The sequence below is a fragment of the Acipenser ruthenus genome, chromosome 17 (assembly GCF_902713425.1).
Source record: "Acipenser ruthenus chromosome 17, fAciRut3.2 maternal haplotype, whole genome shotgun sequence".
NCBI classification, from domain to species: domain Eukaryota; kingdom Metazoa; phylum Chordata; class Actinopteri; order Acipenseriformes; family Acipenseridae; genus Acipenser; species Acipenser ruthenus.
This window is the reverse complement of record NC_081205.1, coordinates 29753678-29872763: the sequence shown is the minus strand read 5'-3', so window position 1 is coordinate 29872763 and position 119086 is coordinate 29753678. Positions and strand designations below refer to the sequence as shown.

Here is a 119086-nt window from a genome sequence, read left to right as displayed (position 1 = left end):
TTTATTACCTGATCTCAACAGTCAGCTGATCAATTCAGTCATTCAAAGCCCATTTGAATGGAAATGCACCACTGCTCAAAGATCTGCTAGCTCATACCCAAACAATAAATGTCAAACACAAGCAGACTGCTAAATTACCATGGTACTTTAATAAGGGATATTAGGCTTCTGTGACTTGACTTTCAGACACTTTTGGACACTTTTGGAAGCTGTTTAAACAGGTGTACTGTGGGTAGAACAGACTTCAATTCATAATGTGTTTCCATTCTACTGTAAAATCCATACCCCCACCACCATAGAGTATATTGGCCAATACAAAATGCCTACCCTAGGCACCAGGGGTCTCACGAGAGTAGAATGGATGTGAGCAAAGTACTGCTGATAGTTCAGAAATGTTCCCCCCACCTATCTTGGCAAGAGTTTTGTTAAGACGCATTAAAACAGCAGAAAGCTTATCAGGCACAGTGAATAAAATAAAATAAATCAATAACACATGGTTGAGGCACCTGCTTGAGTCGAGCACCGGCTTTTTAATAAAATAAATAAAATTTAAAAAAACGTGTCAAAGGAGAGTACCGATCGGTTCCGTTTCACCAGTCAATGCACAGCAGGGACTTTTAACTCTCTCATGAGTCCCACTCTGCAGTATTTAGGTGTAACCTTGAACTGACAACACAATTTTGACTTCTAGACATGCAGGCTGTGACTTCTGTCCCTGGCAGCCTGCTGGAAAAGATGGGCACTTATGTCTGAGTATACACTACCACCTTGGCAAGTATGCATTAGGACACAGTGTAAATGACTACGTACTGTAGTGGTGTAGTAAATAGGGTGCACATATTTACACCACGAGGTAGGCTGAGACCCCCATACTTCATCTTGTCCCAATGGTTCCTGAGGTCAGCAGTGAATATAATGATGATTGAAAATGCTTGACACTGCTTAAAGATGCAGGTCAGAGGTAGAACTGAGCACTGCATGGGGTCACAGAACACTCCCCTGGGTCACGTGTGTTCACTGCTTGTTTTATAATAAACATGCTGGTGTTTCTTTGAATGCACCTCAATGCATTCACTTTAATTAACGGTTCTTGAAATCAAAATGCCCAAACAAGACTCTCAAGCATTCATCAGATACCTGTAAGATCAGAACACATACACAGAGAATTGTTAGAATTGTTGGCACAGCGGTTACAATTTGTTTTAATGACATGGTATCAACTGCCTACTTCTGGGTGTCTTTATGTTTTATTATTGTTCTAACCAATTTTATTTAAAAAATAAATAAGGATTGAAGTTCAATCAACTCTCCACTTGACAAGAAATTAAGTTAACACCCACTGGGCATTTGAGCAAATATTACACCAAATTAAACTTTGATTTATGCAAGACTACTGTTTTTTTTTCTATTGTTGTGTATATAGTATCTGGTGTTGCACTTAGATGCAACATTAACACACACACACAATAAAAATCAATGTTACCACCAATAAGAAACACATGCCAATTGTATATGAAATTACATTTACGCTATTAAGATCTATCTGGGACATGATACCTACACAAATACCATTTGGTTATTTTCATATCACACATATAGAGAAAAACTAAAAATATGTTAATCACATGTCTCCCGTATTATATTAGTAGGCGTACATTACTGTAACATTCAAATGCTTTTGTGTAAGAATACCTTTCCTACATTCAACTAATCTGACTGTATTTTCTGGAAAATGACACGTAGTGATTTAAATAAAAAATGTAATTAAAAAAAGAGTAAATGTGCAGCATATTTCCATCCTTTGAAAGGCTAAGCCCAAAGGGAATTTTTCCACTCAGTTGAAAGTGGCCAGCCAACCGCAGTGAACAATGACTGTGGTGGGTGGCAGCACACAGACACTGCATCAGGTCTGGCTGGGAGACCCTCTCCTCCCTCTGGTCTGTGATTCATCGCCTCTCTGTGGGTGGATACAAAAATATTTCTGAGAAATTCAGTGGGAAAGCAGAGCTGTTTCTAAATTTAACTAGTAGGTAACCAGAAAGGTCAGAGTTTGGGGTTGGCTGTAAATCCTAAAGAGTTAAATCATCTTTTCAAGTCTGATGGTTATTTCAAAACAATTACTGCCTGATGAGAAAGTTCACAGTCCAATGGCATTGTGTTTTGGAGCGTTTTCGCTATCTAAAACACCAGCTTATTTGTCAATTATCACAGGACTACTTGTTTAAATCAATCATCAATCACATTTTTATTTATTTTTATTCTTACATCAAATTGGAATTAAGACACCTCATCACCATTATGTTTCAAATAATTATTCCCTACATCTGTCTTTCATATGTTACATTCCTTCAGTGTACAGTAAATAATTGTGATACATATTTGCCTTAGATTTTATCTACTGGTAACTGAAAAAATGAAGAAATATTTCTGGTGAAGGAAGTCTCCCCAGTGCTCACTTAATTTGCCTTAATAGTTTTCCTTGTTAAATTACCTTAAAGATTTCAACATGTTTTTTTGTATTAGTTTCTTCTCAAGTAAAAACATCTATGAGAAAATACTTAAACCGTTAACACTCATTTGTAATGAGCTGTTTATCCCAGAACAATCTCACATGAACTGTACTGCACAGCTGTGCATGAAGCAGTAAAGAAGGATGCGGATTTACGCTGTGTGGATCTAGATAGAAACAGGTACATACAGTAAGAAATGGTGATCGACTAATGTGAAGTCTTTTTTCATAAGAAGACAAGCTGACTCACTTTGGTCCTAAGGTGTCAGTCTTACTCAAGGAAAAGGTCAAAGGTGGATTGATATGATTCCGAGTACTGTGTCTTATACCCCTTTTCCACTAGCACACCCGACCCGTGATGGCTCGGTACGGTACGGGTACAGGTGCTTCTCCACTGGCTATTTGTCGAGTCGAGCAAGAAACAAACCATGAAACTTTGGCCTCACAACACATCTGAATCTGTCTCAGAGCCGAGCCGAGCCAGTGGCAGGGTTAATGATTTTCTTCATTACTAGTCAGTAATACAAAGTGAATCTAAATGACAAGAAGGTCGTATTAGTTTAGACAGCTCCAGTATTTCACGCCCATACCAAGTAGTGTTCCTCAGGGTTAAAAACTTGGTGTATATAAGAAAGCTGTATTCCCATCTGCACACTCCTGGTTTCTCACTTGATTCCAGAGTGTTTTCCAACTGTCTACACACTTGCATAGTGCATGTAAACCACACATTCCTTTTGGCATCCTTTTAAAAGCAGGTCACGTAATTTCAGTGTGATTGGATGCTGGGGTCAGATGCATTGCAGGTTGCTTAATTGGTGATATTCTTGTGGGAGCACATTGCAAAATGCTGTGCAGGAAAGCGCATAAAGACTAAAGCAGAAACTAGTTACATATACACTTCAATTCGATCAATCAAAAATTCAACAAGCACAGCCATTCTGGTGAAGGTTTGCTGGGTATGACTCATTTAAACAGTTACAAACTGATAAGAAGCTGGTGGAAACTTTTAAGTAGAAGCACTCAACACATCTGTCACCAGCGACTGCACTCAGCAGGAAAGTAAAGAGCAAGTCTTCAGATAAGAGGAATGAATGCAAGTGGGTGTAAAATACTAGTGGTCTGGGAGTTTTCCATTCACAGAATTTACTTTTTTGTAGTTCATCATCTTTTTTTTCCTAACAGAAATGTTCTTTTCATGTGGTTTTACCCCACAAGAGAAGTTACATCATTTAATATTTAGCATACCATATTACTCATTATTTTAATATGCTTCTCATAATCTCTATGGCTCTTGGGATTAAAAGCAAAGGTATTTTTTTTAAATGTTGGTAGAGTTTGTTCAATTAAATTAAATTAAATTAAGAGCTTATCACATGTCAAGTATCGTGCATGTTTTCCTGTGTTTTTGTGTTTTGATTAAATAGCCCCGATGAATAACAGGCCCACTATGTGTTTCCCCCATATCAATGAAATCGGATTAGTTCTGCCAGCCTGCCATTGACAAGGCCTACAGATACATTTAACTTGGTATAAACGATGGTGTCAACAACCAGTTAAAAACCTTTCCCCCCGCAACACTCTTTATTTATTTAGCAGATGCCTTTATCCAAGGCGACTTACAGAGACTAGGGTGTGTGAACTATGCATCAGCTGCAGAGTCACTTACAATTACGTCTCACCCAAAAGACGGAGCACAAGGAGGTTAAGTGACTTGCTCAGGGTCACACAATGAGTCAGTGGCTGAGGTGGTATTTGAACTGGGGACCTCCTGGTTACAAGCCCTTTTCTTTAACCACTGGACCACACAGCCTCATAATAAAATGCCTATTTATGACATCCACTTTCCATAGTGGATGTAATAAATACTACAATAAGATACCAAATAACACAGAGCAAATGTGATATCTATTACTGGGGGCAGAGTGTTGCAGGGGGTCAGGTTAATGGTTACACTCATGGGTGCCAGCTGTATTTCCACAGAAGACGGGTTTCAGGTGCTTTACACTGCTGAGTTGTATTACCATATAACACATTGTTTATGAAAGATGCATTATCTACAGAAATAAGAATATGAAGCATTTATTTAGTTTCTCAGCATGGTGAAATTGATTGAGTCACTCACGTTAGCAAACCAGTAAAAGGTTCTTGCTTAGCTTTAGTTCTGCTTTTGACCACCTCAAGTACTTTAAACCCTTAAAGGACATTACCAATCCAGGAAGGTGGTTCCCTATACCACTGTTTCTCCACAGCAGGCTTTATATGATGTGCTTAATACACACTATTTCATTTGTTTTGTCTTTTTTTTATCACAAAGATAGATAGAGCTGCTTTTTCCAGGAAGCTTATACTTTTCAGTTCCTGCATCACAAACCATCTGGAATAAACAACTCTTTAGTCATTTATCAGTCTCTGCCAGCTTTGTGGTGGATTTAGAAAAAAGAAAAAACATGTCTAACAATCCCAGGAGGCGTAATGTGTCTCTGGGATCATCTCTTATGATAAGCCCTTTAAAAAAAAAAAATGCATATCTGTAAGAAAAGAGCCCTCAGCCTTGGATGGAAACACTGCAAACGGTTTGTTCACATAATGAACAGTGAGTCTACTCCTAACAGTACTAACTAGACATTTGGGTTTGACATACAGCAAACGTTTTATTGATGGTGCAGTGGATTAATGCAGTGTTCACAAATTTACGTTGCATGCATGGCTTCAGAGCATATGTGCCCGATTATTCAAACTAGCTATGCACAAGCAGATAAAAGACCTCATTCAGCTGTGAAAAGGCCATTTCTCCAGATGTGTTCCCCTTTATTGCTCCCCAACCTAATAATAATGCAATCATAATTTGATTGGGGATAGTTTAAACATATGTAATGCTTTTAGAAATGGATATGCATCAGTTCCTCACAGTTATATAATTCATAACCTTATATTTTTTATTTTGGATCGGTTCGGGGAAATACAATCTAACCAGCTGTGGGACTTAATACCAGCTTCATTCAGTCATTGGACTAGGGTTCTATTTTACACACAGGACTACCCTAAAGAGGCTCACATGCACTTTGGGATTTTTGATTTTCGTAACCTTGGTAATCCAAGGGCCCTACTTGAGTTATGTAAACAGTGGTGGCCTAGCCCCATTGCCTGCTTGTGCCTTGGTATGATGTCACTACAATTTCAATTTCCAAAACTACAATTTCACGAACCTGTCACAATAATACTATACACAATTCATATGTTGTTTTCTTTTGGAAACTAATTGTTTCATGTTCATGTTTCTCAAAGCCAGTAAATACTAAGAGGCATTAACACCGTTTTTATGGCCCATTACACTTAAATAGTGTTAATGGTATTGTGGTTTGTAAATATTGTAAAATGCCATTAGCCTTATGATGTCTGGACACATTGCAATGAAAACTGATTGCTAGGGCAGCAGTGTGGAGTAGTGGATAGGGCTCTGGACTGACCAGAGGGTTGTGGGTTCAATCCCAGCTGGGGGACACTGCTGCTGTATCCTTGAGCAAGGTACTTTACCTAGATTGCTCCAGTAAAAACCCAACTGTATAAATGGGTAATTGTATGTAAAAAATAATCTGATATCTTGTAACAAATGTAAGTCGCCCTGGATAAGGGCGTCTGCTAAGAAATAATAATAATAAGCAGAAATGCTTAAAATTATAATTGATGGGTAAAGTTATTTAATAATGCTATTATCTGTTTTACTGCATTTGTCACAAAATGAATAAACAAGTCCAAGATACAGCTACAAAACCCTGATTCTGGGAACCTAAAAAAACAGGAAGAATATGTATTTTTTGCAAATGGGTGGATAATGTGTAATAATGTGTTCTCCAAAATATTAACCATTGTGAGAATTTGATTGGATCAAATAGTTATATTTAAAAGCCATTCTATAAATCACTTTCAGTAAATAAGAATGGTTCTGTATAACTCAAACAAAACAAGAGATAGCTGGGGAAAAAAGGTTCAATATACATTAGCAGCCCCAAGCACGTTCTTTTAGTGTATGGACTGGACTGAACTCAAAAGAGGTGTTGTTTATATATGGTATCAGGGATGTGTTTTATTTTATGTGCATCTGCGTATTCATTTTTTTTTTTTTTTCATTTCGGATCAGATAAACGTGATGTCTTAGTGGTGCCTTAAAAAAGGCATCAACAACACCAAAACGAACCCACTTGGTTGAGTTTCAACTAGAAAGCACTGTAGTTTGTCCGATACTAAAAATTCACACTACTTTGGTCTCGTAAATGATTTTGGCTATTATAATTGCCAGTGGGTGGAGTTTGTAGGGGTGTTTGGGGGAAACGGGTTATTATTAAAATCAAATAAAAAAAATAAGTGAAGCAGATCAGACCTTATCAGTCTTACAAGCTCACAGAAAAAAAAAGTTAACGTAGAAGAGCAATTAAATACGCACCGTAGGCCTACTGAGAAGAGGGCTAAAGAGAAGTCTGCAAGATATATAGTACCAATTGAAATGAAGCATAGTTCCCAGAGAGGGCGCTGGCAGGTGGGTAGTACGGTACAATAGAGCTGAAGATCACCCGTAGTTAATGCTACAAGATGTTTCTCGAATGGACAATATCAGTCACAGCAGTTGTTATAAAGGCAGTGGCTAGCATTGTTTAGTGATGCTAGTGCGGTTGGGCGTGCGCAGTACATTTCAGCACCAAGGAGAGTAGCTTTAATTTAACATCCATAAACTGCTTTCGAAAACAGCCTCGATAGCCTTTATAGTTTCCTAGTTGATTTTCAGTGCTCAGGGTTAACCAGTACAGAAATCAGTAGATGCAGTTCTTTCTTTTAAAAGTATTAAAGTGTATTTTGCTTTAAATACCATATGAGTCCAAAGCCGTTAGGTCTCAATGTCATGTGTAAATACAGTGACCGAGAATATAGATTTGAAATTTAGGATGCTTGTTACTGCTCTCCATAAAACAGCACTGCACTGGCTGAAAAAAACACAACGGTGCAGCTTTTATGGAATAAATCGTTGAGGCATTCCCACATTAACTGATGGCAGGGAAACAATATCAATATGGCATAAAGGGGCAAAGAGGTTAGAACCGTATAAGCAGATATCTGACATGGAAATTGATTTAACTAAAATGACCTTCAACATAAATGGAATACTAAAGGTTACTATTATTAATTCATGAATTACTGTTTGTGTGCCCTTTATCTAACACAATAGCTATAAATGCAGTATATCACATGTGGTATAGCAGCCCTACTGCATGTTCTTTAAACACCGTTGCTTATTATCATCAACAAGAAGACGATAATAATAACAATAATAATAATAATAAGTTTCTTTAACCGTGCTGTTGTAGACATGCTGGAACTGAGAAATTTTGCAGGATTCTTTCACACGTTTGAGTCTGGAGCCCTAATGGACAAAGCGACGTATTAGAAAATTAATTAAAAACCACCAAGCAGACACTGTACATTTTTAATTAGAAAAATGAACTATTGTCGTTTGCATTCTGTTCCGCTATAGCGTTCATTTAGGATCAGCTACAACAGATAACCAAGGCTATAACTTCAACTAAATCGGTAGTTTAACTGGGAATTTTAAATTGGATAGTAACTAAATCTTAGTTTAAAGTGTTGGGATTCAAGAAAAAGGACATATTGGCTGCATTAGAGGGTTTATTATTGTTATATCGTTCACGCTTTACAACCTAGATTCAAAGCAGCAGCGTAACCCGCCAAAGGGGTTATTTTAGAGAACGCTTGCATCATCGTGATGTAAGAATCCAGATAACAGAGCGAGCTCGTTTCCACGCTGCAATCAAACGAGGAAAACAGCTTCTACCCGGTGCTACTTCTTTCAGCGCATTACCAAATACGGTAGTCTGATGTAAACGATCTGCCTGTGTGTTTGATTGCTACTGTACTACTCAGGAGCACCGAGAAAACAATTACAAAAAAACTAAAACTAGAGAATGGTTCATTTCTCAACCCATGTATCACTGCATTGTACTTTTCTAATTCTGTACTATCAGACTTGCCAAGCATTGAGGACCTGCGGGGATATAACATGTGAAGAAAACCAGGGATGCTGTGTGTTTGGGAATACCACCAGCCCACAGATCAGATGCTGCAAACAGCCTTTACACACTTTCATTGACAGCGTTGCCTGGATAACGAGGAAATTATCCGGGATTTTAATCCTCTTGCTTTTATTTGCTATGGGTTATTTCGTGCAGAGGATAATTTGCCCAAGACCCCGAAGACACCAGGACAGACCAGATGACCCATCTTTATTAAACGGTCACACCACTGCTTCTCAGGATTTTCTGATCGACCGATTCCCAGAGCTCCATGCTGGATACTTCATTTCCCCTGTCCTGCAACTACCGGCGTATGATGAAGTGAAATATCTTCCTACATATGAGGAAACAATGCAGGTGGACAGAGACCGCTCGGATGATGATTTGCTAGTTTCTGCAGAGCTTAATGTGCCGGTACCGGCAGAGCAAAGGGAAGAAAGCTTGTACACTTCCAGTGCCATCAGAACTTCCTGGAGCTCGGTTTAAGTGCATTTTTTTTTTTAAAACATAATTTAAAACACATATAAAAAAAAAATTGAAATTACGCAATATGTAATGGACATTTGTTTAAGGGATGCTGTGGCACGCCTGTTTAAAGCTGATGTTTATAAAGACTTTGATCGGTTCTGTATCATTTATTTCAGTGCATAACAGGCATCTTATGCGCAGATAAACTATCAAATAAATTATTGGATGACAATTTGCATTGCTGCACAAAATCATTTATTCTCTTACTCTGATTGCTATTTTAATGATTTGTCATGGGTGTAAAACACACTACAACATGCATCTATATAGGAACTATTTGCCGTTTTCTGTGTGTCCAGTAAAGGTCTCTAAAGGTTATCTGCTGTAGCCACGTGTGCGGGACAGCTTTTGCTATAAACATTGTATAATCTGCATGCTATCCTCACAATTCGTATTTGCCAGTGCTGTCTGACATTGTTAAACGCCCCATCAATGATTTTAAAAAAGGATTAATATATAGAAAAGGTGTAATTCAAGAATAGATCTGGAGTACTGCACGCTGCACTGACATTTCTGGTAGAGTACTGGTATAGATTATTGGTTTCCATATTGTGGGACAGCTCTGCTTATCAGCTGCAGTTATTCAGGCAGAGCCTGGCAACTCAGCAAATCGATCGACACCGCAGTAGTAACGTAACCCGTTCTGTTAACTCAGCAAATTATGAGCTTGTTGGGAGCATTGCTCTGAGAAAACATCCGATTATTATACAGACTTCTTAAGATAGATAAAATGAGAAAGAATGCATACATATAACCTTTATATTTCATACACCGGTATCGGTAACAAAGTAATCAAACATAGTAATGCAGCCTACGGTGTAATCAAACATATTACATAGTAATGCAGACTACGGTGTACAGATCTTAAGTTAACCAGGTGCAATAACCTTATCTTATTTGAGCACTTTTATTTTTTCTTAGCAGATGCCCTTATCCAGGGCGACTTACAATTGTTACAAGATTCCACATTATTTTTACCCATTTATACAGTTGGGTTTTTACTGGAGCAATCTAGGTAAAGTACCTTGCTCAAGGGTACAGCAGCAGTGTCCTCACCGGGGATTGAACCCACAACCCTCTGGTCAAGGGTCCAAAGCCCTAACCACTACTCCACACTGATGAACTACAGTGACATCCATAGATTTATGCTATTATTTATTAGAATTTTTAGGTAACAATTGCATATGAACATATTTAAAAACAAAACAAACACATAATTTAAGATCTGCTAAAGCCTGACTTACTGTAGCTTTCTATCCACTGAATAAGAAAAATAAATCTTATCAAAACTTAAATGCATAGCCTATAGTATTGGTATAGCCTAAAAATAAACTATTGTACAGCAATGTGACATAAGCCTGCAAATATATATTAGTCACACTACTAGGAGTATTCCTGCAAGTCCTCTCACAATAAGCTGGAAACCTGTTTCACTTGTACTCATCCTTTAAGTGGTACAGCTTACTCTAATAATATTAGTCCATTTAGATTTAGAATTTTTTTACACATTTTTTAAAACAAACATTTTCCTAGCAAAGGCTAAATGCTCATGAAGAACCATTGCCTTGGAATGAGCAGAGTTAAGAAGGCTATCAAAATCAATTACTGGCTTCAAAACAAATTGCCTTCTGCAGTGCTTGACATTTGTTAAACTTCTTTAACTTGTTTGTGTAAGAATATATACCTGTAACTGAACATTTTGCTTTTCAGGTTATTTAAGCTTGTTAGAAAGGTGCTTATAGTTATAATAGGTTTTAAAACTAAAAATTAATTGATAATCATGTTTTACACAAGTGCTGATTCTTGACTTAACTGCATACCAAGCTAGTGTCCTACCCCCAGAAATGCAATGTGATAAATACTATTCTGGGCATTTTTCAACAGTTGAAACTATATACAGCCACCATTTAAATAATTCAAATACGACCATCTATTTAATTCAACCATATTTTCCAGTCAAAAATACCAGTCAGTAAATCACATAGCACTGTCGTAGAAGCTGTTTTTATAACCTTGGTTATTTTAAACCATCAGACCAATTGAAAAGGGCCTTGAATTTGCATTATTACCTTCGGCCGCTGAATGGAAAAGATGTAGTGAAAACACCAGTGCCAATATCCTGTATTTTCTTTAATAAAGCATTTTGCCAAGCAGGCTACTTAATGTCAGTCTTCCAGAAGTTAAATATCCTAATAAAGAAGTTTCTGCTTCAGAAGTTTTTGTTGTTACTATCAAAGTGTAAATAATGTTTTAAAAGGAGGTTGTTTATTTGATTTATTTATTTATAAAAAGGTGGAAAAAAAATGAATTACCTCTGAATATTCTGGAGGTAATAACTGTCTTGAGCCACCAAAATAAACAACCTAATTTTAGCCATTTTTGAACATCTGTGGTCCAACAGGTAGAAAATGAAAAGGGAGAAGGTGACTTTTCATCTATAACTCTTGCATAAGCAGACAGAAATGGGCATGTCGTAATGATTCTGACCTTGAAATATTCAAGATTACATCACCCCCCCCCCCCCATTAAATTCTAGAGCAAATAAAAACGGATTATTGTAGAAGCTTGCATTAAATTTGTATTAAGATATTTCATGTATTGTAACACAGCAAAATGGGGTTTTATACAACCATAAAAATACACAGTATATAAAATGATACACAGTAAAATCCTACATAACTACAATTTAAATAATTTACATCTTGATAATATAAATATATTTTCAGCATTGCAGCATTTTAACATAGTGTTCTCAACCTCAATTAGTTCTAATCTGAAATACACACACATGTATATATAGGCTTGTTTTCCACTGTGGGCAAATTGCAAATGGTCTGTGATTTGCCAACAGGGGAAATAGACCATATTGCTATTAAGATTGTTACACTGACATTTTAGATTGAATCTAAGTGTAATTCCAAGTAGCCTGTGAAATTAAGACAGGCACTATATCATGAAACGAGGAGTAATTCCACCACAGGTTAACGTCTTGTGGATATGCTGCTTCTCACTGTTGAAGCTGCTGGAGTGGTTGCTGCCTTTTCTCGCTCTTTAGCTATTTCCATTTCAATTTTGGCTTGAATTTTTTCCCAATCTACTTCCACCTAAAGGAACAAGACAAAGCATGAATAATCTGTAATACAGTAAAAACATTAACAAATAATAATAATAAAAATAATAATAAAAAACAGAGAATCCTGATATACTTTAATACATACAGAATATAAATTAATTAAGAATTACTATGGTAATTCAATGAAGTTAATTATTGCATTGCATTGGATGTTAATACATAATACAAAAAATGAAATATTTTTGCTACTAATTAATGGATTTCAAATCAAGACAAGATTTCTAAAAACAAGATTTGTGTTATGAATCGGATTCCAAATGGCTAAAACAAACCATTCACTTCTATAACTCACGTGATGTCAGATAATTATATTATGATGTTCCTGTCAGACAAAATCTAAATAAAATAAATAAACGAATGAATGAATGAATGAATGAATGAATGAATGAATGAATGAAAAAAAAGATTATCATAATTCCGAAACAATAACATATTATGAGTTTGTATTTGACCAGTTTAAAAAGCAGGATATTCATTGCAGCTGGATATGTATTTATGGATTAAACCTGTTTTTAAATGAAGCTACTTACTCCCTCCAAGTACTGTAAGAATCTTTTGTTGGTTTCTTTTTTGCTGAAATCCTCCAAGTATTTCTGCCTGTGAGCTAGAACAGTGTCAACATGTGTCTTGTGTTTTACTGCCAGTTCCAGCGCCCTAGGAGAGGAAAAGAAGCAAGCTATAACTAGGCCTGCAAATAGTTTCAATCAAACACACCACTTCCTTGCCACAGAAATATTTACTTTCCCCAATTAAAAAATGTACAAGACCAAAAAATAAACAAACAAAAAAAACGTTATTACTGAATTCAAAATGAGTAAAAAAGCTGCTGTGTGATTTATTAATAACATAGAGTACTAATAAATGTGTGCATTGCACAATTCCTTAATTCTTAGCCTTTTAAATGTATTAAACATTTTGAAGTAGCTCATTCAGTATTGAACAAATAGAACTGTATAAATGTAAAAGAAAAAAGAAAGACTTCTGTTTTATTACCTGTTTGATATCTGGCCATCCCTCTGCACAGTACAACATTGCATGTGGACACATAACATAAATAAAACAAATGTTATTACCTGTCCCAGTTGTAAAGGTTTATATGAACCTGGATTGCTTGGTATATAAGACCTGCTTGAAGAAGAACCCCTTCTGCGTCTTGTACATTTCCACTAAACAGCATCATATGAGCCACTGATGATTCTTTGGATGGGAGATCCTTTATAGAATTGATGTACTGAACTTTGTCAATCTGAGGAAGAAAATTACATTTCCACAATTAGTAAAGTTCTGATCATTACTCATTTACACAATTTTGTTGCCCATTTCTATTCTCAAAGCTAAAGGACACTGTTCCCATTATAGTGCTGCATTTATAAAAGTACAGGGCTTGTGTGATATATACAAAACGATTCTAAACATACTGGAATCTAAAAAATAATACAGACTGTGCGATTGGCTACAGAATATCTTGAAAAAATGACTTCAGTGTAACCTTTACTCACAAAGAATGTGGAAACACATGCTAAAGAATACCATATTTGCATTTAGGCCCGTTTGTAAAGGGTACATTGAATTCTGATGTCATGAATCTTACCTGTTAGAGAAACAACATTATCAATCTGTGACACAAACAACTGCACTACAATATTAACAGTAGGGGCAGCAAAGAACACAAATCAGAAAATCAATAATTAAAAGTGTTTTATTACCTCTCCGATTGCTGCATAAGCAACCTCTGCAGTTGTCAGTTCTTTATTGGCTATTGCCATTGCAGCAAGGCAGGCCCACAATGTTTGTTCCTGCAAAGAAACAAACAGAATAAAATAAATAAACCTATTACCAGTTACAAAAAACAAACTAATCCATATTGACTGAATAGCTTTACTGTATAAGAAGCTCCTGTTTGTTACTAGGAAGCATGCCCAACAATTCAAATAACCCACAAAAACATATCGTATTTCAAAAACAAATCTAAGGGAGTTGTTTTATTAAGCGGGAGATCAAATAAAATATAATAAAACGGCATGAGTGTTGTCATTAGGTGTTTCATTTGATGGTTTGTTTTATCAATATTAAATTCATATGACTTGTTTGTAACTCAGTGGAAAATTAGACAAATGCCACTGTTTTGTTTACATTCTACCTCTATATATTCCAACAGGAAACTTCACTGCAGAATCATATACTCTTGATTACATAAACAAACCATCATGTTCTTATATTCTCAACAGCTGAGGAGGAGAAGAGTTATAACGCACTGTCTCTCACACAAACTTCTTTACTAACTACTCATCTTACTGTTACATAAGATCCACTTACATTGCACATCCAGCCCAGCAGCTATGCCCAAGTAATATAGATACAATTGACATTTTGGTCAAATATACACTCATAAAAACATTAAAAGGGACAAGGCCATCATTACGCTGGCGTCTGTCAGATGGGGGTCTATTATTCCGTCTGCATGTTGTAGTTTGGAATTATTAGTGTCTCACTTAAGGGCAGACAGTGCTTCAAATGATGCTCTAACATGCACACAACAGCTGGAGCATCTTGGATTCCTTATTACCAATCCACAAAACAAAAGTGTGATTGAAGGAGACAGGAACTTGTATTAAACAGTACATTAATTAAGAACAGACTTTGACCCTTGGCATAAATAAATAAATAAATAAATAAATAGATAAATAAATAAATATGCCTGCTCAAGGTTTCATCATTTAACATAAACAGTGATTTTTTTAACACCAAATGACATATAAAACCAAAATATTGATGTAATCAGTAAATACAATGCAAGTCACCACCTCTGGCACACTGTAAAAGGTAACATGCTTCAACATTTACTCACATGACTCTTGTGTACGTTACAGTAATTACTGACAGATTTTTGCAATAAAAAATGTGGCTCCAACAGGTTTGTCAGAATTCACTCAAGACACACACTTAAAACTGGCCTAGTCACTACATCATATTCATGTTCCTGTATGTTTGGACATGGGCAGGTCAATTACCAGAAATAGAGGGGTCACTTACGGAAAATGGTGACTGATACAGATTTCTCGTTAATGATTTATTTAATTTAAGTTAAAATACGTTTCAGCACAGCATATTTAAGTTAAAATACGTTTCAGCACAGCATATAAAATGACTTTGCCTTTTTCTTGCAGAATCTTTATATAAAGTGTTGGGTGAACAGTTCTTCTATTGAAACATTGCCAGTATTTGTGTGGTCTTATATACATATTAAATGCCGATTTACCCATTTTTGAGATTTTAGATATTTAGTTTTGGTATTTTGTGAGCATGTTCTGAATAGAAGAAAATATATAGATCGTTTTCTTAACAGAGATGATGGCCATGTTGGTGGGCTCACGTGTGAATTTTACCGATACACAATGATACACATCATTGAACAATGTCAGAAACGGCAGCATTTTCTCACTATTTAAGGAAATTTGATGGATCATCTAAGAAAAGATACAGTGAAGAGATACATATAATTGGTAATCAAGATCTGTATGCTATTTCTGAGCAAAGATGGAGCCAGGACGTTCAATTCGCATTTGTTTTCCGGACATAATAAATTATATGATTAGTACACCTTGCCCACACACCCTCGTAGATTTGAGATGCTACAAAGGACTGGAATTATACAACCAGTTTATCTGTGGATGGGTTAGAGAGGTGACAAAATGCATCAAAACAACCTTTGTATCAATAAAACTCGGGTGAGTAACTTTTATCTTTTTTTTTGTTTTGTTTTGTTTTTGATTATCTTATTTGTAATACCATGTTACATTTACACAAAAATTAAAAAGACCCAAACACTATAATAAAACAAATAGCAAGTTTACAAATGTTTCTTTTCCCTTTTGACTTTTTGCTAAGGCATGTAACCAATTATATATATAAATACCGGAATTATCTCTTTTCTAATCCTCTTTGTGATAACACTGCATTATGCGTGTTACAAAATTAAACAATTATTAATATATTGAGGTATTTATATAAAAATACTATATTGAGGTATTTAAATCATTAAAAAATATATGTTGCTCAATTTATATTCTTATATTACTGTAAATTATTTAGATTATATTTCTGGAACAGGACATTTCAAATAACTACTACTAACTACTATTCAGTAATGCGGTCTAAGTAACATACCTAAATGAAATGTCGTGAACATACTGCCCTTGCCCTTGAAATATTAGCTAGACACTTGCCTAATCATTATTTATTTTATTTTTTCTCACTGCAATTGTATAACCCTCGGCAACCTATAAAATGAAACGCTGTCTCATCTGTGCCTACTGCAACAGCCAATAACTACACAAGTGTTCACCATTTTTTCATAAAAGCAAACTAAACTTTATTTACGGATTTACGGTCTGAAACCACTTTAAGTGAATCAGAGATACGGCTTGCCTGCCCACCAGCTTGAGACACGCGATAAACATCATTCGAAAACGCGATAAACATCATTAGACATCTCATTAGAGATGTCTAATCTCTAAATACATCTGAAAACGACAGTGTGTAACCATTAATCTGCCCCCCTGCAACACTCTGTTCCTAGAGGATGTAAGAAACCACATGCATTGAATTTGGTATTTACTACATCCACCAGGGGCATACAGTTTTTTGTTTTCTTTTTTTTTTAAATGAAGGGTAAAAATAATGCAAAGTGTAAATCAAACCTGTAGGAAAATGTGTTTAATGTAGAAAGCCAACAGAGTGAAGGAAGGTTTAGTAGAAAGAACCACAGAAAACAATCAACTCACCTGATCAGAAGTAGTAGTCTACGACACAAAGTAAAGTGAGAAAGAAAGGAGACTTAGTGATAGAGAAGGGTTTTAACAGAACAATGGTACCATGATCGTGTGTGACAGAATGATGTGTAAACTTTTAAAACTGGTTAAATGGTATTGTTTCTAATATTCTACAAGTCTGGCGTTGATATATTACATTAAAATAACTTGAAAAGTTTTCCCGTAAGTACCGTAATACAATTCCATAAGTTAATTGATTATAGAGAATATTACATACTGTATTTACTGCAGTTTGAAGTTTCTTGTTTTAACATCATTCATTCTGAATACATAAATAATAAATGTAATAATTAAAACATGGTCATCCAAAATAGAAGATTTAATAATGCAGTGAGATACAATACACAAGCAAATATAGTATGATCAAGTAATTTATTTGCTAATTACAAATTTGTTTTGGAATAATTTAATAAAAGATAAAACGCTGTATGATACAGAAAACATTTTCCCTTTGTATTAATATGTAGCTTTAACCCTGTTTCTACAAAACATTAAGATTAAACAAGTGTTAATTAATACCATAACTATGTGGCCTTGTTAAAATATGTTAAGGTAGACATAAAATATAAAAAGGATGGAACTTTAATAGCTTGACTGTACAAATGATTTACCTTCACAAAGCGGCAGAGTCTGAGTGCATCATCCCAACGGGAAGCAGTGGCATACTCATGAAGGATGGCTGGGTATGGAGATATGCTGGTGTACACTAAGGAGCCATCAGCTCTTCTGACAGTAACCTGATTTCCCACATAATTAAAAATCTGAGGAGTTTGGCTGAATTCACTGTTGAATCAAAGTAGAAAAAAAGAAATAAAATGATAAAAGGTATGCAATGTATGTGATCTACTAGACCTACATCAGTTATGTGAGTGTACAACTAACCAGAAACAATCATTTAAAAAAAAAACAAAAAAAAAAAACAGAAGGGTCTCAGCGACTTCACAAGAACATGATGGCGGAAGCCCATGAAACTGATTCATCCCTCAATCCAGCAGCTGCACTGACCAACATGTCCATCAAGACAGTTTCCCGGGTGTTGCTGGAGTTGCAATGCAGTGCTCCTGTCACAAGTGGGTCATGCTGGTTCCAGCTCATGCACTGCACCAAGCAACGGAGGGGCTTCCGTGACCCAAATCACAGAAACCTTCAACACTGGACATGACCTACCTGTTTCAACTGAAAGAATACATGTCCCAATGGCCTCACTCATCTAAAACAAAGGACTACAGTTCGCTACAGTCAGTAAACATATTTGAATGCTGAAACCAGGGTAATAAATAGGAGTGCTTCCTGTGTGTTTTATTAATGGATCTCTTGAGAAAGTGATACAAAAAACAACAACATTTCTATAAAAATGACAGCCGTTTGGTATACAATGGATGTACGGTACCTTGCATCTTTCGTATATATCGTTTTTGGTAGAAGGTCTTTGTCCACATATACAGTGTTTGGGTAATACCAAACAGTAAAAAAGGAATTTTGAATTCCACAGAGTATATTTGCAGAGTCATTCCAAGCCACGGTGTAAACCATGGTACCTAGTGTAAAAGGAAACATACAATTGTGCTTAATATTATAACAATGTAAACTCCAGAAGCCATCTGCAGCCGGTGATGATATGAAAGATGATTAATGTAACAGATATGCATAAATACAAATCTTGTTTCATTAATGGGGATTTAAGTAGCTGTTCTGAATTCCATGCATTCCAGTAGTGTCTGTCATAACCTTGCATGCTGCAGGACTTTCACATTTCCCAATTGAGAGGCTTTAAAGAGTTCTTAAATAGTTTACTGCAGTTTTATAATTGTAGATGCAAATTATTCAATGCATGTTAACAATCTGTTTTGGCCCATGTTTTTTTTGTTTTTTGCCTACTGTGTTCTGAAAACTGTTAAAAACTCTTCATTTGTTTGAGAATGTTGTATGTCCTAAAAGCATTTTTAAATAACCCCACACATTTTGGTGTGAAGACCTAGATAAAACTGGCTTGTGGGTTGCCCCTTTTAGGTTCTAAAAGGTGATGTACTTTTTACCTGTTTTCCAAAATGAAACTAATTATAAAAAAAGAAAGAAAAAATAAATCAATGCTTTAATAAGCATTGGATAAAAAGTGAATACTTTCCCAACACAAGGGAAAACCAGCAGCAATACTTTTATCATACAATTAAAGCCTGATTTTATTGCCCCATGAGATTCAAGGTAATTTAGGAAAAACAATATTCTTGGAAAGAAAAGCTGGCATCTCCCACATACTAAAGCACTTTGGAAATAAACCCCATGCAGTTTATAAAGGCTGATTGTTCTTCCCAACAAACAGAGACCCCCCCCCCCCCCCCCCGCCTTTTCTTAATGCTTAACTGACAAAGTACATACAATAATATTTCAGAAATTAAAATAAATTAGTTAAATAATCTTACCAATTTTGATAATCTTTTGCTCCTTTCCAAATCGTCTTACTGAGGTGATGTACAAGTCTCGATTCTTATCAATGATAGCAATTTTTCTTTCATTAGCGGATCCAGATTGGTCCAAAGCAACTTCCATTATCTCCATCTACAATGATACAATACAAGTACTTAGTGAAGACATTCATAGGACTTATCCTATTACAGCAATGGATACATGTGAATGCTCATAGAATGTTTTAAGAGGAGTCCTGGGTTTCAGAGTTCAGAACTCTCCTTGTTTATGTATATAATTTAAATAACCAGGTGCTATGAATTTGACTATCTTGACTATATGCCTTTTATGGGGATCATATATCCCCAGTGTGTACAAAAAACAGATTTGAATATAGGCGTTAAAACCGACCTTAAAAGGGGTCTTCAGTTGAATCAGACTACCATCCAAAGAGTAAAGGGACAGAGTGTGTTGTACAGGATGAAAGTACAAGTCATAGTTATTTTATTTTATTTTTAAATTGTGTATTAGGAGAAGGATGGATGAGTAATACACAAGAATGCCATGTACATTAAAAAAATGATGCTTTCTTAGCATATGTTTACGCTATTGCACAGAATGTTAATCATGGGAAAAACAGACAAAGCAAAATTTACCACTGCAGTAGAAATATACTTAATCAATATAACACGCATATCTATTACAGCAATTGCCTTTGGTATCAGAAAACTATACATTACACATCGACTACACACATTTTTTTTTTTTTCCCCAAATAACCTTCATTAAACATGCAGAATAACACAAAAAGCTTTTATTAAATTTAGTCTCTGTTAAAAACAGTTAATGATGCTTCAAACAGTGATTTGACGACCATATTGTTTATTTAGTGTGAATGAACATTTTTAAAAGTTAAGTCAATGAGCACTTGGATTACCAAACAGCTATGGCCTGCTTCTCTTGGCATTTCAAACTGACAGAGCTAAAGAAGTGTGTGTACAGCAGCTAGTCGAGTTACTCAATATTCTTCTTTGTCTGGTTTACCAGATTAAGAGGCTGTTATTGTCAGAGCTTCATTCTTTACCTACACGAGGAGCAGAGACAGCAGGCAGGCTGCAAAAAAAGTTTGGGGTCAAATTACAGAAAAGGCAGAAGCTTAAGTGCAGCTGAACAGTTTAGGATTTGTTTACACTAAATCTGTAGAAAAAAAAAAGTATTTACTGGTTTAGTTTTAGATAAACAACATGTTGATGCTAAACCTTAGGGGCTTTTACTGATGATGGCATGTGGTTTGGATTTATTTTTTGTCAACACCTAAGTCAGCTTCTAGTTTTCAGATCGGCTTGAAACTAAATAATTTCACAGATTTCACTGTCTGAATCTTTTTGTTTCCTAAAGTGGCAAGATAAGAACATTATTACTTGTATGATAATGTGCATATAAAGCGAAACATTCATATTTTTATTGGATTAATTAACAAGCAATTTGAAATTGATGACGACTCAACTCCTCAACCTTGTTCCCTTATCGCTGACAAAAATATTAGAAACTGATTTTTGATCATATTGTCATTTGTCTGAAGTTGCGCGATTTCACACACAGTAGAAACCAGTTAAGAACTTAAATTGTTTATGCAAGTTTTTTTTTTTTTTCTAAACCTTCTCTAATTTTTAATTCCTGGTAAAAAAAAAAAATGAATTCCTGGTATATATATATATATATATATATATATATATATATATATATATATATATATATATATATATAATATAAAGTTGATTAAATAAATCCTTTACGGGTATAGTAATCATCTTTTGAAATTACACACTGAATAAATGTAGTTCAAAATTAAATGTGTCATTGCCTGAAAAATAAATAAAATTAAGTTGGGAGACAAGAATATGACAACTGCATGCCCATTTGTGAGCTTGAAGTACAAACTTGTTAAATTATTTTAAATAAATAAATTAAAACAGAATAACAAAACAAGAAACACTGATACTATACAGATGCAGCACTAGTTACGATATTGCTTTGGGGACATAACAGGCAAAATACATTAATGGTGTAAGTCATTTAGTAAGTTAATTAATAGTCAAGTACAGAGCAGTTTTTTAAACTCACACTTTCAAGGATTAAAGATTAAGGGTGTGTTTAATCTTTAGTTTTAGTTCATGTGGAAAAAAAAAAACCTTACATAAAATAGAACAGAAAGCAAAAATCTGGCAAAATACCACAGCCACATACTTCAATGAAGAAAAATATGCAACCCACAGAAGCAGTACACATTTGTATTTCCAATGTGCAGGTGTTTGTGGTTTTTTTTTTTTCTTTAGTAGAATTCTCAAATTAAAAAAAACAACAATTTCAGAGACTACCTAAACCAAGAGCTGTGGATGTTTCATAGACAAGGGTTTCTGCTAAACGCTTTGGGTTTGAAGTAGAAATGTAGCCTAGAAACAAAATCTGAGCCTTGTTTTACAAGAATGTTAACTCATCACCTTACCTTGTGTGTAAGAGGTTTGCCGTCACCAAGTGGTTTTCCAGATAGGGCATCAATAAGAAAGATAACTAATCAAATTAAGAGAAGAAAAAATATACATTTGGAAAGAAGCTTTTGGTTGTCGTAAAATTTTAAAGGAAAAAGTCTTTGTCTTTGCTATTTTCTTATAATACTGTCTGTTTATAAACAGCATTGGTACAAAGCCCCCCCCCCCCCATTTTAGCTTCCTGTTGAAAAATACAGATTCCAAATGAGTCTGTCTACCTTATAAAATGATGTGTAAACTGACACTGGCACTGAATTGTATTAGTATAAACCAAAAACAGACAAAGAAATGCCAGATTATGATTTTCACATTACCTTTCTCATCAGCTTTATCTCGAATTGCAACAGTATCATTGCTAAGAGAGACAGTCTGGGCATTCAGAATATCGGTTCTCATTCCTGGAAACTTGGGCGTGGAAATGAGGCGTCCTTCATATGAAAACAAATAGATGCCTGCTCCATCTACTAGCAGAAAGTGTCTGGGGAAATTAGAAATGACATATGAAATGTTTCAATGCAATTTGGACTTTCATACTTTCAGAGAACAACATTACTGAGTAAAGTATTATGGATATATTATATGATAAATTTGTATATGCACACACAGATAAACATTGGACACAGTGAACACAACCCATGAAGACCCACAAGGACTAGGGATTAATCTGAGGTTTACCACTTCATTTACAATCAAAACAGTCAATTCTGTTAAATTGATTTCCTAATATATAGCATGCAATGTGCTCTATGTGAAGTGTTTATAGTCCAAAAAGGTGTACAGAATTGTAAAGGTGTAAATTACACATCTGAATCAAGGAGTTACTTTCCTTATGCAAAGTACTGCATTTGCTCAGCAACAAAGCACAATTTGAAAAAGTATAATCCGTCCAGTCATTATGCCATTGGATTTGCAAATGAGATCCAGTTAAAAAAAAGAAGAAAAAAAAAGGAAAAAGGGTATTCACACTAGCTTTGCATAAGAAAAAGATATCCAACTCTAGATCTTTCAACACTATAAACTTATGATATTTGCTGAATAGGAAAAAAACCCCAGATATGATCACTTTTCCATATGTTAATCAGGCATCCAAAGATTTTGCTGCTTATTACAGGATGTGTTACAAAACGTTGGCCATGTAGGAGAAAAAAAGTCACTCTAGACAGCCAAGGCTACATACAGTATATGGAAATTGGCACAATGAGTTTATTTTACCTTTCTGCTTGCAGGATCAAGCTAACAGTTCCCTCTTTCAGATCAAAAATCAGTGGAGTATTCCAGTTCTTAGCACTGCAATAAACAAAAGTATTAAAGTACAAAATACTGTAGTGTTTCTGAAAAAGTAAAGATGTATACCAATATTTAAAACCAAGATTTAGTCATGGTAATAAGAAGTAAGAATACAAAGCCCATATGTACATTTAACATGGTTAAGTGTTTGAGGCCTCAGATCATTCACTCAAGATGTCAATAAATCACAGTTTATTAACCATGTGGTATAGGCAATTTTATTTTATTGGATCATTGTGTTACCCATAACCTGTGCCACTAGTAAAATTCAGCACTGTATGTAGACTAGATAAGCCACAGAATGTGTGGATAGACATTAAAAACGCTTCATTCTGTAATAACTAAAGTCAAACATAAATAAAAACATAAAAAAGTATGGTATAATACATTTCTTGTATTAGCTGTGTAATGTATAAATTACCTGTATACATAGCACTGCAGTGAGGTTGTAACTACCAGATGGCCGTGGGACAACGAAGCCTTAATCACCCTATCACGAAACTCCAAAACATCCACTGCATCATTCAGCACATTCCGCACCTGAAGGGGCCAAATAAAAAATAAAAACTATTATATAAACACTACCCTCCAACAACATACAGTGAAAACACATACTGTTAATTAAATTTAATTAATTAAAAAAAAAAAACTTGTATTTTTATCATCATCCTAGGACTTATACTGAAACAACATGATCACACATTGATGTTTCACAACATTTCCTTCCATTCATGCCCATCTTGGATTACGTGTGTGTTCCCAGATTATATATTACAACTATGAATATTGTACATCTTAAATGGACAACACACATACTGCAAATAATACACTACATATATGTGAAGAAAAATGCAATTAAAGATTAAGGGGTATTTTAGGACACAAAGCTTTTCAACAAAATATTGTTAGAAATGAAAAAAATCAACATTTAACCACAAAGCAATAAATTTAGCTGCCTAAATCACAAACCATTGGCAGATGTGCACACAAAAAATATAACTCAGCTAAAAATAAATAGGTTAAGACATTGGCATGTTTAGTTTGTGCAAACAGTATTCTGTAAAATGTCTCAGTTGACCTTGTACGCCAGCTTACACCATGTAAACTGTACCTTGTGGTTTTACTAATTTAAACATGTAGTGCTGCTGAGGTTTGAGGACAAGAAGGCTATTGTCATGTAGGTACAGTAGAAGTAGTATAATATAATGTATAGTTAGAAGTGCGGATGTCTTGGGAATTTTCTACCTGTAAATAGTTTATCACTTAGCTACTACATTCACTTTTTTCTGTTTTGTTTGTTTACAATGGATTTTAATTGAGCATCAAAAGAAATTGGTTTAAAGTACATATTTTATTATCGGTAATTACTAAATCTGCAAAGAATTTTTTTTTTTGTTAACATTCTGTGAAGAAAGAACGAACAGATTAAAATTGCTTTGTATGTTTATGTTTATGACTACGAATTTTAATGAAAGATTAGGCATTTGTTTGACAAATTCTGTTTGAAAAAATGAACTAAATATATTTTTCACAGGACTAAACCTTGAATGTGGACAAATAGTTTTGCTGATAAATGTTAATAATGATTTCCTGGCAAATGTGCAGACTGTGTAACTTATTTTAATGTACTGTCTCTGGCTGGGTCCCACACTGCACTTGCTTGCTACGAAAGCTATGGAAACAGAGGAAGTCATGTTAATGCGCTGGATCTGATGCAGCCCAGACATCTTGCGTGCGAAACTAATCAGTGGTAAAACAGCTAGTCAAAGCACAGCAGAGAATAGAAGCCTGGAATAGAAAGGGGGCTAAAGGGAGATGAAAATGTACAGTAGAAAGGTTGGTCTTTAAACAGACCTCACTTTATCAAAAACGGAACGCGGTTAAAATAATTTTGATCAAACATGTGTTTGTTTAAAAATGCTGGTCAAAAGCACTTGTTACCCATTCTACCCAGCCAAGAAGAATTCTGTGCACTCTGCTCGACACAGTGCAAATGTGTCATTAATATGCAAGATATAAAATGGCTAGGAAGGAACATTTTCATATTTTTATCAAACACAAAAATAAGAAGTCAGATAATTTGGTGTAACTTGCAGATTGATAATCAAATGACACAAATGATGGGAAAACAACTTGGATGAAGTTAAGAGAATATAAATTAACTCAATCTAGTTTCATAACATTAACAAAATAAAGCTGTTTGCAGTTTTTACATATACAGTGGTGCACAAAAATACTGATACCCTCTATTTGTTTGAAGGGTAGCATGCAATAAATGTTTATTTTGAATACATGTTTTAACAGTGGATGGACACATCAAGATTCTGAATCCAGTCTAGCACTGCAAGTGCAAAACAGACACATATTTAAAATATTGGTACCTTCACTATATCCATGTCACTATGGACATGCATCGCATGCAAGGGGTTACTAAGCATTTAAAAGCTTTTAATAATCAATTTCAAATTTGGACCACTTTAATTAAATGTCTATTTATACTGGTCACAATGCAGGTTTTATTTGGCATCCCTGCAAAAACAGTGAGACAGACAAAAATGCATCCTTATATCCCCAGTAATTAATAATTAGTATCAGAACATTTAGACAGCTAAATGATTGATTATCTTAACCCCCAGGGCATAAATACCTATGGGCACAACTGTGTAACTTGAAATTGATACAAAAACAAATATTACGTTTCCAACTAATCTTAATAAAACTATACCAGCATGGTCCTTCTTTTGGTCAGTGTTATCTCTAAGTTTTTCCACTCCCATCTCTGTTCAACAACGTGGGCAAAAATCACTTGTCCATTTCCACAGGCACCGGCTACTTGAGTTCCATCCACAGACCAGGTGATGTTGAAAATACTTCCAGTGTTTGGCTTCTCCAATGCATATGACCACTGAATAAACACAAGGTAAAAAACATGTTTAGTTTAACTTATAGTTGCAAATGTTTTAATGTTTCTTTTAAATATGTGATATTTCATGCAACCAGACCTGTGCTAACTCGAATTTGATCAGTTTGGTTTGCCAGAATGTTATCATGAAGGATAGCCAAGGCTGAATTAAGAAGTCTAATATTTGGTCTGATTCAGAGCTGTATTCCAGTTTTAGGGAAATAAATTGAGATCTTTAGTAGAATACAAAGCCAGATGTTTATTACCACGGTTTTGGAAATTTGGGACTCTTGCAAGCAGCAATAATGGCCACAAATCCGTAAAATACAGTATCTCGCCAAACTACTGAATTTTTTAATGACTCAATTTCACAATTAAATTTGTTAATTTATTTTTTATTGTATTACAACCAACAATAAACAATCATTACCAAAACATTTTACATTTTCTGTGTAAAATATACAGAGAATGAGGCAGTAAGAATTTCTTTTAACCTTAATAAATAAATTAAATTAAAGGATCTTCAGACACTGTTTTTATGTTGTTTAAGAGTAGTATTAGTGGGCATCATTACACTGGAAGTCGATATATATATATATATATATATATATATATATATATATATATATATATATATATATATATATATATATATATATATATATAAAATAAATCATTCCAGTTTTTAAAATTCACTCTCTTTAATCAATCTTCAATCTTGTAGGACAAACAGAAAGAAAAGGGATTAGCCACACAAATAAGTCAAAAGTGCCCTACCCCCTGCTGTAAAATCTCCTCAGCAGACTCCTCAGTCCGTAACTAACTAGAAAAATTACCTAATTCACTGTCTGTAGCATTGCCTTGCACCCTTTAACAAAGGACCATTGTATTTGTACAGCTTGTCGTAGCAATCAATAGTCATCTTTGACCCCTATAAATGGGCAAACTCAATGTTTCCAAACTGAGAGGCGGGATAACTGGTGAACAAATGGAGCTCCTTAAGGCTGATTTGCAATACGCTCCGAGGGAATGAAACAATCACTTTCTGTTGTCTGCATTACAGCACTCCCCCACGTGCTCCCTCGCCACAAATACAGCTGACATCTATCTGATGACCTCTGACACATGGAATCAGCGCTTTTATAAGTGCAGGTGGCTGGCAGTTACTAAGCTGTCTAAAAGATTGCCAATTTAACTGTATTGTTGCCACAAAGCTTGTTCTGTAATTTGTAAGAAAACCTGAGTTGTCCTGCCCTTCCACAGTTAACTTTTTTGTTGCTTTGTATAGTATATACATAACATTTATGGCATAAATGGAACCAATCATGTTCAGGGAAAAGAACAAAAACAAACTGTATACTACTATTTTTAAAACTAAAGTTGTCAGCACCATTTATTTCTGTGATGCATACCAACTGATAAAGTTGTCCTTTTTATATATTATGTTAAATCTAAAAACTTAAAACAGTGCACCCCTAACTTTCTTTAAAACCTTATTTAACTTTACTTATTGATGTGTAACTTAGAGAGACAGGTGTTGCACTATTTAAGTCCTTGTTTGACTGAGGCTACATTCCATACCACATGGCAGTAAGAAAATAATCAGTATATAACCCTGACCTTTATTTCTGAAGTGTACTTTTATATACCCTTTTCAAAACATTACATATCTATACTTGGATGGGTTCCACTGTTTTGAAACATATGCATTTAAAATAAGAATACTTAAGTCTATTCTTCTGAAAAAATGTAAACCAAAGTCTTTTTTCAAACTCTAAGGAGAACTGAATGAGTCAGAAAAAGCTATCTGCCTAAAGTTAAATGTATACTATGCACCAGATTCAAATGACCCTAGATACATGATCCTGTGCTGAGAAATACTGTTGCAATAATGCAGGGGTGGCCAAAGTTCCTGACCCTAAGAGCTGCATACTAATATTTTCACATGGCCAAGAGCCACAAGACAAAGACACAAACAATGCTAGTATTTTAAATACTAGCATTGTTTTAAACATTTTTTTTTTTTTTAATTCTCTCCAACATTATAAAGGAATCTTGCACTTACTCTGTGCAGTAGTTGTTATCTCTTGATGGCATCAAAATGCACAAGAACAAGGGACAGAACATTGCAGAGCCTTACCGTTTCTGTGTAATTTTTTAATGTACTGTAGGTCTACAGTGTATTAAACTTTAAACGTAACACTGTTATTTTCCCATTATTTCTGTTTATACTGTATGTATTACGTACTTTAAATAAAATATATTCAGTTATATTGAAGCAAAACATGACAACCACCCTGATTTCACCAAAAACACCACATAAAAAAATGACACATCTTTGCAATGTTTTTTTTTTTGTATGACTGCTCCGTGTATTAAATACTTTGAGAACTTTGTGGATGACAAATGCGCTGTATTTATTTTGAATGGGATTACAGTACCTTCTCATGATGAGACGTACGATATGTAAATATAATATTAATTTTAGACTTGAAATATAACATTTAAACATGCATTCTCTGGTCTAGCGCCAACACTCCAATTTTATAAAAAGATGAATTCATCTGAATAATGATGTTTGCCACGAGCAATATTCGTTGCCATACAAAGCTCGCTTGCGTCGTTACATCAGCTCGCCTTGTAGTGTGTAAGCGATTTGTTGCAGATGAGACACAGAGGCTTACCACTGTTTTCAGTGAAAGTAAACTCTTCCTCCCATTCTGACTAAAGCCTCAGTTTTCATCCTCATACTTGAGTTTTGAAAAGTGTTTTTCATGGTGGGATTATAATAAGCCAACCAGTCCTCCATAAATTATTTTTACATAAATAAAAATGTAAGTAACTATATAAAATGTTAATATATGATGACAGATTTTGCAAGATTTTCTGTAATTCTTAGCGACAGAGATGAAAAAGTTTCAGTTATTATGTTGACATTTCTACCTACAGAAACTGTTTAGATAGCGATTTATGCCAGCTCTTAGACCCAAAAAACTTGAGATGCTGGGTTCCTTCAGCGTTTCTAACTGTTGCATAAAATTGCCTTAGGATGTTGTTCAATTGAACACTTGACATAGTTTTACAGTCCAAGCTGATGTTTTTTTTGTTTCAACCAGTCATTTCAGTTTTGCTCTCCTCAATTTCATCTAGTTGTCTGTTAGAAATATTAAGGTGTCTACTTACAGACTTACTGGGAGACATTCTGTTCTGCTTCACTCTCATTAAGAAATTGTTCAAATGACAAGCCTCCTAAAAGGTCAAAATTAACTTGTGGAAAGTCACTCATTTTTAATTATTATTATTATTATTATTATTTATTAAGGCATAGTAATATTAATAGATCAGTTAAGTGAGTTGGTCTATGATGTCATAGTTGTGCAGCAAGATAATTATTACTGCACAGTCATGTGATCTTGTTCAGCCAATCACAGAACTTAATTTATTCAAGCCATTTTATAATATCCAAATATTGAGTATTTTCATTTTAATTAGCTAGGGAATATTTAAATCAAACTGGAGAAACCCATTTTATCTGCCATGTTATGTTAAAGCTTGTTAATTTCAGCACTCTGTGACAACAGCCTGAAGAAAGAAAATGTTAACATGAATTTATGTTCTTAGTTTATGGACTACTAAAAACATTTCACTCCATCTGCATATTCCAAGGTGACAGAGAGGGACATAAGATGACCAGTGAACTGCACCAAACAGACTGTCATAATAAGACTTGAATTGTACTATTTAGGGTACCACTACTAGAAAGAGCTGGTCATTAATGCCATTAAGCTCTTCTTTTTTCAATGGTAAAGGTAGCTTAGTACAAACTAAAAACTAAGATGTATAGTACTGTGTATCCTGTATGACTGTATTTACATTATACTTTATTTAAAAACCTGAGTGTTGTCGCAATGCACCCTTTGTGGTCCTTGTTTATCCAAGCTGCACCATGCTGTTTCTATTTGCAGGTTGAAAGGATTTAGAATATTAATGAAAGTGAATGACTAAAAGCTTCATAATACTAGATACATGTGATGGTCCTGATAATCAAAAATTTCTGCACACCAGTTCGCTATTAAGATAGTCTTAAAAGTCTGCCAATATTCTAACATTATTACAAAAACTGATAACCTCCAGGCGGCACAACGGCTGACTGAGACCTCCTACCTCCAATGCCACCATTTCTGAGTTTAAAAATAACATGTAAAAATACAGCACATGGTCTTTCTATAAATAAAGAAATAAAATAAATGGATTACGGTCAAACAAAACAATAACCACAACCTTAATGTGAATAAAAACAAATGCCCAATATGTGTAATCTTATCTCAAGTAACTCGAGTTTGTTTGTATTTAAAAATAAATAAATAAATAAATAAATAATAAAAAGACCCAGAGTCCCTTAACAAGATGCATGTGGTGGGGAAGGGTTAATGATACGTGTATCAGCTAATTGTTCCACTGGGAGCCATCTGCTGATTCAGCCCTATTACATCAGACACATTAAAAATGTCTGTGCTGACCGTTAAGCCAGATCTGGTTCTCTTCAAACACTAATCACTCTGGTGGCATGTGACTCACTTTTGCTCACTCAGATCCTCCTCCCTTCAAGTCCTAGTGTGCCTATTCCTTCAGTCACTGTTTACACACAGTGTCAGGAAAGAAGGCTCGAGGAATAAAGTGAGGCTTGTGCAGGCTAACTTTATAAATCAGAGCTGCTGGCTGCTGCTCAGAGGACACCAGCTGGCTCCAGTTAGCTTCTTTATTCCTTAGACTGAACTGCCTCGCAAACCAGGTACAGTGTAAAACCTCAGCATCACAAGACTAAAATGTGTTACCCTGTTGACACAGAATTGAGGTCAGAAAATGCAGACAAAGAACTCAACTTTCAAATATTAATTTTTAATAATGACAATTATCGCAGACTACTTCCAGTGCAACTTGAGAAGTGTAATGCTCTTTGTTTCTCACTTCCTATTCGATTCATTTTATTGTGTCTTGAATAAAACCCAAATTCAATACACTGAAGTGTAAAAAAAAAAAAAAAAAAAAAAAACACACAACCACACACATATTAACTCCTTATTTCTTATGGCAGCAATAGTTTAGCAGCATACATTTATATTGGTTTAAATATTGTACACTTTAATACTGGAAAGGGAATTGAATGAAAACAAACTAATGTCAGGCTCGACCATATGTTAATTAGTGGAGTTTAAACTACACTACCTCAGCACTTTTTTATTTTAACTACAGTAGTCTGTCATCATGAGAGTGTCTTGAGGCACACTGATTGGTTTATTCAATCTTTCCAGAACCGCCGTCATTTATCATTGCCTCATTCTGTATTGATTTCACGAGTGCACTTCATCACTACACAATAGCATGCAAACAAATGGCGAAACGCACCGCTGTTTCTCTTGCTACAAAGTTTGAAATTGTTTGAGCTCTTGTAAAAAACCTGAATCAGACACAAGTCACCGAGCAATTTGATGTGTCTCGTTCTGGCTTCACCATTCTATTAAATAATTTTGTACGTCTTGAATATTGCTCCTGTACATGTATTCATAATTTATCTAGAGCTGCATTGATGTGTGTAAGAGTGTTGTGTTAATTTAGTTTGACAGTTAGTTTATTAAAGTTAGTTTGTCTGTTACTTTATTATTATAGTTTATTAAATGTACACTTGCCTATTGCTTTTCTCTTATTTTGTTAATTTCACATGTTGATGAATGTGCATCATGACAAGTAATACATATTTATTTATTTATTGATTGACTGATATTGTGTCTGGTGGTCAACTCCGTCTTAGAGAACACTTCGGCTAAGAGAACATCTTCGCATGCTTCCCGAGGGGTGTTCTCTTAGCCAGAGACTACCGTACTACAATTTAGTTTTTAAAATATATAGGCAACACATAGATTTTTTTAAAACAGATAGCAGTTCCAAGTCATTCATAACAATATACAAACTGCACAGAACTATTAAAAATGCCATTGTCCACTGGCTGCATCAGAAAAACAAAGCTAGAATCCTCTTGTTGCAGTAAAAAAGGGTAATAAAAAGTACTGATGTCTCCACACACACTATTGCTGAACTTTTCAAAGCCATAAACACACAGTGAGAACTTGGCACTAAATATGAGAGATGTATCACTGGCAAGGGAACTGTGATGAATGATTTTGAAAAGATTTGTTTTCCCCTGTGAGAACATCAACCTGTTTAATACTGGGTTTTCTTGGCACTTTCCTGGGTCGTCTTCATCTTCCAGTTTTTAGAGCAAAACTTAACAAACATGCAAGATTTACTACTTAAAGATGATTAGGGGACATTTCTTCATGCAAGCAGCAAGGCCGGCCAACAGAGTATTATTTTTAAAGCATCCATTTTATTTTTTTCATTCAATTAATCTTATTAAGTTTATTAAGCAGACATAATGGAAATTCTTATGCTCTAGAAGCCATAATGTACATTTATTTACTTTGTTTTAGCAATAAAAGAAAATATATTATCAAATACTTTTATTCCAGTGCTCCTACCTGGCATCAAAGATGATTATTTATTTATTTAGTAGTAGTTTTAAGTAAATGTTAAATATCAGTCAAATACGGTTTAGGCCATTAAAAAAAAACAAAAAAAAAACAAAAAAAAAAACAGGTAATGGATGTCCTCTCCTTGACTGTATAAATACAAAACTAAGATATACAGATATAGATCTATCTAGCTATCTATCTAGAGAGAGAGAGAGAGAGAGAGAGAGAGAGAGAGAGAGAGAGAGAGACTCATATAACAAAATAATAATGTAACACCCTCATTTATTAACCATTTTTGCCACCTTGAAATTTTTCCAGATAATTTTAAATGATGCAAAAGGTTAACTGTACTTGTTGTCACTTCATTGAAATTTTGTGTAGAAACTGAAATGCACCCAAGAAAGGAATATGAGCAAAAACAAGCAGCTTGTTCTCAAAGGCTATTAATCTAACCAGTAAATTAAGACTTGTTGTAAAAGGCACTTTGCAGTGACCCCAGTTAAGGCTGGGATCGGATGAGTGGAGTAAGGATTTCCATCCATTGAATAACAGCACTACTTTAATTGCTGCAGGCACATTTGGCAGGTTAGGCAAAGTTAAGAGTACACATCTGCACATCTCAGACTGGTTTGGAGCTAAGCTAAAATCAACAACAACTGAACTGTTCAGGGACAATACTCAGCCCTTTATTATAAATTTAGGGCAAAAAGGTTGATCCAACCTCCAGAGACAGTTTTGTTCTCAAGTTTTTCTTTGACATCTTGTCTTGAACTAATGTTATCAAGTTTCATTCTTATGAAAATATCACCTAGGTTAAAAAATAATGGATTGCGATTTAATGTCACCAAAGTTCAATAACTGCAATGTTTAAAGAAGGTTGGATAATTTAGTTTGCATTTTATGGTGTTCCACTTTAAAAGTAAAAGAACATGGTCTTTATGTCAATCCCTTTAACCAAATGGCATTAAAAACTGCTAATGGAGTTTGCAGGAGTTGTTTAATTATGACGCATGATACCCTGAAATTTTCAAAACTCTGAATAAATATGCTGCCTTAAAAATAACCACATTGCTTTATCTCAGATGGCACAGGCAGAATTTTGGCACAAAGGAATGGGCTAATAATATGCACCTTTCTCCCATTAGTGAGCCATCTAATTTACACGTTCACGTGTTGTATTATGGCCTTCGAAAACTTGAGTCACAACAGTTCAGCAGAATAACCAGACACACGTTTGGCCTTTTCTGGACTCAACAGCTGATGCAGCTGTGATCTGATCTGTGGAATTGGAACAGTGAACACTTTTGGTAAAAAAAGGAAGAATAAAATGAGCAGTGTAAATCTTTGTTATTTATTGAGTGGTGTGAAAGGAAAATACATTAATGTTGTCTGCAAGGTAATTCATTTGCCATTATTTTATTTAGTAAGAAATTAATATCTAAAAATTAACTTGCATTAGTTGATTTCATTTTTGTCACTACTATTACAAAAACTCTTTAAGAGTGTAGAGGGGTCGAGTGTTAAATTCTTTACTTGTATGAGCATAAAATAACAGGGTACAGAAGGACTTACTCTCAGGCCTGCTGGAATAACACACACAAAACACCCTGGTGGTGCAGCTGGCCTTCTGGGTTTTGAAATAAGATCCACAATGTGCAACAGAAACCTCACACCAGACCACTAAGGCTGCATAAGTTTGATTAAAACAAATAGTCTTAACGGCTTAAAACGGAGTACAGTAGAACCCCACAGGTACGAACACCAAACTAAGAATTGACCGGTCAAGCGAACACCTCACTTTCAACCGGAAGTATGCAAATCACTCAACCATGCATGCAATGCAAACAGATAGGCACCCCTTTAAGCAGCATGCTGATCATGGAGAAGGCAAAATTACTATACCAACAAGTATGGACAATTTTAATAGGATGAGTTGATGAGTCTTCTAGATTTCTACACCAACCTTGTGATGTGCATGTTGACATCACATCACAATGAACAGTTCAGAAGTAAATATAAACACCAAATGAGCCTTTTTTTTTTAAATGCTTATGGCTCACCAATTTTTCAACAACTTTTATACTGAAGCTATTCTCATGGCTTTTTATTGAGTGAGAAAAAGCATGCACAAATCACAAAATGTAACATAAAACTGCTTAAAACTTGGTCTACAAACTGCTTTGATTTCAGCAATTGTGTATTTTTTTTTAAATAGCCAACAAAGTGCTAATAAAAAAGAAATGCTGAAACACATTAGAAGCAGTTCTATTCCCAAGCTGCGACGTGCAAATGCTGAATGCATGATATTTGTGAAACGTCAGTTGCTTAGAGACTTAGTGCAGCACTATCACCAGACGGCCTCGCCAATGCAAAGCTTCATTATGGCACAACTCCACCAGATGAAAGCTTGTATTAGATTTCTGCATGCAGCATCTAACATCCTAATTTTTGGCCTCACACGATTTTGGACTGACTGAACTGAAATAAAAAATAACGAACAATTATTGGAGAAAGAGGGTGAATTTAACATGCAAGGGATGTATATCAGCTGGAAGTAAGCAGATGAAAGAAAGACAAGATGCATTGTGATGTCTTTCAATATCTGGAGGGAAGATGTTGAATTATGATCCCATTTAGATAAATGTTTCATGTTAAGGCCCAGGGGACCAGATTTTAAATGTGCTGCAGGAACAAATTAAATCAGAATAACTATTTAGCTTAGTAATGCTCCAAAAATAAAATAAAATGTAACCTTTTTTTTATCAACAAAACATTAATATTAATGTTAGGTGCATTAATAAAAATAAACATATTTTTAAATAATAAATAGGCAGAAGTGTTATGCCTATATCACATTACAGTACTTTTGTGGGTTGGGCAAACTAAAAAACAAACAAACACCTAGCCACCTACTGCAATGACAGCTTACACTTATCAATGCACGGAACCTGTACATGTACTGCATAATGGAACTACCTACTTCATTACAAGATCCACACACTCATTACATATTTTACACGTTACAAGGCAATGAACAGTAGTTATGGTTGTAGCATTTGTAATAGTATGTTTTAGTACCATTTAATTTGCAATGCATCAGTGATGCAAAGACAAATCAAAATATGAACCAGGCCATGTGCAGGCATGTTTTTTTTTTTTTTTTTTTTTTTTTTTTTTTAAAAGAGTATAGTGGCAGTATATATTACACACACTGTTGTACAATAACTAAGGGTTAATGTCTGGCAGTGCTTTTCTATATCGCATGTGGCTGGCATTATCAGGCAGAATATCTGCTGTCAGACAAGGAATCTGGCACAGAAGATGGGCTGTACTCTCAGAAGCATGTTTGCTTTGTCTGTGAAGGTAATGATTTAATGGCCTAGAAACTAATGACTCTGCCAGAGGGCCTGGCTGGGCCCCGTTGTGTCTAGGGCTGTCATTTATCTCTTCTCCATGTTCTTGGTGGCTAGGGAATAGTGGGGGAAGGGAAACCACAGGTTTTTATAGTAAAAGGAATCCACCCAGGCTATTTCTAAAGCCAAGTTATGTGGAATATTGGACAGTTGCACACTTTTTCTTTAAACATGACAAAACAGAAACCAAGCTCGGGAGAGGTGTAAAAATATCATCACATCAACAAGTATTGTTAATTTTGACCTAAAATATGTTCAATATGCTTACTAAACTGAATTTTAAAAGCATATTTTTGCATACAACAAACTTTTTCCAAAGACTCTGCCAAAGCTCTTTGCACAGTAACCAAGGTTCTTTAATTATTGTCCAGATTGTTACCGGAAGACATATGTGCAAAAAACAAACTAGTTGCAAGGATCCACAAAACTACTTTTATCTTCACCGAACAAATATGTATTTTAGTAATGTAGGATCCCTTTATGTAGTGCAAGTTACCTTCTAACCTGGGAAAAAGGAAATCATTGTTTTCTGGATTTTTTAAATTTTTATTATACTTGTATAAAGCAGCAACAAAGCATACAAGTAAATGTATAATACTATGGGTAATACAAATACAGACATACATTAGGGAAAACATGTTTCACTCCATTGAACTTTAAAATAGATATGTATTCTTTTTATTATATTGTTGTACATGACATGCTTTACTTTACATAGCAGTTTTTACTGCATAATTTGTAAAAGGCACACTCGGTCACCGACAGAAATTGATTCTTAGGGAAGAAAAAAAGGCTTTGTAAGCCAGAAAAGAAAGCAAAATTAAAAGCATGCTTTGTCAAACTGATTTAAACCATTTGAAAATAATAACCACTAAATAAACACATAACTAATAAAAGAAAGTATACAAAACTGCATCAGTATTAAAAGTAAAACTAGAAGTTAGTTATGCACTTCTAAGTACTTTAAGAACTCTAGCAACCCAAGATCTAATCTTAAAGCACTATTGCAAAGAAAACCCAGCCCTAATGCCTGGGGAAAAAACTTAACTGCTACTGCTGACTCAGGACTCTCTTTGTTTCACTGCAGTCCTGTCCAGCCCCCTCCACATCTGCTATTTTTCCACACATTTAATTTTTCTAGTCAAAACTTAAACCAGTGACATTTTCATCTAATAGTCTTTAACTTGTTATGTTCCAGGTGGTTTTAAAACTAAAGATTGCTTGTTTTTAAAACAAACTTTGTAAAAAGATGGATCGTGTTTAATATCGATTCAATTATTTTTAAATAAAAAAAAAAACACTTTGTGTATTTGACACTATACACTTAAAACTATTCTTTAAAACAAATACAAAAACTACATATATATATATATATATATATATATATATATATATATATATATATATATATATATATATATAATATGGTGTTGATTTAACTTACCGATCAGAGCTCAAGTTGTTTTGTCTCTCAACAGAATAAGTTTGCCCAAGCCTTTCTAGGAGAACATTAAATGTTCATATAGAACCAAGTAGGCTTATAAACTGGTTGTGTAATTAAGACTGTTGACCAGAAGGGCATAAATGTAAGTAGTCATTAAAATAATAATAATAATAATAATAATAATAATAATAATAATAATAATAATAATAGAGCCAATTTATATTTATTTATTGTGTATTTGACATTTTTATTACATTTTTAGATAAGGCATGCAAAATATATCCAATAATATATGCAAAAATATACATCAAGTTGAAATAAAATGTCAATGCATGAACAACTTCATAGTTTTCTGCCAAATGTGTATACATATTTTGCTAGTTCTTTCTTTTAGCTAATACACTTCTACTTGACTACTTTAGGTATTTTTTAAAATTAGAAAATACATTTGTGTTCAAAAATCCCTATTAAAATATTCAACAGATTTGTATGTGTATGCAAGTAAAACCTTCTAATATCTCAAGAATGGAATGAATTAGTACCTTATTCTTACTAAATAAATGACTTATCTTTTGTTCTCTTGTACAAAGCTTAAAAATGTGAAAAATATATCCAATGTATCCAATACAGCTGGGATTTACATAAAAACAGAATACAAAAAGTAGTGAATATATTTAAACTGCACTTTGATACAGTGTGCTAGATTCAGTGTAGTTACCCATGTTCATATTTTAAATGACACTTAAATCAACAAAACTATAAATACAAATATTTAACATATTGCTTCTAATATTAATCACTTTTAAAACTATATATTTAAAAATACAGCAATAAAAATATTTACCTTGCCAAACTACTACAAAGATAATATTTTATCTTGATAAAACATCAGAATTATTTTTAGTTTTTTTGACTTACAGTCTTGGTGGAGGTTAAGTGTTAAATGGGTTCTTGTTTTCCTGCTGAGCAAGCAGTCTGTAAAGTGCAAGGTTTCATTGTACAAGATACAGAATGAAACTCCTGGAGATTAGTCACGGTAGTAATCCCCAGATGCCTCAAAGTCATTAACTCCTTATGTGCTTCTTTAGTTCAAAGATAGTTTCTAAAATATAAGAACTTTTTCTATTTAAAGCCAATTTCATGTCTGTTCCAAAGGCAAATTTTTTTCTGTGTAAAATGCCACTCCAATGCTTCTTACTGAAGTAAAGACTCTGGAATGTGGGAATGCTGACTGACACACAGCATAAAGAACCACACCAAGTCTTTTAATGATGGGTACAAGAGGCACTGGTGTAGTTTTTTATCTCAACACTGCAAATTTTCCAGCTATACTCCCAAGAACTGAGTGTTTACAAATCAAACTGTGTTGTTTTCTTTAACTTTTGAACAAGTAGTATATAGAGCGTAGAACCATTCACTTTAACACCATTGTTTCTTAGTCTGATACATTACAGACCATTTGACTGCCAGATTTGCCACAATATCATGATATAACTGTTAGTTAAGTAAACACACAGGAGCTAGAAAGTTAAAACATTATCAAAAACCTTCATCAGTGATTAGATTTCAGACTGTTCTCATCTGGAACCCATCTAGTTCAGTGAAGGACTTTCTGTGACCTGCTGCTTTGTATTTGTGACTGCATCCATGTGTTGTGGCATTAACGCAAGTTTGAAGCAAAACCTGATGCTTGCCTTTTAGTCACTTATTTGACAAAAGCATGCTCCTGGTGTTATACCTTTGTTTCAGGACTTAAGATAATCAACCTTATAAAATTACCTTAATAATATTACTTATAAATACTGAATACTAGTATTTATGTAGAAGTGATTCACACTTAGGAACATAGGCTGAAAACAAATGTTTCTTTTCAATCACAATTCAAGTGTTGAACCTGCAGAACCATTAAACAGCAACTGACAACCCTTGTTATCTTTTGAACTGCTGTTTGGTGTTTATCAATGCTACCTTTCAGGTTAGATTAAATCAACTGATAATCTTAGAACATAATACAGTTTACTTAAAAGGAAAACAGTACACAAACTAGTATTTGTACTCATAATAAAATGGTGGTATCTGAATGTATTTGTATTTACTAAATATTTAAGAAATATATTACATTTGGGGATGGCTACTTCCATAATACGAACTAAAAAACTTTTTTTTTTTTGACCCAATTAACTTAATATTGTGATAGCTGCATTCTTCGTATATCTGACTTCATCTTACATTTTATATGCATTTTATTGTTTACTTTGCGTCAAAAAGTCATGACGTACGCAAGACAAACTCTCTTGGGACACTGAGAATACAACGGAACAACATCCAAGCTTATAAGCTTGTTTTCTTTTTTCAATCATTTACACTGTATGTTCTGACTGCTGCACTGTGATTTAAGGGGGTTCTTAAATATAGTGTTTTATATATTGTCATTTATACACTTCCTGGCCCTTTACTGTGCAAAAACCCAAGATTTGGTAGGCATCCAATATCCATATTAAATCATACTATAATTCAGTATTCATAAGGAAATTTCATTCAAACCATCACCACATAGAAAACACACAGTAGAAGAATGGTGCAAAGACACAGTTGGTAGCATCAATGGCAGTTCAACATGAGTCTATGATTTGAGATATAGGATCCTATATTTTAGATAAAGGGTCCTATATCGCAAAAAGATTATTTTAAGGTGTTAAAATTGCAGTGGCTGAACCGTTACTAAAAATATATATATATATATATGCACCAATGCACAGGTATACAATTACTGGGTTATGTTCCTTAGTATGTATTAGCCAGTTCACAACTTGTGTTTATCCCCTTATGCATGCTGTTGAGCCTGCCTTACTTCCATCCTCCATATCATGCACACCTGTTAGCAGCCAAAGGCTGTGCACGCAGCGTCTTCAGTGTAAAGAAAAGCTGGAGCTAAGCGAAGCTACAGGGATCACAAGGGAAAACACCTCATAGCAAGTTCATGACCAGCTGTAGGTGGAAGATGTCCCCTTTTCTGGCGAGTCAGGTGTGCCAGAAGCAGCCAACAGGACTGTAAATCAAAGACTATGTGCTCGGGGGTAAAATAAATATGGCCCATAGAACTTGCTCATTTGAACCATGGTACATTTTTTTAAAAAGGCAGTCTATATTTGTTACAGAAAGCCTAGAGCTTGCTATCTCTTCACACTAGTAATATTACTTTAGGCTAATGTAATTGTGAGGCATTTCAGAGACACTGTCTCAAACAGGGGTTTGATCCTCCTGAGGTGTAAGATTGATAGAGATAGATATATAGATATATATATATATATATATATATATATATATATATAGATATATATATATATATATATATATATATTATATATATATATATATATATTATATATATATATATATTATATATATATATATATATATATATATATATATATATATATATATATATATATATATATGAATGACAGGAACCATACACAGTGCATGGAAATAGGAAAAGAAGTATTATGAATATTTGGCACAGGGGTAATATGTCCATATATCCATCGAGGAGTTAAGGTTAGGATTAAATATCAATTTGTTATTAGCAAGATGCTTATTAGAGAGGTTAGGGTTGGTGACAATTGGCAAGGTAACTGCGCAGAGTTCATTGGTTAGGTTTTTAACATTCATTAGTAAGCATACACAAGGTTTTCATTTAGAGAGTTGCAACATAAGTAGCTTGCTTTATTTCTGAACTTGTCAAGTGCACATCTGGATATGTAAATTGATGCCGTCGAGCAACATGTATGATTAAATCCTTGAGGAAAATGTGCTACTTTTACATAAATAACCCCTGACCAAAGTAAGCCGGAAGGGTGAAAAGTTAAGGGGAACACTTTCCTCTCTAAGGTTTTTGTTATGCATAACAGCCAAAGTCATCTACAGTTTGTGACGCTTACAACAAAAGTACTAGTCATCTTTACCAAATAATATTGCAGCATTTTCACATAAAGTTCGGAAAATACAGTTTAATTATTACTGCCACTTGATGCTATTGACATATTTTATTTGATTAATAATAAATGTGTCTTCTATGTGATATGCATGCAACACTCCCCTAAATAGTATGACAGGAGGCACAGCAGACAAACTGAAGCAGAGACAAAATTAAATTAGTGTTGATAAATTGCAAATGTCCATAAAAGAGCATCAAAACTCTTCGTAACAACCTCAAAAGGACTCAAACAGCTTGATAAATCAGGCCCAAATTATAATGGTTCATGTAATGGGAGGGAAAAAAACCCAGTAAGAAACCGATTACAGTGTGTTATATTGAGCTTGATTAGGTACCAGGGTTTTATTATTTTTTTGGAACATATAAAACTCAATTATTTTTACTTTAGCTGTCTAATACCCATTTTCACCTGCAAACCCGACCCGTGAGGGCCCCAGGCCCTCTCGGCTCAGGTGGTTTTCCATTAGCAAGATACCCGACCAGAGCCGACCCGTACCGTGAAACTCCAGCCTCATAACATATCTGAATCTGGCTCGGGGCTGAAGCAGGCTGTGGTCGCGGTTATTGCATTTCATCATCACGCTCAAGTGTCATTCCAAAAAAAAGCGACAACCCCCTGGACCACAACCACTAAATGTTTTCCTAACTCCTTACCTAAACACCGCGGGACACAACAACACACAACTGACTAAAATACAGAATAAAATAACTCCCTCTCTATAATGCACATATAGTGAAGCAAAAATGTAACTTTCCATGAATTAACCAAGCATAAAGCACCATGTAATCAACGCTATATTTTTTTTTTACAAAAAAAACATAGATCTTCGGAGGCAAATGATTTTAAATCTTTAAGCTTCTTGACATTCACTTTCTATATTATTTTCTGACTGATAGATCAAAGTAGTTTGTACTGAATAATTCTATCACTAATACTCAACTTGTGTTGAAAACAATAGTCTTCTTGTACAGTATTGCACTGCAGCTCAGCTCAAAGGTTATGAAAAAGCATAAGGGGAATCAGATTATTATCCTAGTTGAAATCAGGGTCAAGATCTCTTTCCAGCCAGGATACAGACAACCACAAAAAGTTCAGTAGCTGTACATACTCCAAAATATTTCTTTAAAAGTGCAGACACATCTTTTTACCCTAGCTATTACACATATTTTTATTTTATTTAATTTTTGAAAGACTTTTAGTGCAATAATTAATTATTACGGAGGTATTTAACATATCAACTGCATTTTAAAAATGGCAAATGTAGTCTAGATCTTAAAAGGTGCTAAAGACCAACTACAATTTGTAAACTGATCCACATTTGGAGGTGGTAATGGTTTCAAACATAATACATTTTATTTTCAGTAAAACACACTTACTTACCCCTGTTCTGTCACATAGACGCAAAGTGTTGAAAGACCCCACTGCAAATAATTCTCCATCAGGTGCCCAAGCCACAGAAGTAATGGGATAGTCATGTGAGGGGGAACTGTAAAGAAGTCGTCCATAACCATCCCAAACCTTAAAATCCAGTAAATAAAATATGAATTAAAAATAAATCCAGCCATAAAGTACAGGAATAAAGATATTTTTCAAAACCAGTGAGGTTTACCAGTAACAGGTAAGATTACTCTGTTTACTCATCATTTTAGTATGATTAAAAGGGTTTGTATCTTAGAATTTAGCATGAGATTTTCCCATTTCACTTGCTATTTCTCATGATATTTATAAAATTAGGACGGGCCCATTTATATATATACCTTTATTTTTATATAGCGCTTTTCATAGTGGGCCACCATCACAAAGGGATTCATAGAGGTTGGCTGTGAACTGTGCATTATATGCAGAGTCACTTACAATAGGACATTGACATAATATCTCATCCACAGGATGGAGCACAAGGACGTTAAGTGACTTGCTCAGGGTCACACAGTGAGTCAGTCAGTGGTAGAAGTGGGATTTGAACCGGTGACCACCTGTTTACAAGCCCTGGACTTTAACCACTTGACCACACGGCCTCCTCCATTTAGATGCATCTGGGTCATAAAAAAAAATCTGCTCAAAAGGGGGTTTAAGTGTGCCTATGAAATAGCATAACAAAGGGCCCAACTCAATTAACATTTAGCTGGGAAAATTGGGTTTTTAGGATAATACATTCTTGAAAAATACTGTGTAAGTGTGGATCATTTTTCATTTCATGACATTATAGATTTTGTATTTACTGAATCAAAATGGAAACTGATCCAAATGTGTTCTGTTAATTATTATTAGTTTGGAAAGCAGACACCTTTATCCAAGGCGACTTGCAGAGACTAGGGTGTGTGAACTATGCATCAGCTGCAGAGTCACTTACAATTACATCTCACCCGAAAGACGGAGCACAAGGAGGTTAAGTGACTTGCTCAGGGTCACACAATGAGTCAGTGGCTGAGGATATTGCTTGAGTTATGCAGTACAGTAATTTTAGGTTAAAGGTGTAAATAAGTGTACCTTATATCTACAGTCTTCACCGCCTGACAGAATAAGATCACTAACTGAATTCCAGTCCACTTTCAGGATGACCCCTTCATGAGCTTTCCACTGTTAATGAGAAAAAATCATGCACTATAGTAACCACCACATACATTTTGTTTCCTGATACAATCAGAACCTTTTACATTTTTAATCAATTTAAAATCAGATGAATATAAATGAAGAGTAAAGTGCAGTATTCCTTCATCTCATTCATAGTCACAAAAAAACACTGGCTATGGTAAGAACTTTTCCTTGGCAAAATAACAAACAAATGCATTTTATCACACGAAAAAAAAAATGAATTCACTGAAGCAGTTAACAGATTACAAAATCTGCTCTCTGTTACAGTTATCTTTTAGTAACTGTTTGCTCTAATTTAAAACCGAAAACATGTTCAGAGTTAGTTGCTGGACATAAGCTGATTGTTCAGCAACTTTTCATGCACAGATAATCTAAATCATGCATTATCAAAAATTTAGGAACCCTAAAATGGAATTAAATATCACATTTATAAACCCCAGACAGGGTTTATATGCGATAATAAGAAAAAAAGTTTCAGAATAAAAATTAGAAGACTAGAAGTTTGGCCAACCTAAACTAGGCACATTATTTTGAGGCACTGCAATAAATGATTAACTTCTGTGTTGTCTGTTTTTTTTTTTTATAGCAATGTACATGTTTACTTCTATTTTAAATGTTTCAAACTCTATTGACTTTGGCATTTGTTTTTGTGTTATTACTATGATCGTGAAACTAAAGCTAGTAAGTGTGTGGTGTATCAAGTTTTTTCATTTTTTACAAGCGCTAATATGCCTGCTTAACTGTGAAACATATTGTTTTTTTTCCATTGGAGGGTTGCATTTATCTTTACATAATGGTGCAAAAGTACTATGATACAAAGCTACAAGATTTTAGCCAGAAGCAGCCACTTGTTCTGTATTCAAATGTCGCCATTGTGTAGGCGTGTCTTTGTTCAAGCCATATTTGCATTCCAGAGTCCGCGGAGCAGCAACCACCACCTACAGCCAGCTACGTGGCAGAGATTTCTGTATGAGAATGTGCGCATTGTGGGGGTGCATATCTCGCGCGTAGCACCAAGCACATAGATCCAGGCTACGCAGGGTTTACGTGCTTTTTTGAGAATAGACCCCTTAGTTATATGGTTTAAAATATGCCAGTGTTTTTTTTATGGTTAAGTCTTGCATGTAACTATTACAAATATACAATAGACAGATTGAATATAGATAGGGCTTCTGATTTTTGGTTTTAACCGATAAAACCTGATAAAACACCCGATACAAAAAAATGAAATTGGTGGATAGCCAACAAGCACCTGGAAAACTGTGGAAATGGTTAATCAATTCACATTGACGTTACCCTTTTCCTATTCAAAAATAAAACCCACTACAAAAATAATAGTAAATACATTTCCCAGTGCTGCTGGGCAATGTCCCACCTTCCTGACTTGTATCTATCATTGATTCGTTCTGAATACTTTAAACCTGCCCCAACTATTGAGTGACAGCAAATTCCTACATTTCTATTGGAGACTCCGCTTGCAAGATTTAAAACGAGAGTACAATCAGGAAAGGAGGCTTGTTAGCGGGATTTAAAGCTGTGTTACAGTTACGATACGGAGGATTTAAAACAGAACTGTGGCGAAATGTAAAAAAATGCCTGCACACAAAAACCCCAATAGAATGTGCCTGTGACCATAGGGATTTCGTTGTGGAAGACAGCAAAGGAAAGAAGGTACAACTTAAGTGTGCAAGTACTGTCGAGTTACTACTATATATATTTTGACAGAAAAAAATGCTCAAGCATTTTGGAAAGTAACTGAAAACACTAATTGCATACAGTATATCAAAAACGAAAGCCCAGAAAAAAAATGATTTAAATAAAACTCGAAAATAGCTTAAAATAAGCACCGAAAAATACAATTAATAAAAACCGAAAAACAGAAGCCCTTAATATAGATATATATAACAGTTTAGGGACACAGATAAACACTATTATTAGCATTTTACCTGTAAAACTTTGGCACTAGGCTGAAGGGGTTTAATGATCAATTGCTTCCCTGATGTGTAAAGTATCTTGTCTGAATCAGGTCCCCAGGCAACTGAGTAAACTGAAGTTCCTTTAAAAAGAAAAGATTAAAAAAATAAATACAAATAAAACAAAAATCAGCAAAATGTTTAAATCTTTTGATCTATATTCTACAACTTGTTGAACCTTAAAGAAAATCGTATTATTAACTGTATACAAAAAAGGCACAGACAGAAGTGGCACAGCACAATAATATTAGAGCCCTGCACCTTTACAGTCATACTAGTTATTACAGTTTTTAAAAAACATTCAGTACTGACCAAGTATAACACTGTCAAAAAACGATTTTTGCAGTTTGAGGTCGCCTTTGAGGGGTGAACTTAGACACTATCTACAGGATGAACTGGTTTTGCTAAGTCAAAGAATGCATAAACATACACACAGTATTTCACAATTAAATCAGTTACTTATTATGCTACATTTTAATGAATGTTACTAATATTTACCCAATTTCATTTTTATCTTTTAAAAACTGTTCAAATATAAGAAAAAAAAACTTTAATGTTCTTTAAATAAATAGCCTTAGGTCTTGAATTCCCTTTTAATTTTACAGAATGGATAACTGTACTCTTGTTCTTGCAGCTGCATCAGTGTACTGCAATTCACCCGATATAACTCCAGTGTCAAACATTTATCTCATTGTAGACAGATGATGCACTGCAAATAAAATAATTGTACCGCACACTACAGAACTTTACAAATGGGTGAAAATGATCTGATTCAACGTTTGTGAAACACCTTAGGAGTCCACACTAAAACTACTGTATCTCACAACACTGTCAAAAAAAAAAAAAAAAAAAATTCAGAAGTGTCTTGAAAATATAAACAATATTGTGGTTACAAAAGGCTGAAAAAGTGTACGCCTCAGCACAGAAGGTTTGTTTCAGACACAGATAAGGGTTTGACATTTAACCCAGCTCCAGGTGCTTGTGGTTTTCAGAAATGTCAAAGGTCACATGATCCAGAGCTAACAAAGACAGAACAAAACAGGGCTAAGTCACCTAAACGCTCTTCCCTTTACTACTGATATAAAAAGGTCACATTTACATCATCTTTGAAAGAAAGTCAAGAAAAATATCTTTAGAGCAACTCAGTCTTCTAAAAGATAAGAAGAAAATCACTAGAAAATGCACTAAGCTAGCCTAACTGAAAAATTATATTTTAATATAACTAGTCAAAAAATAAGTAAAACAGTGGGCTCTACTAAATTATACATGGTAGCACTTTATTTTGTTTTTTTACATAATAAAACCCCAATGTTAGTTAACAGGCAGAGTGTGGGGCTATATTAACACCATGCACAGTATGTTTCACTAAACACTAGAACAGCATTTTGCATTACTTATTAGAATTATTTATATTATGTATAGACCATAACTGATAATCAGACCGATAACATATGTTTTTTACAATTGAATCAGGATGATTTATCAAGTAAAATGTGTGTTCTTCATACTCACTTAGAAATGTTTTCATGTTTTTTTCAGAGCAGAATTTTGTTTTTTAGTTTACAGTAACCATGACTTTAAAACATACTATAATTGAATCTAAATGTTACAATTCCAATCTATTTATTCAACAAAACTAACATAATGCCTTTTTTGTTTAAATACACTTATTTTTAGAACTAACACACAGGCTTGGTCACATTATTTTCTGCTATACTTTTTTTTTTTATAGCTTTCATAAAATTGTAACCATTAATCCTTAGAAAGTTTATGACAACTTTAGTATAATGTGCTTGGCAAGTTACTGTTCCCTAAAAAGTTGTTTTAGATCCAACTGTAACAGAATGAAACAAAAATGGTGCACTTCTCGCTAATGCCTGAAGGGAAATTTGTTGTTGGATATTTTTATATAAAATCATCTGGTTGGCATAGATTTTAAAAGTATTTTCAACCAAACACATCTTCTTTTCATTTGGATACTTCTGAGTACAATATACAGTAAGGTTTAATACATTGAAAATACCTATAGCCTTTTATTTGTGAGGAATAATAGAAGTCACATTTAATATATTACATTTTCATTCAGTATTTAAACATCATTTGCATGTGGCAGAATCCATTGTATTAGAAACAAAACATATCCATGTGCGGGTAACTGATATTGACCATTACAACATGTAAGAATAAATCATGGATTTGAATATAAACAATAACAAAAACCTACAAATACCTCAAATGTTTTGATTCAAACACATGCTCCCTTGAGAAAGATATGTACAACATATCGAAACTTGGGGAGAGAGAGAGAGAGAGAGAGAGAGAGAGAGAGAGAGAGAGAGAGGCCACCGACACCCCCTGACTATTCTTAAGTAATTCCAATTTTTTTTCATGTAAATCCTACCATTATTACTGTATATTTCACCAGTATCACTTGTACATTTGATACTGGTGAAACCTTATTTTAAGCATCATTTTAACATAGTATACATTACTTATAAACACAAACAAATTATTCCATTCTCTTGATCTACTGAAATGTTTATTTTGACCAAACTTCCACAACCAAAGAAAAGTAACAAGCCCACCATATAAAATATATACTATAGTCACAAAACTAAAAATAACAATTAGCCATACTTAGGTCACAGGTCAAAGTTAAGATTGCTGTTTAAATTTACTTGAGGAGTTTACATACCACTGAAGATATGAAGCATATTGCATCTGAAATGGTTTATGAAATAGTTACAGTTGAAGGTGCAAAACAGTGTTTAGAAATGTATTTATTTTCATAGATTTCAGCCGTACGATCAATGATACAACTAATACATTAACATTTCTGATTTGATGCAAAACTAACTTTGCACCAGTGCATAATTGTGTGAAAGCATAACTGAACAAACAAAAACAGCTTAGCACCTGATATATTACAGTTGTATTAAACCGACAGAAGCACTGCACATTGTCAAATCCAATTAACTGAATTTTGTGGTATTTTGGTAGTCACACACAACACTGTCTAACAGTAAGTCTTAAAGGCAGGAAACAGGCAGATACACATCTGGATAGGGGGAGGGGAGGGGAGGGGAGGGGGGGAATAACAAAGACATGTTATGATATTTAAAAATGTAATTAATAAACTACATTTTTTAATTGTAACTCACCTGGCTACAAGCATTTCAGGGACGGAAGCCAAATGGTATTTTAACTTGTTAACCATACATTTGTTGAGTATAAAGTAAATCATTATTTGACATAGAAAAAACAATTTTGCATAATTGTACAGGCCTTATTTTTTGGGTATAAAGTGTTATATTTTGCATTTTAATTTATTATCATAATATAAAGGATACCTACCTTGTTGGGCCAGAGTGGATCTCAACATTCCACTTTTTGACCATATTTTAATCTGCCCGTCTTCACCAGCTGAAAAAAAAAAAAAAGTCCAACATGTAACACTTCAACAGTAGGTCAAAAAAAAATAAAACAGTGGGAAAAAAATAGAGAGATCAATTATTCAATTAAATCAGTTACTTGGAAATTAAAACAATAGAAATGGATGAGCATTTCTCAAGATTAAGCTAAAAATGTTGGTGTGATGTACCACTTGTATAATTTCTACTCTGGATGTCAAACATTACTTAAACCTCACCTGTAACTAAGGCAGTTCCGTCATAATTCCATCTTGCAGCAAGCACTGCTCCACGGTGTGCCTCCACACTCTTCTCTATTCGTCCATTCTTTGAAATCAGGTGAAACTTGCCTGCAACAAGTTTTTATTTTTATTTTTTTAATTGCGATAAAAATCTTTCCGACCTCTGGATTTTTCATGTTCATATTTAATCATATCACAACATAATACTTGCAGCTAAATTATGAAAAACACATTATATACTTACAACAGACCTCCCAATATGTAATGCTTATATCACTGGACACATAACGCTTCCCCAATCTCAAAACACAGATTTTTTCATTGTTAAGCTTGTGTCCAGTTCAAGAGGAATAATCATCATTATTAGCAATGTAGATTTTATTATTTTTTTTAAAACATGGGAGAGTTAATGCAAAATCTTTGCTGCTTGGTTTGAAACTTTCTTCTATTGCCTGTGCGAGACAGAAAGCAATCAGGCATGGAGACAGTTATCAAAGACACTAAGTTACTATATACTTTGTGGTTGTGTATATTAAAAAATTCAGAGTGTTCTATGTAATTTTTGGTTGCCTAAAACTGCAAATCAGTATGCTGGTTAGCTCTATATTTGTACTTCCTATAAAAGTAGATGCTGTGCCAGGGAACAGGGTGCAGGTAGTGTGCAATAGAAAATATGTGAATCTGTAAAATTTGCACAAAATTTACACATATACCACTAGTTATTTTGAGCAAAATATAACATTTAACAGCTTTGAGTATTAGGTAGAAAAGATGAGGGTTGATGAACCCACAAAAGTTAACATGTACTTTCCCCCACCCACTTAACCCTCCTACAGACTTTAATACAAGAAATGTTTATTACCGTATTCCTTCGTATTTCGAAAGACACACTTTTTGAACCATTTTTTGCTTCTCAAAAATAGCCTGTGTTCTAAATTCTAGTACAGTATAGAGATGTGTGTATTGAAATCGCCAAAAAAATACATGACTACCCGAGTACACAAACAGCAACGTGATTGACTGCCGAGAAAAGACAACAAAGACGTCTGCCCGAATACACAAGCAGCAACGTGACTTACTGCTGAGAAAAGACGAACCAAAAAGTTACTGTCCGATCTCGAACCATCCATGACATACAGACAGACATTTTCAAAGAAGCGACTTTAGCTTCCTGAGGAATTCCAAGAGAAGTTTTACAATTTCAGCATTTCTAACAACAGGACCAGCTTGGACAGATCGGAAATACTGATCAGACAGTGAGTGAGTGGTATGTGTACGACAGAGACACCATCTTAAGTATTATAGCTTTGTGGTTAATCTACAACAACATTGTTTCGTATTGTTTCGTATGGTACAACAGCGTAATTGAGGTTGTGTCTTTGTAAAAGCATGATTATTTGATGTTTTATTTTTTCCTGAAATTAAGGGTGGTCAATTTTTGGGCGTCTTAAATTCGAAGGAATACGGTATGTTTTTAAGTTTCAAACAGGTTCTTATACAGTATTTATGAGCTTAACTCTGGTCATATTTACCTTTTTATGAACTCATTTCAGTTGTGAAATAGAATTTAAACCTCCAAAGACACCACCTAGCCCTCTGAATTACAATTACTGTAGTTTTAAATTGGTTTAAGACTTGAGTCACATACGTTAAAGGGACCAGTATCAGGTCAGTTTGTGGAGATTTCAAAGGAATGCAACTGGCTCTAATATATTGTTTTGAAATGTTTGGGTTGGTTCAGTTGTGCCATTTTTCAACATACATATGTGTAGTTATTATTTTATTTCTTAGCAGACACCCTTATCCAGGGCGACTTACAGTTATTACAAGATATCACATTATACATTATTTCACATTATACAGATATCACATTATTTTTTACATACAGTTACCCAATTATACAGTTGGGTTTTTTACTGGAGCAATCTAGGTAAAGTACCTTGCTCAAGGGTACCGCAGCAGTGTCCCCAACCTGTGATTGAATCCACGACCCTCCGGTCAAGAGTCCAGAGCCCTAACCACTACTCCACACTGCTGCCCTAGTGTTTTGTTACTTTTGTATTGTTGCTAATTGTTTCTTGTTCACAGGCATTTAAATAACATAAAAAATGAATAATGCTTTGTGAACCCCCACACCTATATACACACACATATATATATATATATACAGTGCCTTGCGAAAGTATTCGGCCCCCTTGAACTTTGCGACCTTTTGCCACATTTCAGGCTTCAAACATAAAGATATGAAACTGTAATTTTTTGTGAAGAATCAACAACAAGTGGGACACAATCATGAAGTGGAACGAAATTTATTGGATATTTCAAACTTTTTTAACAAATAAAAAACTGAAAAATTGGGCGTGCAAAATTATTCAGCCCCCTTAAGTTAATACTTTGTAGCGCCACCTTTTGCTGCGATTACAGCTGTAAGTCGCTTGGGGTATGTCTCTATCAGTTTTGCACATCGAGAGACTGAAATTTTTGCCCATTCCTCCTTGCAAAACAGCTCGAGCTCAGTGAGGTTGGATGGAGAGCATTTGTGAACAGCAGTTTTCAGTTCTTTCCACAGATTCTCGATTGGATTCAGGTCTGGACTTTGACTTGGCCATTCTAACACCTGGATATGTTTATTTGTGAACCATTCCATTGTAGATTTTGCTTTATGTTTTGGATCATTGTCTTGTTGGAAGACAAATCTCCGTCCCAGTCTCAGGTCTTTTGCAGACTCCATCAGGTTTTCTTCCAGAATGGTCCTGTATTTGGCTCCATCCATCTTCCCATCAATTTTAACCATCTTCCCTGTCCCTGCTGAAGAAAAGCAGGCCCAAACCATGATGCTGCCACCACCATGTTTGACAGTGGGGATGGTGTGTTCAGGGTGATGAGCTGTGTTGCTTTTACGCCAAACATAACGTTTTGCATTGTTGCCAAAAAGTTCGATTTTGGTTTCATCTGACCAGAGCACCTTCTTCCACATGTTTGGTGTGTCTCCCAGGTGGCTTGTAGCAAACTGTAAACGACACTTTTTATGGATATCTTTAAGAAATGGCTTTCTTCTTGCCACTCTTCCATAAAGGCCAGATTTGTGCAGTATACGACTGATTGTTGTCCTATGGACAGAGTCTCCCACCTCAGCTGTAGATCTCTGCAGTTCATCCAGAGTGATCATGGGCCTCTTGGCTGCATCTCTGATCAGTCTTCTCCTTGTATGAGCTGAAAGTTTAGAGGGACGGCCAGGTCTTGGTAGATTTGCAGTGGTCTGATACTCCTTCCATTTCAATATTATCGCTTGCACAGTGCTCCTTGGGATGTTTAAAGCATGGGAAATCTTTTTGTATCCAAATCCGGCTTTAAACTTCTCCACAACAGTATCTCGGACCTGCCTGGTGTGTTCCTTGTTCTTCATGATGCTCTCTGCGCTTTAAACGGACCTCTGAGACTATCACAGTGCAGGTGCATTTATACGGAGACTTGATTACACACAGGTGGATTCTATTTATCATCATTAGTCATTTAGGTCAACATTGGATCATTCAGAGATCCTCACTGAACTTCTGGAGAGAGTTTGCTGCACTGAAAGTAAAGGGGCTGAATAATTTTGCACGCCCAATTTTTCAGTTTTTTATTTGTTAAAAAAGTTTGAAATATCCAATAAATTTCGTTCCACTTCATGATTGTGTCCCACTTGTTGTTGATTCTTCACAAAAAATTACAGTTTCATATCTTTATGTTTGAAGCCTGAAATGTGGCAAAAGGTCGCAAAGTTCAAGGGGGCCGAATACTTTCGCAAGGCACTGTATATATATACATATATACATATATATATATATATATATATATATATATATATATATATAGATAGATAGATAGATAGATAGATAGATAGATAGATAGATAGATAGATAGATAGATAGATATAAATATATATTTTAGCTCAAAGAGTATATAGATATAGATATTTTTTAAATTATTATTAAATGTAAACAAGTTTAACTACTTAAGCCAAGACGGATACATGTTGCAAAATGTATACAAATGGTTATATTTGTAGCTTGTGGCAGTTTTTGTTAGGGTAAAGACAATAATCTGCTTTATTAGATCAGCATGCACAAAAGAATGATATACAGATGTTGTCATGCCATGACAAATCAAAACCAAATAAAATATCTTACCATCAGTACTGGTAAGTACAAAGATCTCTGCCTGAGTCTGCTTCTTGCCACCTACTGTTTTAGGAAACCAGTGTAGATCAATGGGGTAAATGTCATCTTGTAGTTTCACGACTTGTGTTGTCTCATTTGTCAGCAGATTCCACTTCAGGACCAGGTGATCTTCACTACAGGAGTATAGTTCATCTGCTGTTGTCCAGCCTACACAGCTGACTAACTCTTTATGTGCAGTGGGGTTAAGGAAAACACCACAAGAAAAAGACTTATGGGGAAAAAAAAATGTAACAGACTTTAATTCAATGTAATATTGCATTAATGAGACCTAGTTAATTTCTAGTAATTTTGTATCAAAATAGAGACTTTCTTGACACTGTTCTTTGACTTGTTCCTTGCAGAATACTTATAACACTTGTAACATGCAGAACATGTTTTTAAGAAAACACATAAAAAGCTGCCCCCCAAAAAAACTCTTCACTGATAACCAAACTAAGGTATTTATTTAAAAAAAATTAAAAAGTGAGATACAGCATTTCATAACCGAATGCCACGTTTGCGGAACTGTGCTTATTTATTACTGAAAATCTTACTTTCGTATTTTTTTTACTTATTTCCTGTTTTTTTTTGTTTTTGTTTTTTTAAATCTCCTATCTAGATATTTGCTATGTATTGTTATTATTAATATCATTGTGTTTTGTTAATTGTGTGATTATACTGTTCTGTCTTGTTTCTTGATCATGATGCATACTGTCTGTAAAGCGCTCTGAGATAACATGGTATGAAAGGCGCTATATAAAATAAAATAAATAAATAAAATATAAATATACTACTGTTTTTGTTACTTGTGTCCATGTTCTGAATTCTTTACTTGGAAAAGAAACTAGACTGACTAACAAGCAGCACTGAAAAGTGAACACTGCAGATAATGTTATTGTCAGTGTTATAAAGTGACAAATGTTCTGTTAACATTCATAATGAAATTGATATTTGGTATGTCATTGTCATAACGAGCTGTGACTCAAACTTAGTATAAAAAATGAAAATAAAAAAGGAAAACCATGCAATGCTAGTTGAAACCTTGGCAAGTCTGTTCACTTTCAGTTCAATGTCATGCGCCAACATGTGGATGCAATTTGTTAAAACTCATTGCTATTAGGAATAAATATTTTCACAAATATATTTGAGCTCATGAAAGATATATATATATATATATATATATATATATATATATATATATATATATATAGCCCTTTACATTATTTGGTTGTCTTGTTTTAAAACTGCTGTCTTTGCTGTTTGAAGGTTTTGCAAATTAAATAGCACCACATTATCACTAGGTTTTATATTACTTCGTTATTATTGTTTCACCTTGGTAGATTTGATATGTATAATTTTTGCCCTCGCCTGTAAATGTATCTCATATTATGTTACATACCTTTCAGTTCTAAGAGTCTACATCTTAAGACCACCTGTGAGCACAACGAGGGTGGTCTTAATATACAATTAATACTGTACAGACTGTAAGGTCCAAAGTATTCTTCATTGCGCGACTAGGCTTTAAAATCCAACTGAATGCATTTCCAGTCACTGAAGCATGTTTGTAGCCTGAAAGAATTCAGATTACTCCTGAGATAAAAGTAGAATGGAAAGAAGTTAGTTCATGTAAAAAAATATATATCTTTTCACATTAGGTCTTACGAATCATTAATCTTTTCTACCTTTCAGTATCCAATACCACTACACATCCCCTGCAGGCATATTCTACGCCATAAAAGCCAAGCCAACTCAAAAAAAGATGTCAACCAAATTGTTTCGAGAACCAGGAAGAAAGAATCTGATGATCTCTTTCTACTTTTAAAAAAGTAATTCACCCAATGCATAATTATAAAGTAGGTCAATAGGTTTTTAAATAAAATACATTTTATTTTCCAAAAATCGAATTTTTGTTTACTCACTGTTATTATGACTATGTACTGTAGTAGAAAATCAGAAAAATCTATTAAAATGTAGACCCCATACAGCTGGGGTTACAAAACAGGGTATACCGACAGCGATTATGAGGTAGCCTAACTCTTGATAAAAAATAAATTAAAAAAAAACAAACACTAATGACATCTTTCAAATGGTGAAACGGGATTGCAGTACTATACCCAACTCAAGTTGTCTTGTCTTTTGTATAATGTACAACAAAGAAAAACTGTAACTGTAATTTAAAGCTGTAGTGTCATACAATTAGGTTTGATTTTCACTAAAATATGATCTCATCATATTACTACATTTGTTCTGGAACCTTTCAGAACACATTTTGTCACCAAACAGACATCATTATGCTACTTTCTGCAGGGGCAGGAGGCATGAATGTTGTATGCCCTTTACATTCTGTTTTAGCTCAGGGAAGCAAAACAAACATTTAAACATGGGGGAGGGGGGCACTCCTTTTTCACTTTGACATTTTTGTATGTGGATAACATTTTACTAGAAAGTTAAACATCAATGATCAAATACTTTTATATACAAGTTATTTTTAAAACTGTATGGTGACTGTGCCTTTAAAGAAAGGATATGTTTTGGTTCCTTCAAAAGTGACGTCTTCAGTCTCATTTTAGAAGCAATATGTGTGCAACTCTTCAGTAGTTCAGAACCTATAAAAAAAAAAGGAAAGTGTTATGTACTATTCGCCAGTCATTATTTTATCGACTGTTCCTAACAAAATATGAATAGTTTGTACTGTCTTGAATAACGAAGCACTTGCCAACCGAGCACCTATTCTCCTAATCTATTTTACCAGATCTGCTGTCCAGCTCATTGTGACCGAAACTGTTACCTGCAACAGTGAGATGCAGTTTTATAAAGTAGCACAGTACATGTCAGGAATTTCAGTCATTCAAGAAATTATTCAAGTAACAGATATTTACATAAGTGTGTGTTATTGCAGGGGTTTCTGGTTGTTTGTCTATAAATAAAGAAAAGTATATTTTTGTCATTTGACACTGGTTATAAAAAGCAACTTTTTCAAATGTTAATGAATCTCATCTCTAAACTAATGGTGAAATGGATCAAATATATATGACAAACTAAACCAAAAAACAAACAAACCCTGAAGCAGTTCTTTCACAGGTCTTGCTTGTTAGAAAACTGACAAATTATTACCCTATTGATAGAAAACAATATATTTATTTATTTAGTGAACGTTTAGGTTCGCAGTTGCAGTTGGAAAAATAAAAATAACCTAAATAATACAGGGCAGCAAAGAAATTCAGGTGTGTAGACTTACCTACTACATGCATACAGTACATTTAAATTAATTTGTAAACGGCAGCTGGATTGCGACGGTGAACATTTTGGCAAATGTAAAGCGAAAATAAAACAAACACAAATACGGTACTTATGAAGCCTCAGTTTAAGCAATTATTATAGCTTCCAAACAACAAGTTACTGCTTTAAACGTGATAATAAACATACGCATTTTTGGTTGCTAAGTACTCTGGCGAGTAATGGAAGTATGGCAACCCATACCTCTCGGCCTCGAATTTTGTATATTTTCTTCTAGCAATAGTTTTACTAACCTGATGGGGAAAAGGTGTCACATAAACCTATTCATTTTTATTCTGGTAAACGTAGAGCACTTATGCCTGTTTAATTTGTTTTGTTTATGGAAAACTTACCGATATTATGCCTGGTTAAAATGTATCTTCTCCTCAAACCGTCTCGCGAGATCTTCCCCTGACACTTCTTTGGCAACAGACCCAGCAACGACCACATAAAAGAAAAATGAATAAATATATATAATTATAAGTCACTCTTTATCGATGCAACAACGTTCGCTACTTTCGTCCTGACAAAAAAATAACTCAAATATGTTTTAACATATATTCTTGAAATGGCTCCTCCCATGTCGCTCACCGTTTCTAGGCAACCGAGTCACGAACGTAACTAATAACACAAATAAGACTGAATAATGTATCATTTGGGAGTAGACTTTAATTGAAAATATATTGTCACATTTACGATTTAGACAATTGTGTGTGTATACAAAAATATTTAAAGGTGCAGTTTGCTGATCTTTAAAAAAAAAAAAAAAAAAAACTTGGCAGCGGCCTCTTTTTTGAAATGTGTTTTTTTGGGCTGGTGTTTCCCAGAATTCCTTTCGCTGGTTTGTAACGAATTTCGGTTCGACTTTATGTTTCGGCGCCATTTTCGAGTGAAGTAGACGAGTTAGAAGAAAGTGTGGGGATCTTCAGACGCAAAAATTTACAACATTTTACAATTTTATCTGGACAGACTGTACCTGGGCGCCTTAAAATATATATATTTTTAAAAAATCAGGAACTGAACTGTCGGAGTACAATTGGGAACTGACGAATTCTTAAGGTAAAAATAAGATGGATATAATGTTTTTTTTTTTTTTTTTTTTTTTAAGCGGGACGGGGATTTGACGGAGGCAATTCAGACGGGGTTATTACAAATTGTAAACATAATTTAAAGGAAGTCTCATTATTACAAGGTAAAGAAAGAAGCTATATATTTATAACATTTATATGATTGACAAATACCGTTTTTACTTTTTGTTGTTTTTTAAGGAAAAATACATAATTCATTTTATTAAGAGTTTTTGTATTTTTCTGTAACGTATTAAGCACTGCGTGTTCATAGTTTTTACTGTTTACTAGGGGTACACGTTTCATAGGGTTGTGTATAATTGAATATCAAGCATTGTTTTTGATTTATATAAACGAGTTTAAAGAATAATTTATGTTTAACTGCCGTGTTAAATATATATTGTCAATAATTGTGTTGCACATCTGGTATGGTAACCTATCTTGTTTTGTATTTAGAAATCCATAGAACCAATTTTGAAATCGAGTAGTACAATGGATTTTATTTAAAAAATAAAAAAATAAATACAAATGTAAATGCAGTTTAATAATTCTTGCTTATTAAATGCAAAAACAGTTGTATTAATAAATATCGTTTTACTTGTCACGATGTGTTTAGACTTCTGTGTCTACAGATTTTTAATTGTAATCCAAATGATGAAATAGTCTGAATATACTACATTAACTTTTGCTTTATTTTTGTTACTGAGTGGGGAAACTGCACGTTTTTTTTTTTTTTTTACTAAGTTTAAAATCAGCCAATCAAAACGTACTTTTCAATGTGTCCTTGAAAAAACCTGTGATTGGCTGCTTCAAAACCTATGGGACTTGCATTTTGTTTGCAAAGATAAACTTGTAATTCTAACTGTTCTGTTAGTTCTGTATTTGGTAGACTGTTTAAAGACGTCACAGAGTTTTAATGTAACGTGACGCTGTACATTAGATATACTTTATTTAAATCGTACAAGATCTGCGATAACAATGTGTGCGCTTAATTTAGTTTATTTACACTAATGGGAAATAGTAAAATGCATTTGTTGATATAATTTAGCGGTTTCAGATTTTAAATTATTACATTCTGATGGATGAGCATGTGTCACTTTTGCCCGATGGTGACAGTTCTCTGATCTTTTAAAATTGGATTTACTGTAAAATGTTCACTTTGATACTGACTGAACCTACAAGAACCGAGTCCCGCTTTTCCTCGGATTTAAACATTATGTTGAGCTGCATGTTTTTTTTTTTTCCTAGATTAAATCATGCCTTCTAAAACGACTAAAAACTCAACTGCCGCGAAGCCAAAGGGAAAAGGAGTTACATCTCTGGATGATTCCTCAGATGAGATGGAAATACCCCCTCAAAAAATCAACACAAATGGGAAAGGTACGTTTTTACTGATAAATGTGAATGGTGGTTTATTAACACATCTTTGTAAAGTTCCCCAGCTTTCAATCAGACTAATATGAAGCATTGTCTTAGTGTTATGTAATTCTTGTAGTGCAAACAGGTGATGGAAGTCTTTCTATATACTGTTCACAAAGTTTCATTTTAAATGGTTTAATTTTAATCGCGAAACTAAAGTTTTGTTCTGGTTTTATTCCCCAAATAAATAGACATAACAAACGGTGAAAATTGGAATATTCACCAAACTCGTTATCGTACAAGTTATTATATTAAAACCATAAACGGCATTGGTATTTAGTTGTTTTTTTCTGTTTTTTTGATAAAACGTATGTTGTACTATGTTAATAATAGACCGAGGCTCGTAGGTATTACTCATTGACTTTTTTTATTGTTCTAATGATAATCGAGAAGCCATTGTGTGTTGCGAAGTTCAGTGCTGTGGCAAATAAGCCACTTTACAAAAACGGGTTATGCTGTAAAATAGTGTAGCGTTATTATACATCCAGTCTTGGTTGTTTTTGACAACATGTCAACATCATTATTGTCCGAAGTTTTTGCACAGATCTGACCCCTCCCCCACCCTCCAGATAACTCCAATTCTTTTTTCTTTGTTAATGACGTGAACACATTTAATTTTGAACTTAGATGCTACTCCAGATGTGACAGATGAAGCTGTAGATAATCGAAGTTTAGAGGAGATTTTGAGTAGCATCCCTCCTCCCCCACCCCCAGCAATGACCAATGAACCGGGTGCACCTCGTCTGATGATAACTCATATTGTAAACCAGAACTTCAAATCATATGCTGATGAACAGGTTTTGGGCCCCTTTCATAAGGTAATGTGGAAATATGATATAATTTTTCTAAGTGTATACAAAAAAAACCTCTACATTTTCTTTTGTAAATGCTAATAGACTGACCAGTGATTATTTTGTGTGTTTGTCCCTATGCAAAGAAATTGTTTTGAGGCATATAATGCGGTTATTTATTTTGTTTTGTTTTCTTTATTTATACATTACTTGCTATGGTCTATTTAACTCGATTACCCAATATTATACATATTTTTATGGAATATCATTATGTATGGTCTTAAACTGTATTTATATATATATATATATATATATATATATATATATATATATATATATATATATATATATATACATACATACATATACATACACTTATTTTTTTCTAAATCAGTTGTGCACTTTTTTATTAATAGTTGAGATTGGAGAGAATTGCATACAAGAAATGAATCTGCTTGAATTGTAGATTTAATTAAATTATTTACACATCATGTTTATTTAGAAATCTGTTATTCCTCTTTTTACTTATCTACAAAATCATTATTGGGATATTATTCTGACTCTTTCGTGTTTATTTTGTGTTTGTTTTTTCCTATAGCGCTTTTCCTGCATTATTGGACCAAATGGCAGTGGGAAATCCAACGTGATAGACTCCATGCTTTTTGTCTTTGGATACAGAGCCCAAAAGATAAGATCCAAAAAACTGTCTGTCCTTATACACAATTCTGATGAGCACAGTAATGTACAGAGCTGTACTGTGGAAGTTCACTTTCAAAAGATCATTGACAAGGTAAAGTTTCTGGATCTACATGTTTGTGTGTCATTGAAAGAATCAGTGTAATATACGGGACTGCAAAATGTATTATGACATTTAAAATCTCAAATTAAAAAAAAACGGATTTGTTGTATAAATAGCTGTCAGTCTCCTTGTTAGTGTGCCCATTTATAATTAATTCAATGTGAGGTCTCAAGAGCCTCATAGTTATTTATTTGGCAAATGTTGTCCAGCAAGTGATACTTCACTTTGTTTTTTATTTTTTTTATGTGTTTTTTTTTTGTTATAAAAAAGTGCATAATAGTAAGGTTGATCATAAACCAAAAAAGTGAAATTTAAGCTTAATTTGGCAGGATCTGGCCCAAGGTTCTTTACCTCTAGATGTAAATTAATAATGTGAGCTTAATAAGGAACACAATTTGAGGGAATCATCGAAAAAATGTTTTCTTTTAGATGAAGTCAGATTTTAGTTTGTGTGTTTTATTTTGTGTACTCAAACTCCATAACTCGTGTTTTGTGGAAATTCTAAGAATGCATTGTTGAAGGACAAGCTTCTTCAGTTGAGCTTTACTGTTGAAATTGGCATTTCTTTCATTCCTCCTGTACATTTTTAAAACCTTTATATAAAACAAACAAAATGTTAGCATGTGGTATCTTTTGAAAAATAATTCTGTCCAGTGTAGTGATTTCTGCAGTAGGTAAAGTGTCTATTTCAATTTGAGACTTAACTACTTCTCAGAAAAAGTAAAATGATTGTGTTGGTGTGGCCAGGGAAATTAAATAAAAAATAAAGGCGGTTAACCAGAATAAAAATGTAAAAGTAAAATAAAACCATATAAATAAAGCACATGGGCCTGCTTGTTTATTTCACTTTTGTTTTAGTCTGTCTAGTCATTAAGATAAATACACAATGTTGTGCTCTTGGTACTAGATCTGAAAAGCTACAACCATTTTGTAAAGTAGTAGGTGGTATTTAAGCAGTGTATTATGCATTGTATATCTCTCTTTTATTAGATAGGTAGTATAATTTCTGATGTTTTCCTGAGAATACTATTAACTGGACTGTAAAGTGGAAGTACATTTTTTAGGTTGTCTTTGTGATAGGCCTGCATGGTGGGTGTTCCACTATTATTATTTTTTTTTTTTTTAAAGCTAAAGCTTTTTTTTGTTTTCTTCATTTACTTACATCAGATATTAAATCAAAATGCTACTTTTTTATTAAGCTGTTCTAAAGATTATAGGTTGGCACCCGTTCCTTTCAAATCTACTTTTCCATAACATTTGAAGAGTAGATAAGGACATTTTATATTTTTACAGTGCTTTCTAATGAAAAATATGGGTATGGTTATTTGGGTTCTGCACATGTTAATAAATTGCATTGTATATGGATAAAAGTGAGTTTTAAAACTACCTGACCCACCCCCAGTGCATTGTCTACTTTTTTTTAATCTAACACATTTTGTAAAGTCATTAAGGAAAAAAAGTCACTTTACTGTATTGAACATTTTTGTTTTATTTAGTGTTGGTATATTTTCTCCACTAACAGGAAGGTGATGATTATGAGGTCATCCCCAACAGCAAATTCTATGTTTCAAGAACAGCCTACAAAGACAATTCATCAGTATACAACATCAATGGAAAGAAAGCAACCTTCAAAGATGTTGGAGCTTTGCTTCGTAGTCATGGAATAGACCTGGACCATAACAGGTTTTTGATTTTACAGGTAATGCATTTTCACTTGCATAATTGATGTGCCAAGTAATTTTTTTTTTTTTTTTTTTTTCATGCTTTAGTTGTTGAAATGGCCAGCAAATTATACTTATATTTTTCAAATATCAAGAACGACCATTGAAAGCCTTAAAGTACTGTAGCAGCACATCATGGTTTGCAACACTATAGTAAAGATGCGAACCATTATTTGCTGCTTTAGAATTTTAAGGAAAAAGCAGAAGTTTCTTGAAGTATTCAGACTAAAAACTGATATTTTAAATGGGCAGCACTACCTGCAGCATTTGTAATTGTACGATAATGGCATGAGGATGTTTCTTTTTATACCTGCTCCGCTTTAGCAGCACGTAAATATTGGTGTGGGAGAATAAGGCCAAAACCCCAATATTACTTGTGCTGCTTCAGTGTGGCAGGGTTGAACTGCGTTATATATATTTTTGTATTCATAATTTAAAATTAGAGCTTGTGTGAAGAGATGTTATTGTATTTGGAAGATTTTTGTTTTTGGTGTTGTCTTTGCATATAAAATAGTAAGATAGTGTAGGATATGGCTAATGTAACACCTTTTTTGTTTCTTTCAGTGATTTGGATTTATTTTTTTGCTGATTTCAGACTTTGTGCCTGTGTAACTGTTATTTATTTAACTTATTCTCTTATTTTAAGCTGTTATTTCTAAGCTTTCTTTATCCCTAATATATTCCAGCAATAAAACATGATGTAGGCCTACACCTTGTGCATCTGTCCATGGATATGCAGGGTTCTCCAGGAATTCTGTACAGGTGGATGGCAGAACATTATAGCCGGGTGCACTTTTAACAGAAAAATAAACATGCCTTTGCTTAAATATATAATATGACAAATAATTTGAATAATGTGTTGTCTTTCGTTGACTATCTGGTCGCGCTTTATGTTCTACATTTTCTTTTTCATTACTTGTTTTTTATTATGGTAAATGACCGTGCTTATTTAGGCACTGTACAATTTGACTGGGGAAAGAACGTAGGTTTATTGGAGTTAACAAAAAAAAAAAGTAACCTTTTCACTTCCTTTTTTAGCTTAATTATTGAGCTTATTGCTTCATTTAAATTGTTTTCTTTAAGTATTCAGGGCATTTTGCTAATGCATGTCTTTTTGTTTTTCGCTGTTCTACATTTTTTGAATGCAATTGTTCATTTTAACTTTTTAACTTTTTTTTTTTTTTAAACACAACAGTACTCGCACATGTTTGGTCACTATCATAACTGTTGCATGAAACCAGAGTGTAATAATCCAGCACCTCTGCAGTTAAGCATTTGTATATCATCTAACAAGTGTTCAGCTGATATCCCATTACGCCTTTCTTCTTAAAGGCGTACAGTCTCTATACACCCAATATCTCTCACAAGCACCTGGGTAATATTTTTACGATATCGCAACAAAATGAATACGCTTTTTTGTGTGTGCATATGTATAGCTATAATGTACTATATATCACCTTAAATTATAATAATACTTCAAAAAAAATGGACTGAATGATCATACCCGAAAATAATCTAAATATTTTTAGTAAAGTAGCTGGCGCAAATATAGCATTAGGTGGTAGATTGGGTCGATCGCCGACTTATTTTGAAAACCCTGCATTCATTGTTACTATTTTTGCTTTGAAAATAATCTTCTATTTTTTTTTTTAGCAGTCATTTTTTCACCCAGCAACCCACAACTGATCTATTCTGCTAAAAGCACAGTGAATCCTTATTGTTAAAGGCACAGTAGCATCTGCAAGACGGGCGGATCAGGTTTTATCAGCCGGGCGTTTTATCAACAGGCCTGGGGAGAACCTTGATATGTTGGGAGAACTCTTTACTGTACTCTCAGTACTTTTTTAGATTATATATATATATATGTATATATGTGTATATATATATATATATATATATATATATATATATATATATACACACACTATATATATATATATATATATATATATATATATATATATATATATATATATACACACACTATATATATATATATATATATATATATATATAGTATGTGTATATAGATAGATAGATAGAGAGATATATAGTGTGTGTGTGTGTATTAGTGCTGGGACAAATAGCCCAGCACTAATACAGCATACCTTGCACTTATTTACCAGCTCACCAGAAGCTGCGCGACAGTTTAAAAAATGGCAAATAAAAAATATATATCTATAAAAAAAAAGAAAACATAGGATCAACACAGTAGCTCTTGAGCCTCTATTTAAAAGTTTTAGACAAATTATGCCCATTCTCTACGGAGTGCCATCTGGGTCAAAAATGCGTTGTTCTGCTTTAGAGCGAGTCAGAATCTCATGGGACAAAAAATACGCAAGCACATCATTCTGAAAAGCTTTGCTTAAACCGTGCCCAACTTGCTGGTAATGTTGTGTAGTGATTTTTATATAGATGTTCTATATTTTTGTTGAGACTTTCTGTTATGTGTAATGTAATAAATGAGAACCAAAACAGTGAGTTTTTTTTCCCCTTAATTTTATAACGCCATTTCCACATTTAGTTTTATTTGAAGTGTTTAAAGTTTAAATTTCAGTTTTTGTTTGCTTGTTCAGCTACAAAAAAGCACAAGTAAACCTCATGTTATTACTTTATGAAAACGTGTCTATGGCCACTGTGTACTGCAAAGAAATTGCAATGGCAAGGAATGAAACAAAAGTAATAAATAAATAAAATGCAGTGTCAGCTTCATGTACAGTTTATTTCGGGAATAAACAAAACAACGTTTAACTTGAACTGCTATTTAGCATCCTTTGTTTTGTAGTTAATTCACTGGTGTAAAGTTAGACCTACACAACATATTATTCTTTACTCCTGGAATATTTTTCTACTTTAACATGTTGCATTCATATTGTAACGTCTTGCTGTAAAATAAAGGCGCACACACAGGCCACGTCGCCCTGCCCTTGCTGCTATGCTGTCTCTGCCTGCGTTCTGAGCATTATAATGGCTTTTATTACTTTTTGAAAAATCAACTAATTTAAATTGAGCGAATATTCCAACATGAAAATCCTGTGTTAATCCTAGCATTTATATATATATATATATATATATATATATATATATATATATTATATTATATATTTTTTATATATATATATATATATATATATATATATATATACATAATATTTATATATTAAATAAATAAATAATCTGCTCTTGTGAAAGTAAAGGCCAATACACACTAGATCAATTTTTATCTAAGTTTTAATGTATACCAATTTTAGAAACATGTACATTTTGTTATTGTACCTTGCACAATAAGTCGTGTGTGTGTGTTTTTTTTTGTTTGTTTTTTCTCGGGATACTGTGAGTATTCAATAAAATGTGTAATATATATTTAAACAAAACAGTCTGTAAATGTTTCTTTTTATAGAAGTTGCTTTGCTTATTAACAGTTTTGCCAATTTGCTAAATAATTTAGAAAACAGTAGTATGTTACTGCTTCGTACAATGTGTTTACAGTAGAATTTAAAATGTTAACTTAATCATTAATACGTATATAATCAATGATACGGTGCTTTGTGATAAACTTACTTTGTGATCGCCATATATATATATAATATATATATATAATTAGTTACATATTTAATTGTACAGTACCATGGCTGGGATTTTATTTATTTTTTTGGATTAAAAACAAAACTGAAATGGTGCTTTCAGTGGAGTAACGATGTCGGGCGGGCGGGGAAGAGAGAAATATCTAGGGCTTCTTGGATGACTAGTAGGATTTTGTTGAAAATTCAAATTTGTTAACAATGGGCAACTTGGGAGGTTTTACAGTGCTTCCTTTAAAGTATCTGTAATGTATTCTTATTTTGTGTTAGGTTTGAACTAGGGCTGTCAGTTAAGCCTTCAAATAGCAATTAATTAGGCACAAAAACTATAATCGTTCGGGGCTCCTGAGTGACACATACGTGGAGTGCAGGATGCGCCTTGTAGCCTGGAGTTAGCCGATTCAGGTCCAGGCTATTCCACTGCCAGCCGTGAACTGAAGTTCCCAGGGGGTGACACACAATTGGCTGAGCGCCACCCGGGGTGGGGAGGACTTAGGTCGGCCAAGGTGTTCTCGGCTCACCGTGCACCAGTAACCCCTGTAGATTGGCCGAGGGCCTGCCTGCAAGTGGCCCAGTGTTGCGTTGTCCTCCGATGCTGTATCTCTGAAGGTAGCTGCATGGCGGGCTTGCAGAGTGAAAAGAAGTGGACAGCCGACTGCACACGTTTCGTTTAAAAACAGTATTATTTCCAGGTTTTAACAGTTCATTTTGAAACTCCAAAGAAACGCAAACTATACTCGGTCAGTTTTCTTCAATGTGCACAATTTACAGTGCAGTGAAAAAAGTATTTGCCCCCTGTCTGATTTTCTGCATTTTTGCACATTTTCCACATTTTGTATTTGGTCAGATTTTTTGTGGGTTTTTTGTAGTTGTGTGGGTTTGAAATGTTTTTGCTTACGATTGTAAGTCGCCCTGGATAAGGGTGTCTGCTAAGAAATAAATAATAATAATAATAATAATAATAATATATAGAGGGAGTCAGAGAAAAAATGACACCAAAGTTTGGTGTGCAAGGTAATCAAACATGCAGTCTTCAGGTGTAACTCAACCTAATTAAAGGGATAATTAGGGTCAGCTGTTTGAGTACTTTGGTTAACAACCAGGCCTGATTTGGGCCGGGCCTGCCCAATATAAATCTGACTAACTTTGGCCCTTACCATCAAATTGAAGTTGTCCGCACACAGGTTCTAGAGGCACCTCATGCCACGAACAAAAGAAATTCCTGAAGACTTCCGGGGAAAAAAGTTGTTGATGTCTGTCAGTCCGGAAAGGGTTACAAAGCCATTTCTAAGGCGCTGGGGCTCCACCGAACCACAGCCAGAGCCATATTGTCCAAATTTATCCAGTATTTATATCGATGTATATAATGAGGAATGGAATTGATTTAAAAAAAAAAAAATCTGTATTGGATTTAATTGTAGGAGCCCTAGTTTGAACTTTGTGTGTATATATCATCTTACTGTAAGTCTACGTGTTGATTTTTGAACTTAATTTAATTCAAACTTTTTATGGAAACATTGTTAGTATTTTGCCGATCTCACCTATACTGCAATTATAAAGAATAGTTTTTAAGTCTGTCTGTCTTGGACTTCACTGGTGATTTATTTCCAATAATGTTGAACCTAACGGGTAAGAGTGGTATGGTCTTCTAGGAAAAGTTTTAGAATTTGCGAAGTGTAAAGCTCCCAACTAAAATATTTTTTTTATTATATATATATATATATATATATATATATATAGGTATATTAAAATATATACAGCTTTGGAAATATCCCAGTTTTAGGTCATTACTGTCTTCAGATAATGTTGATGGGTGAAAAGTAAAGAAGAAAGTTTACCCAACAGTTTCCAGGGAAGAAACTTTGTTCAAACATGTCTGATATAAGTGTGTTGGCTATTCTATCAAATTAAGCTGAATTTTGATTTTGTCCAGGGGGAAGTGGAACAAATTGCCATGATGAAACCAAAAGGCCAAACTGAACATGATGAAGGGATGTTGGAATACCTTGAGGATATCATAGGATCTGCGAGACTTAAAGAGCCCATTCAGATCCTTTGTCGCAGAGTTGAATCGCTAAATGAACAGAGAGGTGAAAAGGTATGATAATGTACACTGTACTAAATAGAGAAAATATTAGGTTATAAATTATATTAAATTAGTTGTATCCCATATAGTAATATTCTTACACTATTTTAAATACAACTATTAGAGACTAGATTACATTTTTATAGGGTTTGTCATATAATTTTTAGATTTAAAAAAATCTGAAATTGTATTCAAGTTAAACAGGGTTAAGATGGTGGAAAAAGAAAAAGATGCACTGGAAGGGGAGAAGAATTGTGCAATTGAATTTCTTACTATGGAAAATGAGATCTTCAAAAAAAGGAATCATGTTTGTCAGTATTACATGTAAGTTAAGTCAATTTTTATGTATTTACTGACACTACTCTTCTTGAATTAATTGGTAATTTATTGTCTTTTTTTTGTGATTCAAAGGCAGTAATATGTACTGCTACTTCCTGCTAAGAAATAGCATCCTGTGTTGTAGCTCCTTTTCATTCTAATGAAATCGCTGCTATCCGTTCATGTGACCAACCACACAGGAAGTGATTAAGATGATGATATTATTATTCTACAGCAATATACTTGAAAAATTGATATTAATTAAAATCTACAAAAAGAAACCTGGAATTCAGCTGTCTTTGTTTGTCTTGCCTTCTTAAAATACCTATTTGTTCTGATTTATTCCTTTATTGGGTGAATAACTGAGTTATTTTGTTAAAATAAGATGTTACTTTTCCATTATTGTATTGAATTCAGTAATCTGATTTGTTTTCCATTACAATTTAGCCATGATCTGCAGAGGAGAGTGACCGATATGGAAGCACAAAAGCAAACAATCCTAGATGACACTAAAGACATCAACGAAAAAAGTAGCAACCTTGCTGAACAGTTGAAAGTAAAGAACAAGACTTTAAAAGATGTTGAAAAGTAAGAAATGTTTAATATTTTCATTGGTTAAGCAGTTCTTTAGTTCAGTACTTGCAACATGGTTGTGTAACTTCTATTCATCCCTGCCCATTCTTCATGAGTTGATTTGTTTTTCTTTAAGTTGACTCTGTTACCAACATAAACACAAATTTGAAATTCAAGAATGTATTTCCCCAAGAATTCAGTATAGTTTCAAACTTAACATCCTATGGTTTAGATGAGACAGGTACAAAGATTTGCCTTTCTGTTAATTGGAGCTTGAAACTTTATATATCCAAATGTTTTTAGATGTTTAGTGTTCCAGCTTGCACTTAATACGTTAATGGTTATGCTTTATAACTTTTAACAGGAAATTGGGAAAAATCACAAAGTTTATTGAGGAAAGAAAGGAGAAATTCACTCAACTGGACCTGCAAGATGTTGAAGTCAGAGAAAAGTTGAAGCATTCCAAAAGCAAAGTAAAGAAGCTCCAAAAACAACTGCAAAAGGATAAAGAAAAGGTAACATTTAAAGGTGGTAAGGGTTGGGCGCTTTTGCTACTAGGTATAATTAAAAATAGATTTATAATTTCACTTCAGTTTAGCACCAAGGGTACATTGCTGTTCGTGCAAATACTAATAGTTTACTAAATGTGTGAACAGCCATGATGACATTTAAAATCCTGCTCAAAAGTCTCATCACTAAATTGATCAAATGTTACTTGCCATAAATTCGGGAAACTGTCAAAGCCTCTAATTAAATAAGGGATTGTCATTTGTTTTTTGGAAGTTTGCTTTTATTGAATTAACACAAATTGTTGAAAAGTATCCCCCTACAGGTAGCTGACAAGTTGTCTTGTGTTCATAGGATTTACTTTCAATCTAGAAATAAAAAATAAAAATATGCATAAAAGTTTAAACTGTGATCCCTTGACAATCTAAACGTGTATTTCCTGGACAAGAATGACTACAAAACCACACCGTTCCATTTTTGTCCAATTACTCTAGAGGATTCCAGAATGCACAATTTAATCCCCTTCAATAATTATTTTTAAAAAGTGTTATTAATTTATGCAGGAGGAAGAACTGAAGAATGTTCCTGCCAACAGTGAAAAAACTATTTCTGAAGCAACTGCAAAAAAAGAAGAGCAGGAGAAGCAAAAGGCAGTTGAAGAAGAAAAACTAAAGAAAGTTATGGAAAGTCTGAAGCTGGAAACTCAGGGACTACAGCAAGAAAAGGAGGTTTGTTTTGGGTTTTTTTCCCCTTCAGTATACAATCAGATTCTGTAGTTTGTCACTACCATTGCAAAAAATATACAAATTTAATAAGCTACACTTTTGACAGGTGAAGGAAAAGGAGCTAATGGAGCTGAGTAAAGCAGTAAATGCAACTCGTTCCACGATGGATGTTGCCCAATCGGAAATTGATATATATCTCAGTCGCCATAATACTGCATTAACCCAACTTAACAATGCAAAAGAGGCCTTACAAACTACGACTGAGACTCTTAAGGAAAGAAAAACAGCTATTAAAGAGTTGGAGACAAAAATACCCAAATATGAGGAGGAACTACAGAAGGTACTGGCATGCAAGATTTTTTTTCATTTAATAATTAAACCTACATTTGCATGTAAATGTAATTACCAACCTACAAAGATTTGTTCACATACATACATGTGAATGTGTGTCTTAATTATATTGAAACCTCACTTTGATTTTGTACAGTAAGCTCTGCCTAATCATGGTTAGTGCTTAAATGGGATACAACTCCGGGTGACGGTTCTTCCCAATGCTATTTGTCGTTTAATTGGGACGTCACTTTGTTTACTTGGGTATACAGTTTTTTCAAAAGATGAACGGAGATGGCTTTTCAGAGCAAAACAGGTCATGTGACCTAAGTCATATTAACAGCCTCTTGTTTAATTGGGACATCTGCTTACTCGGGATATTTTTCCATCTCCCAGGCATCCTGATAAAGCGGTGCCGACTGTAGCAATTTAACGGTCATTAAGTGTTTTATTTTTCTTTGTCGAGTAGGATGAACAACAACTCATAAAAATTGTAAAAGCTGATGGAGAAATAAGAGAAGTTGTTCGAGGACTTCGCCAGAAGGTGGAAGAAGCAAAGAGTTCCCTTTCATCAAATCGTAGTCGGGGAAAAGTTCTGGATGCACTAATGCAACAGAAGAAGTCTGGAAAAATACCAGGAATCCTTGGGAGATTGGTAAATTTTCAGTTGACTGTTAATATTTGTCAGCATGGATAGTGTGTGTTTTTTTTCTTCAAATCTGTAGAAAGGAAAACCCCTACAAAACATGATTTGTCCAGCATAGCCATGCATTTTAGATAACATTTACATTATTAACTCCTCTACTTAGAATCCATTATGAAGTGTGTACATTTTTTTTTTTTCCTTACCCACAAGAGGTACACTATCACAGTTTGGGAATTTTAATGACTTCTTATTTTTTATATGTGACTTACTAAAAACTGTTAATTTGTTTTATTATTATATTTAACAGGGAGACCTTGGAGCAATTGATGAGAAGTATGATGTGGCCATTTCCTCCAGCTGTGGATCTCTGGACAACATACTTGTAGATACCATTGATACAGCTCAAGAGTGTGTTAATTTCCTTAAGAAACAAAATGTTGGTGTTGCAACTTTCATTGGGCTAGATAAGGTAGATGAAATATTTTCAATGAGTGTCATAATGTATTTGCTAAAGGAGATTAAGTTTAAATTAGTTAGCTTTTTTTTCTGTATTTCCTACAGTAGTTTTCAAATGTTCCTTGGATCCTGTTACAGTCTTCATATAATTTATTATTCATTTCTACCAGCAGGTGGCAATACTAACTTATCTAATGTGTAAATAAACATTCAATGGATTATTAAGTTATGTATTTTTATATTTTTGTTTTTCCTCTCGATTTTTAGATGAAAGTTTGGGAAAATAAAATGGCAAAGATTCAAACTCCTGAGAACATTCCAAGGCTCTTTGATATGGTGAAGGTTCAAGATGAGGCCGTTCTTCCAGCTTTTTATTTTGCCTTGCGTAATACTCTTGTGGCAGACCATCTAGAACAGGCTACTCGATTAGCCTTCCAGAAGGACAAGCGTTGGAGAGTGGTGACACTGCAAGGACAGATCATAGAACAGTCTGGTAAGTGTCTAACACTAATGACTTTTGAGATTATTTGAGTTATTGATTTATTCTGAGCCTGTTTATTTATAAGTACTATGTTTGGGATATTATATGCTACACAGGTGTGTGAGTGATAAGGTACATGTTGTTCTGATATTTTACAGGCACAATGACTGGTGGTGGTGGAAGGGTCATGAAAGGAAGAATGGGATCTTCTTTGGCCCAGGAAGTTTCTCAGGAAGAGGTTAGATGTAATAAATAAACCTTGTGAACCTTTTCCTTAACAGTATTGTTTGATATACTGTAGCTTGATTTGTGTTTGTCCTTTTTTTTCCTAAATAGTTAGACACAATGGAAAGTAAACTTAAAAAAGATGTTGTCTTGGCACAAACCTACCAAGAAGGAAAAGGGAAGCTTGAAGAGAAAGTCCATACAATGCGACAGACTATCCGAGAAATGAAAAACACCTTGGAGAAGTATATTGCTAGCATTAAGGTGGAGACTTTTTAAGTATAAGTTGAATTGTGTGCATAATTTTAGAATGTTTAAGCAGATTTGGTTTCTGTTTCTTATCCAAATGTTAGAAAAGTTTGAATTTCGGAATTGGTATGAGGAATACAAGCCAGAATTGTTAACCTGAGTTTTGTTTACTATTGGTATGGTGAATTTCTAGAATATTCATTATACAGTTTAAAGGGTGTTAATTGTGTTTGTTCCAATCTAAGTTTAATTGCATGCGGATGACCTTCCTATATATTCTGTGCAGAGTCTGTCTGAGCAAGAAGTTCACCTCAAGGTACAGATGAAGGAGCTTCAGGCAAATGTTGTTGCAGCTGCTCCAGATAAGAACAAACAGAAGCAACTGGAAAAGACACTGGAGACATTCAAAAAAGGTAAGCATTCTCTGGCCTGCAATAATGACAACTAGTTTTCAAACAAACTACTGTACAAAGGGGGGTTTAGTACTGCAAATTGACATTCCATTATCAACCTGTTCTGTCAACATTCTGATGTTACTTGCCTTGCATTTTTTTTGGGGGGGGGGGTCATATTAGTATACTTCAGTTCAAATTTAAATTTGTTTTCTTTTCAGAATATGAAAGTGCTGCTGGAAAAGCTGGTAAAGTTGAAGCAGAAGTAAAAAGGCTGCATAATCTAATTATCGACATAAATAACCACAAACTAAAAGCGCAACAAGATAAACTGGACAAAATTAACAAGGAAATCGATGATTGTGCTTCTGCAATAACTAAAGCTCAGGTTGCCATCAAGACTGCTGGAAGGTATACAGAACAATAATTTTCTATAGAGTCAAATAACCATTTAGGCACCACCACAACCCCCAACCTGAACCCAGTTTTGATTTGGAATACTCTCCTAAATGTTAGAAGAAAATGAAAAAGATTGGGCTGTTTCTGGAACACAGAATTGCATTTACTTTGTGGTCATTATTTTAGACATTAATGTCCATTCATTTTAGTTGAGGCCTCTGAAGGTTTGTATATTTGAAGAGAATGAAACAATGAAATTGCTTTAAAAAGTGAATGTGTGGTCTAAACAGAAACTGGCTACATTTCTTTTGAAAACTATTTAATTTTATTGAATAAAAGGCAACTGGTTTATTTTGTAAATTTAAGTGTTTACTTTTTGGTATTGGAGTGTTTCCTCAACCTTTTTTTTTTTTTTATAGAAATCTTAAGAAGTCTGAAGATGCAGTTACTCGTACAGAGCAGGAAATTGTGGAGAATGATAAGGCTGTGGAAGAGCTTACAGGGGAGCTGAAAAAACTTGAAGAGGAGGCTACCATTGTCATGAAGGAATGCAAAGAAGCTGAGGCAAGATTGTAAACTCTAGTATGAAATACAGTAATCAAAACTCCCTTCCACGGTTACATTTTAAAATACTGACATTGTCTCACATGTACTCACATGGCTCCAGAAAAAAAATGACTACTATCCAAAATCACAAGGATTAGCCAAGTAAATGTATGTACTTTATGTACTGTGTGTGTGTGTGTATATGGAAATGCTATGTCATTCTGTTTGAGATTTAATATTTGTAAGCGTGTGTTTTATTTTCGTCTTATATAGGAGACATTGCCTGAGGTACAGGAAGAACATAGAGGTATGCTCCAAGAGATTAAAGCCATTCAAGAAGAAGATCATGCACTCCAAAAAGAGTCTCTGAATATACGTCTTAAGATTGAGCAAATTGAAAGTCATATTGCAGAGCATCAGTCGAAGATTAAACATTGGCAAAAAGAGGTAAGACTTGATTAATTTCTAGATGTTTTTAAGAATTTAAAAATACCTCATTTTCATATAGTATTTTGGTGGCAATTGTAGCATCATTACATTTGGCTTATGTTACATATTAATTAATGCAATGACCCATTCCTTTTTTATATATTTTTGACTTTGTGTATCATTGTTGTGCCTGTGCTAGATTTCTAGGATTTCCCTACATGCAATTGATGACAAGGCTGCTGAAGAACTACAGACACTGACACAAGAGGATCTTGAAGCAACAAAGGATCCTGGTCTGTTAAATAATCAGATAGCATTATTGGAAGCAAAGTGTTTGGAAATTAAACCTAATCTAGGTGCCATTGCTGAATATAAGAAGAAGGTAAATATTTTCCATTTGCATTAAAGATTCTGTATTGAATTAAGAGCTTTTAATTGTTGGCATTGTTCTTTTAGGAGGAAATGTACCTGCAGCGTGTGGCTGAACTGGATGAAATTACCAATGAACGTGACAACTTTAGAAGGGCTTATGAAGATCTAAGAAAGCAGAGGCTGAATGAGTTTATGGCTGGATTTAATGTAATCACAAATAAACTTAAAGAAAATTACCAGATGCTCACACTAGGTGGTGATGCCGAGCTGGAATTGGTAGACAGCCTGGACCCATTCTCGGAAGGAATAATGTTTAGGTAAGACTTGTTTTCATGTCTGCTTGCCATTTCTTTGGTGCTAGGAGACCCAATTAAAAAAGTATCCACAGCTTTGTACAGATTGGATGCTAGGGGCTTTTTGCTGTCTGACAGTAACAATTGTGATGTACGCTATTGACGTGTTGCCCATTTTTGTAATCTTATAACTATAATATAATTGCCTGTACATTTACATTTTGGTCAGGGTTTTGGTAATGGAAATCTCAACACAAGGCTTTCATCCACGATAAAAAATGTTTCTAACACAAGCCTTTCCTATTATTGTTTAGTGTCAGACCTCCCAAGAAAAGTTGGAAGAAAATCTTTAATCTTTCAGGTGGTGAGAAAACTCTTAGCTCTCTCGCTTTGGTTTTTGCACTTCATCATTTTAAACCAACTCCGTTGTACTTTATGGATGAGATTGATGCTGCACTGGATTTCAAAAATGTTTCCATTGTTGCTTTTTACATTTATGTAAGTATAGTTTTACATTTCTTGCCACTTAAATGGTGCTTTATCAAACAATAGTTTTATTGGGTTTGTTCGAAGAAAATGAATCCAGTAACTGAAGATTCATAGCAGAGACCTTGTCAGGAGTTTGAATTGTAAGTTTATACTGTTATTAAATATACTTTATACCCTAAAGTTAGTAAGCAAAAGCAAGGTAGAGTACAATGCTAAATCAGTAGTATACAGGCCCTGGTTAATGTTTGAGATGTGATTTTATATTTAATTTATTCTGTTCTGTATTCCTGGATTTAACATATTTTATTTATGGAAGTAATACATTTGAGTTTTGCTTTTTCAATTGCAGGAACAAACAAAGAATGCCCAATTCATCATTATTTCTTTGCGAAACAACATGTTTGAGATTGCTGACAGACTTATTGGGATATACAAAACTCACAATACAACAAAGAGTGTTGGAATAAATCCAAAAATTATTGCTACAAAAGAACTCACAGAAGTGCCATCTGAATGAAGAAGCCAATACTGGAAGAAATATAAAAATGTTGGATTTCTCAAAACAGAAATGTATGTTAGAATTTGGAAGGGATTTTGTTTGACTGCCACTTACCCTTTTGTATTTTGTAGTGTGTGTGTCTGTCTATAATTATATAATATGTGTATTGTATGTTCATGGTTGTATTATTATTTTGTCATTTTAGGAAATGCTTTTATCCAAAGCGACTTTCAGAGACTAGGGGTTGAACTAAGCATCAACAACTGCCGCAGAGTCACATACATTAGGACCTCGGTTTTACGTCTCAGTCGAAGGACGTATTCCTCAAACTGTATTTATTTATTTTCTGGCAATGCTGCTTTTGTTTTCCATTTTTTTTTCTATCTTTCAGCAATAAAAATTACTTTTTTAATCTTCAATTTACTTAGTTTTGTGTGATGATGCCCAGTGTATAGAATGTAACTTTTTCTGCTACTGTTATTCGCAGCAACTGCTGTGTACCTACAGAACATGTCTTACTAGATCAAATGGCCAGCAGTTAAACCTCATCAGGATCACAGGCTTTCTGGTTTACAGAATGGATGATTAATAACATATTTTATTAACATGTACACAGAAACTATCCCATTAATGTACAGCTTGGTTTGGGGCATTTTGAGCATTCATAGGTATGTCCTTCAATGTTTACATGGAAAAGAAATGTGTAGGGTTTGTGAACTTAGTTCATTTTCATCAATTCATTTTACAATGATGGATTACCAGTAAGCATATGATTGTGGAACTGTCAAATAAGATGTTTTACAGTAAATCAATAAGAATAATGAAATCAAATTATTTAACATTTTATGTCTTAAAGCCTCGTTTTCAACAATGATAGTGCTATCAGTCAGAAAGTGCTCACTACCCTTCAGAGTACTTGCCTACGCATCATTTATAAATACTATATAAAAATCTAGAAACTGGAACCTGGGGGGGGGGGGGAGAACACCTGGGTACATGATCTGGTAACCTAGATAAATGCATTGAGGTTTCCTGCTTTTGCAACCTTTATTTGAGAACGTAATTTAACCAACACTGCAGCAGAAAGGTTTTAAAGAATAATGTTAGTATAATTGGCTGTTTAAATGGATATGCCTTAACTTTAAAATTTGGTATTGTAGAAATTAACTTTTTGTAAAAATAACCTAAATAAAAATACTATTAATCATATGGAGTATGTAAAGATTTAACACAGTATTTCTGGTAACAAAAAAAGTGTAATTCACATTTCAGAAAATCAAAACATACATTGGTATAAATGCTATATAACAGATAGGATTGATGCACATGTTAAAAAACAATAAGGTGGGATATAAAAGTGATTATGAACTGTATAATGCTTTAACAGTTTGTCTAATACAAATGGGATATTTACAGTTAATACATTTGGAATTACCTGTTTTGCCTCCAGTTTTGTTTTTATACGTGCCATAAGCATACCCAATATAATAATATTGAAACTAATACCTCAAAGAGAAACTGAATATGCTAATTTCCTAAATGAAGGGTTATCTTTGGGGAATTATTTGCATACAAATTCAAATAGAACATTTTATATAGTATTGACTGTGTTCAATTAATTAGAATAAAATCTTAGACAGAGGCAATATGAAGTTTTACTGTTTCCTCAAGGTAAATGAGAAAGTCCACCGTAAGCAAGTACAGGTAAACGGCTCCCTCTTGCACATGGTATACAGCAGCAGCAGCAGTAGTTGTTTCGTATACACAACTTTTAACCATTTGATTAATCTGAGGAAGGATTGAAAAGTTGAACTGAATAACAAAAACAATCTTTGTTAAATAACACTTCAACTGAGAATAGGCTTAGCAGAAAAAATATTAACAGCACAAATGGATTTCACAAATTAATAAAGGAAGCCCACAGTCTCTTAAATCCTTATCAACGATTCTTCTTGAGCACCACACAGAACAGCAATTGATGTTGGGTATTGGCACTTTGTCAATCTTCCCAATGGTAATTCCTGACCACTTCTGTTTTAGAAACTCCTCTGCCCTTGGATAGATCGCCAAAGGTACCACATTAAGCAGACCTGCTTTTGTCAAGGCTGCAACTCTTCCTCAAAAGGTATGAATTTTCTCAAGAAACACCAGGGGGGACTCCTCTTCTTCAACAGCGGTGCTATATGAAATTAGATCTAGTTGTTCTTCCTTGATATCTTTGAGCTTTTCAATGAGTGGGTCAAACTCACTCGAAACTTCAGCGCTGGCCTTCTCCAGTACAGCTAGGAAAGCCTGTTTCTTGCTTTCCAGAATCCGATTAATCGTTTCAAAGTACTGCACAACAGCCTCCTTATGCTTTATTGTGTTGTCACATTTGACTTTTTGTTCCTCCAGCCTTTCCACCAGAAGGCACACTTCAGCCCAGCATTTATCAGTCAGTTGCTCCACATGCCTCCCTGGAGTCTCTCTTTCATGTAGACAGTCTGCAGGTTGTTTATAGGGTGCCCCTGGTGCTGGCCTACGGTCAGGCACAATCCACAAATCAGTTGACAATCCCGCAGACAATAGACTTTCAATGACTGTCCTTGGTGTTCCAGACATGAAGGTGATTTTATTTGATCGTTTCTTTGATATTTTTCTACGATGGCCCTCGGACACATTTACTGGAAAGGAATCAACTCCTGTTGGAGGGAGCTCCACAAGGTTTCTGCAGTTCGGACACTTGAGCGGAATGATTAGGCGCCTCCATATTGAGAAGTTGACAGACACACAAACATTTTCCAAGCAACCTTTGCAGAAAGTGTGGGAACACGGCAGCACTCAGGAGTCATCAAACAGCGAGTAGCACACTGAACATGTAAGATCTTCCACGTTACCCATATTTGCCTGGAAAATAAACATAAATCGAAGCAGTGAAACTTAACCAAAACTAAAAAAAAAATAATATGTACAGGCCTACGATAGAGGCATACAGTACTACCCTTCATTTTAATTGTAGATCAGTCCATGCAAACGTTTGCTGAGCTGCACCTAATAACTAACTAGACTGTTAAGGTAAAACCCAAGGTTTTTTTCTGCTATAAAACTGAAAAATGCAATAATAATTGCTGTAGTATGTAACCCAAAAACATGTAATATTTTCAGAACACATTACTGCCTTTGTCACTCACAATTACTTCTCTGACAGATGGTTTCATTTCAGAATAAATGTCCCGTACAAAAATAATATAGTTTCAATCAAGTGATATTAAATGTTTATAAAGCCAAAAGGCACTTACAGCTATCTTACCAGTTTAATTAATTTCACCACAAAGCTGTTAACTGGCATCACAGTGTGAGCCCTGGTAAGGTATGGTCTATGTGCTGTGGAACATTAGGAAGTTATATAAATCGAGCTCTGCAAATTGAATAGGATAATTCACAGTCCTTTGTTACAACTGTATTTGTCATGCAGTTTTATCAGAAACTTGTTGACATGAGTTATAGTGCCAGGTAAGACAGTTAACGTCTTTTAATTACAAGTTTAAAAAGATTTTTTTTATTTTATTTTTTGTGTTTTGGTTTTATAAACAATTTAAAACATGTAGTAACAATTACCATATTCCTTCGAATTTAAGACACTTTTTGGCCTGCATCAAAATAGATATAAATACAAAACTGTATTAACCTGGGGTGATTTTACTTATTTATTTTTAAATATGGATGATCTACTGGTAATGATAACTCCCAAACTTAATTTTTTTCATACAAAATATGATGATGTTGAAACTTTCCTGTAGATAATGACACATTTATCTGGACAGCTGAAGTTGCCCTTGATTTTCTCACCACACACACGAAGAAAGTGAAACGGGCTAGCTGGCTCCCCCAAGTTATAACAACTTTGCAACAGTCTAACCACAAACATGTTTACAGTCTGGAGGTATGCATGTATGAAAATAAATATTAATAAAATACAAAAACAAAACACTGACCTTTAACCGGAGACTGTGCTAACAGCATTCGATCAAACTTGTTATTGAGCGCCTCTGTAGCGAAGAAGCGTTTCGTAATCCACAGGACGTGTACTTTGAAAACAATCCTGCGGTCAGACGTGTTCTTACTTTCTATCTGAAGTGCTGCTATAAATCTCTTAAATACTTGTGTATTACTTTCTTCATCCCACGATGAATGCATATTGATTTCTTTTGTGTGTGTTTTTGTTTAAATTACTCACCACATGCAATCGCAGTGCGTATAACCCAGACACAAACCAGCAACGAGTAACGTGCTTTTTCAACAATCCCTAAACGCATGCGTACTCATGTAGCACTATATTCTACCAATCAGAGAATACTTCTTGGAACTTTTAAGTCGACAGTCATGACAGATTGGAAAAACATGCGAGCAAAAAAAAAACGTGTGTTTTGACTCGGCTAAATTTAATGAAGTTATTAAATTCCAAGTGCCATGCAGAAACATTTGTTTTTGTTTTGATTGTGACCAATGTGAACTACCCAACTCTTGTCCGCAATATCAATCAGTAACTATTATCTTCATTAAAACAAAACAAACAAATGCACACGCACTCTTGAAATGCCAACTGAACATACTGTATTACAAAAAAACCAAACAAAACTATTCAACTTTTTTATCTGAGCACATGACTAAACTCGATCAGGACATACATTTCCAATTTGGCAGTAGCCTACTTAGCAATTTAAATTTAGTACATTCCTATGAAAGCAATTTAAAGAACAAAGCCGTCCGTCCTTGTTAAATTGCATAATCAACCTTTAACAATGAAAAAAAAAATGTAATCTTCTTAAACAATATCTAGGGTTAGATTACTAAATAGAGTATCAGGTTACCCCTCGAATTTCTTTAGGTCATGTGACGCTATGAACTTTAAAGTATGAAGGAAATTTGAAAACAAAATATTAACCCCATTCTTACCTAATCTCCACTTATTGTCAAGGTCAATGCTAAGTACGCACAGTACTACGACATCAATATACTGCATATGAATCAAAGAACTGGTACCAGCTTGAACGGGCGTTTGGATTACCAGCAATACTATCATAATAAATATGCATCTTCAGTTTACTATAATTTGACCTCAATTCAAATCGGATCAATTCCGTTTATACAGCCCTAGCAAAAGGAACTCGTCACATATAGGGTAGTTTGGTATACAAACCACAAATCTGCAACTGGAATGCAGCAATTGCCCAAATACAATGGGTCAGACATGTCTGAGTGCCAATGCCCATGTTAGTCACACCCAATCCAGAAATTTGATTTATTTGTAGATTGCTCCAACAAGATCACATATCCCAATATTTATTACGGAACCTCAGGATTTATTAACCTTTACTTGTTTAGAAATGATCAGACCGCACATATGGGTTTCAATCTTTATTTTTCTCAGACAACATAGCCTGTAGCCTAGTATTATGATAACAGGTTTATCTCTTGCTTTAATTTTTGAAACCACATCTTTGCTGGCAAGGAATGCTGCAAAAAAAATAAGAGTTCAACAAAAGGTTATGACCACGAAATGTAATCCATTCTAGTTTTCTGAAGTTACTTTACACAAATTGGCACAAGTTAACCTCTGATGAACTTAAATACAGCAAACTTGTTCATGCATCATCGCTTGTGCTCAAGGGGGAAGGCACAACATTTCCTACAATGAGCCACCTTAAAGAGAACAGGCTTGACTTCACCTTTAGTCACTTAATTTAGTATAAGGATACCTAAAAAACAGAGGCAAATATTTCCAATTGCTAAAAAAGACCAGAGAAAAAAATTACACTTGCATGTTTGTGTGCAAGTCTTAAATACAAAACTCCCCTAAAGTGGCTCAAGATAGATTGTTCATGGCTGTCTATCTAAACAAAATAAAATAAAATAAAAACAAAAATATTATGCATTTTGTAAAAAGTGTTGAAACAATTGATTTATAACATCTACACAGTCCTTTTCAAATCAGTCCTTATTTAGCAGTACATGTGCAAATTGTTTAGAAATGTCCATATCTTAAATTTAGAAATTAAGTCAGAATTTTTTTGTAACATTTAAACAGCACAGTATTCTAAAAGATTAATTACACCGTATAGACAGTCTACCAAAACTTTTCTAAAATAAACTATGCTGTAGTTTAGTATATGCAAAGGTTACTCTTCATGTCACAAGTAAAATGCCCAGTTTATTACTACCGGTATCTTTTAATGTTGAAGCATATTGTTATGGCAAATCTTCACTGCCAAGCAGTTACTTTGGCTTCGAGGAAAACTCTACCCTTATTCATGCAGGAAGCTAATTTACACAAATAAGTTAAGTGATTTTTAATAGGTGATGATATGGAAAGATTCACAGCATCAAACCAATATGTGGTACAAATACACAGGGGAGCCTTCCTATAGTTTTCTGTTTTATACAAGCATCTAAAATAAAAGCTGTAAAGAAAAAAAAAAAAAGTCTTAAAAATAAAAAAAAAAACACACTGGATGCAAGAGTCAAACAAATCTGTTGAATGTATATCATACAATGCACTGCTGCCCAACCAGTCAATTTTTTTTGTCCAGTGTAAATTTATATATAACATAAAATGAATGTTTTTCTGTTTATTTTTATTTTTTTACCTTCTGGGATTTATTAAATGTGCCCCTCACAGGCGAATCAAGTTTTGCATGCGTTCACATACAACATCACACCCATACTCTCGTACACACGCTACACTCCTGGACTTGTGAGCCTGCTTCGCGAACGAAGAGCCCTGGCTCCAGAGCATTGAGTCCAGACATTCATACATAGATCCATTCACACAGTGCTTCATAGCAAGGCCTTGGTTCTGGCTCTCTGGACTGACAAAAGTTGACCAAATTTCCAGCTTTTTTGACTACAAGTCCACAAGCTATGATATGGTACTTTTGTCCAATTTTCGAATTTATTTCTTTTTTTCAGATCCTTCTTTGCCGTTGACTTTCAATAACTTGCAGTTTCTTGAAACATCCTCAAAGCATTCAGTGTAGATTTTGCAACATTTTGCCACTCACTCTCACTCGCACCCACTCGCCAACACAACTTCATTTGGGCTTTTCTCAGACGCCAAATGAAATCCACACATTTTCTCTCCGTTTTAATGCAGCAGTGGTTCCCATGAGCCAAGCACAATGGATCAAATTTCATTTTACAGGGCTGCATCATGTAGTCAACTCCGCTTCGGGTAACTTTCTAGAACTGGAACCCTTCTGTTGGTACGTTAGCCGATGAGTTGAAACCGAAGGTTCCACCCTGGATTGCCTCTGGAACCAAGCTGGGATCTTCATCAATCTGAAAAAGAAAAAACAGAAATTGCAGGGACTACAAATGGTTGGGAGGGGAGGGAGCGAGCGAGGGAGTTAGAGACAAGTTCAATAATAAAACACATCAAGATATCAAAACAGTGTTGTATAACAATTCTTTACAGGATGGAGAAAATTGAAACCAACAATACTCTTAAGCATTTTATCAATTTATATTGCTACTGAACTCCCCAGTGTGTGTGTGTGTGAGATTTTAATATCTCTATCTCTATCTCAAATAGGCACAGGTACCCATCAGGTTTTAAATTACCCGACCAGGGTCACCTTTTGCTACCCAGGTATTGATCATTAAATTTGATTTTTAAAGAATGTAGAAAATATAACAATCCAGTTGTAAGTGTGGGTCTCTGGCCAGGGTAATAAAGACAATGTTAAAACAAGCTTTGCAGTAAGCCTTTTCTTAACTGACAGGATATCAAGGTTTTACAGAAAACAATAACACACAGCGGCAAAGTACACCTCAATAATAACAACTGCGGCAACTATTCTTCTCAGGAACTGAATTGTAAAGAAAACATAACATCCTGTTGGGTTTATGTCAGTGAGAACTCTGATCCATTAACCCTTAGCAGTCCATTTATTCAGTGCATCTCTGGCGCGTCAGGTCCAATTTATTTTTACACGTGCAGTTTATTTTGGACGCGCTGTTTAAAAGTATTCCCCCCCCCCCACCCCCACAGTAAAACAGGTTTTAAAGGCACTGCATATCAACAGGACACTCAGCACTGCATCTCCAGCCCCGCTCCACCCCTTGTTTGCTGTATTATTCACATACCTCTACATAATAGTGCATACCAATAAATCATCTCCTGATCACTCGTTTTATCACCAAACTCCTCAATAATGCAATCCAAGTCATTATTTTATTACTATAACATCTACAAAAAACTCTGCAAATGTCTGTGATATTCTTTGAATGCTGGATGCAGAAGCAGCTATCTTGTGTATCTATGTGGTGTCGGGGCTATCTGTATTCATGAGATACGCCCCTTTTTTTTCGATTTCTCTCGGCTCCTATCAGTCTCACTCGGCCATTGAATGGTTGTTTTCTCGGCTTTTTCCTGGAGAAAAAGTGACTAGAGACCTGTTTTTTTCGTCTTTTTGATGATGTCGGACAGGGTCCGACATTGGACCGGAAAGGGAAAATTGCAATGTCGGACCAGGTCCGACATAGGACCGCACAGGGTTAACAATAATAAACCATGTGACTTCCAATACGGGTTTATGTCAGTGAGAACTCTGTGACCCATTAATAATAATAATAATAATAATAATAATAATAATACTAATACAACGATGTGACTTCCAATACGGAATGCTTTATCTACAATTATTTTGCAGATATACCTTCTTACCAAAAATATCAAATAAGTAGCCTTTATTTAAAAATAAATTATTGTGACCTGTGTAACCCAGAAAGACTGAATCGTGAGAAAACAACATTACTCATACACTTAAGTAACACTGACCTTTTTGTTTTGGGTTAAATATTTGTGGAGCACATTAAGTGCTAGTATTGTCTCTCACAATGCATATTTAAATACTACATAGTACACATGTATGTGTACTATATAGTACTTACATTTGTATCATGCATTTTACATTAATATATATATATTTTTCTGATTATTGCCCAAAAGACCTGAGAAAGCAGGTATTTCCTTGCGTGTACCCGGTTCCGGATTTTCTACCCGTGCCGACCTCAAATATATATATTTTTTGCCTTTTGGAGCCTATTGACAGTACTATACTTACATCATCAGATGAGAAGAACTGATCAATAATTTCATATGCCAGTTTATAGATGTCCTCATTTTCATGATTTTGCAACTGTTCAATCTTCTCCAAACCTGGGATAAAAGAATATATATTTAATCATTTAAACTTTGTGTACATATATTTGTTTTATTTAATAAAACAAAAAATTTTTTTTATATATATATATATATATATATATATATATATATATATATATATATATAAATTGGATCAAAGTTACTCAAATGAAAAAGTAACCCAGCATTTTTATTACATACAGAAGTCACCAGCCTGGGAATTAGAAATCTTACATTTTCCATTATAAATGAAATCAGCAAGTTCAAAAAATTGAATTCAGTAATCCATGAATAAACTTGCTGCACAAAACTAAATAAGCTAAATACCTCCACATTCTTCAATCAGGTTAGCAATTGCCTCTGCCTCCTCATCTGCCATTTTCAAAATATTGCTGAGCCCATCCAAGACCACTTGTACGACCTGTGCATCCTTCACTATAAGCAGGTTGCAAAACGGTGGAATAACATTCTGCTGGATAAGGTACGCCACCTAGTGGAAACAAATTAAAATGTTAATCTAAAAATCTTAGAACTGTTGTACATGCCAGAATTTGTACTAGTTTCCTGTATCGCATTAGATGCACTCATTTAAATTAAATTTGGGCAAGTACCCTAATGAAATTCTAAATCTCTTCAGTACTATACATGACAGGCCAAATGGAATCAAACTACTGTAGTTAAAAACATTAAAAAAGGTGCATATTTGTATTTACCTGATCCTTTCTTCCACTGATAGTAAGGTTACTTATAGCCCACGCAGCTTCCTTCTGAGTACCAAAATCACCCTTGAATAAGAAAATATGAAGATATCTTACTGTTAGATGCAATGCTACTAAAAATGAAAGTTAATGAGCAGAATGAATGCATGTTGACCAAAAACAAAGACCTGGTGAAGCAACACTAACAAAATGTATAAACTATTTCGCTTCCATGGTACACTGCTTTTCAGTTCAACTATGTTTAAACCATAATAAAAACCTTACCTTGTCCAAAAGATGTATGATCATTGGAACGAGGTTAGCATCAATGACAGCTTGAACTTGCTGCTGATTTCCTGCAGTGATGTTTGACAAGAACCATACCGCCTCCTGCAGGATTGATGAGGATAGTATGCATTTACAATATATTGTACTTAAAATCTGGGCAATAGCTGCATGTTTCTAAACTACCTTGATGATAAATAGGTACTTTTAAGCATGTTGGATCAGATTGCAGGAACATTGCAAAAATGCAGTTGTTAGAGATTGCAGGAGCTGCTGCGAGGCTCCAATCATCAGCCAAAAAGTGAAAGCACCTAGATTCCACGACTGGCCTCAGATGCACTCCAAAATCAGCAGAGATACTCAATCTTCAGTGCCCCCCTTTTTCCCCCAGCCTATCTGAATCACACATACACTCACTCATTCACCTGTCCCATCCCACCAGAACACTATTCTTAATGTTTATTACAGCAAGTAGTATTTTACACATGAACACAAAAATCAAATACAAAATTTATAAATGCTTCATCCACAACACACATGCTGGCACCAAACTGATCTCTATTTTATCACTTCCAACTATTAATATATTTGTATTAAAAAAAAAAGTTTAATGTGAATGAACAGTATTTAAAACAAAATGTAATGTTTGAGAACAGTTATCAATTAATCTAGGCCAATCTGTAGAGTTCACTTTCTTGCTGCTTACCTTATTGATCTTCTCTTTAAGATGTGTGAGAAGAGCTGGGAAGTGGGAGAGAGCATCACAGTTAAGAACCACCTGTGTCTGCTCATCTGTACCAGTCACGATATTCCCCACCGCTCTGAGAGCTGCTGTCTGAAACAAAAACAAACAAAAAGTGTTAAGCTTCCTTAAGATGTTTCGCGGTGGGATATCGCCACTTATTCGTTGGTTACAACAAGGTGTGGCGATAGCCCACAAGGACACACACCCAGTCAGGCTATATTGCATAATTATCCAATGCAAAGAGAGTTACGTTTCGTTTCATACTTCTCTAAAGATAAGATATCTAGCAGGGGCTGGCATGCATGAACAAGCTAGGATTGTTAACTTAAGAGTGACAAATAGTGAAGCAAAGCTAAGGACCAGGTAAAGAACATGTTGCTTTTTTGTTTTGTTTGGTAGCTTTAACTACCAAACAAAACAAGGGCTGCCTGGCCACAAAACTTTCTCCAACAAGTAATCCATTCCTGCCAGGGGTTTCGCTGTCGCTCGTCACTCTCGTAATTTGCGAATGTTTTTTTGAAAGTGACGACAAAAAAAAAAAGTGCAATCGTCACTAGTGACGATCGTTTCTGTTTGTACTATAAAAAAAAAAATCCCTTTTGTTAAAGTCACACACAACGTCTCTTTCTTCAAAAGAAGGGATCGCTAAACCATAGAGTCACTGCTGCTGATCAGATCAGCGTCTCGGCCTCATCGATTCATTGACTCTGCAACGTTCTCATCCCGTGGTAGATGATGTAAATGCAGTCAGCCATTCAGCGCCTCAGTTTCATATTGCGCAAATATAACCTTGTATCCCTGTTACACCCGACCATTACTTCTGGAAGAATAAGTAATCAGCTTCTGCAGTGACTGTTGAAATATAGGTTATTATAGTTGTATTTAAAAATACTGTGTGCAGAAGATTTGTGAAACGAAAACGCATCATTAACTAAGAAAAAAAATAGCCTACGGTAACGTTATAAAATATGTGAAATGTGTCTTTTCTATGACCAAAAATGCTAAAATTCAGGGCCAAAATTATTCCGTATGTGTTAAGCACCAACTGTCTCTTGACCATTTCGCCAGTAGGCCTATAACGAGCATGATAAAATTATATATATACAGTGTATGTGATTTTATACAGCACTGTATATAATACATCTTGCATTGAGAAAACACCACTGGAATCAGAATAAAGGAAATTATTATGTAATACAGTTCACGTGCAGCATGGTTTTGGTAAGTAGCATTTTCAAAACCATATCATTATGTGCAGTATTAAAATAAGTTAAAAACATAGCAAATCCACAAAACCAACGGAATACATAGTGTATATTTGACATTTTATTTGTAGTATTCTGTGTAACATGGGCCATCGCTTAATCTGAAGCAGATATACGCGTTTATCATATTATCAACAACACCAACGTGTGTTGTAAAAATAAAGCAATAATTGCTTTGAAAACTGTCCAAAATATTTACTTGGGGGCTAAGAATGAAAAATGTCAAGATAAAAATGCCATTTTTTATATGGAAATTGTCAAAATAAAAGGGGAAGCTGGAAGAATTTACCAGTCAGGACAATGGCATTTAAATACTACTACTATTAAACTGTATCTGTTGGTAATGTGGTTTCTTCTAGCAGTTTTCAAACTGGGGTATACGTACCCCTGGGGGTACTCGAGAAAAATTCTGAAATGGCAGACAACGCATTTTATTTAGTACCACTTGCCAATCTATTGCAAACTTTTGTCATGTAATCGACGTTTAATCGCTAACACCAGACTGATGTGCTGTGACAGAGCGTTCAGTGCACACATGGCTAACTTACATATTAAATATGTACATTTTAAATAAGCCCTGTTGTTTAAATGTAATATAAACAGTTGGGCGGTTACTGCGGTCTGTCTGGGATACAAAAAAAAAGACATTTTAAAAAACTAAACGCCTAGTCTTTAACTCATTTTATTTCCTGTGTGCATTCATGCCTGCAAGTCGATATTTATTTGTTTCAATGACCCTATTAAAGTTTATTGTAACTTAAGTATTATTGGTTCATTTCAAAATACAGAATGTATGGCCAGTCAGTAACTGCTGTATTGTCATGCGGTCTAGTTTGACATGCCGTTATGTCTGGTGTGAGAGTAGTAAAAGTTTTTAGCTTTCAATTCAGTGAAAAAATATGGATTGTTTGCTCAATACTAGTACATTACTAGCAAAGGGCGATCAAGACGAAATACTGTCAAAGATTAAAAACACCAAAATGTCTTGCGACTGAAGCTCTCTCGGTAAGGTAAGCGTTTTATTATTCTTTTTTAATTAGCATCAGTACTGTACGTTTTAGTCTCCAATAACTTAAAAATGCCAGTAATATGTTTTCGTATTGAGGTCAGCTGTAGAGATGCGTGGATAGTGAACTTTTCTTTGCGTTCTTTTCTATAACTATCATCAATATAAATACATGATTGCGGTAAACTTGTGCGCGCGAATTAAAAAACAAAACTGTTAGCCAATACTGTAAAATGTCGCAGAAGAAAATCCACTCGTTTTTTCAGCAAGAGTGAAATAGAACAAACAGAACAACAAGTTGTAGAAGATGAAGACTTGGATTCGGAACACCAGAAAAAAAAGAACAAAGCTCACATGCGTCAGATAATAGAAAAAGAAAACAAGCAGCAAAGTTTCAGCCTCATTGCAAAACTCTGTTTCCATGGTTTGTATATAATATTCTAACACTTTTTTTTCTTTTTATTGTAAAAAGACATACATGGTATAAGTAATTCATAATGCATTCTGTGTCTGTGTAGCTTTTCAGGGCAAATAAATCTGGTTCTTGAGTTTTAATGTTCTAAAACTTTACATCTGTAAATTACCAATTTATTTAAACTGTAGAGCATTATTAAAATGGTTTAATTAAATAATTGTTTTGGTCAATACAGTGATTTAAGGTATAAAATAAAAACAGGACTCATAACACCCTTGAAAACTTGAGCTGTGCGCCAGTAGTGACTACTGAATATCTGGAGTGTCTAATGTTTTTAGAAAGTATTAGTCACTAGTGACTACAAAAATCTAGAACCCAGGGGAAACCCTGATTCCTGCATTTCCTCTTGTGAATGAATTGGTTAAAACAGGAATCTAATTAGTACATACCTGGACTTTGACTTCTTGATGGCTGAGGAGAGGCACCAAATGTGGCACTATTCCTGAATCTATAACCATCTGAATCTGTTCATTGCCAGCATCCGTCAGGTAGGACAAAGCCCAGACTGTGTCCACCAAAATCTAAAAGAAAAAGAAATAACTTGTAAGATTACCCTGTACTTCTAGCATATGAACCAATTTACTGCATTGCCAGGAGCTGCAAAACTCTACTACTACTATAAAATAAGGCCAACCAACATGATTTCCCCAAATCTTTACATAAAATACTTTTCTATATATATACAATTTTACTGCATGTGCTTAACAGCATGGTTTTCTGTAGGGGTGGGAATTTCAAGTAATTTAGTGCTGTAGTACTCAAACCTAATGCCAATAGGGGGCAGCAGTGTGGAGTAGTGGTTAGGGCTCTGGAATCCCCAGTGGGGGACACTGCTGTTGTACCCTTGAGCAAGGTACTTTACCTAGATTGCTCCAGTAAAAACCCAACTGTATAAATGGGTAATTGTATGTAAAAATAATGTGATATCTGTATAATGTGAAATAATGTATAATGTGATATCTCGTAACAATTGTAAGTCGCCCTGGATAAGGGCGCCTGCTAAGAAATAAATAATAAATAATAATAATAAAATAATATTATTCTACATATGCGCCACAAAAAATGACCACGTTAACACAAGAACCACTGTGGTTATACTCATACCTAAACCCGGCGCTGGCAGTCATTGACGGTACATTTTAAACATCGATATTAAAATGAAAGACAAACTATCTGACACAACTCAATAGTTTTACTCAAGCACATCAAACATCTGCACAGCTGAAACGGCTTATTTAAATGAAAAATTAAACATAAAAAGGGTTTATTTTCTAACTTACCACATAAAGCACTAATTCAAAAAATGAAATATAATAAAATAAGCATTTTAAAAAGAAATTAGTGTGTAAGCAGGTATCTGTACATACAAAACTGAAGTAGTTTTTAATTTAAAACGAAAGTAACATGTTAGCTCTTGTGTGTGTCACTCTGTGCAGCACAGAATCCAGGTTGAGCTGCTGCAGCCTGCAGCTTTGCAGTTTTCTGATCAAAATGTTTCTGCTGAAGCACTGTGGCTAGCTCTATCTGTCTATCTATCTCCATATAAAAGAATATTGTAGGTTATATTCAAAATAAAAACATGTATTAGTCAGTCAAAATTACATCTGTTGCTAGGTGGGCTTATAACCTCCTTATTTTCGTGATCCTGCCTTTCAAACGCCGTTAGGGTATTTATTTAGGAAAAGTCATAAACGGACATTCACATAACTTTCAGACACAGAGTAATTTAAAATCTGAAAACCTCAACCCGTCTAAATGACTTCCGTGGCTTGTGTCAAGGTGGTATATGTGAATAAAATTTTGTAACGACCCCTGGTCTTGAAGTTCAAAGCAGGAGATGGGATTCAGGCGCTAACAAAACTACTTAATTAAACAGGGTCCGTGTTTTGGTCAGGCCACACCACAAAAGCATTAAATCCTTCCTCCTGTCTCTATCCTAAAAACTTGCTCACTTTCTTGTTCGCTGTATTCCACACACACAGGCTTTGGCTCTATCAGTCCCCTCACACAGAGAAGAGAGCGGACCACTACTCTCATGGTGGGGGGGGGGGGGGGGACGACAGCAAGGGCGTCTCGATGACCCAACATCGAGACGCCCCAACAGCGGCTCACACACCCCCACATTACCGAAACTAGTGGTATGGTCCCACCCGAGAACAATACAGATAATGTGAATGCGCAGGACCAGATGAAACAAAAGTCTGCCAACCCGAACTGCCCGGGTCACTACAATATATTGAACTTGCAATCATGAAGAGATTATTTAATTTTTTTCGAGTACTTGAGTAATGAATGAGTGCTCAAGTAATTATAATTATTTTGAGTACTCTAACCCACCCCTAGTTTTCTGCCTCTCCATTTCAAATTGGCCTCAAGTCTATACACTCAAACTGGCTAAAAAGCAAGACAATTCTATTACTTACATTTACATCTGTGTGGTGAATCAGGACGCATAGTGCTGGAAGAATCTGCAAGAGAAATAAATAGATTACATAAAAAAGCGGGATTTAAATACATTTAAAAGTCTAAAACCAGCCAATTCTTTACCTCCTGAATGGTTTCCATTGGTGGCGGAGGATCCTTGTGACGGCACAGATTAACCATTACCCAAGTCACATTTCGTAGGAAAGTGATGGGGATAGATGGGCTGATGAATGAAAGTAGTGGTTTCACTACTCCAAGGCCGATGACATAATCTCTGCACTGAGGTCCATCACCTTGAAAGGGAGGGAGGAAAATGAGCAAATATTCCAAGAGACATACAAGATAGTTCAAGCTCAATTTTAGCAAATACTACTATTCAGTCCATGCAGAACTAAGTTACAAGGATATTATAGGGAGAAATAACACACACCAATGATGTTTCCCAGGGCCCACACTGCCTGTTCACAAACATTTTGATGAGGGGAATGCAGTAATCTTAAGAAGAGTGGAACAGCATCTAGAAGAAAAGTAATGAGTACAATGCTTTAGGATCAGTATGTTGTAAGAAATACATTCTGAAAAATCTGGCATGACATGGAAGTGTGTGGAAATGGTATAAACGTTGACTAAGTAAATGTATTTATTTTATACCATTGCTGAACGTTCCTAAAAAGCTTGTGGAGTAGTCATCCGAGTACTGATTTGTCCATTTTAAATCAGATCTGTACAGTTGTCAACCCTTACATTGAACACTACAGCACATTTGTAAAGTTTTAAAAATGTATACTTGCATTTTAAAGCTGTATTATAGGTTATTATAATTGCATGGTGTCTCAACATATAACTGCTGTTATGTGGCACAGTTTGAGTGGTCCGAACCGCTCAGCTTCACAGATCTCTTACCTACACTGAACAAGATGACACCTGGTATTCATTTATAATACAGATGGGGACATTAAATGAAAATGTTGATTACACTGGATAAGTCATCAATATCAGACTACAGTCAAGCTCAAGACTCTTGATGACTATTAGAATCACCACAAAACACTTGGGCATGCCATTAGTCTGGTATCAATGACTTATCAGTGTATAAGTACCACTTTCATAGAATGGCCCCAATGCAGTATACCTGAAAACAAACACGCAGCTCAAAATCAACATAAAATACAACATTTAATACTATGACCAATCAAGCACGTAAATAATGTTACTATCCAATGAAAACAGGCCTACCAACCCCAAATGGTACCTTAAGATACAGATATACATACTCGACTGAACTACTGCTTGCGTCTGTTCAGAGGTTCCGGAGGCAATGTTTGTCAAAGCCCAGGCTGCTTCAAATTGTAATGAAGGGCTGTAAAAACAAGGAATCATGTTCAGTTTAAGGATAATGAATTGTACAGTTAATCTGAAAAACATAAGCTTTTGTTTCTGTACTTTCAGTTATGTAGTGCTTCAATGAGGAAGTTTCTAACAAATACATTTCCCTACTAAATATGGTTAATGATTATGCTATTACATAACCAAATATTCTGTATTAGAGAGAGAGAGAAGGAAAAAAAATCCAGAAGATTTTAGGAGCACCTTTGCAAAGTCCTAAAAAATTCTACTTTACAATAAATATTGATCCTCAGGATACTACAGTAAAATGATTGTAGATGCATTTCAACCTGAAATACCATCAGCTGATTCCCGGCAGTTTTAAAAAAATAATAATTGTCATATTGAACACACTTACTTATCATCTCTGTCCAGACAATGAACCAAAATAGGCAAAATGCCAGATTTGATCAAATCATCAATTGGAGGATTACGGTCACTTGATAACAGCTTTCTGCAAAATGAAACAAAAGGACACAAAACCAAGTTACCTAAACTTAAAATAAATATAAAAAAACCAAGGTACAACAAGGACATACAAAATTCAAATTACAGTTTGGGGTATATTGTGTATGTAAAACTATTGAATTTTCTGTGCATCTACAATTTCAGAGTCCATCAGACACAAATGTCAGTTTTAAATGAAGCATTACAAGGCTCAATCACAATTTACACCTTTATTCTTTAGAGAGTGAAGTATTCAATGTAGCAAAGGATGTACAAGTAGCTGTTACTTCCTCAATGTTAAAAAAAACCCTCCATCTATTGTAATATATGCTCACCTTGCAGCCTGCACCGCACTTAACTGAACACCCTGGTTGTCACTGGTAGCATTCTAGAGCGAAAGCAAATATTAAAATCAAGTTAAGACTCCTGCCTGCATTAAATAGTATATTCATAATAAAAATCAGATTAGACAAACAATTCAGAAAACAAACTTACTTGTACTATTGCTTCTAATGAAGTATTTTGCTGAAACACAAAAGAAAGCAAATTAACTTATATCGAAACACTGGTATTTAAAGCATCAGATTGTTACCTTTCTAAAGAACAGAAAACAATTCTTATTTGACTTACAAGACAAACTAGGCTCTCTTTTAAAAAACATCTCTTACCACTCTGAAATCACCATCAACATCAGAGTCTTCGCAAATATCTTCATTCGGGACATTTCTTCTTTTTAATAGATGTTCATCTCTTTTGTTCTGTAAAACACAATTGAAAACATTTTCAGATTCAGAAACTTTATATTTTGCCATTTCCATTATCCAACAGACATTTTCTAGTAACTTGGCCTATGCGTCAAACATAATACATTTCAGTATCCACTGGACTACATACAGTAAGACATTACTCAACTATCCACATATAGCTTTAAACAGCACAAACAAAATCTAGTTTAACCCTAGTCATCCTGAAAATAAACATTTCTACAAAAGAAATGAGGGGGAAAACTGGTTGCAATCTAGAATCTGTATACAGACAGTGATTAGTATTACAAAAGTGCAAATTGTATTAATCTTTCATACATTTAGAGTGTATAAAGCATATTACATGTTTCTGGAGACACTGCATCAATGCTAGTAGGGATTCATGTTCTCCCACACTACAGAGAACAGGAAAGTAAAATATCTAAAACATAACTCGGTGATCCTTACCTTTCGAAGTTCCACGACAACTTCATTCCGCTGTCTTCTCATAGTCTTAAAACCAAAAGAAAAGGACACCATGAACCCTTTTGAACATTGACATATAAGCTGTCCATGTCAAGTTTCTCTGTAAAATGAAAGTTAGTCTAAACTGCATAAATCAGAATAAATGCCACTCATGGTACAAAATGAGTCTGGTAAACATTGGATCACTGGTATTAGCAGATTGCTGGAAATATTATAAATACCTTAATTAGTTGTGAAATATACTAGATGTAGTGGAAAGTTTGTTCAGGAAAATATCTAAAGAACTAACTAGTCTAGATTTATTTCAATCTAGACTACATAGTTACTGAACAGATACCAAGAGTAAAAAAAATAGATGCCACACAAGGGAAATGCTTTCGAATAAAATAAGTAAAGGTGTCTTGTTCTACACATGAACGATCTTGGAAAAATCAGACAAATTAACACCACCTGATAATCATTCTAAATAATAACCACAAAAGCTACCGGGTGCAGAGATGGGTGAGGAGTCAGTCAAATGGCCATCACAAAGCAAACCGGCATCAGTTTACCTAGCCTGGTCTGGTGGAAGGAAAATGTAAACAGGTTATACCTTTGTAGCTCTATGTCCAATATTACTTCCATACCACATCTGTACACAACTCACAGCAAGAGTGCAGCTCAAAGACAACTCGAAAGAAAGCAATGACGCATTCAGTGACTAATGTAAGAGGAAGGGAATGCCAGTTAGAAAGCTTTCATATGCTTGTGGAATTTAAACCAAGCCCTTTTCATGTATACAGCCAGGGCCTTCCACACTTTGTATTCACTCCATTACAAAAGTGTATTTCTAAAATAATCTATTAACTGCTGATCCAACCTGATAACTTCTAAAAACCTACAAATCAAGGAATATGGTTGGTTTGCTTACTTTTAAAACTGGGATCTGACTGTGACACAGGCACATCAACCTTAAGTCCCATTGTCAGAAGACAATTCAAGTATCTTGAACATCTCAATAATAAGAACCTGCAGTGCTTTAGTACCTACCAAGCACTGGGTTCATTGTGTTCTTTACAAGTAATCTAATCATTGGTTTTTGCTAAAACAATGGAAAGGTTTTTAGATGTATCATTTGAACAAGATTACAAAGTAAATCCTACAACACTCTCGATTATATATTACGTAGTCCAGAAGACAAGGGTCTTAAAACCTTTGTTATTCCTCAAAAAACAAACAGTCTTCGCAAGGAGTTACAAAAAGGCGGCCTACAAAACATAATGATGGGACCCTTATTTGATATTGATAAACTGGTGAGGAAAGTGTTGAGTTTTATTCATTTGTTATTCATCTTTTTTTTTTTTATGTTCACTTTATGGAATGCTGAACTGCTGAACAGACAAATAAAGAAACATGTATACAGTGTATCAAAAGTGTAAATAACATTGTTTATAATATATATATATATATATATATATATATATATATATATATATATATATATATATATATATATAAATCACACACACACACAGAGGTTCAAGTATTGTGTGCTGTTACTATACTGAACGCCTGCTGGTGTAGCACAGAACCCCTTTTAATTGCATTGTGCGGCTGTGGTACGGTACATGGGCCCTGGAGCATAAATATTCACTCCCATCCCCAACACAAAAAAACGTGTTGAGTCTTCTCGGTAGTGCGTAGATGAATGCAGCAATTGCATTTCATACCCCTTGTAATAATATTGATGGAAGTGGCCCAATTGCATAAATACAAAATTCTACCTGCCATGTTATTTTAATGCTTTAAAAAACATCACCCAACTGAAAAGATGACTATTAAACTGGTACTTTTAAAAAGAGTACTGCCACTTACTGCTATTTGTTTGTGTTGATATTATAAAACTCTTTATTTACGACTGGCTTCCATTTTGATATACAGTTAAAATACGTAATCGGCAAGGGGGGTTTTTCCCCCGTATTTAGCGGGAATTAAATACTTTACTGGTGACCAATCTGCCAGCACTAATCGTTGTACAACGGCATTTCCCATCTTAGTTCTTATCTGGCTATCAAACAAGGCAACATGGTTTAAAACTTAACAGAAAATGAAAGATCGCAGTCCTGTCTGTAACTTATTACATCAAATAACTGTATATTATATCTTTTACGATTACTCAATCCGAGTTAGGCCCGTTCACTCACAAGGAGCCAGGGCCTGGCTTGGGATGGGTGCAAACTTCTAGATCCTGAAATTACTAAAGACGTCACAGCGGAACCTGAAACAACAAAACAACGAGAAAGCCCAAATATTACCTCCAGATCGCGGCCCTTATTCTTGAAATTCTTCAGCCGCTGATTGTCCAGTTTCTCGTTGTCAGCCATGTTTCAATATATATATATAAGATATTTTATTTAATTATTTATTTATTTATATATATATATATATATATATTGTAAAGAATCTCTCGTTTTTTTTTTTTTTTTTAATCTTCTGTTAGCCGACTCTTTTTTGCTGGTTTGCTCGCAGAGAACCCTGGGAATGCCGGTAGAGGCCCAGCCTCACTCTGGTGGGGAAGGAAGGGAGGGAAGCAGTTCTTTTCTCTGATTGGTCGTCAATTACCATAAATTTGGTCATCCTGGCACTAGGGTGTGCTGTATCCACTTCATAGCCTTTATTCATAAAACACCTGAAGGCAAAGGAGCACAGTTGCCAAGTCCGCTTGTAATAAACTTGGGCTTGTTTTATTGAGAGTCGGTTTAATATTTTGGCGCGAGTTTATTTTGTAACACTTAAAAATGGTTGTAGCAGTGGTTTTGGTGATTGTCGAGTTAATGTATATGTACGTCATTAGAACACCATATGGAATTTGTATAAACACCCCCCACTCCCTTCCCCTCTGAAATCGGTTGGGATTGTTTTGAAAGGCAGTGGCACTGCCAGTGCCGCTTTTTTTTTTTTCTCGTGAGATCTGGTAACACTGCAAAGGAGTGCCAAACATCTTTGGGAGTGTTCTACCAAGTACTATTGATTCTACTTCATGAATATTCTCATTTCAAGGCAGTGTCCATAATGAACTGGTGAAACTTCAATATTCTGTTGTTTAATAAGCCTTGTCGTTATTTTGGTCAAAAGCCCTTGAAACAATGCCTGTATTGTCAAATTAATTTATGGAACGAAACAGTAACTTGAACACTTTTCTAAAACAACATGCTTTCATGCCAAACCCAGTCACGCTGTTTTAGGCGGGGAACAGTCTTCAGGTAATCATAAAATTAACAATGGAAGGTGTATGCTATTTTTTTTACAACAGCACATACTGTAAAGTAATACCTGCTTATAGATACACAGGTTGTAACAGAAAGTAGCCTGGTTATGCATGTGGTAAGGTAGCGTTGCGGTCAATGTTGGCCAGCAGATTATTATTATTTATTTCTTAATTGTTACAATTATTTTTACATACAATTACATTATTTTTATTATTAATTGTTTATTTAGGAGACGCCTTTAGCCAAGGCGACTTACAGAGACTAGGGTGTGTGAACTATGCATCAGCTGCAGAGTCACTTACAACTACGTCTGACCCGAAAGACGGAGCACAAGGCGGTTAAGTGACTTGCTCAGGGTCACACAATGAGTCAGTGGCTGAGGTGGGATTTGAACCGGGGACCTCCTGGTTACAAGCCCTTTTCTTTAACCACTGGACCACACAGCCTCCTGATTGCAACAGATTGAAAGCAATTTAAACTGAGATACTTCAATTCCCACGCTATACTGTAACAAATGTCTATTCAATTATATAATTACAATGCTAAATTAAGAACCTTCCTTTAAATGCTAATGGTTTTGTTGCCACTTTGGGGATGACTTTTCAGTTCATAACCAGAAGAAAATTGATTACATACAGTATGTCTTTTAGCAAAAAGCTTCAAAGCCACAGGGAAGCATTTTAACCTTTCGACAAAGAAAAAAACAAAAATCCCCTTTTCTTTAACCACTGAACCACACAGCCGCCTTATTATTTTTACATACAATTACCCATTTATACAGTTGGGTTTTTACTGGAGCAATCTAGGTAAAGTACCTTGCTCAAGGGTACAGCAGCAATGTCCCCCACCAGGGATTGAACCCACGACCCTCTGATCAAGTCCAGAGCCCTAACCACTACTCTACACTGCTGCCCATATATATATTAGATGCGGAAGACGGCAGTTCAGGACGGCTGCGCTCTTTAAATAAGAAATACAATGCAAATAATAAACCGACACCCAGATAGCGCTGTCACAGTGCAGCTTCACAGAGCGTAACCCCGCTACTCCCAGTCCTTTACCTAAACTAACCAGGGAGGGAGCTGGCTGCTCGCAGCCAGTCTTTGTATGGTCACATGACAAAGAAGTTGACGACCTTGCAGTATATCAACAGCAGTAAGTACACGATAGTATGTAGTACTGGTCGGTAAACTCAGTTTCTGCCTGTTTTAAACCCGACTCTTATCCCGAACGATTGTTTCCATCATAGAATGAAACACTTTTCTGCTGTTTTCCGACAGGTGGAATGGGTGCAATTTACATAAGGGTGGCGGAATAACTATTCAGTATTTAAATGAGAAACCTATATGTTAATGACACAAATGATAGTTTTAGGTCATTTCTCGATTTCAGTCAATGGACAGGTGGGATTGTAAATTAGTAAAGGTGGAGAAAAACAAAACAGACGTGGGCGTGTTTCAGGTGATATGGAGAAACAAGAGATTATATATTTAATAGAACAGAATAATAAAGCAAGTACGCCAGGACAGAGAGAAAACAAGCAGTTATATTATAGAGAGCTCATTTTAATGTAGCCTAATTGTTTAAATGTATGTTCTAAATTAGGGTAATTAAACTGTGTTTCATGCACCCGGTTATGGCAGATACTTCAAGCCAAAATGAAAAACAAATAAATAAATACATAAATAAATAAATATATAGACATTTGTTTATTTATTGGTTTATATTCATTCTTCATAGCGTTGGAATTGGGGGTTTGCGACTGTTCTCATCCCTCCTGGCCATATTTGATTTTTGCTCTGAACACAAAAAACAGCCGGACAGTTAAAACACCGTCACAAAAGCCCTCGCCGATGGTCGGAAAAGCTTTGATATTCAGGACCACTGTGATCTAATCAAGGCTTTTATCATTGTTTTCTAAACTTGTCTTTACCTCTCTGACTGGCTATTCAAATCATGTCTAACTCATCGCCCTTAATATACAGAGGTTACATCATGAATGTTCATGAAGCACTGAGGTATCCCTGATGGAAATTCCTTCAATGACCAGCACTGGTGTATGCTGGTTAGAGCTATGGGGTTTGCTGGGTAAGGAACTGGTTAATATGGCCCAATCAAAAAATACGTCCATTTAAAAAAAAAAAACACATTACTGTAAAGTTCTAAAGTCAACTATTTGTTGTCTACACTTCTAAATTAATCTGTTTGTCTGGGATTATATATATATATATATATATATATATATATATATATATATATATATATATATATATATATATATATATATTTGCTGGGTGCTCAGCAAAGGCCAATGACTATTTATTACTGTTACAAAGTAAGACAAACACATGAGGTTCAATGAGAAAAGCCTCAGACTAATGATGATAACTACCAGTATGCATTTACCATGATCCATTACTCTCTCAACAACTGTTAGTATATTCTATATTAGGGTTCACATTACACTATTTTCCTATGTCCTGCTTCATATGGTGTCAGTATACACATTTTTAACAACAGAGAATTCAATTTAAAAAAGTTATTAAAAAATAATACAGTAATCTATTTTTAATATTCATTGTTATTGAGAGCTAAAACAAGAGCATAACAAGTTTTTGTTTTTAATAAATAAAATAGAGCAACATTGCAGGGGAAAAAAACAGTTCATTGCAAGTACATTTTTGTGAATAGGCTATACTTTCTTTTTTTTTTTTAAACTGTGCCACTTATACAAATAGCACACCCAATATTGAATATAATTATAAATATGGCAATTCCTATAATATTTAACTGTAAAATATATTCCGTTACAAGCATCACAGTAAAACAACGAGGTAGCACTATGATCAGTGTTTTGTACTTTTTTGTTCTAGAGATTATTTTCTTCTTCTGACAGATCTGTAGGCCATACTTCACTCTACATTTCCACTCTCAGATTTGGGATGTATTAAGACATCATAAGCTTTATTGATTTAAGTTCCCTACACAGTCTTGTTTCAGTTCAAGATTCCAATCAGTTACTGGAGTTTTTTATTTGTACATCTCCATACTGTACGTGTCTGTAGATTTACTGTCTCTTACAAAGCAATTACAGATTCTTTTTTTGACTGCATGCATGACTTGACAAACAACGCTAATCTTCTTAACCCTTCTTCGAGACCAACTCCAGTTTTAGCACAACAGGGCTGCACATACCAGTCTCGGTCACAAAACAGCTTCTTTAGATGGAACTTCTTTGTGATTTCTGTAGCGCTCAAGGCACCTGGAAGATCCTGCTTGTTGGCCAACAGGACGACTGGAACTTTCTTCAGGTGATCATTTTTAAGGATATGATTAAGTTCCTTCTTGGATTCCTCTAGTCGCGCTGTATCGGCGCTGTCCACCACAAACACCAATCCCTCGGTGTTCTCATAGTAATGTTTCCAATATGTCCTCATTTCCTGCTGCCCTCCAACATCCCACAATGTCAGAGTAAACTTCTCGTCCGTTTCAATCATTTCCACGTTAAATCCAATTGTCGGAACTGTAGCAACAGATTCTTTAAATTTCAGCATGTAGAGAAAGGTGGATTTACCTGCCGCATCGAGGCCCATCATCAAAATACGTGCATGTTTGATTTTCTTTTCTTTAGAACTTAGCAGCCCCATATTAACTAACTGTTCAATACCCTGCACTTTGGGTTTAACACAATAGTCAGACCTTGATTTTTGTAACCTTAACTGTGCAACGCCCAGTGTTGCTAACAAACAACACTATGTGTCAGCCTTATCTCCAATAAGATATGCGTATAGGTAGGTACCTGTAGTTGCACAACTAGGGTGAGATGGATTTCTACAATAAAAAGGATAGCATGAGAGATCAAAGTACAGCAAGTCTATCGTTGTGCCAGCTCTGGGGAGATCAAATTAATTGCTGTCTTTTATTCTGAAACAACCTTCTCTTCATAAAATACCTAAAATATAAAAATGATAAACCTGCTTCTTCCTGGCATTACTTCCTGTAATGTAGTCCACATGCTAAATCTCCTAAGAAAAAAAAAATGTCCTAAAGAATTGATAAAGGTTTACAAAAGTATTTGGACAGTTTAAAAAAATGAGAAAAGCCACAAAGAAAGTGGTTTCTATAATTTCTAATTGTTCTATTGAAAGATATAAATAAAAGTAGAGATTCAGCTTTATAATAAAACAACAAAGTATTGCATAACATGCATACAATGAAAAATAACTAATAATAAAAAAATAAAAAACAATAAAAAAAAAAAACAATAAAAAAAAATTAATAATTTCATACTTTGACAAAATTATTTGGGCACCCTTTCATTCGTATTTTGTGTGCCCACCCTTTGCTTTATTTACAGCTTGCAGTCTTTTTTTGTATTTTGAAACCAGGTCCTGGCATCTTTCCAGAGATATTTCTGCCCAGTCCTCAACACATACAGCTTTGAGTTCTGCAATCGACTTTGGTTTCCTTCATGTCAGTCCACAACATCTTGATGGGATTCAGGTTTGGGGACTGAGATGGCCAGTCCATAACTGAAATCTTCCTTTTTTATTTGAAATTCCTTTGTAGACTTTGCAGAATGCTTAGGGTCATTATCCTGCTGGAATACAAACTTCCATCCAATATGCCTTCTAGCACTGGGTAACAAATGAGAGTGTAAAATGTCTTGATATTTTGCAGCATTTATTGATCCTTCTGCAATACAAAAGTCACCAGTGCCTGGGGAAGACAAATAAGCCCATACCATCACACAACCTCCACCATGTTTAACACTGGGCATGATTAACTTCTTAAACTTTGCATCTTGGTTTTCATCCATGGACATTCATCTTGTTAAGGTATTGTTGAATTGTTCACTAGTGAATTTCTTGACCATCTTCTGTCAATTCTTATGTCAAATCTTTTGCAGTAATCTGAGGATTTTGACAGGCTCGACAATTCTTCTTCCAGATTTTGCAGACCTGGAGCTAGTTGCAGTAGTGCCTGTTCTCCTGTGTTTGTCAATAATAGCCCACACAGTGCTTTTCGGTAGAGTGAGTATTTCTGCTATTTTTCTGGTAGTTTCTCCTTTTCCGTTTAGTTGTATCACTGCCATTTTGAGATCGTTGCTGTACTCTTGTTTTAACCATTTTTGTTGCTTTTTTGAAATCTAATTATTGTCTAAATAAAACCCTGCATATCCTGATTATGTTACGAAGGTGAAAGTTATCATCTTATAAAGCCTGGAGACTATTAATCTAAACTGCAAAGCAATATACGTCACTAACTCTTTTCACTTTGGATGACGTCATACTGGTAAGGCTGGTGCTGCTAATACTGGGACTGGTAAGACTGGTGTTGCCAATGCTGGGACTGGTAAGACTGTTGCTGCTACTGCTGGGACTGGTAAGGCTAGTGCTGCCACAGCTAGGACTGGTAAGATTGATGCAGACCTGTCAACTCTCCCGTGTTCACCGGGAGCTTCCCGTATTTTGGACCCTTTCCCGGAAAAATTCGTCAAGTTTAACTTGGAATGAGGTACGAAAAGATTCATTTTGCAGTAAAGTGGAGTTGAGGCGCCATCTTGTGGCTTTATTTGGAATATCAGGAAATACTAGATAAGAGCACATTGCACTATGATCTGACTAAACCATTGGTACAATATCAGCAGCATGTGAGATCAGGCTGCGCATGGATCTCCTCAGTCAGACGAAAGGCACCCTCTGGCACCCAGACTCCAACTGTGGGTCTGGCCCCTGAACGGGACCGTCTGTCAGCCTTAGAGCTCTCAGACGCAGTAGTCAGTACACTGCAGAACGCTAGGGCTTCTCCCACAAGAGCGTTGTATTTTCAAAATTGGTGCATGGCCAGAGCCCATGTTCCCTTGTATTGCCTTATAGCTGTTAATTTACAGTTTCTGCAAGATCTGCTAGAGGCGGATATGAGATTGAATTCCCTCTGCCCGGTCCGGGCATTGAAAGGTTATGTGGATAGGACGAGAGCGCTGTGTCAGTCTGACCAGCTCTTTGTCTGTCATGGTGAAAGGACCTGAGGTCAAGCCCTCTCTAAGCAGCGACTGTCCCATTGGATTGTGGACACGGTTTCGACTGCGTGTACTAAGCCAGCCTACCCCCACCTGGGAGGGTGGCCTCTCACTCTACCAGAGGTGTGGCTACGTCATGGGCCATCTTCAGAGGTGCCTCGTTGACTGATATTTGTACTGCGGCTAGCTGGGCTACTCCGCATACATTTACCTGGTTCTACTGACTTAATGTCGTAGATCCCTCTATGCCTTCAATAGGCACTAGGGTCCTTGAGGTTGCACGCTCACACCACCAACACTAGAAGGCGGTAGCGAGCTGTCCCTCATATGCTGTCCGCTCAGTCTCCCTCGCGACGGCTTCAGTATACTTTCCCAAAAGTATTGTTTTGGCGGTCATCTTTGAATTGAAAGGGAACGATGGGTTACAGATGTAACCCTGGTTCCCTGAAAGAGAAGATGACCGCCAACCTTGCAAAGTCACATCACTCGCATTCACGGGTTCAATGCAAAAGAGACTGAAGACTCCGTGCAGTGACTGTTTATTACCTCGGGAGGCGGGACCAAGGACATCACTTCACAGAGGGGCCTATCAGCAGCTTTGATATAAAATGCTCAGTAAATACCTGACAAGCAGGCATATCCCCAAAGTATTGTTTTGGCGTTCATCTTCTCTTTCAGGGAACCAGGGTTACATTCGTAACCAATCATTCTGTTGAGTGTATGGAGAAACCCCTATCTATTCCATTACTATCCCCTATACCATCCCTAAAAAAATGATTCTGAATATTCAAAGCCCTCAACTCTCCCCCTACCTCTAATCTCACTTTCCTATATCTAGCACATTCAACCAGCAGGTGTTCCAAAGTTTCTATAACCCCACATCTCATACATAACCCATTCTTATGCACTCTAATTCTATATAAATGTTCATTTAAAGTTGAATGTCCTATAAACAGCCTTATTAGGTTAACTTACTCCTGTATATTCCCTCCATACCATCCTTCCCGCAAACTGACCTTACTTTGTGATTTATATCATTTACGCCCTTTTTTCCCTATTTCACATATTCTGCCTTTCATCCACTATAAGTTTTTCTATTATTTTATAATATTTCCTTAACCCATAATGAACATCCATACCCACATTCACTTTCTTCACTGCCATTTTTGCTAACCCATCTGCCCTTTCATTCCCCTCTATTTCTATATGTGCTGGAATCCACACAAAAAAACACATACAATCCTAAATACACACATTAGATATGTTACTTCCTGTACAAAATCCCTTCTATCACCTTTACCTTCATTCTTAATTGCCTGTAGCCCTGGTAACGAATCTGAAAAAATACTGCCCTCTCTACCTTAACCTCTATAATCCATTGTAATGCCAAAATAATCCCTATTAGTTCAGCCGTCATGATAGACACGTTATCTAATATGTACACAATGTCCTGCTTCAATTTCTGGAATGTAATAAGCTGCTCCAACCCTACCATTATCTGTATTTTTAGACTTATCTGTAAAAATCTTACAGTAATTTTCACCATACACAGTTTACCCATTTCCCTGCCAGTTCACAAAAAAACCCTCTTTCCACCCTTTCTTTAACTTTTAGGAACCAAAAAACAAATGAACTTACATAGCACAAATACATAAATAAACTTCAGATGAAAATGGAAAGTGCAGAGCCTGGGATAAAACAAGCAGAGCCAGGGAACACCCTCCATTCCCCCAGTCAAATCAAACCCGTATTAAACCACCCAATTTTTTTTTTTTTTTTTTTTAAACCAAGTCAAGGTGGGAAGATATGAACTAAATATTGAATGTGCAGGTACAATGTAAGACATTGTTTCAAGAGCTATAATAATAATAATAATAATAATAATAATAATAATAATAATAATAATACTACATTTCATGTCTCTTGCAGCACCTGTTGTACAAGGATTTATGTTGAATCAAAGAAAGGCAAACTACCATGAATATTAACCAGTTTGTTTTATTTTTAATTCTCGTATTCACAGTATGTTTCTGGTGGGGTTATATTGTGAAGCAAAACAAGGAGGCGTCAATAGAAGAGGTTCGGTCGACCCCAAACTAACACGGCTGTGCCTACACCTGGTTTCAACAAGGATGCCCTGCAGAAGATTTTCAAGGAGGACCTTAAATGGCTGCAGTTATGTGAACGTGAACCAAAGCACATTCCAAATGCAGGAATGATGCGCCTTTTGTGGTCATTTTCGTTGCATCCCGTCCAAGTGAAGTTGACACTAAATTAAAATAATGAAAATATCTATCTATCTATATCTATCTGTCTATCTATCTATCTACATAGACAGGATTTGGGTAGAAAATGTGGGGGGCCAAGACACAGGTTAGAAAAGTGACTTTAAATCCTTTTACCCAGTGCTAATTGTTTGCATTTTTTGTGGTTGGTACAAACAAAATTGTCAACTGGCATCTTCTTCAGCTGAAGTTTATTTCAGTGTTAGTTTACATTTGAGTGTTTGAAATAAATGACTTTAATAACAATATTTAATAGTTTACTTTGCTTGTCTGTGTACTTGGTAATGAACCTAGCCCTCGACAGGTAAGCTCCCTGCTTCAGCTCTCACCTGCCATCTGCCACCACAGGTATCAATCAGGAGATTAAGTTGTACAATTTTATAAGGAACCTGAAATCGGTAACTTTTTAGGACACAATTTTTAAAAAAGGTCTAATTAAGCACATTATTAGTTCAATTCAGGGTTTGATTAAGTAATTGAGAACTCAGTTGGAATGAAAAGCAGAAGACAGCGGGGCCCCAGGACAGGATTGAGAAACCCTGTTCTAATGTGTGGATTGTCTTGATTCTGGCTATGACTCTCACATGTATTACAAAACATTAGTACATAACATCCTCTTCTAATCAAAATGATCAACATATATTCACTTACCACTTAATCAGATGTATACTGCCACCATTACTCTTTATGAACTGATCAGCCTCGATATCTGGTGCAAGGAAGTCTCCACCAAAGGAACTCTTCTCGCTATTACTGAAGTGAAAATAGAGTGACCTGAATTAAAAATACATAGACATAAAAAGAGTTATAATACATCAATTAAAACAGAAGAATGAAAACTGAAGCACCTTACCATTAGAAAGAAAGCAGCATCAGTACTGTGTTAAGGACACTTTTATTACATTGCTCCTTTTATCAATTACAAATGTATACATGCTTCTAATATTTCAAAGATAAAAGTACAGGGAGGTGTCTTATTATTATAATTTAATTTGTAGGAATACAGTTTCTTATTCCCATCCGAATGTGCTGCATGCATAGTTATGTCACAAATTGGATCACTTAAAAATAGAGAAACAAAACAAATAATTCAAAATGAATAATAACACTAATATGCAATTTAATTTAAAATAAAAAGGACATTCAAATAAAGATGTCAAAAGATTGAAAATCGAAGGTCAAATTTGATTTGTGCACTAAAGTAAAGGGTTTTCACCTCTTCTCTTTTTAATATATATATATTCAATACATATTATGTTAACAATGGGAATGCAGGCTGGATCCTTATATTTTATAATCTGTCAAAATGCCTTTCTTCCCATTGTATGTACCTGGTTAAAAAGGGATTCATGGTTTGACATATTGATAATTACATTGTCTGTGTATCATTCTCTTTGATTAGGGTAATGAAAGCATTGCTGATGCTTGTTTGAGTTTAAAAATCAATGTTAGTGTACATAATACTAGTAAAAACTCAAACCCACACATGGAATAGGGTACCTACACTGTTTTTACGAGAACCCCCATTGATATTTTGCTTTGTTACAAGGTTAACATATTTGAATAGACGCCTATACCACATGTTTTATTATTATTATTATTATTATTATTATTATTATTATTATTATTATTAATTTTTTTTTTTTTTTTTTTTTTTAACATTCATTGGCTGGCTGTAGGCTACGAGGTGTAATGCCAGACTTCAGTATCGTTGGCATAACCCCACCCCAAATAAGTGTTTACTTCTACTGTGGTAAATATGTGTACATTTGCCCTACAGCAAAAAGTAAATGAGAAATGGGCTTGAGATGACAAAACGCAGCCTATATGACATCCACTAAAAGAAAATTATATATATATATATATATATATATATATATATATATATATATATATATATATATATATATATACACATACATACATATACATACATACATATACAATTCCCAACCCCCAATCCCCAGCCCCCAACCCCCAACCATGGCAACACTTAAATGCCACTGGAACCTTTCTCATTAAGCTGTTTACAGCACAGGTAGACACACCACTTCACCTCGACTCCAGGCTGGAGTACCACGACGTTCATTTTCAAATGTCTGTGTCTTATTAGTACATCTCTAGGATATGTTTCTGCACTATTCGTTTTTTGTCTAAGTCTTCATATTATAATTTAGCACTCTGGAGCCAAACACGTTCGCTGCCTGAAGGTCTTCCAAGTTCAAGGTAAACAGTTTTTAAAGACATTTGATAAAGTATACACCCTACCGCTATTGCGGGAATTGAAGCACAGCTGTAACGCAATTGATTGTTTTTCCATATGGCTTGCTATTCTAGGAAAACATTTTATCGATGTTATTTTCTTTTGAAACTGTTCTCCTCTTTAAACAAAATACAGTTCAAATCGCCAGTGTGTTTCTGTTTTGTTGTACAGACCCTGTAGATTAAAAAAAAAAAAAGCTGTGTGCGTTTTTAAAAGCAGAATGTATGGTGATAAAATAAACTCGCTTCTTAACAAGACGATACACAAAGAAGAGCGGGCTATTTATTGATTTTGAACAATAAGTATGAACAAAAACACCATTACCGTATTCCTTTTTATGTAAGACTAAACCTAAATGTACCACTTTCAATTTGAGGAAAAAATAAAACATCAAATAAAGTTTCATTTACAAAGATACAACCTCAACTACGCATATAAGAAAAGACGTATGGAGGCAGTTTGCGGTCATCTGCAGTCACCCAGAGCATTATGACCACAGCTGCATGCTACTCACATTTCCACTAGTGATTACTCGGACTTCTTTTTCTCCCTTTTTGTGAACCGTGGTATGTATTGGCATGTCGAAAAATACGACGATGCCTCGTTGTAAACATGCCCAATCACTGCCTGTTTTTTTCTTCTTTCTCATTCATGATGAGAAAACAAGCAGCTGAGGCACTAATTGATAACGTAAATGCGATTTAAACACTAAGAATAATGTTTATTTTGCTTTACCAGACAGTACCACTTGAATCGATGTTTATTTAGTTCTATTTGTAATATGTTTTCCATGCATTCTGAGTTATCTTGACCAAATATTTATCTGTCTATTAAAGTTCTAAATTGAACTGTTTGTTGTCTACTTTCCTAAATAAGTTTGCTGTAAACCTTGTCTGGGATTTATATACCTGTCCAATAAGAGGTCAATTAATATTTGTTTTAATTACTAAAAGCATAATATTGTTTTCTGTGGTAGGCCTCTATATCAATTTCCATGGTCAGGCCAAAAGGGTTAACTTATCGTTTTTCTCAAATGGTAAACTACACAAAACAAAACCATTGACACAAATATTAAAACGTGTAAGATAAACAACTAACACATTTGCAAAACTAATCACACATTCCACTCAAGTACTTTTGACTAGTTATCACTTGCTATTTCAATCAGTTATCACCTGTTTCTATATTCAAGTCTAATCATAGTTGGTGTTGTGTTTCAATAGGACAGGTGGACTAGCCATGTCTGAAAATACATGAATCACACAACACGAGGAATGTATTTTAAATAGTTTTGGAAATCACATTTGTGTAATCATTAGTCATATATACGAGACAGAAACTATAGGTTTAAGTGACCTCACAACATTTCTATCTAATTTATGCTGTATATGTAGTTTGATATTCCCATGTAATGAACACGTTTGGAACTGCACCATTATTTATTTGTTTGGCAGATGCCTTTATCCAAGATGACATACAGGTCAGTACAGTTACAATGCAAGATTAATATTTCAATACAGTCTTGTTTACAGTGAGTGCAAATAATACTACTGAAATACAAATTGTGTTACATAGACTAAAAAAAACGTTCTTTAATATGTCTAATATTAAACTAAATAATCATTAAATATGTTGGAACACATGCAGTACATTTACAATATGAAATACAATGAGCCTAATTATTAGATTTAACATGCTCAGTTCATTTGGCAAAAGTGGTATTTGGTATTTCAATTAAATGTTTGAATAATTGTTTTAGGCGTATCCAAAATTGTGCATTTGTAATTGAGAAAAACTGTAATAATAATAATAATATAAAGATTTCTCTTGCAGCTGATGTACCACATGGTTTGGATTAAACAGAAGGCCATGAAGAGAATTTTTTTTGTATTTCTATTCATAACATTTATAACTGTGGGGGTGTATTTTATGATGTGGGACAATGGAAAGAGGAATAAGGAAGGGTTGAGTTTGAATGACATGGTTGTGGCTAATCCGGTTTCCAGCAACAGTCTCCTACAAAAGATTTTGAAGGAGGACCCTAAATGGCTGCAGTTATATGAAGGTGAACCAAAGCACAGACCCAACTTCACCTACTTAACCTCGGAACATTCCAAATGCAGGGATGATGCACCTTTTGTGGTCATTTTCGTTGCATCCCGTCCAAGTGAAGTTGAAGCGAGACTGGCAATTAGAGCTTCTTGGGCCAGTAAGAAGCAATGGCATGGGAAATCTGTTCTAACCTTGTTTCTAACAGGCAACGAAAGCAGAGAGCAAACAGGAAAATTATATTTAGAACATGAAAAATACAGAGATATGATAATGCAAGACTTTCTCGATTCCTATCAAAATCTAACACATAAAACCAGAATGGCTTTTCAGTGGCTACATGATTTCTGCCCAAAGGCTAAGTACATTATGAAAACTGATTCTGATGTCTTTGTTAATCCTGGCAATTTGGTCAATTATTTGCTGCAGCAGGCTGAGACAGAACATTTTTACACAGGCTATCCATTTGTGAACACGTATCCATACAGAAACGTGTTAACTAAGAACTATATCTCCACTGAAGAGTACCCTCTGGATATATTCCCTCCCTATGGTAGTGGGCTGGGGTATGTTATTTCAGGGAATCTAGCATTGAGAATCTACGAGATGATGTGCCATGTCAAGCCATTTAGGATTGAAGATGTCTATGTAGGAGTCTGTGTGAAGTTATTAGGAGAGGAGGTGCATGTACCAAAAGACCACCTATTCTTCCTCTTTAAAACAGAACTGGCAGACAAAATTGAAAGTTTGATTGCAGCACACTGGGTGGATCCAGCAGCCATGAGACATTACTGGGAGACACTTCACAGCTCATCTTAATATAACTGTGCAGTCAACACTGTAGGATGGGATGTTTTTTGTGTTTTTCTTTGACGCATTACTGTTTTTAGAAAAACACACATGCTGTTTAAGGTAAAATACCCTGCTGGAAATTCCAACAATGACCAGAACTTAGTAAGAGTCAATTGTTGTCTATACTCCTAAATTAATTGATTTTCTATAAATCCAAGCATCTCTTTTATATATCTGCTGGGTACCCATTTGGAAACCAGTAAATATTTGTCCCCATTCCTAATTTCACTGGCACGTCAGATTCTAGTGAAGAGATTGCATGTGGTCTGTCTGTGTTAAACAGCTTAAAACATTGGGCCATATTTACAAAGCATTTACCACCACACACAGTTAACACTAAAAAGAAAACAAAATGCAGTGGTTACAATGCTTCAAAGAAATAACTTATTTAGTTAAATTAGAAGCATGTTTCCTTCTAGTTTTATAAGATTAGCAGTTTGTTTTTTCGCTTCACAAAAAATGGTATAAATGTACAGTGGTAAATGCTTTGTAAATATGACCCACTTATCTTCAAACCTGTGTAAGCCATGGATATTAATATATGATTTAATACAAGTTATTTTTATTGTGTATTAAAATATTGTGTAAAAAAAAATTTCCACATTCAAATAAAACTAAACTTTTAAACCATACTATACAAGTAAATCCCTGGGGAAAAAAACTGGAATAAACTATCCAAGATGACAAATGTTTTTCTACTTGGTTTAAAGTGTTTTTAAAGCTATGGATACATAGCATGTCTTTGTTGTTTCTGAAACTGGAGCTTGAAAAAGGCACTGAAGGGTTTCCTTCACATACAGGCATGCTGTAAAAGCAATGCTATCAACTTGTGTCAAGAGTCCCCTGGGAAAGGGCAGGGGAGTTGCGGCTAACCCGGAGAAGGTTGTCTCAACTCCAGGAAATCTACATAATTTACTTATTTAAGGAATCCTAATAACCATATCTATCTATCTATCTATCTATCTATCTATCTATCTATCTATCTATCTATCTATCTATCTATATATACACACTAGATATGTCACCAGGCAACGAAGGGCGTGCTAAGCAGCTGCCATCTTAGAGCAGTCAATGCTCTTGCAGTCTCATTGGATATTGTTGAAATGGGACTGGATGTTGTATAGTTTGTTTACATATTAACTGTGGCGTAACTAAGAGCGATGACCGCAGTAAGATGGCGTCTGACTAGCACACGGCAGCCAGGAGTTATATATATATATATATATATATATATATATATATATATATATATATATATATATATATATATACAGTACTGTGCAAAAGTTTTAGGCAGGTGTGAAAAAATGCTGTAAAGTAAGAATGCTTTCAAAAATAGACATGTTAATAGTTTATATTTATCAATTAACAAAATGCAAAGTGAGTAAACAGAAGAAAAATCTACATCAAATCAACATTTGGTGTGACCACCCTTTGCCTTCAAAACAGCATCAATTCTTCTAGGTACACTTGCACACAGTTTTTGAAGGAACTCGGCAGGTAGGTTGGCCCAAACATCTTGGAGAACTAACCACGTTCTTCTGTGGATTTAGGCAGCCTCAGTTGCTTTTCTCTCTTCATGTAATCCCAGACAGACTCGATGCTGTTGAGATCAGGGCTCTGTGGGGGCCATACCATCACTTCCAGGACTCCTTGTTCTTCTTTACGCTGAAGATAGTTCTTAATGACTTTCGCTGTATGTTTGGGGTCGTTGTCATGCTGCAGAATAAATTTGGGGCCAATCAGATGCCTCCCTGATGGTATTGCATGATGGATAAGTATCTGCCTGTACTTCTCAGCATTGAGGAGGCCATTAATTCTGACCAAATCCCCAACTCCATTTGCAGAAACGCAGCCCCAAACTTGCAAGGAATCTCCACCATGCTTCACTGTTGCCTGTAGACACTCATTCGTGTACCGCTCTCCAGCCCTTTGGCGAACAAACTGCCTTCTGTTACAGCCAAATATTTCAAATTTTGACTCATCAGTGCAGAGCACCTGCTGCCATTTTTCTGCACCCCAGTTCCTGTGTTTTCATGCATAGTTGAGTCGCTTGACCTTGTTTCCACGTCGGAGGTATGGCTTTTTGGCCGCAAGTCTTCCATGAAGGCCACTTCTGACCAGAGTTCTCCGGACAGTAGATGGGTGTACCAGGGACCCACTGTTTTCTGCCAATTCTGAGCTGATGGCACTGCTGGACATCTTCCGATTGCAAAGGGAAGTAAGCATGATGTGTCTTTCATCTGCTGCAGTAAGTTTCCTTGGCCGACCACTGCGTCTACGGTCCTCAACGTTGCCCGTTTCTTTGTGCTTCTTCAAAAGAGCTTGGACAGCACATCTGGAAACCCCTGTCTGCCTTGAAATTTCTGCCTGGGAGAGACCTTGCTGATGCAGTATAACTACCTTGTGTCTTGTTGCTGTGCTCGGTCTTGCCATGGTGTATGACTTTTGACAGTAAACTGTCTTCAGCAACCTCACCTTGTTAGCTGAGTTTGGCTGTTCCTCACCCAGTTTTATTCCTCCTACACAGCTGTTTCTGTTTCAGTTAATGATTGTGTTTCAACCTACATATTGAATTGATGATCATTAGCACCTGTTTGGTATAATTGTTTAATCATACACCTGACTATATGCCTAGAAAATCCCTGACTTTGTGCAAGTGTACCTAGAAGAATTGATGCTATTTTGAAGGCAAAGGGTGGTCACACCAAATATGGATTTGATTTAGATTTTTCTTCTGTTCACTCACTTTGCATTTAGTTAATTGATAAATATAATCTATTAACATGTCTATTTTTGAAAGCATTCTTACTTTACAGCATTTTTTCACACCTGCCTAAAACTTTTGCACAGTACTGTATATATATATATATATATATATATATATATATATATATATATGTTAACAACTGTTCTGAGATATGTGTTAATACTCACAAAAGAAAGCTAAGAATATTTTAAGAGAGTTAAGAGTATTTTTTTCATTTAATAAACAATACAATTCTGTCAACTTTCTGTAGTTAGAGATTGGTTTAAATTTCTTAAAAACAAAACAAAACAAAACAAAAAAACATTCCAAGTCATTATAATATACTCATTACAATATAGCTTACTGTACTCACATCTGTGCCCTCTTTTTCCTTACTTTCAGTTGGCACCATTGGTGTAACTGGTGTAATTGATATAATTGGTGTAATAGGTGTCCTAGAAATTGTGGGTTCAGTGTCACATGATTGGTCCCATACAGCTAATTTAGCTATTTGTAGTAAAGACTCAAAAGTTCTTACGGTTTCCGGTAACACTAGAATAAACAACAAAATATGACATTTTTTTAAGTTAAATAGCTTTGTTCCCATAATATTATAGCGTTATTGCTTGTGAAAATTTAATGAATGAGACTGGAGGCGGAACTCAGAACAATCAGCTATTATTAAAAATGTGTTTAACCATTCAATTAATGCAATATTTAGCAATATAGCTAATAAATATTTAAACAATAAAATACCTTGCAACGAATACAGACTTTGTTTTAGGCTGGCATTTTTCTCACGTATTTTTTTAACTTCAATCTGCAATTCTTTTGCTTGACCCTTAGACATGTCGGCAATCTACAACAAATGCATATGAAATTAAATTATTACTGTATATATAAAAGTAGCCCACCCCTTATGAAAATGTACCATGGTTCTCGTACCACTGGATTTTTGAACAAGGTGCAATGGTATCACAGTGAAAGTACAATGGTAACAACATAATTAGGGCTGTGTAACTAGAATTATAGTAGGGCATGGGTAAAAGTCGGACAAGTTGCTGGACAAAAACTGATCTGATCGTCTTAAAACCGACACCATTTGATTACTCCTCATTATGGCACTTTAATTAATTAATATAATTACTCCTGGACCAAGGTAAAACTCGAGAACATTTGGTGCTGAAAGAACAGCTCCAATGATGCCAGTTCTCTGTGTGTCTCGTTTAAAGATCTTTGGCCTGGTGCAGTAGGGATTGTGGGAGGGGCGACAATCACTGCTCTCGAGTGCTGAGGGTTGCGAGAGTGATTCTTTTTCAGTTTAATTTCTGAATATAGAAAATAAAGAGTGGCTAGCACTTTACTTTAAAATAAGCTCTTAATAATCAATAATCCCTTTTATAATGATGATTCTTGTCATCACGGACAAGGAGTAATCGTTTGATGTCAGTTTGGCCTCCGGCAAATTTGATGGTCTTTTACCCATTCCTAGCACTTTTAAACGTCACTGTCTTTTTTTAAATAGAAAAAAAATAATAGTTTTAATAATAGTTTTCCAAAATCATTGAATACGTACATTTAGAAATCACTAATAATCACTATGTATTTATTAAATAATGGTAGTTCTAAATTTGATGTAGCCTAAATAGGAATAGGAATAGGAAAATAGGAATGTAAATTACCTCCCATTGCAAGTATTCTAGCCCTGCAGGGCATCATCTTTCCTTGTCCTTTCCAGCGGACCAAATATTCTTTATTGATGTCTTGGGATCTGGGTTTTCTCCGACTACTAACTGTGTTCCTCCAATTTCGACGGACAAATCGTCTGGAAAGTCGAAGACGCAGTATTTTTCATGTTTTAAAATAGATTGTGGTTCTTTGAAGTTTAAGGCTTTGAATTTAAAAAGAACGATTTCTGCGCGTGCATTTAAAAGAAACCAACGGTGCTTGCTGTCTGTTACCAACTCGTGCACTGCAACGACACTTCATTGCACCTGTATCTATTAATAGTCTACTCTAGCGTGTGTTTGTAATTGTATAGCGCTATTTCAACATGGACATTTTGTAGGCTATATTGTATAAAAACTATATAGGAGAGACAGACAGAAATACATCCGTAAATAACAATGTAAAAAACGTCCCACTTCCTATTCATGGAACAACTCCAAGAACCACAAAGTTATATCGTCAGAGGAATGAAATTTCAACAAAGAGAAGAAAAATAAATTAAACAGCTGGCCAGGATCACATTGTCACTGATTACCTTGCACAAGAACCCTTAATTGAAAGGTAAGACTTTCTTTTTTATGTACATAACTTTTTTTTTATTTATATAAACAATTAAACTTGTATACATTACAACAATATAACATTAATTCTGTATCCTAATTCTATAACAATGTATTGTTTATCATTGCTTAGATGGAGATTGTTATTTAAGCCATTGTTTATCTGTATCCTAACAGTGATGACTGCAGTAGTGACGGTGAAGAGGCAGGCCAGCCTCAATGATATCGAGGACCTGAATGTAGAGGTGGGACAGAAAAATATTTTTAAAAACAAACAGTAATATTATGGAAGATCCCTAGGGCCAGGTGAAAAAAAAAAAACAACAACAAAAAAAAAACTTGAACTTTCGAATTTAAAAATCATTTTAAAGTATTATTAATTTACACTAACAATTATTTGTAGGAAGGACAGGATGTTTTGGGCCATGTTCAAGATGGAGAGATTACTGATTGCTACCAACAAAACCATCTACAAAATGTATGTAATATATTTTATATTCTAGACATGTAATTTTCATAAGACCTGCAAAATGAAAAGGGCCTTTGAGCTGTAAAGAATGACTCTAAATGACTAATATATTTATAGGAAGAGGTGATTATTGTGATATAGTAAAAGCTATAAAGTTTTAAATTCTTTATTTGTAACCCTTTAATGTGGACTTTCAATTCCACAACGTTTCTGCCTTATTTTGGATGTATGGAATCAAAGTTCCCCTAAAATGGTATCAACTAAAAAACAATCATAATTTGTTTACATCATTGATATATACACTTTTTAAAAATATAATATTTCTGTAAAGTTATAATAATTATAAAACAAAAACATAAAACCTAGCTGCTGTAATGACTTGGAGCTTAAAGCCTGCTTGTTCATTGGATTAAAAGCATTTGCAATATTGATTCATTAATGCAAATTTTTTTTTTCTATTTTTTTCCAGGAATGTCTGTTTGATTCAACATCTTTTGATGCAGAAAACTCTATTTATGAAGGATCAAACATTACAAAGGGACGGTTACTTGCAATGTTAATGGCCCATACACTTAAACATCATGTGTCTGGTGTAGCATTAAAGGAGATGCTGGAAATGTTAAATATAATTGCTCCTGGTTGTGTGCCTAACACTATGTGTTATCTTAACAAAACTTTCTTTAATCTAGCTGACAATGCCTAAATACATTATTATTGTCCAGAATGCCTGAAAGGTGTGGTGAATGTAAGTGTGTTATAAATCAAAATCAGTGCCTACAGGATAATTGTTTCTTTCTTGTAATGCCTTTATCATGTCAAATAAAAAAAATCTTCTGCAGCAGCCCAACATTTATCATGCACTCAGGTCACATTTTAATTCTGATGACCTCATAGGTGATATACAAATGGAAAAGAGTATCAAAACCCCAAATGATCTGATTTTGTTGAAAATACATTTCTTTATGGGATCTATTCTGACTTGACTTGTGCTGCATAAGTATTTATGCGTTGTAGCTTAACC

The 119086-nt window shown here is 34.8% G+C and overlaps 7 protein-coding genes and 1 non-coding gene across 14 annotated transcripts; 3 read left to right on the top strand and 5 right to left on the bottom strand.

The window, feature by feature from the left end:
* The first annotated feature begins 8331 nt into the window (after positions 1 to 8331).
* Positions 8332 to 9381, top strand: LOC117423205 (uncharacterized membrane protein C3orf80 homolog). Its single transcript, XM_034038704.3, has one exon. It carries the CDS (start codon positions 8482 to 8484, stop codon positions 9073 to 9075), a length of 594 nt encoding a protein of 197 aa, XP_033894595.3. The 5' UTR covers positions 8332 to 8481; the 3' UTR covers positions 9076 to 9381.
* An 874-nt stretch (positions 9382 to 10255) lies between these two features.
* Positions 10256 to 58036, bottom strand: ift80 (intraflagellar transport 80 homolog (Chlamydomonas)). Of its 4 annotated transcripts, XM_058990345.1 has the most exons (22): positions 57895 to 58036; positions 57657 to 57723; positions 56558 to 56633; positions 53998 to 54221; positions 49823 to 49933; positions 49528 to 49596; positions 46147 to 46256; positions 44096 to 44185; positions 42989 to 43126; positions 26047 to 26226; positions 23743 to 23861; positions 23247 to 23321; positions 22349 to 22512; positions 21992 to 22056; positions 19503 to 19638; positions 18473 to 18620; positions 17694 to 17865; positions 17035 to 17052; positions 13957 to 14046; positions 13324 to 13496; positions 12781 to 12904; positions 10256 to 12221 (listed from the first exon to the last, which is right to left on the bottom strand). In XM_058990345.1, the coding sequence occupies exons 3-22, from the start codon at positions 56590 to 56592 to the stop codon at positions 12099 to 12101; spliced, it is 2364 nt and encodes a 787-aa protein (XP_058846328.1). In that variant the 5' UTR covers positions 56593 to 56633; positions 57657 to 57723; positions 57895 to 58036; the 3' UTR covers positions 10256 to 12098. The 4 variants fall into 4 exon arrangements, with proteins under 4 accessions (XP_058846328.1, XP_058846325.1, XP_058846329.1 ...); XM_058990342.1 differs by lacking the exon at positions 57895 to 58036 and having other exon boundaries at positions 57657 to 57871; XM_058990346.1 differs by lacking the exons at positions 57657 to 57723; positions 57895 to 58036 and adding an exon at positions 57558 to 57656.
* Positions 58037 to 58116: 80 nt separating this feature from the next.
* smc4 (structural maintenance of chromosomes 4) lies at positions 58117 to 77115 on the top strand. Of its 3 annotated transcripts, XR_004547809.3 has the most exons (25): positions 58117 to 58362; positions 59619 to 59750; positions 60417 to 60607; positions 61179 to 61370; positions 62902 to 63078; positions 68615 to 68779; positions 68964 to 69091; positions 69533 to 69673; positions 70023 to 70173; positions 70729 to 70893; positions 70997 to 71230; positions 71690 to 71875; positions 72174 to 72335; positions 72590 to 72815; positions 72962 to 73041; positions 73140 to 73292; positions 73564 to 73690; positions 73891 to 74080; positions 74488 to 74632; positions 74888 to 75061; positions 75243 to 75425; positions 75500 to 75732; positions 76023 to 76206; positions 76547 to 76767; positions 76902 to 77115. XR_004547809.3 is itself a non-coding variant. In XM_034039615.3 (24 exons), the coding sequence occupies exons 2-24, from the start codon at positions 59627 to 59629 to the stop codon at positions 76712 to 76714; spliced, it is 3879 nt and encodes a 1292-aa protein (XP_033895506.1). In that variant the 5' UTR covers positions 58117 to 58362; positions 59619 to 59626; the 3' UTR covers positions 76715 to 77115. The 3 variants fall into 3 exon arrangements, 2 of the variants coding, with proteins under 2 accessions (XP_033895506.1, XP_033895507.1); XM_034039615.3 differs by having other exon boundaries at positions 76547 to 77115; XM_034039616.3 differs by lacking the exon at positions 58117 to 58362 and adding an exon at positions 58381 to 58495 and having other exon boundaries at positions 76547 to 77115.
* An 817-nt stretch (positions 77116 to 77932) lies between these two features.
* On the bottom strand, positions 77933 to 79578 carry LOC117423204 (tripartite motif-containing protein 59-like). Its single transcript, XM_034038703.2, is given in 3 exon segments — positions 77933 to 79158; positions 79161 to 79348; positions 79350 to 79578. Coding segments are annotated over 3 exon segments (759 nt in total). The 5' UTR covers positions 79577 to 79578; the 3' UTR covers positions 77933 to 78814.
* A 2502-nt stretch (positions 79579 to 82080) lies between these two features.
* LOC117423398 (importin subunit alpha-3-like) lies at positions 82081 to 108147 on the bottom strand. Of its 2 annotated transcripts, none has more exons than XM_058990340.1 (17): positions 108047 to 108147; positions 95823 to 95867; positions 95280 to 95369; positions 95107 to 95136; positions 94947 to 94999; positions 94523 to 94618; positions 94053 to 94138; positions 93209 to 93295; positions 92902 to 93071; positions 92778 to 92822; positions 90744 to 90875; positions 87570 to 87698; positions 86864 to 86968; positions 86594 to 86665; positions 86208 to 86370; positions 85801 to 85895; positions 82081 to 84013 (listed from the first exon to the last, which is right to left on the bottom strand). In XM_058990340.1, exons 2-17 carry the CDS (start codon positions 95862 to 95864, stop codon positions 83915 to 83917), a joined length of 1494 nt encoding a protein of 497 aa, XP_058846323.1. In that variant the 5' UTR covers positions 95865 to 95867; positions 108047 to 108147; the 3' UTR covers positions 82081 to 83914. The 2 variants fall into 2 exon arrangements, with proteins under 2 accessions (XP_058846323.1, XP_033894979.1); XM_034039088.3 differs by lacking the exon at positions 108047 to 108147 and adding an exon at positions 98135 to 98394.
* Positions 87080 to 87392, bottom strand: LOC117423801 (small Cajal body-specific RNA 7). The gene has a single exon (XR_004547834.1). It is a non-coding gene; the product is annotated as a small Cajal body-specific RNA 7 (non-coding RNA).
* arl14 (ADP-ribosylation factor-like 14) lies at positions 101548 to 102785 on the bottom strand. The gene has a single exon (XM_058990341.1). The coding sequence runs from the start codon at positions 102733 to 102735 to the stop codon at positions 102166 to 102168; it is 570 nt and encodes a 189-aa protein (XP_058846324.1). The 5' UTR covers positions 102736 to 102785; the 3' UTR covers positions 101548 to 102165.
* Positions 108148 to 109431: 1284 nt separating the features above from the next.
* On the top strand, positions 109432 to 113328 carry LOC117423202 (UDP-GalNAc:beta-1,3-N-acetylgalactosaminyltransferase 1-like). The gene is made up of 2 exons (XM_034038700.2): positions 109432 to 109621; positions 111492 to 113328. The coding sequence occupies exon 2, from the start codon at positions 111495 to 111497 to the stop codon at positions 112524 to 112526; it is 1032 nt and encodes a 343-aa protein (XP_033894591.2). The 5' UTR covers positions 109432 to 109621; positions 111492 to 111494; the 3' UTR covers positions 112527 to 113328.
* Positions 113329 to 119086: the final 5758 nt, after the last annotated feature.

Excerpts from the sequence above, each read along its gene's own strand:
- LOC117423205 (XM_034038704.3), top strand. The coding sequence starts at position 8,482 with ATGGTTCATTTCTCAACCCATGTATCACTGCATTGTACTTTTCTAATT.
- ift80 (XM_058990342.1), bottom strand. The coding sequence starts at position 57,753 with ATGTGGTCGTTGCTGGGTCTGTTGCCAAAGAAGTGTCAGGGGAAGATC. Across the intron at positions 44,186-46,146 it reads CTAGTGCCAAAGTTTTACAG|TGGAAAGCTCATGAAGGGGT; the intron begins GTAAAATGCTAA and ends TCTCATTAACAG. Across the intron at positions 12,222-12,780 it reads TCTTACAGTACTTGGAGGGA|GTGGAAGTAGATTGGGAAAA; the intron begins GTAAGTAGCTTC and ends TTGTTCCTTTAG.
- smc4 (XM_034039615.3), top strand. The coding sequence starts at position 59,627 with ATGCCTTCTAAAACGACTAAAAACTCAACTGCCGCGAAGCCAAAGGGA. Across the intron at positions 69,092-69,532 it reads CATGTTTGTCAGTATTACAT|CCATGATCTGCAGAGGAGAG; the intron begins GTAAGTTAAGTC and ends ATTACAATTTAG. Across the intron at positions 73,691-73,890 it reads ACTGGAGACATTCAAAAAAG|AATATGAAAGTGCTGCTGGA; the intron begins GTAAGCATTCTC and ends TTTTCTTTTCAG.
- LOC117423398 (XM_034039088.3), bottom strand. The coding sequence starts at position 98,203 with ATGGCTGACAACGAGAAACTGGACAATCAGCGGCTGAAGAATTTCAAG. Across the intron at positions 94,139-94,522 it reads TGTCTGGACAGAGATGATAA|CCCTTCATTACAATTTGAAG; the intron begins GTAAGTGTGTTC and ends TTGTTTTTACAG. Across the intron at positions 90,876-92,777 it reads TTCACCACACAGATGTAAAT|ATTTTGGTGGACACAGTCTG; the intron begins GTAAGTAATAGA and ends TTTTTCTTTTAG.
- arl14 (XM_058990341.1), bottom strand. The coding sequence starts at position 102,735 with ATGGGGCTGCTAAGTTCTAAAGAAAAGAAAATCAAACATGCACGTATT.
- LOC117423202 (XM_034038700.2), top strand. The coding sequence starts at position 111,495 with ATGTACCACATGGTTTGGATTAAACAGAAGGCCATGAAGAGAATTTTT.